The sequence below is a fragment of the Lepidochelys olivacea genome (genome assembly GCF_965140295.1).
Source record: "Lepidochelys olivacea isolate rLepOli2 genome assembly, chromosome: 12".
Taxonomy (NCBI): domain Eukaryota; kingdom Metazoa; phylum Chordata; order Testudines; family Cheloniidae; genus Lepidochelys; species Lepidochelys olivacea.
In genome coordinates this window covers 6,214,034-6,320,306 of record NC_140422.1, presented here as the reverse complement: position 1 = coordinate 6,320,306, position 106,273 = coordinate 6,214,034, and the positions used below count along the sequence as shown (strand labels likewise).

Genomic DNA, 106,273 nt, shown 5'->3' with positions numbered 1-106,273 from the left:
CCTAGTAGGGCTCATGCCTTGGCGGCAGTGTTTGCAGGGTCTCTTCATTCAGCAGTACGTGTCTGGGTCCCCCAGTTGCAACAGCTTTCTCCTTTCCCTGGATTTAGAGACACCATTCAGAGCTGAGCCAGTCTTGAAGCATTAGTTCCACAGAGTGGGAAGTGCACTCTGCAAACAGAAATAATGTCTTCACTCCTCCCTGGAAGAGATCAGGATAGTCCTCGGGAAGAACCTCTGCTCAGTAGTGAATTAACCGCCAGGAGCTGAAGATTGCCTTGTGCCAGACTTCTCAGCTAATCTGAACAAGTAATGGCTCTGATCCATCCGTGAAAAGGGGTTGACGAAGCAACCCACCGCCTCTCATCCCCATCTGTCTGTGTCTTAAGAAAATGAAAGCAGATTAAAAGTCCATCCCCATGAATGCCATTGGTGCAAGTTAAATTGCTGACCTAGTCTATTTATTAACATCTACAAACAGATTCAGCTTCCTCCCACCTTAGACAAACAAATTTATATTGGTTGGATTATTTTTATTGGAGAAGTTGCTCTTTATCTTGGTAATGACTACATGATTACTGTTATTATCTCCATTGATAATGATTATTTCAGTAATATGTTTTCTCACCAGTTCAAAGTTTAGTGCCAGGCAGTTCCTTTCCTTTGGTAATGGACACCCATACATCACATAAACAGAGTGTCACCTGGAGACAAGTTTATGTTTACACAGGTGACTGTCCTGGGAGGTGCAACTGAGTGGAAAAATACAGTAGGAAAAATTTTCAGTTCTAGTTACACCATTGTAAATCTTGAGTAACTTGATGGACTTCAAAGAACCTGACTGTTTAAGTAGCAACACAAAGCTATCCCATCTCCTTCAAGGAAGGGAAATTGTGATGCATGCTACTCTTCCCAGTATGACTGATTACCTTTCAAATTCAAGCTGAAAGACACTTCACAGAAGCCAGTCTGTAAGTATAAAGGTGCTTAGTTTTGAAAAATAAACACCGATCAAACAAAAAGAATTTTCTGCAAGTTACTTGCCAAAATACACAGATCATATAGGGTTAATTTACAAACAAACAAACAACCAACCACACCGCCCTCGCCCTCCAAAAAACCCCAGAAAACCACACAAAGATGATTAGTGTCCAGGAAAACACTTTACAAATAAGTCTATGAATGCTAAACAAAAATGACATCGTTACCATGTCAAAGTTACAACTTTAAATGCCAAAAAAATCTGGAAGTGCATAAGTTTACTAGGTGAACCTTAACACATTCCTATTACATATTAACCTATGCTTGTATCACCTAATAAGTAAAATTTCATGACTAGGTAAGGTTTTAAAATCCAGACCTTAGTATGTAGTGGTAGTGTAGTGGCAATGTGGGTGATTTAATGTTACTTGAGAACCTCTTCCCTTCTGGATTGCCTAACTTTAGTGTTTAAGGCCCTGAAACTTTAAAGACTTGTGCAAATGAATAACTTTATATGTGTGAATAGTCCTATTGGGTTTGTAGGATCAGGGCATAAATTTGAAACCTTAGTATTGCATAATGTGTATTTTTGCATTCTGTTTTCCATTTTTGTCGTTTTTTAAGGGGAGACTAACACTATGTCTGCATTACAACTTGGAATCTAGTTTGTAACCAGCTAGTGGCATGGGTAGCTCTAACCATCGTTCCATCCAATGGCACTATGCCAGCTTACACCAGCTGAGGATTTGGCTTATAGTTTGTGTCCCACACCATGTAATTAAAACTAATTTAGTAAGCATGTTAGGTAGCAGTTTTCCATGCTTGCATTATCCTGGTCTGTAACATTTGTCTTCCTGTAAACACTTGGTAGTGCAGTACAGACAGGACCCCTATCTTTGCCTGTGTAACTAGCTTAGATTGTCTTCATTCCTAGATATTTGTAAGGTAGGGCATCTCAGAGTGCATTGCCCCATAAGCTATTGAAGCTGCTCTGTGTGTACATCCTCCAGGACTTCAACTCCCCAGTAGCTGTACATATAGAAACACAGTTGGTCAATGTTGTAGATTTGGATGTGCAAACATGGTTGTGATGGTACAAATTCCATGGTGTGGAAACAAATGAACAATGTTACTTCATAAATGTGTAACCCTTCTGCCAGGCCGAGTTGATAGCAGCAAGGGCCAGGTTCAGTACCTAGGGGTTTCCTCTCAACAACGCAATGCAAAACCGGCTCGAGTCCCCACCCAGTGACCTGGAAAAATCTTACACACACCCCTGAGTGCCTCAAATTGGTAATACTTCCCCTCTCGCAAGCACAGAGTCTCGGTGTAGCAGAAAATCTTTAACAACATGAGGTAAACGACATCAGCATTAAAGTAGGAAAATACCACAGCTACGGTTCATAAACCAAACCATGAGCAAAGACCCATCCCAGCAAACTGGGCCAAGCCCTTTCCCTTTGGTTCTTGAGTCCAGCAACCCAAAATCACCCAAAAGTCCCTGTCCTTGGTCAGTGCAGCCCCAGAGTTCACAGGTTTATCTGCTGAGTCTTTCCTCCCAGCCTGGGTGAAAATGGCGGTGTTAAGGGGCACCTTATGTGGTCCAAGACCGACTGCCCCACCTCTCCTTGGAGTTCTGTTGCAGCCTTCACCACAAGCCACTCCACCAGCCGCTCCATTCCACCAGCCGTCCTGCAAACTGCTCCGCCATCCGCTCCGCCAGTCGTCCCGCAAACTGCTCTGCTCTGCCAGCTACTCAGCAATAGATCTTCAGGCCTCTGCACTACTTCACACAGCACTCCGTGATTTCAGCTCTTAGTAATTTTAGTTCTTTAGTGAGTTCAGCTTGTAGCAGGGGAACCTCAGTGCCGGTGCACCACTGGCCCCAAGTGAATTCAGCTCAGCAGCCTGTGACTAGACTCCTAATAGAACCAATATTAGCTCTGATATTCCACAGCGGAGAGAGGAGGAGATACAACTGGTGTTTCAGGCCCTCAAAAGTGACCCACACCACCAGGTACAAATTCCTGTCTCCAGCATCTTTCAATTCACTGGGCCCTGGAACCCATGTCCCCTGTCCAGCGAGTGCCACCCAGCTGATGGTGAGTCCCTCTGTCATAAAACAGTTCCACTGTCCTTGATTCATATAATCAGGGTAACAACACTTTATTCTTCCTGCCCCAATAACAGAGAAACTGGGGATCCCACAGCAGCGGGCTCATGCTAGGCGGGGTGGGTGTGCCTATGCAAACAAGATCAGCCCCTAAAGTTCTTTTCCGCAACTCGCCACAGTTCACCACCAGATGTCAGGGTAGAGCTCATCCTGACTCTGCTTACAAATGGTTAAAGTGACCATGCCACAAACCAGTTTAAAATCCTGGTTGTCATTATAGTGTGGATGGGCTGCTAAAACGAAATTCTATAATGATTTTACGGTGCACTTCTATAGTTGTACAAGGTCTCAAGTGTATGCAAGTGTTGCACTCCTCTGAGATAGCAGCACAAAACCACATATGCAACTAACAATGATGTTCTGTGTTTTTGCTACTTCAGCAGTTCACAAAACAATAACAAGTGTAATCTTAACTTATTTTTCAATTGTTTATAATTGCATATTACAAACCCACACACACCAATGTAACCAGGAAACTATTCCTCAGTGAGAACTAGCCAGATGGGAATATTCAGCTTTTAGAGTTCAGCTGTTTGAGTTTTCCACGTGCAAAGAAGTTTCTTTTTAGAGCAGAAACAAATATGTTTTTTTCCTGCTTACATAATTCAAAAAAAAGTTAATGGATTTCTCTCAAACCTTCCCAAGAAATTCACCTTTGGACACAGACGAAGCTTTGAAAGTTTCAACCCAAAATGAGAATGAGTAAATTAAGAACCTGTGAGAACAAGGGGTTATGAAGTCTTTATGCATTCTTAACTATAATGGGTGCTATTGACAAATGCTGATCTGGACACATAAACAAACACTCTTTCATAACAGACCCCAACCTGCATGGTGCTCTGGGCCGGATTCAGCCAAGCACTTAAGCATGTGCTTAAATTTAATATCAGTGAGGCTGTTCATGTACTTAAAATTAAGGCAGAGCTTAAGTACTTTGCTAGATCAGGGGCAGAGTCCAGAATCAGACCATAGAACATCATTTTTCAGGATCAAAGGTAGGCCAGGGTTGTGAAGGAGACAATTGTAATCACATTAGTCCTGCTTTCTTAAAATTACACGGCCAGATAATTGATGCTTGGCAATTGCAGATCCTAGCTAGAATCCCAGGACGCATCCCTGTTGGGCTGCATGCCCTTACAGCACAGTGTTCCTGGTCTTGCAATAATTTTTCTTACAGTCCCACTTCATGTAGTCATGTGAATATGTGAGAGTTGTAGCTTTTATTGTTAGAAAGGTAAGTTTCTAGTCCGCGTGGCTGCAGAGAACCCGGAAAGAGTGAACCACGAAGGCTCAGAAACCAGAAGAAAAATGAAAAGACTCAAAATGTATTGTTTTTAGAAAACCTTGCGATGGTTAAACCAATCTTCTGATTTTGGAGGGTCAGACCTGATTTTTGAACACTTGGAGCTGGCAATGCTGACCGCACTATTCCAATCCCCTTACGATCAGCCATAGTTCAGCTCTGCGGACGCTCAGCCCCATCATTTCATTATAAATAGATACAAAGGAGAATTCAGGGCCAATTCTTCAGTTGAGGTTAAAGGAGCACAACACCAACTGTTTGCTGCTTAATTTCTCCTTCCCTTCTACCGGCAAAGTTTCTATAACATTCTTAGACACTGGAGAGATTTATTCCGTAACAGGACAGTTTTGTCTACATCCTTACCTAGAAGCAAAATGTTTAGACCACAGGGGAATGGATAAAGAATGGTTAATATAATAGATTTCCACTTCTAGGCCACCCATTGAAATCCTAGCCAGGCTGGTGGTGATCAAAATTTACCATCTGAAAATTGTTTGCTATAGGTGGTAAAATATATATAAAAAGTAGAGATGTAGCCAAAGCTCAGATGTAGATGGAGTTCATGGAGTTCCAATATATATTTGGCTCTGAATCTAAATTTCCCCAAAGTACAGGGCTGGGGACGTTCGGATTCAGTCCCCTATTTCAGCACATCACAGGAATAAGTGTGAGCTGGCAAGTCTGTATCTAGATCCAAACTTTTTAAAGAAAGGAGGAGGCAGGGTGCAGATTCTGCATTCTGTACAAAGACATCCCCAATACAAAATATTTTTAGTTCACCTATCAGAGGATACATTTAAAGACTAACAAAAAGAACTAGCAAAAAGAAAAGGAGGACTTGTGGCACCTTAGAGACTAACAAATTTATTAGAGCATAAGCTTTCTTTTGCGTAGAGACTGTCGGGTTTGGCCACTGTACAGAGGACAAAGAAAATAAAAGAACGCCACTAGCTGTCACCTTCAGCCCCCAACTAAAATGTCTCCAGCACATCATCAAAGATCTACAACCTATCCTGAAAAATGATCCCTCACTCTCACAGATCTTGGGAGACAGACCAGTCCTCGCTTACAGACAGCCCCCCAACCTGAAGCAAATACTCTCCAGCAACCACACACCACACAACAAAAACACTAACCCAGGAACCTATCCTTGCAACAAAGCCCAATGCCAACTCTGTCCACATATTTATTCAAGTGACACCATCATAGGACCTAATCACATTAGCCACGCCATCAGGGGCTCGTTCACCTGCACATCTACCAATGTGATATATGCCATCATGTGCCAGCAGTGCCCCTCTGCCATGTACATTGGCCAAACCGGACCGTCTCTACGCAAAAGAATAAATGGACACAAATCTGACATCAGGAATCATAACATTCAAAAACCGGTAGGAGAACACTTCCACCTCTCTGGCCACTCGGTAAAAGACATAAGGGTGCCAATTTTGCAACAGAAAAGCTTCAAAAACAGACTCCAGTGAGAAACTGCTGAGCTTGAATTAATATGCAAACTAAATACCATTAACTTGGGTTTGAATAGAGACTGGGAGTGGCTGGGTCAGTACACATATTGAATCTATTTCCCCATGTTAAGTATCCTCACACCTTCTTGTCAACTGTCTAAATGGGCCATCTTATCACTAAAAAAGTTTTTTTCTCCTGCTGATAATAGCTCATCTTAATTAATTAGCCTCTTACAGTTTGTATGGCAACTTCCACCTTCTCCATATGTGTATATATATCTTCTTACTATATGTTCCATTCTATGCATCCAATGAAGTGGGCTGTAGCCCACGAAAGCTTATGCTCTAACAAATTTGTTGGTCTCTAAGGTGCCACAAGTCCTCCTGTTCTTTTTGCGGATACAGACTAACATGGCTGCTACTCTGAAACCTGAAAAAAATAACTAGATATTTAGAATATAGGAGAATTCCCTCCATTGAATTATTGTGAATTGAGAAAAAAGGAATAGTGGATTTACAATATGCTGTAATTTTCAAAACCATGAAGTTCACACTTCTTCTAAAAATTCTCAAATTAAATACACACAATACAAAGAATACATGGGGAAAGTGGTCTGTAGACTGTTCACAGAATTAGTAGCATGTCCTGAGTATTAAGAACTCCAGTCTCCAGGATTAAGGTATTTAATTTCATCCCAAGGTTTATAATTAAATGCCATTTAGGCAGGCTTTCTGCATTTCATGCACTTTCTTTCTAGACCTGAGACTCTAATCCACAAGCCTGCTATTTTGCCTTTACTTTCATTGTAGTCTTACATGCAATTAAACAGAAATAGTTTTTAAATTTCAAAAAAACTGTACTTTAAATATAAACAGCAAGACAAAACCTGCCCACTTTTCTAACCACAAGCTGCACCTTAATGTATATCTAACACATAGTTAAACTGTTCTTTTTGTAACTTGCCTTTTTTCTATCTGGGAAATGTTTTTCATCAGATTTTAAATAACAAATTAAACTAAAAACAATTTTAAATGAAAAAATGTTATTGAACAGAAAAACCTCTAACTGTTAACATTTTTAAAGACGTCGGTTAAAAACTATGGATCTCATGTTGTATGCTTGTTTGAATTTTACATTTTAAATTCTACAAGAAATAAACATGGTTATTGATATTTGTGAGAGCGTATGACTTACAAGGCTTTCATGACATTGCACTGCATATTCTGATTAAAAGGTGGCATCAACCGTTAACTTATAGAATAGTAAACGAATGAGTTATAATACGTATACTGTAATCATAGTACAGCTACACAAATCAGGTACTTCAGCTTCATACGCTCAATTACCTAAGCCTGCACTATATTATTCCTCTTATAAAATGTTTGTTTGACTTGAAAGAGGGTAAAGTGGTTAATGAAACCTGATTTGGGCATTTACATTATATTGTATTGGGGGGAGGGATAGCTCAGTGGTTTGAGCATTGGCCTGCTAAATACAGCATTGTGAGTTCAATCCTTGGGGGGCACCATTTGGGATCTGGGGTAAAAATTGGGGACTGGTCCTGCTTTGAGCAGGGGATTGGACTAGATGACCTCCTGAGGTCCTTTCCAACCCTGAGATTCTATGATTCTACATACATAGCTCAGAGCCATTGTTCTCCATTCAAAATCAGATTATCTTTTTCGCTATCCCATTTAAAAATTAAGTTTAATTCACAGTTGTTATTGTTGCTATCCTTTTTTCTTGAAAAAAGAGTAGGAGTACTTGTGGCATCTTAGAGACTAACCAATTTATTTGAGCATAAGCTTTCGTGAGCTACAGCTCACTTCATCGGATGCATAAAGTGGAAAGTACAGTGAGGAGGTTTTATATACACACAGACCATGAAAAAATATACATTGTAAGGAGAGTGACCACTTAAGATGAGCTATTACCAGCAGAAGAGAGAGGTGGGGGGAGAGAAAACCTTTTGAAGTGATAATCAAGGTGGGCCATTTCCAGCACATTTCCAGGAGTTAACAAGAACATCTGAGGAACCGGGGGCGGGGGGAGAGGAGGAATTGGAAACAAATCAGATGTCAAGAATTATAACATTCATAAACCAGTCGGAGAACACTTCAATCTCTCTGGTCACTCGATTTCTGATCTCAAAGTGACTATCCTTCAACAAAAAAACTTCAAAAACAGACTCCAACGAGAGACTGCTGAATTGGAATTAATTTGCAAATTGGATACAATTAACTTAGACTTGAATAGAGACTGGGAGTGGTTGAGTCATTATACTAAGTGAAACTATTTCCCCTTGTTTATTCCTTCCCTCCCTCCCCCTCCCACTTTTCCTCAGATGTTCTTGTTAACTCCTCGAAATGATTGAGTTTTTGTAGTGACCCATCCACTCCCGGTCTTTATTCAGGCCTAATTTGATGGTGTCCAGTTTGCAAATTAATTCCAGTTCTGCAGTTTCTCATTGGAGTCTGTTTTTGAAGTTTTTTTGTTGAAGAATGGCCACTTTTAAGTCTGTTATTGAGTGACCAGGGAGACACAAAGGCACTGGGCATCATAAACACACACAACATCAAAAACAGAGACAATCATCTTTATATATTCATTTTAACTATCAGCTTTAGCAAAAATGGAAGCAGAAACATGAAACTAGTTGCTTAGTCTCATAGAGACATTCAGACTATACACTGGAGCTCTGTCAGAAGTGGAAATACAATGGCAGGAAAGAGATGAGGGAGATTTTGGCAGCTGTCAGGCAAAATAAAAAAGTTCTCATAGCTTTTAATCTTCTTGCAATTGGTATGGCTGTCCCAAACCATTCCGCCCTGGTCATTTTTGTTTATATCCTCCTGGTATGCATTAATAATATTATTAAGCTCCTCCCCTTAATGGCAGATTGAGCACAGACTTCTTGTTCTGTATTTTCACCCTGACCCTCTGTGGCAGAGAGCTAATTTTTCTTCTCAGCTCCTGTTGGTGTGATAACATCTTTTGAAAGTTCCCGTTTAAAATGCATAGAAATCAGCTCCCATGAGCCGTGAGTCAATGGGGAGCAGCTTCTCCTCCTTTCCCTTGGAAGCTTTGGGGCTGTGAGGAAACACAGGGTCAAGCCAGGCTCAGGAAAGGGGACTGAACTGTGTCTGACAGGATTTCCCCTTTCCCCTCCTCAGCGCCTTTCCTTCTGTGGGTTGGACATCTAATAGCCTGAAGGAGGGTTGACCTAAAAACTCCCCAGAGGCTGTTAGTTCAGCTAGCCACACTCACCAGTGCCCCATGCCGGGGATTACAGAACAAAACAGGAGGGGTAGGAGAAGCCCGCTTGCCCTGTGAAGGTGGAAAGGGGTGAGGACTTTGTTTTGGTGCCTTATCGGCTGCCCACCTAATAACGGTCAAGGCGCAAGCTACTGGGGGACAAGCCTGCCAAAAACAGTCTGAGCACAAGCTCCCCTCAGCTGTGGAATACCGGATGGCTGCCCTGCCGAGCGTAGTCTAGCTTCTGTATAATGCAGAGCTGGCCAGGCTGAAGGCACTTAAAAAAAGGGAGCGACCCCACAGTTCCTAAAATGTGACATTCCCATTGAAACACGCCTTATGTATTCCATATGATTTTATTAATAAAATCAGTCCCCCCCAAGGAAGGTGCTTGTACAATATTGCCTCATATTTCATCCTCAGTTTGGCAGCAGGCGGCCCGCTAACTCCCTCCGTGTCAATGCTGGCTGTTTGACTTCTTCAAGTGATTTAGGACCCTTTCCCCCCCAGATTAGACATTTTGACACCATTCCAGATTACCTATCATGTTGATTTCCCCCACGTCCCTAAACAGCATTATGGTAGGTTAGTGACATTCTGGACTTGCACGGGTGGCTTGGCTTTGCATTCCCTGCCTTTCATCAGTTCAGCTGAGGCAATACCGCTTTCATGTCCACTTCCTTAAAGATGAAAATAATTTAGGTTTTTAAGGCATATCAGCTCCATTGGCCAATTATTGGGAGTGGACCACAGCCACCCTGGTTGAATTGGCCCTGTCACTGCTGGTTCTCCACTTGTAAGGTAACTTCCTTCTCTTCATGTGTCAGTATATTTATGCCTGTATCTGTCATCTTCACTCCATGCATCTGAAGAAGTGGGGTTTTTTTACCCACAAAAGCATATGCCCAAATAAATTCGTTAGTCTTTAAGGTGCCACCGGTCTCCTCGTTGTTTTTACTAAGAAAGCAACACATGGAAACAACCGTGCTGTGTTTTCCAGATGGAAGATTGAAAAAAAAAAAATAGGAGCCTGATTAATAGGCAAGGACAGTAAAGACAAAAGGGAGAATGAATCCATAATAACTGGCACAGGTGCTGAAATGGTAGAACGCATCTGCTGGAAACCGGAGGATCGGTTAGGGGTCCTCCCCATCCACAAATGCTAGATTTCAATGCTTTTAAAGTGACATTAAAGAATAAGGAAATATAAAAAACAAGAGTGGGGATAGAACTAAACACTGGCCTGAGCCAACACGTTTACCTTAAACTCAGTGGGACTATTGAGCATGTTGACTTTCTTTTTAAAACCTATTGTTATACAGGAAATTTGAAGCGCTAAGAGGAATAAAAGCATGCAGTTAAAAACTAGAAGCAGGGAGATGCTATGGGGAAATTGAGCCAAGATTTCACTCAGGGACTTTTTCAGGCTGTTAGCCTCTGATAACAGTGAGTTCAAACATTAACAGTGGCTGCTATTAAAAATTTGGTGACAGTTGAAAGGCACTCTGAAACTTTTACAAAAATCAACCAACAAGTAAAAATAAGAATTCTGGGTGTATTGTCTAGCTAGTTGGCTTTATGGTAAATTTTACCACTGAACTTCTTGATTTGTACAGAGAAGGTGAGTCTGTCCAGGTGCTCACATGGAATATGGCATAAAGACTCATAGTTCTATGGCAAATTTGTAACATTAGCTTGGGGTTGTTCACGTTGTATATTTAAGTCTGAGAAAGTTCTCCTAAATGCTTGCACATAAAATTTGTTTTGTTGACATATAGCAAATTAATAGACAAAGCTAAAACTAAGCAGGAATTTTTAACACATTCTCTGTTCCTGAAATGAAGCCACACATGATGAACAATAATCTAAAAGTTTAATGAAAATGCTTTGGAATATGAAAGCCACTGCAGCAGAAGGCATATTATTCATTTAAACTACCCTTACAAACCAGATCAAAATATACCCAGGAATCAAAACCACATTTTCACCTACAATATTTGCACAGATTTTTTGACTTTTTAAATGTTTATATAGTGAAAAAATACTATACACTATCCACCAAAATGTAGGAAACTAAATAATGTACAAATCTTCATGGGATAAGAAATATTCAGGGAAGTTTCAATACTCTTATCAAAACTCAAGCTTTTACCTTGCAGTGTTAAGAGCAGTGGTGACTTCAGCTTTACTTGTAACATATCTGAGTTCCTTAAACATGCTGCAGTCTGTAAGAATTCTTAAGAGAAATCAAGATGCTGCTAATCAGCATTGACATGTATTTCTGCCCCCAGAGAAGCCCACATAGCTTCTCCGACGATCATTCTTGGGAGGGAGAAAACTTGTATGCATGATAGTAAATTGTGAAGAAGGTGTAAGGTAAAGGTCAGTAATTTCATATCCAAACTTTCCCTGTAAAAGAAGATCTTACAAGTGACAAATGTACAGTGTACACATCCATGTAATTCTTACAGTGGTATCCTACTCATTTAGCAGCATGGCCTTGCCATACATAAGCTTGTGAGGTCGGCACTACTAATTAGCGCATGAGTATTTGTTGAATGAGTGAACTTACATTTTAATACATTTTGGGACTGCCCCATGTAGCAAACACCTTATTTCTTCTTTATGCAAAGAAGAAGGGAAATGTTTCATGCAACCCAAATGAAATTTCTTGGTTCAGACACTAAACCAAAAGATCAATCACAGTACTTTCTATTGGCTGAGGACTGAACCAAAGAGATGACAAGCACAGTATTACAATAACAAGCATTGTGCAAAGCAGTAGCCTGCTTCCTTAGAGGCAGAGGGTCTGAGATCCAACAAAGGAATTGCAAAGATGATGTTAAAAATGTTGATAAGCCTATGAAACCAAGCTATGTTCATATGGTGACACATACACCCCCCCCATTGAAAGAAATTAATTATACACTTGTTTGCATATCTCGGAATTTGGAACTCGGGAGAAGTCCTGTCTTTCAGTGCTGCAGTCAGTTATGCTAATTTTCTTTGCTGTTCTTTAGAACCACAGCGGTTTTTCCATCATTTCCGCGTCTTACACAGCATCGCCTATGACAACTTTGCAACAAATGGGCAGGAATCTTGGCTTTTCTTTTGTTTGTTTTTAGTAAATTATGAGTCACATTTAGGGGGGGAAAACAACTGCAACCTTCAGAAGGGGCTGCACTGATATCTGATAAAAACAGACAGTAACCCTTCAGAACTGTAAAAAGCCAGTATTCGTTACTGCAGGGCTCCCTCACTGTAAGGCTGGATTTGGAGGCAAGAGGGTTGGCCGGGTATTTAGTGGGAATGTTTATAAAGGAGTTCAATAAATGTTGGACTTCCAAAGTGCAGAAGCTTTGTACAGTTCTAGGCCCTATGGCAAAGATCCTTATCAACAGCGGTCTTGTGGTCTAAGTACCCAAGAAAGGCAGAGCATATCAAGTTGGCTTAGTGAGCGATGCTACTAGCCATTGCACAGAAATCGGTAACCAGTAAAAGCTTCTAGAGGATGCAGTTGTCTGGCTGAAACTCATGGCAGTGGCCTTCTAAGAAGGACAGGGCGTTGTTTGCTTCTCATTTCTTTTCTTCCTTTTCTGAAACCTCCACAGAAAGAATCTGTTCGTTGCTTTGTGGGGCAGGACTCAAGCGAATAAAGACTGAATTATCTGAAGATTTTGAGACGATCTCCTCCTCCTCTTCAGTGTGGTCACTTGATCTGCAGGGTGCTTTAAATGAATGATGGCGGACTGGTAATTTCAGCAGAACTGGAGTGGATTTGGGCTCCTGGAACACAAATAAATCGAAGTAAAAGTGATGAGGCCCTAGCCCATGATTGGGATCCTTAGGAACTACCACAGCATTGGTAATATGAATTAATATGTCTGGCAGAGAGAGAGAGAGAAAGGAGAATTTCAAGCCATTTTACTGAGTCCGAACTCATTATCAAGATTTTGTCTCACTATGATGTTTTCCCTTTTGGTATGGGAAGGTGAATTATATGCGCAAGAAACAGCTAGAGATCAAAGACTCACAGACTTTAAGGCCAGAAGGGACCATCGTGATCATCTAGTCTGACCTCCTGCACATTGCAAGCCACAGAACCTCACTCCTGTAATGGACCCATAACCTCTGGCTGAGTTACTGAAATCCTCAAATCAAGATTTAAAGACTTCAAGTTACAGAGAATCCACCATCTTCTCTCGTTCAGACCAGCAAGTGACCCAGGCCCCATGCTGCAGACAGAGGAAGGCGAAAAACCTCAAGGGTCTCTGTCAATCTGACCTGGGGGAAAATTCCTTCCCAACCCCAAATATGATGACCAGTTAGACTCTGACTTTGTTGGCGAGACCCACCAGTCTGACACCTAGGAAAGAATTCACTGTAGTGACTCAGAGCTCTCCCCATCTAGTGTCCTACCTCCGGCCATTGCAGATATTTGCTACCAGCAGTCACAGATGGACCACACGGTATTGTAGGCAATTGCATCCTACCATCCCCACCATAAACTTATCAAGCTCAGTCGTGAAACCATTTAGGTTTTCTGTCCCCTCTTCTCACTTTGGGGGCCTTCTTCTAGAATGTCACTCCTCAGCCGGTTGGAAACCTTTGTCTAATTTCAAGCCTAAACTCGTTGATGGCCAGTTTATATCCATTTCTTCATGTGCCAACATTGGCGCTTAATTTAAAGAACTCATCTCCCTAGCGGGTGTTTCTCTCTCTGACAGAGAGTGATCATATCTCCCCTCAGCCTTTGTTTAGTTAGGCTAAACGAGCCAAGCTCCTTAAATGTCCTCTTGTAAGGCAGCTTTTCCATTCCTCTGATCATCCTAGTAGCCCTTCTCTACACCCGTTCGTTTGAATTCATCCTTCTTAAACATGGGAGACCAGAATTGCGCACAATACTCCAGGGAGGTCTCATCTGTGCCTTGTATAATGGTAATAACACTTTCCCTATCTTCACTGGAAATGCCTTGCCTGATGCATCCTTGGATTGCATTAGCCTTTTTCATGGTCACATCACGTTGGTTGCTCCTAGTCATCCTATGATTGACCAATACACCCAGGTCTTTCTTCTCCTCTGTTGCTTACAACTGATATGTCCCCAATTTACAGAAAAAAAAAATCTTGTTGTTAATCCCTAAATGCATGACCTTGCACTTTGCACTATTAAATTTCATCCCATTTCTGTTACAAAATAATCTGGATGACCTTGAAAGTTAGAGTATGATATTCTGGTCCTCCTCCATATTGGCAATACCTCCCAACTTCGTGTTGTCTTCAAATTATGTTAGCACATTCCCACTTTTTGTACAAGGTCATAATGAAAATATGAAATAAGATTGGTCCCAAGACTGATCCCTGAGGAACTCCACTAGTAACCTCCCTCCAGCTTGACAGTTCACCTTTCAGTTTGACCCATTGTAGTTTCCCCTTTAACCAGTTCCTTACCCACCTTTCAATTCTCCTATTAACCCTCATCTTCTCCAATTTAACTAATAATTTCCCCATGTGGAACTGTATCAAATGCCTTATGGAAATCCAGATAGATGAGCTCTACTTCATTTCATTTGTCTAAAAACATCAGTTCTCAAAGAAAAAGATCAGGGTGACCTGGCACCTTATGATAACCCTTGTTGTATTTTATCCCAATTACCTGTATGTCCATAACGGCTTTTTTTTTTCTTCTTCAAAATCTGTTCCAAGACCTTGCATAGAGTTGAGGTCAAACTAACAGGCCTGTACTTTCCTGGATCACTTTTTTCCTTTCTTAACAATAAGTACTATATTAGCAATTTTCCAGCCATAGGGTATGAATTCCGAGTTTACAGATTAATTAAAAATCCTTGATATTGGGCTTGCAATTTTGTGTGCCTGTTCCTGTAATATTCTTGGATGGAGGTTATCTGGATCCCCCGATTTGGTCGTATTAAGCTGTTTGGCTTTGACCTTCACCTCAGATGTGGTCACTTCTACTTCCATATCCTTGTTCCCATGAGCCACCCTGCCACTACCCCTAAGCTCCTCATTATCCTTATTAAAAATTAAGGCAAAGTATTTGTTTAGGTGTTGGGCCATGCCTAGATTATCTTTCACCTCCACCCCGTCCTCAGTGCTTAGCTGTCCCACTTCTTTCCTTGTTTTGTTTTTATTTATATAGCTAAGAAACATTTTACTATTGGTTTTTTAAGTTCCTTTGCAAGGTCTAAATTTGCTTGGCTTTTGGCAGTTCTCACTTTTCCCTTACACTTTCTGACCTCCAAGATATAGCTTTCCTTGCTGATCCATCCCATCTTCCATTCCTTGTAGGCTTTCTACTTTCTCTTAATAACCTGTTTGAAGAGCATCTTCATCCAGTTTGGTCTGCCTTCCCTAGGAATTTTTCCCCCCTTGCTTGGGATGCAGGCTTCAGAGAGCTTCTATAACTCTGACAAAGTAATTCCAAGCTTCCACCACATTCAGATCCTTGAGTTCTTCAGTCCAGTCCACTTCCCTAACTACTCCCCTTAATTTTTTAAAGTTTAACCTTTTGAAATCGAGGACCTTAGTTGCAGATCTATTTTTGTTTATTCTTCCATTTTTAAATGGAATTAGCTCATGATCACTCAAACCAACACTGTCCTGTACAAACAGTTCTTCTGAGGTCTTCGCTACTTACCAATACTAAACCTAAAATGGCCTCACCTCTTGTTGGTTTGGTGACTATTCGGTGAAAAAATCTGTCCGCTATCACATCCAGGAATATCTGGGCCCTACTATTACTCGTAGTCCTTGTCCTCCAATCTATATCTGGAAAATTAAAGTCTCCTATAATCACTCAACTCCCAGTAGTATTTATTTCATTAGAAATATTTTAAAAGTCTATCTATATCCAAATCAGACCCTGGGAGTCTCTAGCAGACCCCAAGCACTATCTCAGTCGCATCTCCGATAGCTTTCTTCCCCAAAGTGATTTTGGCCCAAAACAGATTCCGTTTGATCTATACCATGATTTGTAATTTCTTTACATTCTGCCTTGCCATTGATACACAATGCGACTTCAAACACCTTTACTTTTATTTCTGTCCTTCCTGAACATCACACCCCCTCAATACCTGTGCTCCAGCCATGACGACTAGTCCACCAGGTTTCCATTATCCCTAGGATATCTCTCATCACTTCCTGCACCAGTAGCTCTAGTTCCTCCATTTTGTTACCCGGCTCCTTGCCTTGATCTACAGGCATCTTAATTGTTTCTGCTTGGCTTTGCCCAGATTCCTCGTCTGATTAGGTACAGTCATTCTACTGGCAGTATCGCCAACCTGACTGTTGATGCCAGAATCAATGACACTTTCTCCTACCCTGTTGTTTCTTTCTCCACTGCTGTATCCTCTCTTACTTGATTTTCCTCCTGCTCAATATTAGAATGAGGCTTGGAGATTACATGAGCATCTCTCAAACATTGCCCCCAAATTCCTACTTTAAAGCTCTTTTAATCTGTTGCCAACCTCCATCCCAGATGTCTATTTCCCTCCCTACTCAGGTGGAGTTCATCCCATGAGAACAGTCCTCTGACCACTGGGAGGCATTCATGGACAAACATCCTAAAGCCCTCCTTATTGCACCACTGCTTGACCCATCTGTTGATCATCGTCACCTTGTCTCGCCTTCGTTCTCCTCCTCTAGGGACAGGCAGAATCCCACTGAAGATAACCTGAGCCTCCATTTCTTTAAGCGTCTTCCCCAGCCTGGCATACCCTCCCCATTCATGCATTCTAATGAGACTCTAGAGGTATCATTTGTTCCCACATGAAGGACAATCAGTGGATTCTTTCCTTCTCCCATTAAGATAGTCTTCAGCTTCAGATCCACATCCTGTATCTTAGCTCCCAGCAGACAGCACACCTTCCTGTTCTCTGGATCACCTTTGATGACAGGCCTGTCTGTTCTTAGTAGGGAGTCTGCAGTCATGTAGACCTGCAACTTCCTGGTGTTGGTGCAATTCTCCAGCCTTCCTCTTTCACTTCTTTCTGGCTGCAAATCCTGTTGTCTTTTGTTCTCATTTGCGGTCTTCTATCAGACATCCTCTATTCTCTCGAGGCTTTGAACTCTGGCTATGTCCCATGGACTTTTCCCCTCTTCCTGTAGGACTAGCTGCTCTTCTCTTCTTCCTTGCCCTCCCACCAGGGTCGTCCCTAGCTATTCTGGGGCCCTACGCAGCCCCCCCCCATGGGGGGAGGCCTCTGCAGGAGGGAAGCAGGCCCCAGGCCTCCGGGGGTGGGGGGGGAAGCAGGCTTGGGGGGGCAGGGGAAAACCACCTCCCAGCACTCACCAGCAGCACGGCTGGGGCCGGGTCGCTGCACTTCCCACCGCCGGCGAGTGCAGGCCCGGCCCTGCTGCAGAGTCGGAGGTGTAGGGGTGTGGCTGGGGGCAGGGGCCCTGGGGAAGAGTCAGAGCAGGGCTGGAGCAGCACGCAGCTGTGCAGGGCACCAGGAAATTTGTGCCCCAAATTTCCTGGTGCCCTGCGCAGCTGCATACTTTGCGTATGGGTAAGGATGGCCCTGCCTCCCACCCTCTGTTATGGCCCACTGCACCCCTTTGTTGTCCAACTCAGCAAACCTGTTTCTCAGCTCTATTTCTCCTTTGCTAGCCCGTCTTTTCCTCTGCCTTGTTCTTATAGCCATATGCTTACACCAGCCACTTCCTCATCCACCATCTACCCTCCCAGTTCTCCAGTCCAGCTTGCATCTGCAAGTCTCGAGATTTCCCTTCAGCCTCCCCTCACCTTCCCCCCCCCCACCCAATCAAACCCCCTTCAAAACTCAGCCATAGTTTCCACCTGCATCTCCAAACCTTGGATCTTCTCTTTCAACAGATCTGTCCGGCAACACTTTAAACAAAACACCTGTCAGGTACCCTATCCAGGCTAATGTACATCCCGCAGGTTCCACCTCATTATAGTGCAAGTTAAGTGTGAAAGCTTTCTTTATATGGTTTAGTCATTGTACTTCAATTCTAATCTGAAATATCCCCAGGATTTATCCTAGTTTATCATAGTACTAGTTTTCCAACAATGTGTAACAGTCTACTGGGTAAGTTGCCAGCTGGATCTCTCTCTCTAAAAGCATAGGCCTCTCCAGCTTACATCAATTAGCTGGAAGCAGCAGCAGTCTCAGAAACCTCTTTACGCGGACCAGCTACTGGAGAAGGACAAAGACCTACCTGTGTTAATGTGGGTTATGAATGGAATGCCTTAATTACGGAATTCATTCTCCGTTACTATCCAGAATGTGTCGTGTATGTCAGCATCTATATTCTCTGCCACTTTTAACTATTCTTTCATTATTGTTGCAGCATTTAATTGTATGAAGCCTTCTTATTCTTTTACGAAGGACACTAGAAAGACATTGCATTGTTCTGTGTCTTTCTAGATACATATACGGCCCTCTTTACCATAGTAGCTTAAACACTACTACTAAGCAAAGACTTTCAGTTAGGATACTGTCTGTATAATATAGTGGTTATAATACACAGGTATATCTAATTAATAAAATCACAGTCCTTTAGCATAGTCATATTAAGGCTTTTACTTTCTTAAATTCAGCAAATCATATGAAGATAGAACCACTATTGAATCCTGGAGCATGACTTCTGCTACAGTTATACATCTACAAAGTTGGACCGATAAGATTTCCCTGTGGATGCTGGATATCTGGCTGTGTACTTGTCTGTCACTTTAACATAATATGGATTGGCTCTATGAATGTTACACAGTAGAGTGATTGTGTGATGTGGATATATGTCCACTGCAGACTAGAATGAGACCTAAATTTTTCACATTATTAGGATCTCCCCAAGTGAAAAGCTAATGTGTTCTCCTACTACATTAGCCCACTGGATTACAATGCCTTCCTGCAAGGGTTTCCTCAATCCATCTAGGACCACTGTTCCATTTATTCCATATTGCTCTCAAATTTAGTCTGACTTCATGTGAAATGAGTTGATTATCTCAGCTGATTTCCTGACGGACACATTTCTGTCCATGATTGCCATCAGTTGGTGCCCTTGTAGATAGTCCCAGCAGAAAAATGAAAGAAAGAATGAACGTGTAGATTGTGATTAGCCAGCGGTTCATTGTTGTTCAGCTGAAATATAGACTCTATGCTGTTTCTTGTTAAGTCTCCATCAACAGTGTTGCAAGATGATAGTTTCATTGTGAATGAAAGAACAAAAACTCCAATCCTTTGTTCTTACCTGCATAGCTTGCATTGCTTTCAGCTCTCTCAATTTCCATCTGATATGGGCAAGCTTTCCTTTGCCTCCAATCTTTCCTGCAGCTACCAGGGCAGCTTGAAAGAGTTTAGGTGTCCCAGGTCTTGGAGGAATGATAAGCGCATCTTTTGGCATGCCTTTTTCTTCTTTGGGTTTATTGTTATTTTTCAGCATTTTCCTAGAAAAAGAAAGAGACTAATTTTGTCCAGAGATATGCAATATTGGATTAATTTTCTAACACAGACAGTTCAGTTTTGCAGCAGTTAAAGGCACTCTCAAAACATTAGACTTGGTTGCAGAGTAGAGCTGGGAAAATTATGAGAAAAAAATCCCTGTGAATATGAAATTCAACAAAGACAAATGTGCAGTGCTACATTTAGGGAAGAAAAACCAAATGCACAAATACAGAATGGGGGGATAAGTGGCTTGGCAGCAGCACTGCTGAGAAGGATCTGGGAGCTGTGGTGGATCACAACCTCAACATGAGTCAGCAAGGTGATGCTGTTGCAAAAAATAATAATAATAAATTTAAAAAAATACAATTTTGGGTTGCATTAACAGAGACATAGCATGCAAGTCACAGGAGGGGATAATACTGCTCTACTCAGCGCTGGTTAGGCCTCAGCTGGAGTACTGTGTCCAATTTTGGTCACCAATGTATAGAAAGGATGTAGAGAAACTAGAAAGGATCCACAGGTGAGCAACAAAGATAATGAAAGGGATGGAATGCAAGCCATATGAGCTAAGGCGGAAGGAACTGGGTGTGTTTAGTTTGAAAAAGAGGAGATTAAGGGGGGATATGACAGCGGTCTTCAAAAACTTGAAAGGCTGCCTTAAAAAAAGATGGAAAAAATTGTTCTCTCTTGTCATAGAGGGCAGGACAAAAAACTTCAAACTGCAGCATGACAGATTTAGTTTATATCTCAGGAAAAACTTCCTAACTGTAAGAACAGTAGGACAATGGAACAAACTGCCTAGGGAAGTCCTGGAATCTCCTTCACTGGAGGCTTTCAAAAGCAGGATGGATAGCCATCTGTCTTGGATGGAAAAGGAGTACTTGTGGCACCTTAGAGACTAACCAATTTATTTGAGCATAAGCTTTCGTGAGCTACAGCTCACTTCATCGGATGCATACTGTGGAAAGTATAGAAGATCTTTTTATACACACAAAGCATGAAAAAATGGGCGTTTACCACTACAAAAGGCTTTCTCTCCCCCCACCCCACTCTCCTGCTGGTAATAGCTTATCTAAAGTGATCACTCTCCTTACAATGTGTATGATGGAAATGGCCCACCTTGATTATCATACACGTTGTAAGGAGAGTGATCACTTTAGATAAGCTATTACCAGCAGGAGAGTGGGGTGGGGGGAGAGAAAGCCTTTTGTAGTGGTAAACGCCCATTTTTTCATGCTTTGTGTGTATAAAAAGATCTTCTATACTTTCCACAGTATGCATCCGATGCAGTGAGCTGTAGCTCACGAAAGCTTATGCTCAAATAAATTGGTTAGTCTCTAAGGTGCCACAAGTCCTCCTTTTCTTTTTGCGAATACAGACTAATACGGCTGTTACTCTGAAACCTGTCTTGGATGGGTTAGACACAACAAATCCTGCATCCTGGCAGGGGGCGAGACTAGATGATCCTGGCAGTCCCTTCTAACCCTGTGGTTCTATGATTCTGCTTTGGTTGTGTTTGTTCCCATGTTGCATTCACAGTTCCTGTGTACATTCGAGTGATAAAGTTTTAGTGGTACAAATGTGTACAGAAAACAAATTTAGTCGCATGCATCATTCTCTGCAGAAGCCAATTTTAAACGTGCATACACAAATTTCAGAGCCATATTATAGCTACATTAGCATGTACATATGTCCATGTCACTTGCACTTTGCCCACCTTCCCATGTCCCTCGGTCTACTTCTAACATTCCAGCATGCCAGCTAGGCAGTAGTAGAATTCCAGACCTCTGTGCTGCTGAGTTGAATAGAATGAAAATTAATTAATGAGATTAAATTACTAGAGGGGAAAATTTAGGCTGAATATCAAGGAATAATTTTTCCTCAGGATGTGGTAGCAGCCCCATTGCTTGACACGTTTAAACTTAGACCATACAAAACACCAGTAAACAGGGAACAATTCTGCAATGTCAGAGGAATAAACTAGATGCCCTAATTAGTCTTTTCCATTCCTGAAGTGTAAATGATATCCTGACACACCTAGGATGAAAAACAGCAATAAATTAGGAAAGGAAATTAATAGCATTCTCCTCAGAGGGGATTTTTAGTAGTCAGAATGTAATTACTTAAGACTCAATTGTGACACCATCCCCAAGGAAGGATAGTTACACTGCTGCACGAGTGGAACAGGAACCAGCCTGGGATTCTGAGAGTCCCAGGCTAGCACCCTGCTCTTGCTCCAAGAGGAGGTGGGAATAATCTGCTCACCTCTATACCTAGTTCAGTGTACTGGCCTTGACACATTGGCTCAGCTGCACTGGCTGGTGCATGAGTGGGGCGAGCCAAGGCTCTGCTCACTCCCCAGTATCATAAATGTGAAACAGGAAGTAGTCACTGTTCACCCTGTGTTGCTGCTTGTGATTTGGATTTTATATGTAGGGGAGCAAAGTGATTCCTAAAGTTCCTGCCTGCAAATTCAGCCAGTGTTGCCGTTTGGCCCTTACAGTAAGTTTTCTTGTAAAAAGTGCCATGGAAGTTTTAAAATGACCCCAATTATTAGTACCTCAGTTTAACATCCCATCTGCAAAACACCGATTCCAACAGCACCGCCATTAGCTCAATGCTAACTCAAAGAGAAGAGCACCATCTGCTGAAACATCAACAATTCCCATAGCACCTACGGTTTTCATCTCTCTCCAAGTCCCGATCAGGTTCAAGTCTGCTTCGTTTATGAGAACTGAGGCCCAAAAAGAAGATGTATGTATAGTCTGGTGTGCTTAGCATTGAAAATTTTCCCTTAACATTTTGTAATTTCTCCAGTGTGCATCCCCAAAGATCACCTGTTCTTTCAGAGTTTGAAAATTGTACTATATCTGCATGTTTATGAGAAATGACATTTTAGCAACATCCTGTCACTCACCTCGCCTTCTTACGCAGCAGCTTCTGAGATTCTGGATAATGCACCAAAATTTCATTCAAGTCCTTCTTCTCCAAGATGAAAAGGTTAGTAAATCCATGAGCCACAACATTTGCTGTGCGACGATTTCCACCTCCCACTGCCAACAAGCTAATTAAAATACCAAGAGATGTTAAAACTATTGTATGTTGGGCCAATACAGTTTTTAATCATTTAAAATCTGAGCTTTCACACGGTTTGATAGCAGAGTTTGTTGCAGGAGACATGTCGCTACTGTACTTGGAGCTCAACTTTTGCCAACCGTGACATTTTACGCATCTAACATTTTAAGTGTTTTGGTGATACATTGGTATGACAGGTTTCAGAGTAGCAGCCGTGTTAGTCTGCTAGTCCGCAAAAAGAACAGGAGGACTTGTGGCACTTTAGAGACTAACAAATTTGTTGAGCATAAGCTTTCGTGGCCTACAGCCCACTTCATCGGATGCATAGAATGGAACATATAGTAAGAAGAAATATATACACGTACGGAGAAGGTGGAAGTAACTGTGAGAGGCTAATTAGTTAAGATGAGCTATTATCAGCAGGAGAAAAAAACTTTTGTAGTGATAATCAAGATGGCCCATTTAGACAGTTGACAAGAAGGTGTGAAGATACTTAACATGGGGAAATAGATTCAATATGTGTAATAACCCAGCCACTCCCAGTCTCTATTCAAACCCAAGTTAATGGGATCTAGTTTGCATATTAATTCAAGCTCAGCAGTTTCTCACTGGAGTCTGTTTCTGAAGCTTTTCCGTTGCAAAATTGCCACCCTTAAGTCTTTTACTGTGTGGCCAGAGAGGTTGAATTGTTCTCCTACCGGTTTTTGAATGTTATGATTCCTGATGTCAGATTTGTGTCCATTTATTCTTTTGCGTAGAGACTGTCCAGTTTGGCCAATGTACATGGCAGAGGGGCACTGCTGGCACATGATGGCATACCTCACATTGGTAAACGTGCAGGTGAACGAGCCCCTGATGGCGTGGCTAATGTGATTAGGTCCTATGATGGTGTCACTTGAATAAATATGTGGACAGAGTTGGCATCAGGCTTTGTTAAAAGGACAGGTTCCTGGGTTAGTGTTTTTGTTGTGTGGTTGCTGGTGAGTATTTGCTTCAGGTTGGGGGGCTGTCTGTAAGCGAGGACTGGTCTGTCTCCCAAGATCTGTGAGAATGAGGGATCATTTTTCAGGATAGGTTGTAAATCTTTGATGATGCGTTGGAGAGGTTTTAGTTGGGGGCTGAAGGTGATGGCTAGTGGTGTTCTGTTATTTTCTTTGTTGGGCCTGTCCTGTAGTAGGTAACTTCTGGGTACTCTTCCGGCTCTGTCAATCTGTTTTTTCACTTCAGCATGTGGGTAGTGTAGTTTTAAGAATGCTTGATAGAGATCTTGCAGGTGTTTGTCATTGTCTGAGGGATTGGAGCAAATGCGGTTGTATCTTGGAGCTTGGCTGTAGACAATGGATCGTGTGGTGTGTCCTGGATGGAAGTTGGAGGCATGTAGGTAAGTATAGTGGTTAGTAGGTTTCCAGTATAGGGTGCTGTTTATGTGACCACTACTTATTAGGACAGTAGTGTCCAGGAAATGGACCGCTTGTGTGGTCTAAATGGGCCATCTTGATTGTCACTACAAAAGTTTTTTTCTCCTGCAGATAATCGCTCATCTTAACTAATTAACCTTTCACAGTTTCTATGGCAACTTCCACCTTCTCTGTATGTGTATATATTTCTTCTTACTAGATGTTCCTATATGCTGTAGCCCACGAAAGCTTATGCTCTAATAAATTTGTTAGTCTCCAAGGTGCCACAAGTCCTCCTGTTCTTTTTATGGGTATGAAAATCACTACATAAAAGTGATTTTATTGTAGTTATTTTATAATATTGTTCTTTAAAAACTAGTTTTATAGACAGAAAAGTACCCACTACTAGTGTGTTACAAATCACTACGGCACTCTGGGCTGCTCTGTACAAGCGTTGGATATTAACAATAGCAGTGACTACATACTACTGTAGAAACCACCTTTATATAGGATAACCAGGTCAGCATTTTAGTTCCACCCTTCTTTATTACCACTGCAGAGTATGTAGATCATGACCACCAGGGATGTATAGATTTTTTTAAACTATAACATTGTTTTCATATTTGTATCTCAAGCTCTTGTTTCTGCTTTGGGGTCGGAGGACCCGAACAGCCAGCCTAACTCATTGTTATCAGGAAGAGAATATATTTACAACGAGCTATTTTCACCGTGCTTTGATTTCACCCATTCTCACTCACATGGATTCCCTACCTAAAGCCATATCAGCACAGGACAAATGGCCTAGAACGGGAAGCTTGCAATGATTTCTTTTCACTCTGCTGGTATTGGAAAGGGGTGATCAAAGGTGGAATAATCAGTTTTCTCCATTTATCTTCCACTTTTTTGAAAATCAACAATACAGTTTATTGAGTGATTTGTTTTTATGCAGGGAGCCCCTCAATATCCTTGTTGCAGGCTTGTGGTATCCCCATTTTTATTTATTTCCAATCATATTGTGGTCAGCCATCTTTTCAGCTGATAAGCACTGCAGAGGACTCTTGTCAATGCTGTTTAATCAGCCAGGATGGTTGTTGATGACCAATATACGAGTCTTTCCCTATTTCTCTTCCCCAAGAGAGTTGCCTTTGCAACTGTCACTAGACAACCAGGTCAGTTCATACTGTGTAGACTCACATAGAATGGAGTCAGGGAGACAATGACAGTTCAAAAGTTTAAAATTAAAAAGTGGAATTTGTGTTAACAGATCTCGGTGTTAAATTGTGACCCCTCTTAATTATAGCAGCAAATAGGTCCTAGCAATGGATCCTCCTTTCCAGATCTTATTTCCAAAATTTTATTTTTTTCCACCTCTGACTTATTTCCCCAACTTCCTTCTAATCTTAGTCTTGGTCTTTATTCTCCCAATTCCCCATCGATCCTCTCTCTGACCTTATTTCTCCAAACACAGATCCAGCTTTCAGAGTCACAAGCACAGTTTTGCCATCAGGTCCTCCAAGCACCTGCACCTGTCCAGCTTGTATAATGTACATCTCTCGGCCAATTTCCCCCTGAAACAAAGATTAGAACAACTTGTGGGGTGTGCACTGGTTATCCTGCTGGAACCCAGAAAGAGGGGAAGAAAGCATATGGAAAAATGTACAGAGACCCTGATCCAAGTTAAACTATTCAATTACTTCATGAATGTTGTTTTATTCTGTCTCAAATCTTTTCATAGCTTTCCACTTGCTGGTCATAAATGCAGGAGGTTCCAAAAGAGGAATAGGGTTTAACTCTTTTTTTTCCCCTAAATATTTCCTTTTGTTGTTTTATCCTGCTTATTCTCAATTGTTTTTGTTTAATGAGAATGCACAGCTGCTTCCCCCCCCTGTATTTTTTCCAATTAGTGTTAATGCTGTGCACCTTGAAATCAGCAGAGGTCACTCTTTGCACAATGTGATCAGTATCACCAACACTAAGTGACACAGAGCACATCTTTGCTTTGAATCTCCCTTGCACAACTTAATCAGTTCCTGGTGTGTTAGCCAAGCCTGGCTCTTCTCATTGTTTCAGGTAGCTCTCAGGAAGAGCAGTACGGCAGGTTAAACACAGGAGTGGCCAAAAGGGGCTATACTGTTCTGGGAACTGTTGTGGCTCCCGACATAACCTAAAATAGTGGTTCTCAGACTTTTGTACTGGTGACCCCTTTCATATAGCAAGCCTCTGAGTGTGACACCCCTAATAAATTAAAAACACTTTAATATATTTAACACCATTATAAATGCTGGAGGCAAAGCAGGGTTGGGGGCGGGGAAGGGGGCTGACGGCTCGCAACCCCGCATGTAATAACCTTGCAACCCCCAAGGTCCCAACCCCCAGTTTGAGAACCCCGGACCTAGAGGCTGCCTTACTTTACAGCAGCCTTGTACAACTGCCTATGGGCGGCTCTACAGCTCACAAGAGCTGGATCACTTTGTACTCTATTCGCTCTCTCTCTTGTCCACAACATAACTCTTGCTCCGATCCACATGCCCAGTATATACCCACTCAAGAGGCTGCACAGGAGGGTAGTGTGAAGCTGCATAAGCCAGCCCTATGCTACTTCTGCACCGGGGGGAATTCCCCAGGAGGCCTTTCTGATCTCTCTCCGACTCTTTGTGGCTGTAGCATCAACCACAATAGGACACCAAGCTAACCAAGAGATGGTACGTCTCCTTGCCAATGCGCTGGCCAACAAAATCCATGTCATTCCACCAACGAGCTTCCATTTCTGGCCCTGCCTCTCCCCCACCCGCATATAGCGCCACTTTATTCCGAGTCTCTAAAGAGACTTTATGTAAAGAAAATGCTTGTTACCTTCTTACACACATAATCATTAGGTAAGTAAACAACAGATCGGAGCCTCTTCAACATGTCGAAAATCATCTGCCTGTCACAGCCCTGAACCCAAAAGAGGAAGTGGAATTACTTAATTTGTAGGAGCCTCTCAGGAGTCAGGTAATGTCCAAGCGGAGAAGTAGACAGTACCTGAAAGAGCGCCACCTTGCTGACTATGTCGTAGTTGACATCAATAGCAATATCCAGCCTCATCTTGTCTGGCAGCTGCCCCATCAGCTCCGATTCGTCTGTTAAAAGGGGAAACAAAATAAAGAACTGGCTACTTACAGAAATGTTACTGAGCTCCATATTGGAAAGCTAGGTACAAGTCAGTGCAGATCGTGCTTTTCCACAACAGGATGCGTTAGCAGGAACAGCAGGTTGTTCCTACACAGGCGGTTGTGATTTGGCCAACAATCTCAATTCAGCTAACTTCATCTATAGAGGGGGGAGTTACAATCTTGGAATGCACTGTTGTGTGATCATGCTAGTTCACTAACAGGCTAGGAATTTGAATCCTGGTACTAGTGTAGTGGACTGTGTAGAAGTATGGGTAAAACAAGGAAGAAATAGAGAAATCAGTGAAATGAGAAAGAAAAAATCCCACAAAATCCTTAGGCTTAGTGCCCCAATGCTGTGCTGTCCCTGGTGTTGCAAAAGGACTGCAGTGACTTTCCAAAACTCAGCAGTGCCCCTTTGGGTTTAATTGGAAAAATCTCAGTGCAATTAACTGTGGAGGAGGGAGATTAGACAGAATGACATCTCTTGCTCTAGACCAGAGGTTCTCACAACAAATTTTTCGGTGGCCTCAGAGTGCGTCCATCAACTCTTGCTGGTGGCCGCTACAACACTTCTTTCTAAAATATTTAGCTTTAGGAAAAAAAAACAAATAAATATGCACATATACATGTCCAAAGCATAGTAATTTATTCATGTAGGGTTTTTCCAGATTCAGTAATAAACAGAATGGACAGTTGTGTCTATTCTTTATTGGACCTAAAGAGAAGAGAAACACAAATAAGGTACTTCGCATGTTCTTGTCTTTTGTTGTTGTTTCTTTTGTTTTGGGGGTGTTGTGTTTTTTTTTTTTTTAAGACTTGTTAGCAAGTAAGTCTGCTTCTGTGAAGAGTGATATTTGTATGTTTGTTAATATCACGTTTCACAGGGGCAGACTTGCTACCTAGCAGGGAGGCAGTGAAAAGTGATATTAACAAAATACAAATATCACTTTTCAAAGCAGACTTACTCAGGCCTGGCAAGCCAGGGGACCAAGCAAGCCTTGGTCGGATGGGGAGGTGGGTAGGGAGGCAGCGGGGGCCAAGGGTGATAGGGTGGATGGGTGAGGGACTGGGGGATGGAGCCTGCCAGGCTCTGTGGCTGTGGGGTCAAGCCCGTGGTTGGAACCTGCCACCACACAGCCAGAGCCCATGTCCAGAGCTTGCCACTGCATGGCCAGAGCCTGCCTCCCCAGCACTAAAGCCAGAAGTCTGAGCTCCACCACCCCCAGGAAGGTGGGGAACTCACAACAGCCGTCTGCTCCTGCAGCATTTGTGCTTCCAGAGGGGGGCATGGCCCAACCCCTCTGGGCGGCCCCAAGGGAGGAGGTGCTTAGCTCCCCTCCCAATCACTGCCCAGGAGGCAGTGGCCACAAGAGAAGCCCTTGGTGGCCACATGCATTTGAGAAATGCTGCTCTAGACCATCTGTGCAATTGACACGGATAAGCAGTTCACAAAATGTTGTAAGCTGCCAGCTTATATTGCTGTTCATAATGTTCATAGGCCAAGGTAAAAATATCAGAGAGATATGAACTTAAAGTCTTAATAAAGACACTAATCCTAAATACAGCTAATTCTTACCTAACATGCCTTGTGAATGCCAAGTGTATTCATACCAGGTTTTGACCCGATTCTGAACAGATTTGGGGATTTTGTAGAAATTCATGTATTTAATGGTACTGTCCATGCAACTCCGATAATAAGTTTGTCCTGCAGTAGCAGCACCAACTACATCTCTCATCTGAGTTGGAGGAGGGAAGAGAACAAAAATTAAAGGAAATAACTATAAGTAATGATGAACAAACAAAGTATCCAAAAGACTATTAACAACGAGCTTCTTAGACTGAAGATACACCGTGTATCACGACAGTGGATTTTTAGCTTCTGCGTCCTCAGACTTATAAAACTATGGGCATGCAGCAGGCCAGGAGCCTCTCTATAGTAGAGAAACAAACCTTAAAATAATGTAAGAATGAACACTGATGCTACTGGAATTTTTCAATGTATGAAGATGGAAAGCCCAGGGGGTGCTTTCTGGGAAACACATGATTTCAGAGCGGTGACCTTAAAAACAGCAAGCACTGTGAACCTGCATCATACCAAAGGGAAGACAGGTTGATTATTCACTTACTTGGCCGATCATGACAGAGAAAGCAAAGACCCCTGTGAAGTAGTTCAGAAGCTGGAAGAGTATCTCAAACAGAGTTTGAGGGTCAGGCAGTCCTCCAATAGTAATTAGCGTCTTGACAGCCCAGTAATAGCAGCGGATATAACTATACAGGGAAAAAAAAGGAACAACTTTTCAACCAGTTCCCGTCGCTGGAAAAGTTAGCACCTGCTTGATACCATTAGAACTTGCCCGGGCACAGTCAGCAGGAGACCTCTTGGAAACTATAGCGAGAACAATTATGTGGTGAAAAGGGGAAAACTACGGGGGTGAAAGGCTCTCCTCTCCCTCAAATGAAAACGTGCCCGGAAAACCTACAGAGACAAAGAAGTTTAGGGGACAGCTGGAAAACATGGGGGCACTAGAGCTTCTTGGAGAAAAAAAGTCTCCAGAACTTTTTTTTCCCCCAATGGCAAAATATATTTTTCCCCCCAGTCTAGTTCCTCATAATGGCTGGACCATTTTGGTGGAAACATAACATGTTAATAATCATCATCCAGACTGAGGCAGACACATGGCATGTAAAATGTCAACCTCAATGGTTAAAGTTTACCAAAGTTATAAGCAATGGAGTTATAATGGAAAGAGTCAGGCAACTTTAACAACAGGCAGCGCTACCAGCCCTGCCTATATAAATCAAACAGCGATGATATTGTACTGGAAATGTTAGGCTTTTGACGAAAAGGTGGACTCATGTGTCAATAGTGTGGTATTAATTCAGCCTTAGCTGCATCTTGACTGTCTCTCTATCGCTCCTATTCTGCTGCATTGGCCTATTCCAAAACAGAGGGCACGCATACTAAGTACCTGTTTCCCTCCCCGTTATAGACCCATATGGTAGAACCCAGTCCCTGGTACGATGATGCCCAGTAATACAGGCATGAGTTCACGTGTAAGCTGAAGAGTAAATAGGCTGTGGTCCTTATCACTCTGCAAAGAAAAGCAACAATGAAAGAGGAAAGATTACAAGGTACCCGATAATGAAAAACACCTTCAAATCCCCCAAAATACCATAGTTAAAAGTGAAAAATAATTAATAGAAACACAGGGCAACCACTGATATTTATAGTTCTATTAGAAAGAGAAAAAGGAGTGCTTCGGAACATTTGACTCTAATTATTCCAAAGGATTCCCCACCAGTCACACGGTAAAGCTCTGTACAACTCTTTAAAAATGTAGGGGAAAGTAATATTTTTACCGGCTGCTTTACACTGTTTATCCCCACTACTTCTGCTCCCAGTTGCTTTGGGAACAAAGGGATCATTTCAAATAATGTTGATAGCATTTATCACATGGAGCTGCAACTTGGAAGAGGTTAATGACTAAAGGCTATCATTAACATAGGTCATTTTTCTACAGTCATCTTTCATATTGTGGATCTGCGACATATCCTGGAAGCAGTGCCATGTGCTACCATGCGAAAGACAAGAGTTAAGAATGACTGAAAATGAGTCTCTTGCTTCTTGGCTAGGGAGAGCTGAAAAAGTAACATGCTTTGGGCTGCGGAGGCCCTAAGGTGAGGTTTGATTCCGGTGTTATCAACACTGTTAGTGTTGTCAGCCTCCCAGGAGATATTTCCAGTCTCAGGAGAAGTCACTGCGATTGTGGCAGTCAATAATGAGGAGGAAGAATTTTCTCTATATAGAATGTTCCCCATATGTGATTAAATCATAGTCAAAGAGGAACTATGTTTGGATGGAGATTGCTGCATCTCCACCAAATTGCACCTCTTCCCCCTCCAATAAAAGAAAAGTCCCAAAAAGATCTTCCTCCAAAAATAAAAATGTATCAGGGGTTTTTCCCTCACCTGTAGACATATGCCTTGCTCAGGATAGCTTCAAGCCGGTCATTAAACTCAAAGAAGGCCATGTACTGTTAAAGAGAATGATACAATGTGCATTAGCGTTCCATCAATCACAGCTGGTAACTAGTTTTCAATAGGGCTTGAATGAGAATCCTTTAATTCAGTGGCTCTCAATCTTTCCAGATTACTGTACCCCCGTCACGGTGCAGGACTCACCCCTGTGGCACCTCCTGCTGGTCTCTCAGGGAATTAGCTCTTCCAGCCTCCAGAGCGCCCTCTGCAGGCCGGTGTCCCGCTTGCCCCCGTGTCCCTCCCAGACCCCCATGCCCCTTTTACCCAGAGTGCTGCCCCCTAGCAGTACCCCCACAGTCTCTGGGTCTCCCCTCCCCAGGGAACCCCCACCCACTATCCCCACCTCACCTCAGTCTTTGGCTACTGCCAGTCACCATTGAGCCCCCACACACTGAGGCAGACTGCAGTGTATAAGCAGTGATGAGGTGCCAAAATCTTAACAACAGGTTCCCTCCTCACCCCACGAGGGGATTGTTGCCCACCCCCGCCCCCCGGGACTCCTGCCCCATCCACCCCCCTCCCCTGACTGCCCCAGAACTGGGCAAGAAGGTCTCGTGGGCCATCATAGTGGGTGCCCACCCCACCCCTAAGAGCCAGAGGCACCTGCCGGGGGGGCGAGGCGTGGAGTCCCAGAGGTGCTTACCTGGGGCAGCTCCCAGGAAGCATCCGGCAGGTCCCTCTGGCTCCTAGGGACGGGGGAGCAGCCACTCCCCCCACTGATCACATCAAAAGTGGCATCTTAGATGCTGACTCCCTAGTGCTCCGGGGCTGGGGCACCCACGGGGAAAATTTGGTGGGTGCAGAGCACCCACCGGCAGCTCCCTGCCCCGCACCTGGCCCCAGCTCACCTCTGCTCCGCCTCCTCCCCTGAACCCACCGCCTCGCTCTGCTTCTCTGCGCCCCCCTTCCGGCTTCCTGCGAATCAGCAGTTCGGCAGGAAGCCGGGGAGGACTGAGAAGCAGACGGCAGCTTCCCACTTAGGGCGAGGGTGGCAGAGAAGCTCCCTGCCCCCCCCCCAGTTACCTACTGCGGCGCGGGTGGCCCCCCTGCCCGACCTCCCCTCCGCGGGCCTGAGCGGGAAGCCACCGCTTGCTTCTCAGCCTGCCCCAGCTTCCAGCGCAAACAGCTGGTTCGTGGGAAGCCTGGGGTGGGGGGCAGAGAAGTAGAGTGGGGCGGCGTGTTCAGGGGAGGAGGCGGAGTGGAGGTGGGATGAGCTGGGGCCGGGGAGCTGCCGGTGCGTGCTCTGCACCCACCAAATTTTCCCCTTGGGTGCTCCAGGGCTGGAGCACCGGTGGAGTGGTGCTTAAGGTGCCACTTTTGGCCGGTAAAATTTAGAAGCCCTTTTAGAACCGGTTCTCCCCCGCGGAACAACCGGCTCTAAAAGGGCTTCTGAATGTAACAACCGGCTCTAAAACGGCTTCTGAATGTAACAACCGGCTCTAGCAAACTGGCTCCAGCTCACCACTGTGTATAAGCCACTCATCACAGGCAAGGGGGGTTTGGACCTGCTGCCTCCGCCTACCCAGGGGCTGCCCCCTGCAGCCTCAGTACCCTTTTTGGCCTTCCACTAGGCCTGCAGTCTGGGGCTTTTCCAATCTGGAGCCTCCCAGCTCCTCTGGTACTCACCCCAGCAGCCAGGCCCTTCTCCCTCTAAAGGCAGAGAGAGAGTCTGTGCCTAGCCCACAGGCCTCTTATATGGGCCAGCTGAGCCCTGACTGGTGCGTGGCCGCAGCTGAGCCTGCTTCCCCCAATCAGCCCGGGAACTGCTGGCTCCCAGCCACAGCCCTCTCCTGGGCTGTTTTAAGCCCTTTAAGGCCGGAGCAGGTGACCACCCCACTACAGCAGTCTGATCTGTCTTGCCTACCCCCAAGTTTCACCTCACTTAAAAACTACTTGCTTACAAAATATAATAATACAAAAGTGTCACAGCCCCACGAATACTGAAGAATTGCAAAGTTTCTTATTTTTACCATATAATTATAAAATAAATCAATTGGAATATCGCTATTGTACTTACATTTCAGTGTGTCGTATAGAGAGCAGTATAGACAATTCACTGTCTGTATGAAATTTTAGTTTGTACTGACTTCACTAGTGCTTTTATTGTAGCCTGTTGTAAAACTAGGCAAGCGTCTAGATGAGTTGATGTACCTCCTGGAAGACCTCTGTGTATCCCCAGGGGTACGCTTACCCCTAGTTGAGAACCACTTCTTTAACTGAGAAGAACTATGTTTCACCTCCAGGCACCCTCCAAAAAATCTCATTTCCCTTTCAATTGTACTCCTACAGTAGTTCTGTATCAAAAACTACAGAAGGTGGGAGATGAGAGATTCTGATGCTTCTTTTAATTATCACTGATCTTTTTAATTTTATTCAGTATTTTACAATTTTAAGTGGGTTTTAGGGCTGGGGTAAGGCGCTGGATTGACAGCCCTGGAGACTCAAATCTTCCATGAACCTTTCAAATCTTGGCCTTTCTCCTAATCCCAGTCCATTAGGGACCATCCTAAGTCCTGGTCTACACTAGGACTTTAGGTCGAATTTAGCAGCATTAAATCGATGTAAACCTGCACCCGTCCACACGATGAAGCCCTTTATTTCGACTTAAAGGGCTCTTAAAATCGATTTCCATACTCCACCCCTGACAAGTGGATTAGTGCTTAAATCGGCCTTGCTGGGTCGAATTTGGGGTACTGTGGACACAATTCGATGGTATTGGCCTCCGGGAGCTATCCCAGAGTGCTCCATTGTGACCGCTCTGGACAGCACTCTCAACTCAGATGCACTGGCCAGGTAGACAGGAAAAGAACTGCGAACTTTTGAATCTCATTTCCTGTTTGGGCAGCGTGGTAAGCTGCAGGTGACCATGCAGAACTCATCAGCAGAGATGACCATGATGGAGTCCCAGAATCGCAAAAGAGCTCCAGCAGGGACTGAACGGGAGGTACGGGATCTGATCGCTGTATGGGGAGAGGAATCCGTGCTATCAGAACTCCGTTCCAGTTTTCGAAATGCCAAAACCTTTGTCAAAATCTCCCAGGGCATGAAGGACAGAGGCCATAACAGGGATCCGAAGCAGTGCCGCGTGAAACTTAAGGAGCTGAGGCAAGCCTACCAGAAAACCAGAGGGGTGAACGGCCGCTCCGGGTCAGAGCCCCAAACATGCTGCTTCTATGATGATGCCATTTTAGGGGGTTCAGCCACCACTACCCCAGCCGTGTTGTTTGACTCCTTCAATGGAGATGGAGGCAACACGGAAGCAGGTTTTGGGGACGAAGAAGATAATGATGATGATGATGAGGTTGTAGATAGCTCACAGCAAGCAAGCTGAGAAACCGGTTTTCCCGACAGCCAGGAACTGTTTCTCACCCTGGACCTGGAGCCAGTACCCCCCGAACCCACCCAAGGCTGCCTCCTGGACCCGGCAGGTGGAGAAGGGACCTCCGGTGAGTGTACCTTTTAAAATACTATACATGGTTTAAAAGCAAGCATCTGAAAGGATTAATTTGCCCTGGCATTTGAGGCTCTCCTGGATGTACTCCCAAAGCCTTTGCAAAAGGTTTCTGGGGAGGGCAGCCTTATTGCGTCCTTCATGGTAGGACACTTTAGCACTCCAGGCCAGTAACACATACTCGGGAATCATTGTACAACAAAGCATTGCAGTGCATGTTTGCTGGCATTCAAACAACATCCGTTCTTTATCTCTCTGTGTTATCCTCAGGAGAGTGAGATATCATTCATGGTCTCCTGGTTGAAATAGGGTGCTTTTCTTCAGGGGACATTCAGAGGACCCCGTTCCGGCTGAGCTGTTTGCCTGCGGCTGAACAGAAATGTTCCCCGCTGTTAGCCACGGGGAGGGGGGAGGGTTGAGGGGGTAGCCACGCGGTGGGGGGAGGCAAAATGCGACCTTGTAACGAAAGCATATGTGCTATGTATGTAATGTTAACAGCAAGGTTTACCCTGAAAGACTGTAGCCACTGTTTTATAAAATGTGTCTTTTTAAATACCGCTGTCCCTTTTTTTTTCTCCTCCAGCTGCATGTGTTTCAATGATCACAGGATCTTCTCCTTCCCAGAGGCTAGTGAAGATTAGAAAGAAAAAAAAACGCACTCATGATGAAATGTTCTCTGAGCTCATGCAGTCCTCCCACACTGACAGAGCACAGATGAATGCGTGGAGGCAAATAATGTCAGAGTGCAGGAAAGCACAAAATGACCGGGAGGAGAGGTGGCGGGCTGAAGAGAGTAAGTGGCGGGCTGAAGAGAGTAAGTGGCGGGCTGAAGACAGGGCTGAAGCTCAAATGTGGTGGCAGCGTGATGAGAGGAGGCAGGATTCAATGCTGAGGCTGCTGGAGGACCAAACCAGTATGCTCCAGTGTATGGTTGAGCTGCAGCAAAGGCAGCTGGAGCACAGACTGCCACTGCTGCCCCTCTGTAACCAACCGCCCTCCTCCCCAAGTTCCATATCCTCCTCACTCAGACGCCCAAGAACGCGGTGGGGGGGCCACTGGCCAACCAGCCACTCCGCCACAGACGATTGCCCCCAAAAAAGAAGACTGGCATTCAATAAATTTTAAAGTTGTAAACTTTTAAAGTGCTGTGTGACATTTTCCTTCCCTCCTCCACCACCCCTCCTGGGCTACCTTGGTAGTCGTCCCCCTATTTGTGTGATGAATGAATAAAGAATGCATGAATGTGAAGCAACAATGACTTTATTGTCTCTGCAAGCAATGATTAAAGGGAGGAGGTGAGGGTGGTTAGCTTGAAGGGAAGTAGAGTGAACCAAGGGGCGGGGGGTTTCATCAAGGAGAAACAAACAGAACTTTCACACCGTAGCCTGGCCAGTCATGAAACTGGTTTTCAAAGCTTCTCTGATGTGTACCGCGCCCTCCTGTGCTCTTCTAACCACCCTGGTGTCCGGCTGCGCGTAACCAGCAGCCAGGCAATTTGCCTCAACCTCCCACCCCGCCATAAACGTCTCCCCCTTACTCTCACAGATATTGTGGAGCACACAGCAAGCAGTAATAACAGTGGGAATATTGGTTTCGCTGAGGTCTAAGCGAGTCAGTAAACTGCGCCAGCGCGCCTTTAAACGTCCAAATGCACATTCTACCACCATTCTGCACTTGCTCAGCCTGTAGTTGAACAGCTCCTGACTACTGTCCAGGCTGCCTGTGTACGGCTTCATGAGCCATGGCATTAAGGGGTAGGCTGGGTCCCCAAGAATACATATAGGCATTTCAATGTCCCCAACAGTTATTTTCTGGTCTGGGAATAAAGTCCCTTCCTGCAGCTTTTGAAACAGACCAGAGTTCCTGAAGATGCGAGCGTCATGTACCTTTCCCGGCCATCCCACATTGATGTTGGTGAAACGTCCCTTGTGATCCACCAGAGCTTGCAGCACTATCGAAAAGTACCCCTTGCGGTTTATGTACTCACCGGCTTGGTGCTCCGGTGCCAAGATAGGGATATGGGTTCCGTCTATGGCCCCACCACAGTTAGGGAATCCCATTGCAGCAAAGCCATCCACTATGACCTGCACATTTCCCAGGGTCACTACCCTTGATATCAGCAGATCTTTGATTGCGTGGGCTACTTGCATCACAGCAGCCCCAACAGTAGATTTGCCCACTCCAAATTGATTCCCAACTGACCGGTAGCTGTCTGGCGTTGCAAGCTTCCACAGGGCTATCGCCACTCGCTTCTCAACTGTGAGGGCTGCTCTCATCTTGGTATTCATGCGCCTCAGGGCAGGGGAAAGCAAGTCACAAAGTTCCATGAAAGTGCCCTTACGCATGCGAAAGTTTCGCAGCCACTGGGAATCGTCCCAGACCTGCAACACTATGCAGTCCCACCAGTCTGTGCTTGTTTCCCGAGCCCAGAATCGGCATTCCACAGCATGAACCTGCCCCATCAGCACCATGATGCATGCATTGGCAGGGCCCATGCTTTCAGAGAAATCTGTGTCCATGTCCTATCACTCACGTGACCGCGCTGACGTCGCCTCCTTGCCCGGTATTGCTCTGCCAGGTTCTGGTGCTGCATATACTGCTGGATAATGCGTGTGGTGTTTAATGTGCTCCTAATTGCCAAAGTGAGCTGAGCGGCCTCCATGCTTGCCTTGGTATGGCGTCCGCACAGAAAAAAGGCGCGGAACGATTGTCTGCCGTTGGTCTGACGGAGGGAGGGGCGACTGACGACATGGCTTACAGGGTTGGCTTCAGGGAGCTAAAATCAACAAAGGGGGTGGCTTTACATCAAGGAGTATTTCAGGCAGGACTTCACGGAGGGTTCCAATAAGAAATGGTGCACCTAAGTTATTGTTCTTATTGGAACAAGGAGGTTAGTCTGGCCTCTGATTGATACATGGCTAGATTTACCTCGGTGCACCTTCTCTGTGAGTGACTGCAGTGTGACCTAGAGGAATGAGTCCCCTGGACGGGTGGGGCGGGGAAGCAAATGAGTACAAAACAAATCTGGTCTATTTCTTGTTTTGATCCACTCCATCTATCTTTTACATCTTTGGCTGGCAGCAGACGGTGCAGAAGGACTGCATGCCATCCACATCTCATAGCTGCTCGGCAGAAGATGATGCAATAGGACCGCTAGCAATCCGTATCGCCTGCCTGCTCACCATAAGACGGTTCAATAGGACTGACGGCAGGACTAAAGAGAATGACCTGGTCAAGTCACTCCAAATTTAGTCCCTGCGCCCATGTCTGCCCAGGCGCTCCTGGCCGATGTGGCCAGGAGCACCTCGGACATGATGATGACGGCTACCAGTCCTATTGCACCGTCTGCTGCCAGAAGGCAATGGGTTGCTGCTACTGTGTAGCAATGTAGTACCGCGTCTGCCAGCACCCAGGAGACATACGGTGACGGTTACCTGAGCGGGCTCCATGCTTGCCGTGGTATGGTGTCTGCACAGGTAACTCAGGAAAAAAGGCGCGAAACGATTGTCTGCCCTTGCTTTCACAGAGGGAGGGAGGGAATGGGGGCCTGACAATATGTACCCAGAACCACCCGCGACAATGTTTTAGCCCCATCAGGCATTGGGATCTCAACCCAGAATTCCAATGGGCAGCAGAGACTGTGGGAACTGTGGGACAGCTACCCACAGTGCAACACTCCGGAAGTCGACTCTAACCTCGGTACTGTGGAAGCACTCCGCCGAGTTACTGCACTTAATGCACTTAGAGCATTTTCTGTGGGGACACACACACTGGAATATATAAAACCGATTTCTAAAAAACCGACTTCTATAAATTCGACCTAATTCCGTAGTGTAGACATACCCTGAGACTAGTGACTCATTTCACATATGCCACAAAATAGGTGGTAATGACTTTCACTTGCTACTAACGTGGCTTAGATTTGAACTAGTGACTTCATAGCCCACTGAGCTGTCTAATCTTCTAGCTGAAATTAGCTTTCATATGTCCTCAAATTTTTGAAACATTATTGTTCTTTCCTTTAAAACCTTAATTGCTTCAAAATCTCTCACAGGAGAGTTGTTCTCTGCTTACCTCAGATCCCATTACAGCAATGTGGAAAATTTATAATCATATGATATGGAACTCACTCCTCTTGTCATTGGAATCAATGGCAAAACTTCCATTATCTTCAATAGACACAGGATCAGACCCTTAGTATGTCCTCCCCCAAATAAAAGAAATTATGATGCTCCTAATGACAACTAAAATGTATGGCAACTTTTAGTAATTCCTTCAAAAGGACAAACCTCTTCCCCTCCCTGCCCCCATGCAATTATACTGTCATCTACAATTAATCTACTTCTGCAGACAGCAAGAGTGCATCAAAAACAGTACAAGATTCTGCCACATTAACTAAAAATGCAGTCCCCTCCCCCCTTGTTTTTGTAACCTCCTGACTTACCTTAAAACAGCGAGGCAACCGCAAGAGAGAATTTACGCCAACTTTGAAGTAAAAGAAATCCAGGGGAAGAAGGCAGAACACGTCCATCTAAAACTCACATGTGAGATCACAACAGAAAACACAGTGGTGAATTGAAATCATCATGGGGCTCTCTTGCTTCTATCAGTACTCAGGAAAGGGTGTTCGGGACCCAACTCTGGCGTCATTTACTAGGAAGCAACTTCCATTGAAATCAATACGGGGATCCAGGGGTGCAGCAGGGTAAGTCAATGGAAATAAAACTCATGTTCTGCACAAATTAGCCACAAACTTCCATAAATTTGTACACATAACAACCGGGGCGCTGGCAAAGCCAACATTGCAACAGGATCTCCACCACCCTTAAATGTGTGCAGCCTGCTGTCTTGCCCACCTCCAACTAGCTCTCCACTTCCTAGCCCTCTCTGAGGAGGCTACTGCTGCCTTTGGCACTGACATATCAAAGAGCGATCTCCAGTTATATATGGCTAGCCCTTGTCCAGACACACACCCAGGGTACGAGGAAAGGCTCCTAGCCTCCTTTCCATTCCTTTCATACCCAGACAGGGCCATCCTAAACCTGGCCTACATCTGTCAAGATAACTATCACACAGATTTTAAAAATTATTCTGGTCCTAATATGCAGAGGTGTGACTAATAACATGAGGATATGGATTTCAAAATATGATTGTAATGTGTCCTTTAAATAATAATAAATATGTGTAAAAATCAAACACAGTGTGTCAGACCTTGAAGCGTCGGGATTTCAGGTAGTTCTGTCGCATGGCCTTTTTATCAGTCTAGAGGAGAACAGAGGGAAACATCATCACTGGTTGGCGCTGAGGTTTACTGACCTGCACCTGACTGAAAAGGCAGAGAGGAGGCACCTACACGATATCACCAGATACTTCCTTCCTATTATATAGAAGAGGGGCGCAGAAGAGTCCTAATTATGTGGGGAAGGGATTGGGATGGGAAATGACATCATCTCCCCACCACACTATAGATATTGCCATGACCTCGCCACAGTGAACATGGTGGTTCTTCTGTATAAGGAAAACAGGGAGATGTGGCTTGATAAAAGGAGGGCGGGGTTGTTGAGGAACAGCCTCACTTAGCTGCACATTCTCCTTAGGACACTGAGTAAATTGTAGATCCCAAAGCCTCTTTCCATAGCTTCTCCTCTGCACAGTGAACATTTCATGATGTACTCTGTGAGTAAAAAAATTCACTCAGGGCCAACGAAGTAAATAAGGGAAGAGGTGGGAGAGCTGCCTTTTTGCTATATGTTCTTATCTCCCAATTTTTGCCAAAAAACCTTTCTATGGACTTCAAGAATTACAACAGGAGGTACCCAAAGCAAGCCAAAGTCCCGTTTGAAATTTTGCCTTGTGAGGGAACTGCTACTAGCTGCTACTTACGATTATGTCTCCTCCTTGGACAAACTGCAGGCGGACCTGAAAGACAGTGATGTCCAGAAAGTAGATGAGGTCGCAGAGATAGTCTACAAGTAGCCACCAATGGAGGTTTTCAGGCATCTGGTATGGAAAGGCCCAGCGTACTGGAATCAGCCAGCAGTTCCAATTCCAGGCCAGAACAACAAAGAACAGCCACAGCACATACATCAAATCTAAACAGAGGGAAGCACAGGTCAAAATTAGTGAGCAGCTGACAGGGAATAGCCACATATTGTCCACAGGGGTGACTGTAAGGTGAATGAATTAGGCACTAAAAATTAAAGGGAACAAAACGTACTAAATTCCAAGCACTTTATTTCAGGCTGCCTTTGCTCTGCTTTCAGATAATCCACTTTTTTTTTTCTTTTGCAACTACACTGAAATAGCTGCTGGCTTTTGGAGAGAGCTGACTCTTAGAAATGAGCCAGGTGGTTAAGAAGAGTGAGTAGCTGGCAGGGAAGGAACTGGGTTTTCAGGAGATTTTCAGAGCAGTCTGACAAAGTCTGTCAGACAAAGTGGCCAAAAACCACCGGTGCATTGCTGCCCTTGCCAGCTGTGGGGCAAAAACTGAGGCTAGCTATGATACCTAAAAGCATTTATCACTTCCTTCTGCTCTTCCAAATGAAAAAAATTCAATCATAGACAGGGTCTAAATCATTCCTTTCTTCCTTCCTTGGTGTCCTTACCACTCTCCCAACTCTCCCATTTCTTTCTCCACCTCTCCTCCTTTCTTTCCATTCTATCTCTACTTTCATCTTCCCTTTCTCATAAATGGAGCAGCAGCATTATCTCAACCAATCAGATTTTTCAATTACTTACTGGTGAGAGGGTCTATGCTGCTCGGGAACCGGTACTTTCTCACATGGCTCAAACAGGGGCGGCATCTGAATTTGCAGCACAGCATCTCACAGTAATGTTCCTCCACTTCAGCTTCTGCCTCTTTTCGTTCTGGTGGTGGTAGTGGTTCTGGAGAGGTTTTCCTGGAAGGGGCTATGAACATTCATAGAATTACTGAAAGCAGCCCAAACTTCTCTGACGGGCTGAAGTTCTCATGTTTGTCCCTGGTCATTAAACTTTTCTCTTATTAACATAGCCTCTTCCTGAAAGGCCAGTCTGCATTCCTAGCTAAGAGCTTTGTTAATGTTCATGACTTTTACATTCTCTTCACAGACCAGCCTCTCTCAAAGACTAAGAAGCAGCTCAGCCTTCATGCCAGCTCACTCCTGGGTCTTTCATAATTATAATATAATACTCTGCACTTATACAGCTGTACATTTCAAAGCACTGTCAAACTATTGGTATATTCATCCTCACAATACTCTGTTGCAGTATGGAAGTATTATTACTCCATTTTACAGATGAAACACCCGAGGAACAGAGATTAACCTGAATTGCTCAAGGTCACACAAGTCTGTAGCAGAGTAAGGAACAGAACCCAGCTCTCCTTAATTCCAGCCCTTTGCCTTAAACAGAAGACCATCGTCCCTCCCTTTTTGTTGGGTAATGATTGCTAATTATGCCATGTCATCTGGAGCAGTGTGTTTTGTTTGTTTGCAATGTGCATTTTTTTTGCCTATGGAACGATACTGAAGTTACCAATCATTTCACTGAGGATCTTTCAATAGACTTGAACACCGCTCTAAGAGGGCTATTCGTACTCATTGAACCATCATGTCCACACACTTCTACACAACAATTCCGTCTCCTTGTACGTACCCTTTATCTATTCTTGGAAGACAGGTAAATTATTAAATTTCCAGGCTACAAAACCAAATCATCATTTTTATTACTTGGGCTTTACCAAGCCAGTTTCTCCAGCTCAGTAACTTTTGCCTTTTGCTCAGCATTCCCTGTCTACTGAGAGGTCCCAAACCCAGCTGTAACTCACATGCCACCGGGGTCTCATCATCAGAGGTAGTATCTGGGTCAATCAGTTTCTCTTTCACTTTCTCAGTCCTGTCTTTAAAGAGCCTCACCAGCTCCTGCAGCCGGTCATTGATTGTTGAACTGTTCTGGCTTGTTGCTGAACCTACTCGCTTTGGCAAGCTGCAGAAAAACCATTAGAGAATTTACTAATGTAAAATAAAAGAAGAGTGTCAGTTCAAAGCCCTTTTCTTCACCTGTAGGATCCTTAGTTAGGATTCAACCCTGTCAGTGTTGCTATTGCATAACTGTACACGGTCACGTGTGACCACTAAAGTAAATCCAATCTCATGGATTACAGTCAGAGAATCATAGAAATGTAGAGCTGGAAGGGACCTCGAGAGGTCATTGTCTCCCCATGCTGAGGCAGGATCAAGTGTACCTTTAGACCATCTGTGACAGTTATTTGTCTAACCTCTTCTTAAAATCCTCCACTGATGGGGATTCCACAACCTAAGTAGTGGTAACCCATTCCATTACTTAACTAGAGTAACAGTTGGAAAGTTTTTCCTAAGACCTAAACTAAATCTCCCTTGCTGCAGATTAAGCTGGTTACCTCTTGTAACTACCTTCCATGGACATGGAGAACAATTGATCACCATCCTCTTTGTAACAGCCCTTAAGGTATTTGAAGACTTATCGGGTCCCCCCTCAGTCTTCTTTTCTCAAAACTAAACATGCCCACATTTTACTCTTTCCTCATAGAATACGGACCCTGGACTTCAGAAAAGCAGACTTTGACTCCCTCAGGGAACTGATGGGCAGGATCCCCGAGAGAATAACATGAGGGGGAAAGGAGTCCAGGAGAGCTGGCTGTATTTTAAAGAATCCTTATTGAAGTTACAAGGACAAACCATCCCAATGTGTTGAAAGAATAGTAAGTATGGCAGGCGACCAGCTTGGCTTCACAGTGAAATCCTAGCTGATCTTAAACACAAAAAAGAAGCTTACAAGAAGTGGAAGATTGGACAAATGACAAGGGAAGAGTATAAAAATATTGCTTGGGCATGCAGGAGTGAAATCAGGAAAGCCAAATCACACCTGGAGTTGTAGCTAGCAAGAGATATTAAGAGTAACAAGAAGGGTTTCTTCAGGTGTGTTAGCAACAAGAAGAAAGTCAAGGAAAGTGTGGGCCCCTTACTGAATGAGGGAAGCAACCTAGTGACAGAGGAAGTGGAAAAAGCTAATGTACTCAATGTTTTTTTTTTGCCTCTGTCTTCACGAACAAGGTCAGCTCCCAGACTGCTGCACTGGGCAGCACAGCATGGGGAGAAGGTGACCAGCCCTCTGTGGAGAAAGAAGTGGTTCGGGATTATTTAGAAAAGCTGGACATCCGAGAATGCTAAAGGAGTTGGCGGATGTGATTGCAGAGCCATTGGCCATTATCTTTGAAAACTCATGGCGATCGGGGGAAGTCCCGGACGACTGGAAAAAGGCTAATGTAGTGCCCATCTTTAAAAAAGGGAAGAAGGAGGATCCTGGGAACCACAGGCCAGTCAGCCTCACCTCAGTTCCTGGAAAAATCATGGGGCAGGTCCTCAAGGAATCAATTCTGAAGCACTTAGAGGAGAGGAAAGTGATCAGGAACAGTCAGCATGGATTCACCAAGAGCAAGTCATGCCTGACTAATCTAATTGCCTTCTATGATGAGATAACTGGCTCTGTGGATGAGGGGAAAGCAGTGGACGTGTTATTCCTTGACTTTAGCAAAGCTTTTGACATGGTCTCCCACAGTATTCTTGCCAGCAAGTTAAAGAAGTGTGGGCTGGATGAATGGACTATAAGGTGGACAGAAAGCTGGCTAGATTGTTGGGCTCAACGGGTAGTGATCAATGGCTCCATGTCTAGTTGGCAGCCGGTATCAAGCGGAGTGACCCAAGGGTCGGTCCTGGGGCTGGTTTTGTTCAATAACTTCATTAATGATCTGGAGGATGGCGTGGATTGCATCCTCAGCAAGTTTGCAGATGACACTAAATTGGGAGGAGAGGTAGATATGCTGGAGGGTAGGGATAGGATACAGAGGGCCCTAGAGAAATTAGAGGATTGGGCCAAAAGAAATCTGATGAGGTTCAACAAGGACAAGTGCAGAGTCCTGCACTTAGGACGGAAGAATCCCAAGCACCGCTACAGACTAGGGACCGAATGGCTACGCAGCAGTTCTGCAGAAAAGGACCTAGGGGTGACAGTGGATGAGAAGCTGGATATGAGTCAACAGTGTGCCCTTGTTGCCAAGAAGGCCAATGGCATTTTGGGCTGTATAAGGAGGGGCATTGTCAGCAGATCGTTCCCCTCTATTGGACATTGGTGAGGCCTCATCTGGAGTACTGTGTCCAGTTTTGGGCCCCACACTGCAAGAAGGATGTGGAAAAATTGGAAAGAGTCCAGCGGAGGGCAACAAAAATGATTAGGAGACTGGAACACATGACTTATGAGGAGAGGCTGAGGGAACTGGGATTGTTTAGTCTGCGGAAGAGAAGAATGAGGGGGGATTTGATAGCTGCTTTCAACTACCTGAAAGAGGGTTTCAAAGAGGATGGATCTAGACTGTTTTCAGTGGTAGCAGATGACAGAACGAGGAGTAATGGTCTCAAGTTGCAGTGGGGGAGGTTTAGGTTGGATATTAGGAAAAAAATTTTCACTAGGAGGGTGGTGAAACACTGGAATGCGTTACCTAGGGAGGTGGTGGAATCTCCTTCCTTAGAAGTTTTTAAGGTCAGGCTTGACAAAGCCCTGACTGGGATGATTTAGTTGGAGATTGGTCCTGCTTTGAGCAGGGCATGGGCTAGATGACCTCCTGAGGTCCCTTCCAACACTGATAGTCTATGATTCTATGATTCTGTGATAGATCACATTTTCTAAATCGTATAACATTTTTGTTGCTCTTCTCTGAACTCTCTCCAGTTTGTCTACATCTTTCTTAAAATGTGGCACAGGCACAAAATTGACCACGGTACTCCAGCTGAGGCCTTACCAGCGTAAAGCACAGCCGAACAATTACCTCTTGTCTCTGACATACAACATGCCCGCTGCTCACCTTTCTTGCAACTGAACCACATTGTTGGCTCATATTCAATGTGTGACCCATTATAACCCCTGGATCTTTTTTTGCAGTACCACGGCCGAGCCCATTATTCCCAAGACAGGTAAAAGTTGATGATTCTTTTTAAAAAATCTGATTTTTTAATTTAAATTAGATTTTATTTTAATAAAATAGAGGTTTTTTAAAAAAATAAACCTACTTACACTTAATTTTGAAATTATGACAACCTATGTTAGCCCTTAACTTACTCTAATCTATTGAAATCATTGAAAACATTTTTTTAATTGCGCAGTATATGTTTACTGCCAAAGTTTTAAAGAACATCAAACCACTGAACTGATGGAAGTCACTGGCTAAGCACCTCAAGCCCGGGTTTGTTGAAGTGCTAAACCATCTTTTGACAGCAGTAGCCTCTTCTGCAGGGGAGAGAGAATATTTTCTTCATTTACGTTTATTTAACTAGTCCAATTCAATGATAGTTCATTCAAAGTTAAAAACCAATAGGAAGTAGAAAAAACCAGGAAAGCTTGTTTTCCTCTTCTAATCTATGAATAAAAACTAGGTGTGAGAGGATGAGATCCACTATTTCTAAAATCTTAAAGGACACAATCAGTTCAATTCACTAACTACTGATAATACTTCCTTTGTTTACTAAATTAGTTTTAAATGCAAAACATGTTTTGATCAACTTTTTTCTTATGTATGCAGCACTGTTAAGGTAGTTTTATTTAACTAATTAAAAACACCTTTAACATGCTCGGTTTTTTGCATTTTTAATTGCATTCAAATTCCCATCCAAATAGAGCTTCACACAAATCACAAATAAAAAATTAATCATCTAGTAAATAAGAAATGCATTATTCACCATTTTCTAACATAATATAAAATGTAAAAAATCAGACCCTGAATAAATGTAAGTTCAGCTATCTCACTGCTTAAATAAATGTATATGGAAATAGTGTATTCTCCTGGTTTGCAAAAAGAAGCACCAAATTTAGTGAAAAGGCTTTATTTAGTTGCCAATCAACTTCTTTTATTGTTACCAACCAATTAGAATCCACCTTTCTTGAGGAACATAACTAAAAAGTACAAATGCAAAACATATTAAAATCTGATATTTAAATCAAGGTTTGCTGCTTGCTGATTTAAATCATGTTTAAAATTTGTCAAGAACAAATCATCCCAAAACAACCTAATTTCCTTCTTTGACAGGGTTATTTATTATTTATCACTGTATTATCCTGCCTGCTATATTTTCCACTCCATGCATCTGATGAAGTGGGTTTTAGCCCACAAAATCTTGTGCCCCAATAAATTTGTTTGTCTCTAAGGTCCCACTAGGACTCCTCATTGTTTTTGCTGATACAGACTAACATGGCTACCACTCAAACCCAGGTGCTTACAGTGTCACAAGCCCATATAGTATGTTTGCTTGAAAGGGAAGACAGTGCTAGAAAAGACTAGGTAATTACTAAGAACACATGCTACTTTCTGCCATCACTCGCCATGCTCTGTCATATCAGGAGAGGGCTTTGGTTGAGAACCACTGGATGGAGCTGTAGGGGAAGCCTGTGGACATGTAGGGGGAAGCCTGTGGACATGTAGGCTGTGAATTCCCCTTTCAGTCTCTCACAGCTTGTCTTGACTAAAAAATTAGGTCAGGTTAAAGTTAGGTTGTGTTAACTAATATGATTGCAAAGTCATGTTTAACTTCAGTGTAGACAGAGACAAGTCATGTTTAGCTGCATGTCAACTGGGTGTTGTTAAAGCTAGGGTTCTAATAGGGTTTATTCATGATCAGCTGACACAACAATTTCTGGTTTCAGAGTAGCAGCCGTGTTAGTCTCTATTCGCAAAAAGAAAAGGAGGACTTGTGGCACCTTAGAGACTAACAAATGTGTTTGAGCATAAGCTCACTTCATCGGATGCATGAATTTCTGTCTACATGGATTGCTAAATCATGGTTAACATTGTGTTAGTTCAAGCGACTCCTCAAGGCCATGGTCTCACATGATCCAATTTTTTTAATAAAGACAAGCACTCAATGGGTGAGGTTCCTCTCAAGACTGTTGCATTAGTGGAATAGTGTTAAGAAGTCCAAGACTGAGTACACATGATGTAAAATGCCCTCTCATTCCAGAAAGGAGAAAGAGGATGTTTCTGAACAACTAATACAAGTCGGCAGCACTGCATTTCTATAACACTGTTCACATTAAAAAAGCAGCTATCTTCTCTGCAAGCTAAGCCAAATCTTTCAGTGATGTCTACAGATCTGGCAGCACTTGGCAATGGTATATTTTTTTAAAAAAATCTTCCTTAAATATGAACCTGTATTATAAAATAGAATAGATATTAAATGCAGCTTTTAAATGAGTTCTCAACTCTGTGATTCAAAATTAGATTATCCTTTCACTACTTATACAGTCTATGGTTTTTGATGCAAAAGTTCTAGGCCAGCAAAATCATGGAGAACATTTTTCATCGCGGTGCATGAAGAATAACAGGAACAGTTTCAACTTTGGTAACAGCATATTTCCTAACCCACTGTGCTGAAACATCTTACATCAGTGCTAGATATCCATCCATTTATCCACCTATCCATTTCTCTGTTGTATCTTAGGTATTTCTAAGGTGCCAGTCACCTTTGTATCTATGCACCAAAGGTGCCACAAGTCCTCCTTTTCTTTTTGCGAATACAGACTAACACAGCTGCTACTCTGGCACCAAAATATGAAATCCTAATAACTACACTGATTCATGAATCTGGGCCTCTCATTCTAGAATTATACCCAACTCACTCTTTTCTCTGTAGGTTGGACTGGCCAGGTGAGGCTCTGACTAGAGACGTAGCTGGGGATGGCACAATTAAATCCTCTATACTGTCCTCCTGGGAGCGTAGCTTCCTCCTAAAGAAAAATGAGTAAATGGCATCATGAACAAAAACAATCAGAAAGAAAATGTTCTTTGCCCCTCCTCCTCTTTCTCTCTTTCTGTCTCTCACACACACAAAACACACACACACTCACAAGCCTCCACGAGAGGCTTAAAAAAAGTTAACTGAATCAGAGTAATTTACAACGGAAAATAACAGAACTGCAGAGAGAGCTTTAGTATTGTTGGCTGTAACTCGGCAACTCGTGGTATAGGACGCCATCAGGTGGTCAAGGGACATCTATTTAGAACACATCACCGAACATCGGCAACACCAGGAGGGGTGAGCTGGAGTGCCATTGAGAAGCAAAGTCGGGAAAGTAACTGAAATACTTCTCTGGGGGATTGTATTTACTGAGGGACAACCAATCCTAAATTCTCAATTACTGAGGGACAATCTACACTTATTGCTATATTTGCTTTCCACAAGCTACTCTTAGTATATCCTTTTATGAGTGCTGTATCTGAATATTTGGATGCTAATATCTAAACTGTATCATTACATTTATTAACCTAAATTGGGGATATTGCAGATTCTGTACTATATTTATTGTATGACTTTTACAACAAACTTTGTACTTTTGGATAATTTAAGTATTATACCTAGATGTATAGACACTCTTTCCTTAACCTGTGTATTAGATCATTTTAACGTTAGCTTCCATAATAATTTTTAAATCTGTTCTTGTCTCTTGTATCTCAGTGACAGAATGCTCTGAGCACTTTGGGGCCCAGATTGCTAATGGGGCACTATTTAATATAAATAATAAATAATGAAGGACCAAATGCTGCCCTCAGCTGATTTCAACAGACTTAGAGGTGAAACAAACAATACTCTGTGTTTTGCATGGGTTTTATGCAGCTGATGGTTCTTAACAAAGCTAATTCACCGAATAGAGATCTGAAACCTCACTGCACTGTACTGGACTTAAATTTTAGATACAAGACATTCCAGTGACTTGGTACCAAAACAACTCATGTGAGTCATCGCTGGCCTCCTCATTGTATAAGGATGCCTTGCAGTCAAAAAATGAATTAACATGGGGCTTAGCAAAAGACAAATTTGCACCCATAGAAACTCCAACATATTTTCACTAATTGCGTATGTCCTTTATTATTCAAGCCCACATGTTTACAAGAATGCAAATATTATAAAACAGTACACTGGTCTGCAGAGTTGGTCAAATGTCTTTTTGAAAGTAACAGTCATTCTTTAAGGAAAAGCAAGCATCCTGCTTTGTTGAAAAAGTACAACCCCCTCTTTTCATTTCCTTAAAGACTCTTACCTGACACACTTTAAAATCAACCTTCACATCCACCAGAATATGCAATCTGTCTTTTTGTGTCACGTGAAGTTTGGGGAGAATGCCTCTAAATTTATTTTCAAATTAACACAAATGCCCTTGCGGAGATAAGAAAGAGATATCTGTCCTCTAGAAATGCTGAATGTCTGGGGACTCAGAGAAAAGGCTTTGATAGTCTGCTGTGGCTGCAACTCACCTACTTTCCTGGCAGATGTTACAACCTACCAATGTCAAGTCAAGGAGAGAGCTGGAACATTAACTGTTAAGTAAGCTAGCAGGTTATGCACAAACTGGTAGTTACTGTTTGTTTTAAACTTTGAAACACTTGTTTTAACGTCTAAAAGCTGCATGAAAACGCCGACTGAATGTAACTAACTTATACAGGGGACACTCAAAATATATAATTCCCTTATTTTAAAATAAAATACTTAACACTAAAAAAAAAAAAAGAAAGAAAGGAGTTTAAAGTTTAGCTGATTTTAAACACTGGTGGGGGAGGGGTTCTGTGGGAACCTGGGGTATCACGACTAAATACCTTGAAGATATGCATGTGTGTGTAAGTGGGTTGAGGAAGTTAATATTTTTAACTGGCCTCAGTTTCTTAATTGCCTGAGAAAGTACTGAATCTCTGTGTGATACTCCCATTAGAATATACAAATGGCATACTGGGTCAGACTACCAATGGTCCACCTAGCCCACTTTCCTGTCTCTGGCAGTGGCCAGTGCCAGATGCTTCAGAGAGAATGAACAGAACAGAGCAATTTCAAGTGATCCATTCTGTGTCATCCAGTCCCAGCGTCTGGCAGTTGCAGGTTTAAGGAGACCCGGAGCATGGAGTTCCATCCTGGCTAATAGCCATCGATGGACCTATCCTCCATGAACTTATCTAATTCTTTTTTGAACCCAGTTATACTTTTGGCCTTCACAACATAGAATCATAGGACTGGAAGGGACCTCGAGAATCCTCTAGTCCAGTCCCCTGCACTCATGGCAGGACTAAGTATTATCTAAACCATCCCTGACCGGTGTTTGTCTAACCTGCTCTTAAAAATCTCCAATGATGGCGATTCCACAACCTCTCTAGGCAATTTATTCCAGTGCTTAACCATAGTATCCCATAGCAAAGAGTCCCATATGTTGGCTGTGCACTGTGTAAAGAAGTTCTTCCTTTTGTTTGTTTTAAATCTGCTGCCTGTTAATTTCATAAGGTGACCCCTAGTTCTTGTGTTACGTGAAAGGGTAAATAACACTTCCTTATTCGCTACCTCCACACTATTCATGATTTTATAGACCGCTTCATACCCCCTCTTCCCCTGCCCCCCCCCCCCCGCAGCTGCAGTGGTCCATATCACTAATCATTTTTGTTGCCCTTCTCTGCAAGACTCTGTGAGCTGATTTTGCCCTTAAATACACGATGGCTGCACCTTCAATCGAAGTCAATATGCATTATGGCTCTATAGCGAAGGTCAAACCTGGGCTAGAAAGACTAGATTCAAAGCCCATTAAAATCCACTGATTTAAATGGGCCTTGGAACAGGTCCTCTGTGGCTAAGATGGCATAGCTATTTAATAGGAGTGTGTTTCCATGAAGTAAAAGTTAAGCACGAAAGAGATTAAATAAATAATCAACAATGCAACCTCAGGCACAAATTCCAAAGTCTGTTCCATATATACAAAATTCTGCACACTTTTCCACTAAATATACTTATTAGTACCTATTTGAGCAATCTAAATAAATGTAGAATATTGTTACTGATTGACTTATAAAGTAGCTTTCACAGTGCTGTTGAACTCAAACCCAGCAGAGCTTTGCAGCCATGAATCTTAAAATAACTAAAGGAAAAGAAGCTTTTAAAACACAGAGTGTGATGCACAGGCAAGAAGATACGCACAGACCACAAGGCACAAATTTGAAGGAACTGAAGTATGAAGGATTTTGAATACAAGCAATAAAAATTTAAATTGCATCTTCAAGTTCACAGATAGCAAAAGGAATTGCCTAAATAAAGACAGGTTTCAGAGTAGCAGCCGTGTTAGTCTGTATTCGCTACAGCTCACTTCAGCTTATGCTCAAATAAATTGGTTAGTCTCTAAGGTGCCACAAGTACTCCTTTTCTTTTTGCCTAAATAAAGACACCACATGCGAAATGTGAAGTCTTGGGCAGGGGAAAGGGAGGAGTCATGCATTTTGCAGCGTTCTGAAAAGACTGTCTTGGAAAACCTGACCAGCCAGGGAAACCAATAAAGAAATCAATGCAATGCTTCAGTGGCAATAGAGCAAAAGCATGAACCAGAATGTCAGCAGGGTCAGAGATAATTCTCTGAATTTTGAAAAGACAAAATAATTAGCAGAACATGATCTAGTGCAAGTGTCAGGGTGAGTGGCCAAAGATCGCCTAGTTCTAGTCTGGTATGCCTAAAAGCTATCAAGTTTGTCCTTGTGGCAGATCCTTTGGCTCATATTGACTGTATACTGGAAAATGATTTTTTTTTTAAGGTTAGCTTCCCTATTGTGTGTTTTATTGCACTATGCTTGGATGCTTATGATCGGTACCTTACAAATATATCATTTATATTACTGTAGCAACGAAAGCTCTAACCAAGATCATACTGCTCTGTTGTACTAGGCACCGAATGCTATAAATGGAATGGGGGAGAGTCCCTGCCCTAAACAGCTTACAAGCGAAATAGACAAGAAAGACAAAGGAAGTACTATTTCATGGATGGGAAACTGAGGCACGGAATGATTTAATGATTTGCTTATATCTATGGCAGCTGGAAACTGAACCCACTTCTACTGAGTCCCTATCCAGTGCCTTAACCACGAGACCATCTTCCTCTATTAAGTATAAAAATTAGGGCTGTCAATTAATCGCAGTTAACTCACGCGATTAACTCAAAAAAATTAATCGCAATTTAAAAAATTAATTGCAATTAATCACACTCATAACAATAGAATGCCAATTGAAATTTATTAAATATTTTGGATGTTTTTCTATATTGATTTCAATTACAACACAGAATACAAAGTGCACAGTACTCACTTTATATTATTATTTTTTATTACAAATATTTGCACTGTAAAAATGATAAACAAAAGAAACACTATTTTTCAATTCACCTCATACAAGTACTGTCGTGCAATCTCTTAATCGTGAAAGTGTAACTTACAAATGCAGATTTTTTTTTGGTTACATAACTGCATTCAAAAACAAAACTGTAAAATTTAGAGTCTACAAGTCCACTCAATCCTATTTCTTATTCTGCCAATCACTAAAACAAACAAGGTTGTTTACACTGACAGGAGACTACTTCTTATTTTCAATGTTACCTAAAAGTGAGAGCAGGCATTCGCATGGCACTTTTGTAGCTGGCGTTGCAAGGTATTTACATGCCAGATATGCTAAACATTTGCATGCCCCTTCATGCTTTGGCCACCATTCCAGAGGACATGCTTCCATGCTGATGATGCTCATTAAAAAAATAATGCTTCAATTAAATTTGTGACTGTACTCCTTGGAGGGAGAATTGTACGTCTCATGCTCTGTTTTACCCGCATTCTGCTACGTATTTTGTGTCCTAGCAGTCTGGGATGATGACCCAGCACATGTTGTTTGTTTTAAGAACACTTTCACAGCAGATTTGACAAAACACAAAGAAGGCACCAATGTGAGATTTCTAAAAATAGCTACAGCACTCGACTCAAGGTTTAAGAATCTGAAGTGCCTTCCAAAATCTGAGAGGGATGAGGTGTGGAGCGTGCTTTTAGAAATCTTAAAAGAGCAACACTCAGATGCGGAAACTATAGAACCCGAACCACCAAAAAAGAAAATTGACCTTCTGCTGGTGGCATCTAACTCAGATGATGAAAATGAAACATGTGTCAGTCCGCTCTGCTTTGGATTGTTATCAAGCAGAACCCGTCATCGGCATGGACGCATGTCCTCTGGAATGGTGGTTGAAGCCTGAAGGGACATATGCATTTTTACTGCTTCTAGCATATAAATATCTTGTGATGCCCACTACCAAGAGTGCCATGCAAACGTCTTTTCTCACTATCAGGTGACATTGTAAACAGAAGCAGGCAGCATTAACTCCTGCAAATTGTAACCAACCTGGTTTGTCTGAGTGATTGGCTGACCAAGACATAGGACTGAGTGGACTTGTAGGCTCTAAAGTTTTACATTGTTTTATTTTTGAATGCAGTTATTTTTTGTACATAATTCTACATTTGTAAGTTCAATGTTCATGATCAAGAAATTGCACTACAGTACTTGAATGAGGTGAATTGAAAAATAATTTTTTTGTTTTTTACAGTGCAAATATTTGTAATCACAAATAAATATAAAGTGAGCACGGTCCACTCTGTATTCTGTGTTGTAACTGAAATCAATATATTTGAAAATGTAGTAAACATCTAACAATATTTAAAATAAATGGTATTCTATTGTTGTTTAACAGCGTGATTAATCGCGATTGATTTTTTTAATCGCTTGACAGCCCTAACATAAATAAATATAAAACCTGCCACTGGGACTTATGCAGGATTCTGTGACAGAGAAAGAATGAATACAGCTTTATCTATGTGCTATTTTACAGCTTCATGAGAAGCATTTTGGGTTTTTAGAGAGAGTTAGAAGATTGTTCACACTTCACCTCAAAAGTATTTTTATTAAACTGTGCCAAAGATCAGTGAGATGATTGCCTTTAAGAAGCTGCGTGAGCTGGTTATGAGACAGGCTCAAGCAGAGAGAGGGAGCATCAAAGAATAAGGCTTATGATTACTCAAACAGCTCAAATACTCCATGAAGGACAAATTTCACTGATTTTTTTTAATCACTCTCAGACAAAATAAAATTTGCATTGTGCTTGCTCAGTGCATTAATGGACTGTGTTTTAGTGCATCAGCCAATTGGGAACATTGACAATGGCAAGGAAGCAAGGAAAAGAAAAATGTATCAAGATCAGACCCCGGGTCTAGGTTCTGCCTATCTATCTGTACATCTAGATATTTACACTGGTCTCTTCACCAAAGTATAGGAACTCTTTAGAATCCAATTCTGTTCCCAGTTATGCCACATCCTTTCTTTGGGACCTTGAACAAGTCATTTAACTTTGACGTGCCTCAGTTTCCCCTCACATGTAATACGGAGAACAATATTACCATATCTCATAGGGTTGTTATGGAGTTTGATTCATTAATATCTGCAAAGTGCTTTGAAATCCTCTTTTGGAAGGTACTAAACACTTGAAGGATCTGTTGGTGAAAACGAGTGGGGAGATTTGGGAACATTTTCATGATTGTTTGTTTGTTTTTCAACCAGTTCTACTTTTATAGCCCATTAGCCACTGGCCAGGATGCATTCATCTTCATCAAAAAATGATCAATATGCAACGGATATGAATGTTTAATAGCAGCAGCAGTCAACTGCAGGGTCTATGCTAGAAAAGTATTTGTGAACTTTGACATTCATGACAAAATCACACCAAACAACTGACACTCGTTTCAAGTTCAAAACTTCCACTGGTTTACAGAGAATTTTAGTTTTCTATGACAGTACACAACTCATTGTGGTCACAAATAAAAGGAATGGTGTGACTCATGGAAAATCTGTATCTGAGACACTTATTTAACAAATTGTGAATCATTCAGCATGATATTATAGATCTAAACCATGTATGACAAGTGTCACTGTATCAAAATGATGTCCCTCTTAGTCATCAGATGACAAAGAAATGAGACAAATGGACGAAGTTCATGGAAAAACAGGCCATTGATCAGTGTGGAAGTTACACCACTTGATTTAAAGGAAAGCCATCAAATAGTTATAAAGTAGCCAGGGACTAGTAACCAATCTATACGGTTTGATCCAAGACCACTTATCAAGAAGAAAGACATTCTTGTCACTTCCATAAATAATTATGATGAAAAGGACAGTTACCTGTTCCGTAACTGGCATTCTTCGAGATGTGTTGCTCCGGTGTATTCCACAGTAGGTGACTCCAAGCTATATCTGTTGGAGGTGGGTAGGAGTTTATGAGTTCCCAGGACTCAGCACCACCTTGCCCAACCCAGCGTCATCTCTAGTTTGGGAGACGATCGCATAACGCGACGTAAACATGTGGACTGAGGACCAACTGGCAGCACTACATGTGTCTTGGATAGGGACATGGGCTACATAGGCCATCGACGAGGCCTGAGCCCTCGTAGAGTCTCCCTGACGATTGGTGGCGGGGAAACCCCTGCCAGATCGTAGCATGTGCGTATGCACAAGGTGATCCACCGAGAAAGGCACTGGGTGGAAATGGGTTGCCCCTTCATATGCTCGGTGGAGGCAACGAACAGTTGTGAGGATTTCCGGAAGGGCTTAGTCCGATCTAGATAAAAGGCCAGCACCCTACGCACATCGAGCACATGAAGGCGGCGTTCCTCATTGGAGGAATGGGGCTTAGGACAGAGCACTGGAAGAAAAATGTCCTGCTCCATATGGAAGGCAGAGACCACCTTCGGGAGGAATGCGAGATGTGGGCGAAGCTGGACTATATCCCTGTGGAAGACCGTATATGGGAGTTCCGAGGTCAAGGCTGATGTGATTGCTACAAGGAATGCTACTTTCCATGAGAGGTAAAACCAGGAATACATGGCCAGGGCTTCAAAGGGGGGCCCTGTGAAACGGGACAACACCAGGTTTAGGTCCCATTGCCGTTCGGGGGATCTAGCATATGGGAATGAACAGTCTAGGCCTCTCAGAAAGCGAGAGGTCATAGAGTGGGAAAAGACCAAGTGGCCTTGCACCGATGGGAAGAGCAGGTGAGCAACCTCCGAGTGCAGCGACCACTCGTACTGGGGGGAGAAAATCCTGCTGAGGCAATTGGCTCTCACATTGCGGACACCGGGCAGGTGAAAAGCTCACAGGGAGATATCGTGGGCTATACAGAACTCCCATAAGCACAGGGCTTCCAGACAGAGGGCCGAGGAATGAGTCCTGCCTTGTCTGTTGTTGTAGTACATTGCCACGGTGTTGTCCATAAGAACCCTGACCACCTTGCTGCGAAGGTGCATGCTGAAAGCTACGCATGCCAAACGAATCGCTCTGAGTTCCTTGACATTTATGTGGAGGGACAATTCCAAGGCTGACCGCCTCCCTTCAGTTTGCATGCTCCCTGTGTGAGCTCCCCAGCCCAAGACTGATGCATCAAACACCAGGTCTAATGACAGGATCACCTCCTGAAAGTGAACCCCTTGCAGCATATTGTTCGGGTAAGACCACCATTGCAGGGAGGTAAGTATTGGGGACGGGACCGTGAGAACCTTGTCTAGCCCGTCCCGGGCCTGATAGAACTGGGAGGCTAACCAGAGCTGGAGGGGCCTCATACGTAGCCTGGCATGGCGGACTACATACGTGCATGCCGCCATGTGTCCCAGGATCCAAAGGCACACTCTCGCCCTTGTCACCGGGAACCCCGTGACCGAGGCAATGAGGTCTCGTAGGGCCTCAAACCCACCCAGCGGGAGAGATGCTGAGGCCCTGGAGGAGTCCAGCAGCGCCCCGATGAACTCTATGCACTGTACCGGAACTAACGTTGATTTGGTCTCGTTTACCACTAGGCTGAGAGCCGTGCATGTGGACCTGAGCAGCTCCACATGGGCCCTTACCTGGGCCCGAGAGTTGCCCTTGAGAAGCCAATCGTCCAGGTATGGGAAGATTTGTACCCTTTGCTGTCTGAGGTAGGCCACAACCACCGCCATGCACTTTGTGAAAACCTTGGGCACTGTGGAGAGGCCAAAAGGAAGGACTGTAAACTGGTAGTGGTCTAACCCCACTAGGAAGCGGAGGAAGCGCTTGTGCCCCTCGAAAATGTGAATGTGAAAGTACGTGTCCTGAAGGTCCAGGGCCGCGTACCAGTCTCCCGGGTCCTGGGAGGGGATAACAGAGGCCAGGGACACCATGAGGAACTTGGAACGGACCAGGAAGCGGTTGAGACCCCGTAGGGCCAGGATGGGCCTGAGACCCCCTTTTGCCTTGGGGATCAGGAAATACCTGGAGTAAAAACCCTTTCCCTGGAATTCTACCGGTACTCTTTCCACCGCACCAAGGTGCATTAGCCGTTCCACCTCCCGCCCTATGAGGTGGGCATGTTCCGGGTCCCCCGAGCCCATCGGCAAGGTGGGGTGGTTGGGCGGGGGCTGAGGCGAACTGCAACGTGTAGCCCCTGGAGATGGTGTTGAGGACACATTGGTCCGATGTTATATGGGGCCACGTCATGCGGAAAGCAGAACACCAGCTTTATTAATGTGGGGGGGTCCCCCCGGCAACCGCCCTGGTACCCCCCGGCGTAGTCAAAACAGCCTCTTTCCCTGCTTCTCGCCCTTGAAGGGCCCGGGCTGTGGGGCAGAGCAGGACTGACGCTGAGACCAACGCTGCTGGTCTCTCGGCCTCTTATACGGCGGCTCGTATCTGCTCCGCGCAGGTTGGGCCGATGTTTGCAGCTTGGCCTTGTCCTTAGCCGGAGGCATGTAGAGTCCCAAGGTTTGCAGGGTGGTACGGGAATCCTTCATCCCGTGCAGGCGGACATCTGGTGAATCGCGAGGAGAGTCCCATGTGCGACGTCTGGCAGATCAGGAACTCGAACGGGACCATCAACGTCGATGGTGTCAGGACCGGCTGCGGTAGCTGCGATGCGAGGAGAAAAGTCTACGGCCACCTCTCAAGGTGCCTGCGTCTGCTGCTACACGGCATGGAGATTCCCTTGAGACTCCCTCCTGGGCGGCGAACTGGTTGGCCTGACTGGCGTCGAGAGCAGGTGCGCGCTGTGAGGTGACCGACCACTACGCGTCGAACGAGGCAAGGAGTGGTCCTCGGAGTGGGAGCTGCGCCGCGCTGGGGAGGTCTGGTGAGCACCCAGCGGCGGCTGGCCACGGGACCGAGGTCCCGTCATCGGCGGCGCCCCGGGGACCGGCAAACTCAAAATGTCTCACGTGGCCTGGAGAGCCTCTGGCGTCGATGGCATCCTGACTGCCAGAGACGCACGCGCAGACAGTGCCGGGCTGCTCCGCTCATCACGAGTCGGAGGCTTCGGGCCCGGGGGGGATCAAGGGCTGCCCAACGCGGGACCAGCCTCTCCCCTTCCCTTCCCTCGGCGCCGCTGCGAGGCACAGCTCTTCCCCTGCTTCTTGGAGGGGGAGCGGTGCCGGCTGGAGGAGGGGACTTCACTGCACACGGAAGACGCCGTGCCAGGTGCCGAATCCATTCGGCGTGCCGGAGTTGGGGCCAGCGCCGATTCCATAAGGAGAGAGTGAAGCCTGATGTCCCTCTCCTTCTTAGTCCGCGGCTTGAATGACCTGCAGATCTTGCAGCGCTCACTCACGTGAGTTTCACCCAAGCCGCGAAGACACTCAGCATGCAGCTCACTCCTTGGCATGGAATGGAGACAGGAGCCGCATGACTTGAAGCCAGGGGCACGGGGCATACCCCAAGCCCACTCTAACACTAACGAGAGGTACTACTAAGAACACTGGGAAAGGCTGCAGCGGAGCTGGAGCAGAAGTTCTGACTACCTTCACTGGCGGCAAGAAAGAACTGAGGGTGGGGGAGTGCGCAGCTCCCCTCATCGCGCGATATAGAGGTGCCGCTCCAGGGGTCGCAGCGGTGCTCCCCCCGTACGGGTACTGCTAAGGGAAAAAACTTCCGGCACCGGTGCACGTGGCGATCGTGCCCACCTACTGTGGAATACACCTGAGCAATCACTCGAAGATGAACACATAATTCTCCAAGAGACAGCAAGCAACCCAGGGCTAAGATAAACTTCCTCAGGCCTGTAGGCAAATAACTGTTGACACACACAAGACTCCTTCCAATAGAACATCTATTACCTGGCTGAGAAACCAGCTCAGGACTCCTAGGAGACTAAATAAAGAGGCCTGGGAATCTTGAATGAGGACTCAAAAATGTTGTAGCACAACTGAAATACGGTTTTCATCTTTTATGATGCTTTCTTCCCAGTGCATGACCTGCAAATTGTTGAATGCAAAACACTTCTAATAGATTTTTCCCGCTATTAAAATGAATTAGATGTATATTTTCCCCTCCAAAAATGGGTGATGTTGTCCCTATGAAAGGTTCGAGAGAAGATAATTGACTGTGTCTTAGAATCCTAGTATAGGCACAGGACCTCTAGTGGTCATCTTAAGAAAGTTGAACTAAAAAATCACACAAACAAGATATATCACACCCTGCGAGTATACTGTCTGCTCCTTTAATAAATACTCAAATAGCAGGCAGCTTGAAATGCTCCAAACTGTATGCACACTGTGGATTTAAAAGTTATTTTTCTCACATCACTGACAAGGAATGCTCATTAGCTAGGCAGTATTTATATGGGATCCACCAATCCAGGACAGTGATCTGTACTGTCTGTTCCTCCTCTGTCTACTAGGTGTCAGCATCACAATGAGGTATCTTGCTATAGATGAAGGGGCTATACAGAGAAAATTTAAATGAAGGTTCTAGTGTGCACATGCTAAACAAGACTACTCCAGGACACACAAATATCTAATCTAAATACCTAAAAGCCACCTCTATAAGAATAGATGGGTCTGAGCCAAACCCCAGGATCTGATTATGCCTGAACTTTGTGGAGGTTTAGAATCTGAATGCAATTCTGAAATTTCTGCCAGGTTCCTATCTCTACAATAGTCCAAAACTAAACCACAGATCCTAAAGCCTCTGATTTGGGGGTGATTGAACACTGGGTCAAAATATTGCATCTCGGTCCACTTTTAATAACAAGATGCCATATTAAGCCAGCTCAAGAATTCTTAGGAGGAAGGTTCCTTGAATCTGAAATATAAGCACCAGGAATACAGTCCAGGTTTTGCAACAGATTTAAATATATGGAAGTAGCTGGACCTCTCACCTGCAGCATAAGGCCTTGTTTATACTAGTCCCTGTTGCTGACAACAAATGTTAGCAAGGAATATTAATATTCCATGCTGACAATGGATATCAGCAACAGGTGCAGCTAAAAGGGATCTGAATTTGGTTTAAACTGCAATTGTAGCCAACTACAAACCAGGTTCAGCATTGTTTTAGAAACTGATGGCTTCTGAAATGGTATGGGAAGTGCTTTGTCTGTGGCTACACTTGCAGTCAAATCATTTTCAGCATTAGTTCAACACCACTCATTGCTGATGTCCTTGCAACAGGTCGTTTCCCTAGCTTAGACAAGAGTTCAGAAACTTTTGAATTGCGTGTCTGCCTCTGTGGTTAATCTCAGTGTTTCCTCTGCTGCGGCACTGCAGCAAGAGGAAAAAGGAAGGAGAACGGTCTGTGTTACTGACGGGGGTGGAAGAGCCTTCTCTACAGGGTTTTGTTAATGACATAAGAGCTGCACACAGAGAGCCAAAACAGACGTACTGCACAAGACAGTGAGCAACTAAGCAAACCAAAGGCTGACATACTCGCCAGTGGGGCTGTAAAACACATGGCTTTTCTGTCTCAAAAACTTACCCCTCATTTTCATTTTTCCAAAGGTGAAACACTCATCTGGGCCAGTGCATTTAACTTGCCACTGACTGCCGCTAAACTACCTTTAAAGTCCTTTTTATTAGAGCTCCCTGGAATTAAGACCAAAGGTAGAAACGATTGTCTGCCAACTCTAGAAGCAGCACTGCATAATTTTGACGCCTGTAAAGATGAAATCCTTTCACTCACCAGTCACTCACTCAGCACAGGGCGTTCTATTAATCTGTTTTAGTGGGTTTTTTAACCACATGCTGAGCTTAAGGCTGTTCAGTGTCAGATTAATGTCACCGGCTCTCCAGCTGTGATCACATTGTTACCGGAAAACCTTTAAATAAAATCCCCCTGTGGTGAAATCCAGTGACTTTTTAACAATAGATCTTCTTAATGCTGTCAGTTATTTGCAGTTTGGCATTTCACTTGATACTTCTCAATCTATTTTATTTCCAATTCTGATAAACCTATTCCGTAAACTCAACTACCGTGATTTTTGTTCTTTCGTTGTGGGTGGTCTTAGGGGCCTGGAAAACAAAAGATCCATTAAGATAGGACAAGAATATGTTTAAAAGTGATCTGCAAAGGGAAAACGTGCTTTGTTTTTGGTTTATATTGGTCCTATATGATGCAGAAAGACAAGGAATTTCACCTCTTTAAAGAAAAAAGAAGTTTTTTTCTGCTGCTTTTTAGGTTAGAAATAGGAGGGTTGGTTTTGGTGGAGCATCCTTTGGGAGACTGGAAATCTGGGGTTGGGGTAGTTACCTTCCAGCAGACTGAAATCTGGGCTGCAGTTCTCCCAGCCGTCAGGAAAGGAGGCAGGGGGTGCTGAGTCATAGACTGTCTCAGCGAAGGGCTGAGAAAGTTGCATCTTAACTCTCAGCCTCTTGTGATGTTCTGTCCCATTCCGATCCTCCAGCAAACAAGGAAGTGAAGACTGCTGCAACAATCCATTTGTTTCCCAATGCGCAGGCAAATATCCCTATTTGTAGGCCCCAGTGGAGCTACGCCAGTTTTCACCTACTGAGGATCTGGCCCTGATGTATCTGGAGCCCTCGGAGCTATTCATTGTGAACAATTTATTAGGGCTTGTCTTCACGTACAGTGCTCCAGCGGGGCGGCTAAGCCTCTGTAGTGCTTTAGTGAAGACACTGCTCCACCGATGGGAGAGCTTCTCCCGCTGGTGTAGTTACTCCACCTCCCTGAGAGGTGGCAGCTCTGTCGAAGGGGAGATGCTCTCCTGTTGACATAGTGCTGTCTGCATGGCGGGTAGGTCAGTATAACTACACCGCTCAGGGGTGTAGATCTTTCACACCCCGAGTGACGTAGTTATACTGAAATGGGTCTGAAGTGTAGACCTGGACTCAGATTTCATACTTCTTTTTGTCCACGGATCATCCAACAACAGATCTGGCATTTTATAAATGCAAGCATCATTAGTAATTTTGGAACAAATAGTCTTTACGGACATCTGGGGTTCAAGCTGTGTGACTGGTCAACTCAATTTCTGTTCCTTGATGAGAGGCCAGCAAGCAATAGCATCCTAGTTCTTCCTGACAGTGGTGGTGAGGCTCACAACCCCACTCCCTGCCGGCAATCTTCTGACATCATGCCAGCAGGAGCCTTCATGACCATACACATGCCCCTGTGTCATGTGTAGAGAAGGTTCCACAAGGGAGTTGCACCTGGTGCTATTCCACCCTCCTCAAGATCTGTCCATGGCATCAGCATGTTGCTGTAGGTCCTGAGGCTGGAACATGTTCAAAAGAAGTCCAGGCAAAGGATTTCTCTCTGTTCTGCTTCTCGCTATTACTCATGTTGATGTTGTAGTTATTTAGGGCTTGTCTACAAGGGGAACTTTTACTGGCATAGCTATACTGGTACCATTATACTGGTATAACTCCGCAGGTGGACACACTTCCTCTGGAATGAGAGTGCCTTTTTCTGGTTTGGCCTAAACCACTTCCAAAGTGACATAAATTTCCCCATGTAGACAAGCCCTTAGTTAGTTTCAGTGATTCTAAAACACACCCGTTGTCTCTCCCTACCTCTGAACACTCTCATTTCAAACACATGGATCCAGGGAGAGGCTGAGTGAGTCCTCGCCGTCCAAACATGCTCAAACACTCAACAATGCATTTGTTTCCCAGTGTGCAGGCAAATATCCCTATTTGTATGCCCCACGCGCATTTGTGCAGAGGGAACCCAGACACGATGTTCATAGAAAAGCAGACAAAAAGATTTGAAATGGGTCAGACTGAATCACGTCAGACACTGACAAGTTCGCAAATCATTTTTTCCACTCTTTGCCCAGCTCCAGTCTCAAATACAAAAAACAAGCTTACGCAGGGGCTTGAAGAGCAGTCAGGAGAACAGGGAAGGGTTCCTCATGCCCCAGGACCACCGGCAGTACTGCTGACCTCGAATCCTTCTTCCATCCACATTCCCCCCCTTCCCTGTGGCCCTTTGGAGGACAGCCCCAGTCCTTCCCACACTAGCAAGTTGACAGGAGGGACCCCCTCCTGCACATCTCCTCGTCACTACAGGAGGCCCTGATCCTGAGGACCGACAGAGATTCTCAGGACTGGAGCTCCCATTTTGCAGACCATATGAGACCAGAAGCATCAGGACACAAGATGGTGCGTGATGACAGTGGTTAGCAGAAGGCTCGGTGACCAGCAGACTAAGGGGGCATTTCCCCCAGACCTCCTAAGGTCTACTGGTTTGGTTGTCCCAACTTGTGGACCTGCTACAGTTTGCAGGAACAGAAAACATTGCAACCATTTTTTAAAAAAAAATCTAAGGAAATTAATTTCCAAAAATCCTTGTTCTGGTGAAGTTAAAGCTTCAGGCACACAGCACAGATTTGAGTACTCAAAATGCAGAATTAAGTTTGCACTTTTCAAACTAGGCACCAAAACTACCTTAACTTTTCCAGTCGCCCATCATCTCTTTTTTGGCACATAGTTTCACAGTGGTGCACCACTGAACATTGGTTTTCTAATCTGTTTCCTACCACCTTCCTCTCTGATGCTAAGTGACCTACTTTGTCACTGACTGACCTCTGCTCTCCTCAGGGAAGCGCTCTAATTTCACAGTTTAGATCATATGGCGTTTGTATATGGAGACCCCCCTCCAGCTCTGTGTCAAACGGTAGCTGGAAAATAGACCGCTACACTGAAACCTCCTTAACAAAGATTTTTGTCTTGGTATCTGTAGCCACCTGCAATCTCCCAAGCATGGAACAACAGGTGCCACATTTGTGGGCAGACTTGAAGAGAATGGCTTCAAGACAACCCTAGGTAACTGTTAAAGGTCTGCTTGTCAGGATATGATGTTCCCTAGAGCTAAAGCCGGGCAGAACCCAAAGCATTTAAGGCATTTTCCAGAACCATACCTCTTCGGAGCCACAGGCATGCCTGGTACCGTGAGAGTGTGGGAATTATTCCGGGAGGGCGGGGGCAGATGGAGGTCGTGTTTTTGCACCCCTGCAGAGCTGCTTTTGGCGTCGACATCCTTGATGTTTACAGTGGGATATCTACTGGATGATGGCTCTTGGAGAGAAAAAACACAAAAGAAATCAGAAAAGGAAAAGGGCTACATTAAGGGGCAAAAATCTCTCTGGAATCACTTAGGACCAGTGTTTTTGCTCAAAGTCAAAATTAGTCAACCTGTTGCCACTGACGTCAATCTAAGCTGTCTCCAGGCCTTATATATTTCTGTATATCGAAAGCACATGTCGTACCATTCACCTTGGAAAGAAACTGACAAAATCACAAAATTCAAAGTTAAAGTCCATCCGGAAAGGGGGGAAACCAGGCCAGATGCTCAGTTGGTATAAATCAGCATATCTTAATTGACTTCAGTCACCTACATCAGCTGAAGATCTGGCTCATTAAGCACCACAACATGAGTTGATCGAGATGCTTCTCTTGTGCTCTCATAGCTTGAGACTGCTGTTGTCTTTTAAATATCCTGAACAGATTGCAGTTGTATGGGGGAAAATATGGTGAAGTGACTCAGATTATCAACATCAAAAGCTGCCAGCTAGCTATCCCTAAGTAAAATCCCTCAACTCCTACATACACACATCCATAAAGTTTCCTAAGGGGTATTACATCAGAATTACGTTTTTAGAGTTCCGATCCATACTGTTGATTTCAAATTGCGTGACTGCTTGCTTTTACACAAAATAAGAAGTTATTTAAATAATAACTTGAAGGTTCTCGCATCAATCCAGCAGGAATCTCAAAACAACCAGCCACACATGTTACAGTTAGGAGCACATCCAGCACCCGGTCCCACTCTGCATGCCAGGCCTTCACCTGCCGAAACCACAGTGGCTCTTCTCAGCACCTGGGACTCAGAAGCAGGATGGGACCTGAGTCTCATCAGCAGGATGGGGGACCTAGCGGCTCCCTCGAGAGCTCCTGGAAGTGAGACAGACCCAAGGCTCATCAGTCATGCTAAGACACTTTTTCTTGTTCGGGGAGTGGCCAGTGGCCATTTGTATGTGTCTCAGCGGGGGAAACCCTCTCCTCATCCGGATATCTAAAATCACAGCCAGCAAGTCCTTGCCAATTTTATTTACAAAAGGTGAAAATTCAGCCTCGTGTGTAGAGGGCCATGCACCACTTATGCTCAGTGCGTGGCTTTCTGCCCAAGGATGATTGTCACCCAAAAAGCACTGGAGAGAGAGTCATATACACAAACAAACCCACTCAAACCTTTACATTGTTTACCAGAGAAGATATTCAGCTAGAAGTGACAAGGCAAGCAAAACACAAGAAATGTCACACAACACACACTACTGAGCCTTAAAGGGCCATTAAGAGGCAGGTTCTGCCACCCGTACTCATGCAGAGAGGTGAATGTCCATGTCGTTCTATCACATCTGCCAAAAGTAGTTCCATTCGTTTCTGTGGGGCTATTTGTGAAGGATGCTAATGTTTGACATAAGAATGGCAGAACCTGGCGCTTTCGTTGTGAAACAGACCCACAAAAGCAAGGTTAACGCTTATGGACTAAACTGCTTATAGCAAGACTTCCCCTTCCCATTCCTTTGTTCTCACTGAGCCTGTATGTGGGTGTGTTAGCAACAGAAAGTGTATGCGTATTGGAGATTTAATCCTTTAACTGTGGATTTGCTTTTGAGGAGCGAGAAGGGGAGTGGTGGGTTTTTTGTTGTGTGGGGTTTTTGTTGTTGTTGTTTTGGTGGGGGTTTTTTTGCAACCCAAACATTTTTTAACGTTCCTTGTTGGGCGAACTTGACAATACAGTAATTATAATTCAGTGATATTAACACAAAATTATTCCATTATAAAAATAACATGTGTCACTATGTTGCAATATGGAACATGGGTTTTTTAAAAACAAGAGCACCCGAAAGGACACACACAGATAAAAGCCCATGCCCAAAGCCGTGCAAGCACATCAAAAAAGCCATCCTCTATACTACCTAAAGGATGAGAAGGGGACCATTCCTCATTCAAAAAACTGGGGTTCACCACACCAGACTTTTGCTTTTTAGAGATGAGGACTGGGATGTGGGAGGCGGTGGAGAATCGGTAGCTGGGAACATTGGGTAGCTGCTCTACTGTGCCTTGGAAGGAAGGGGAGGAGCTCCTGCGGTCAAGCGGCTGGTCATGCACCAGGTGATCTAACTCAACGTCTCTGGTTTGCTTGGACATGATGCTAGGAGCCTAGGCGCTTCAAGCAAAGGACAGGGCATCTGAAGCTGCAACAAGAAACACAGAATCAGGTGAGACAGTGTTGTGTTATTTCCAGATGAGCGGTTTCTTTACAAGAGAAATACAGCGTTGGTGATGATTTTTGTTTTAGTGCTCACAAGGGCGAAAACTAACAGCACTGGTTAGAGTCAGGAACAGAGCTGGCAAGTGCCATACAGGCTTCCCTTATACATGTAACACCGGCGGGCGGGGTCGAACCTGGGACCTCTGGAGCTAAATGCATGAGCCTCTACTGCATGAGCTACAAGCCATTTGCCTCTTAGCTAAGGCTATACAGCAGACTCACTCATCTCTCTCTCTCTAAGTGGTCTCAACGCTGCTAGAGGTGACAGAACACCACACCCAGGAGGTGTGTGGGTTACACACAACTTTACTAACGGGCCTCCGTCCTGATTTTCAGCACCCGGTGTTATTTCGCTACTGAGTCTCATCTAAACAGAGACTGACAGTCATGACAAAATTGCAAAGGCAAATGTCCGCTGAGGAACTAGACTGTCACCATCAAATACATCTCCTGTCTGAGCCAAGCAATGGTCTCGAGACGGGAAAGGGCAATTAACCCTTTCCACTGCTTCACCTCCTCTCCCTGCTCAAAGCCCACTGTTTTCACTTTAAGGCCTTTCCAGATCTAATGTCTCTCATTCATCAATTGCCCAGATTACAAAACAAGCAGTCTCCAAAGCACAAGTCCTAGTGGAATATGAATTGGGTCAGTCTGAAGGGCAGACATTCATGATCCCTATTCCCATGCAGCTGAAATGAATCTGTATTACAGATAAGTAGGGACCCAAAGATTAAAAGAAGCATTAAAGGTCAAATGTTCCAAAATGTCTATACATTCTAAGTGTCTCTATTTTTGGAAGCTCACCTCAAGACTCCCAGGGGCCTGCTGCTACCATTGGCTACAGCAGCAGAAGGGAGTACTCAGCACCTTGAAAATCATGCCCTAGGTGCTTCAAAGCGGACACCCAAAAACTGAGGCACCTGGAATTAACGGACACTTTTGAAAACTTTGTTTAGAACATACACTCTTTTCTCTCTCCGTGCTCTTGTTGCGCTGGCAGTAAAATGCTGGAGAGAGAGGGCTCCAACCCTGGTCTTGGACACAGAGCGTTTGCTGTGAGGTTGGGCTGTGACTCGCATCATTCTGTTTGTCTTCTGCTGGAATCCAGTGTTGTGAACCGGAGTACCATCACAGCCCAGACCAGAATGCTGATCTCACTTTTCTGTTCTGTGGTCTTTTCATACAATGTGCAGTGGCCATCTACAATCATCTGCCAACACAATGCTCTTCTGCTCTCCCACCAGGCAAAAGAGTGTCGGGGAATATTGGGCAATGATGAAACCAGGCACCAGGCTCTAAGAATTATCCACATGGTATTTCATTTTTAAAAGGAACTGTAAATCACTACAAATATAGAGCCATATTCTCCACTGCACTGAGTTTCCACAGGACTGGAGGCATCACAGAACTGGTTACAGATCACTGATTCCCTGACCAGCCTCAGGGCAGGATAGAGTAGCGTGGGGGCTGCTCTAATCTGCATCCTCCGGCAACAGTGCTCCAAGGACTGTCTGCCAGGAGCGTAAGAGCACAGTACACGTTAGTCATGCCTGTTTCCTGTCTCAGCCTGTCCCTGATACAACCCCTGTGCCAGGTCTCTTCAGGCGCTATTTCAGCTCCGCGCCCAGTGGAGATGCCCCCGTGCTGTTGGAATCCCAAGCAGGGGAGACAAGGCCAAATTCCCTCCCATATGCGCTGCCTGAGCAATGCAAAGGGGACTAAGTGGAGCAGAGAATCTAGCCCATAATTCATGTCCCGGCTAATTGCTACCGGTTTGAATTCAGATTGCTGTTGCTTTTGTGCTGAAGGAGGGTTTAGGAGAATTATTTTGAGACTATCCTTGGGGGAAATTGCACTTAAATGCAGATGCCTATGAAGCTCTTAATGCAAGGCTTCTGTGAACTTACGCAGTACATCGGGGCTTATGAACTTCAGTCAGCGAAAAGACACGCCCCTGCTGAACGGCAGTGTTGCTGCTGAATTGTAATGTTCTATCCAATGCAGTTGCAAGAACACACACTCGGCAGTTTAAAAAAAAAACTCTCAAAAAAGTAATAGGGCAATGGATCAAATCCTCCCTCAGGTAACGCCACTGAACTCAGCAGGATGATGCCAGGAATTACCTTGGCCCACTGAGTCTTACAAAACCAAGTCCCACTCTCATTTTTGTTACCAAAACATTACCTCCTAAGACTTTAAATTAAAATGCATTTTATGTAGCCAGTTATTTTCCAGATAAAAAACAAGGTAGCTGAGAAAAAGCCTTTTTACTTCTCCGCGTCTCCTTCAGCTGAAGGAGAAATTCTTATTTCACAGCAAGGCTTACTTAATCAGCAAGATTAAGTGCTGTGTAACTACCGGCCTCTCATATCTGGGCATAACTGACAACAACATCGCTGCGGTATTGCTCTTATAGGATACTTTCAGCTAGTAAAAGACCGCAGAAAGCAGGCCTCTCGCACAGAAGAATCACTTGTTTGTTTCTATCGAATAAGAATTCAAAAGGGTGAGTATATATGTGGGGTTTTTTCTCATCAGACATTTCATTGCCACTTTCTGGTTATAATAATTCCATGCCATTCTGCATTATACACTGTACCTTCAGCCTCCGTTCTGGCAGCTCCAGCTTTCTCCTCTTCCACCTTCACAAAACAAACAGACAGCGCTAAAGGCAAACATCCCATTCCATTACAAAAAGCGAAACAGAAAAACAATCCTTTCTACGCCAGGGTTGGATTTCAATGCAGTTTTAGTAGCAAACTGAAAGTTCATATTTCTAGACTATGTTAACAAGTTCCTCTGTATCTGGGGGGGGAAGACAGAGGTGGTCTGTAGATCAACATATCAGCTGTAAGCTCCTTTTATCCGGTTCACTCATTTTAGAGCAAAGACTCTTCTTGGAGGTTGTGGCTATTATATTTTCCTTTTCAATTTTTTTTTAAAATACTGTATGCTATACTATAGACTATTGTATACTATAAATACTGTAGGGAAAGACTAATACAATATGATGAGCATAAAGTATACACTGGCAGTTCTACAGCACCCAGAACACAGCACTGTGCATAAAACGCTATCCTTTAATGATGCTACAGGGGCTGGACCTAGAGGTGCTTGGGGTGTGGCCGCACCCCTGGCTTGAAGTAGTTTCAATCGCATGCAGGGTTTAGAGTTTAGGTCAGTGGCTCTCAGCACCCCCACTATACAAATTATTCCAGCACCCCTGAATGATGAACTTTTTTTTTGAGTGGGGCAAGGTGGAGAGCCTCCAGTGTTTCATAAGGAGAAACATTCTGATTATTTATCTGATTTCAGCACCCAGACAGTGTCTCTCTCCCAGATCTGTAGTTTTCAAACTTTTTATTTTCACTGTGTCTAGCTGCCATACTGTTAGCATCTATTAATAAAGTAACTAAATATGTCACAATCCTGAATCCCCAGCTTTACGTTGGTATTTCGTGTACTCACTGTCCTCTGGGTCTTCTGCATCCAACTTTCTAACTTTACTGCGGAGCTGCTCTATCTAAAGCAACTGAAACTCACTCAACTTCTAGGGCTTTCTAGATTTTCTTTCCCAAAGCAAGTTCAAGACTGCAGGGGAGTGGGTCAGCGCTATTACGGTTCCTTGCTCTGTGAACGTGTATTTATATTTCTTCCATCGTTCCAAAAGCAAACCCGAAATATGTACCCAGAGGCAAATCCTGCCGACGAAGGTCCTGAAAACAGTGGAATTGGTATGGGCTCCGCTCCACAGAAAAGGGGCAGGAAGACCTTGCAAGAGCTTTACACCCTTTGCGCATCTCAGGGCACAACTACATAGGGAAAGCTACCTTTCCCTGGACAAAGAGGGAGTGGTTGTGGCAGGGATTGGAGCAAGGATGGAGGAGGAGCAGAGCCAGTGGCTCTAAGAGACAATTTCGGCAATAGTGGCTCAACTGCTTCAGCTACTTATCCTGCAGCCTGCAGAAAAGAACTGCCAGAGTCTGCCCCTGAGCAGAAACCAAAGCATTATGTCTCCACAGGCATCATCCTTAAACCTGCAAGCATTTGCCGTGTTTCTGGAGAGGGTGGTTCGCAACCTGAACACCTGAACTGCAAGCATTAGAAGCATTCTTGTACCTGTAGCAAAGGGCCTTTGGGAGCAGCCCCCTGGTCTTCTTCTAGCTGCTCAAAACCCGGGCCAGCGGCTGCCAAGGCACACTCATCCAGCTCACCACTGTAAGCAACACAAGGAGAGTGAGGCAGGGGTCTACAGAATGCAGATGAAAAGCAGCGAAATCAGAACAGGATTTCTTCCAGCCATTTCCGAGCCTGGGCACATGACGGACAAGAGACATCAGGGGAGTGGAAATGTCTCCAATGAAAAGGTCTCTTGAGTGTCAGGTTGCAAGACCATTGCTTCATAGGCTATCTACTAAAGCCCATTTGCAGATTAATGAGAACACACAACTATACCAGAGACGTAGGCAGGGGGCTGAAGGGAGAGAGTCTTAATAACTGTTGTTACTAGAAGAGACCATGGTCCATTTAGCCATTTGCAAAGCCTGTTCTACAGAAAATAGATATTGATTACTCCAAATTTTTGACAAAAGCACCTTTTTCATGGCACTAACTAGAAACAGACAAATATCAACGAAATGTGATGTAGGTGATAAAAGTTTTAACGAGTGTGTGAGAAGAGACTTTCTTATAATGTTGGAAACAATATTAAGTGGGAGACCAAGTGAAAATAACATAAAACATACAACTCATTTGTAGGAAAATAAACTCATCTCGCTGTGCTCAATACATTTCTAATTTAAATGAGAGCCATCAAAAAACAGCAGAGAGCCTGACTTTCCAACAGGAGCCCCTGTATACTCCATCGAAACCCCCCATTTCCACACCTACATTATCAATGTAACACATAATGCTCATTTACAGCTCCCAGATTGCCAACTTTAGTGTCCAAATACTGATTCTGTCCATCCTACTCCGCCACCCGTATTTAACAAATGGGGCCCACGAGATCAGTGCTTTCAGTTTAATGTGACTAATTAAGTTTAATTGAAAAAAAATCATCAGCTTGGTGATCAACTTCTCTTAATGCTCTAATCAAAAATCACCCCCAGGTCAATGTGTTGGTTGCGGTGGTCGTGGCTTTTTGTTTCGTTTGTTTGCTTTTTGTTTTGGGGGGGGGTTCGTGATGGAAAATGTGGATAATTAAGAAATTAAATAGGAAAATAGCTACCTACGTGACAATTGCAATGCCCACGTTATCCCATATTAGGTAGGCCCTTCACTATGAGGCTGTATAATAAAAAGAGTGACTCTTTCATCTGCATCCAGTTGTTGCTTCACAGAATTTTTGGGTTCATTTTAATTTAATAAAAACTGTTCAAAACCCCATCTCAAATCTTTGGATCTTATCCCAGCAGCACCCTCAGCCTTTCTCTTTTCCAGTAAAAACCCAAATACACTGAAAGTAGAACAATTGCAATCAAAACTGAAATATACATTTTACTAATAGCCAGTAATAAAGGATTTCACCTGTCTCAAAGCTCTGGTCAATACATTACAGAGCAGCCGTTTCTGAAAACCAGGTTTTGATAAAATAATAAGCAAACATTGTAACGTTTAAACGTTGAACACTGGTGCATTTTCAGTTTCCAGGTGAAAATGGAGGCCTTCCAGTTTTTAACTAAGAGGCAGAGTATAGTATCGCAGGAGTAGTAGTATTCTAGATAATAAAACTCCAAATGTTTGCACCATGTGAAACCAGAACAAACCACTCAGCTAAGCAAAGAAGCTTTCTAATGGATCCTTAGCCCAATGTAACCATCTATAAAGGTTGCGGACACGTCAACCATTTCCTACAACAGAAAAATGATTTAAAAATTCACCTACTTGTATTAAATTGCATTTGTGGATCTAACACATAATCCCATCTTTAAATCCAGCTCCATAATATTCATAATAATCCTGAATGCATTTTATTAACATATATGTTTTTAAATTATCTGGAACGACTTCGAGACCAAGATTTTTGATCCTGTCTCTCGCTTTTGATGTCTGCAGATTAGCGGCAAATCCTATTTCCTGTAAATCAGCTCGAGTTGCTGTGCAGAGAGTGCTGCAGAACCCCTGTGGGAGGGGGCAACAGTTTAGGGACCAAAGGGCTGCAATTGCTAGGAGAAGCTGAGCAGTTGCTAAGGAGGAGAACATGTCGCTAGGAGACACTTGCTGGTTACTAGGTACCACACGTCATCAGCAAGCCCTTGAATAAGCCAAGTTAGCTAAAGCATCCTTTCCAGGCTGCACTTTAGCAATGATCTCTGAAAACAGTTCTGTCTCCTACACAGAGACATAGAAATATAAGACCGGAAGAGACCTCGAGAGGTCAGCCAGTCCAGTCCCCGGCACTCATCGCAGGACTAAGCATTATCTAGTCCATCCCTGACAGGTGTTTGTCCAGGAAGGCTGTGGAATCTCCATCACTGTAGGTTTTTAAGAACAGGTTAGACAATTTGTTCCAGTGCTTAACCACCCTGACAGTTGGGAAGATATGTGCATATCTTGCAAACAGCATATCAATTGCCATCAGAAAGGGCACTAGAAGATGTGGAACATTTGACCAGAACTCCCATCACATTCAAATTCAGCCTAAGGTGTGATCTGCTTTTGCAAACCTGCAGTGGTTCGTGTGAATTCTGTTTGTGGCTCTAAACTTTGTGACACATCCAGATATACAAAATGTTTCTCTCTCTCTGCAAATATTTGTAGGCAGCTGCTTGTTGGTGCTTTTCAAGTTCAAAGTGGGCTCCACAGGAGAAGTCACCTGCAGCACATCATGTCGATATTTTCCTACATGGCCTCTCGCCTCCTCTGGCTCTAGCAAACCAGTTAACCCATGCAAAGAGCATGAACCCCCCCAAACTGAATCTTGCCTGTGGGTTTGCAGTGAGATTCATCTTAGGACAAAACCAAGTTTGAACCCAAACCTTTTAAACTCCATGGCCTGCAAAGGCACACGAATGGATTCTGATATAAAATCATAAATCCATGTTGAGCCAAACTGGAAAGAATTCACAAACTCTGAATAGGACTTACCCTGCAATCTTTGTTTCTTCCTCCTCATTACCTTTCTGGGAACATGATAAGTGCAACCTTGGAAAAGGAAAGGGTTCTTGTATTAAATATTCATTGTCTTGCACATATTTTGAGCCTTAGGTGGGAATTTGAAATCTTTAGACTATAAATATATAGCCACTTCTACCTACAAAACTCTTCAATAATCTTCAGGTCCCCTTGGGGCAGGGGCAAGGGAATGTACCTGCTCAATACCACAAAAGAAATATCTGGAGGAGAGGGATTTGGGGAGATTGGCCATGCCTTGTTTCACAGGCCTTCATCATTTGAGGGTTTTTAGTGGGGTGGGGGAGTGAATACAGAATATCTACAGAGTAATGGAGTAAAAATGTTATAAAACAGAGAAATTCAGTCTTGGACACTAAAAATTCTACTTGCTCTGCAGGAAGAGTGTCTTTTTCATAGAATCATAGAATATCAGGGTTGGAAGGGACCCCAGAAGGTCATCTAGTCCAACCCCCTGCTCAAAGCAGGACCAATTCCCAGTTAAATCATCCCAGCCAGGGCTTTTTTATAAGACAGGTTTCAAGTACTCCTTTTCTTTTTATAAGACCCCATTGTTAGTAGAATTCACCCTCCAGGGCAGGAAATCCGCTGCTGGCCATGTGGAATGTTAGGTTTCCAGGACTGTACATTAGAAAAAACCGTGTAACATATTTTCATAACAAATCCATAAATACATTTTCAGCCTGGTGGAAGGACACATCACTAAGCAGCAAAAAGTGAATGAATGGAACTCTGGGGCTCACTTTACGTTAGCACCGTCATTTATTGCAAGGCAAGCTAATCAGTGAGAAGCAATGGGATCCCCAGCTCCAGAACTGCAGAGCAGCAAAATCGATCAAGGACTGTGCCCAGCCGGTTAAATTCACACATAGAATTCAGGGTCTCATCTCTGAGCTAGCAGTAAAGACAATGTTTAAACATGGTTCTAGGACCATAGGAATTGTTATACCAGATCAGTTTCTCCACCACTGTCTCTCTCCCCTCTATGGTCTTATTTACACTACAGTGCAGACTGTGTTAACCAGGACTCATTATGGGGGTTTTACACCTTCCTCTCAAGCACCTGTTACTGGCTACTGTCAGCAAGACAGTGGACTCGGTGGCTCATCGGTCAGAGTTCGTTCAGGGCGGGGATGCATTCAGCGCACTGTTAAAGGGGATCCCAGCTTCCATTCTGGCATGCACTCTCCCAGAGGAGTGCGGACTGAGTTAGCCAGCAGGCCTCTGAAGAGATACAGAGACTCCCATCCCCCAAAAAGCAAGCTGCTGAACCACCTCGCTGAATCATGTTTTAGCCACTTGTTTGAAGGCAATGTAGAAAAGTTAACCCCTCTTCTGTATGTGTGTGTGGCTATGCTGACATCTGTTGGCCAGCCAGGCTCATAGCTCAGTGCTTTGAGCATTGGCCTGCTAAGCCCAGGGTTGTGAGTTCAATCCTTGAGGGGGCCATTTAGGGTTCTGGGCCAAAATTGGGGATTGGTCCTGCTTTGAACAGGGGGTTGGACTAGATGACCTCCTTAGGTCCCTTCCAGCTCTGATATTCTATAAATCCCAACTTCTCTTCCCTGTGGATAGCCTAGTGTAGTACTTGTTGATATCCCAAGAAATATATTCCAGGCCCAGTTTCTTATTCAAAGTGACCAATTTTCTATGGCTATGCAGGGCCATGTATCACATGTGCTGCTCCTTCTTTTCCTAGCTTGATCCAGATTTCCTTCTCCAGGCCCCCGACATTACTATGTTAGCTTGATGTACAGAATGAGATTAAACCAGCAGGATTCCACCAACAGCCTCTGATTTTGCTTTTCCTTCGTGAAACTTCCCTTGCCCCATAGGATAAGAAAAAAACTACCCTTTCTCCCTCTTCCTCCATTAGAGGATGCAGAGCCTGCCTGATTCCATGAAGCTGCAGCATTAAATCACACTACGTACAAGGATGGATTTCCTTTGATTCTTGTGCAATACGGGCTATAATTTGAAATAATTACAAATGTATTTATTCTTGGAAATTCCTTTTCCATGTACTGAATCTCTAGCCACATGGGGCTACTTCCCACTGGGATTTTCTACTCTTGCAATGATGTTTTCCTGAAAACCTGAAATTCAGCACTTGCAAATACTTACAATTTTCTCACCACCTGCAAATGCTGTTATTGAACTCAGAGATGCTTTCACAGTGCACTGCAGCCTCTATGGAAGCGTTTTAGGCTGGCCTATACTATTGATTATCTTTCAGATGCCCACCACACTGAAGACGATTGAATTCTAACAATCCAGGTGATTGTTAGGTAGGTGATTGAATTCTAACAATCCAGTCTTTCCAGCAGAGGTTTCAAATCTGTAAGCTGGCGTCTCCCACAAGACTCAGGAAAAGATCAGGTACATAAATCTTTAGTTACACTATAGCATAAGGGTCTGATGCTGCTCCCACTGAAATCAATGACAAAACTGCCAATGACTTCAATGATACAAGATCAGACCCCACACAACAGGTTTTTTTGGAAGAGATTAGATGAATTATATGGAGAAGGGGCCAAGAATTCCCAGTTTTAACAGTAATTATTGTTTTAAACAAGCCTTTTGGAAGGGATCTAAACCCTCAAGCTTCAGGGCATAAGCCAACCTCTAACTATTAGAGGTTAGGAAGAAACTTTCCCCGGGGTAGGTTATCTCATAACTGCCTACTACAGGGTTTGTTGCACCTTCTTCTGAAGCAGTTACTATTGGACCCTGTCAGAGGCAGGATGCCAGACTAGCTGAACAACTGGTCTGATCCCATCTGGCATTTCCTATGATACAAATCCCAGTGAAATCCAAAGGAAAGTCAATTGCTTGTTTTAGTAACTTTTGGAGGTTTGCAGTGCTTATCACTTCTGTAGTCTTGTGTAAATTACCATCTGCCAACGAACTCACCCAACATATTGTATGGCTACAATGAAAGAACAGACACATATGGATGATATTCAACCTTCATAACACTCAACAGTGGAGTACTTCGTTCTTTATGATACAACAGCCCCTTCCAATATCAACCTTCTCTTCCTACCTCTTTTCTTCTTCCTGAATTTCCTCTCTCCGGGAGTGGCTGGGAGGAGCATACACTGTAAATTCAGCCTCGTTGTCCCAGTGCATCACTTCTTCTCTGGCTTCGTTATCCCAGTTAGTATCTACCTCTTCCATCACAAGATCCACCTGCCCCTCGGGGAGGATACAGACTGAAATGGGAATGGTGGAGGAAGTGGTGAAGTGAAGGTAGCCTGTTTTATAAGCATCTATCCACACCATATTTTTACATGTGGAATGTAGAACTGTATAAATATCAGTAAACAGAGAAGTATTCAAATATGCCAGAACTCCGGAAATGTAGCTCAGGATTTGAATCATTTTCAGTCCTACTGGAGCTGTGATAGACATTACTTTTGTGGAGTTTTCCCTAAGGAAGAAGTTCAGGGGTTCCGTAATGGGTGTGGATAGGCCAAAATAAGAATCAGTCCTGCCTATAAAAAATGGCTTTCTCTGTACTCATATGCCAGCTATTGGGTCAGGTCTTCAACGGGTGTAAATTGGTACAGATCTGTTGACTTTGTTGGAGCGAGACTGATTTGCACCAGTTGAGGATCTGGCCCATCTATCTCTGGGCCATGATCTGATCATTCTTGCAAAAATATGCAATGGTGGGGAAAGACCCATAGATTCGTAGATATTTAGGTCAGAAGGGACCATTATGATCATCTAGTCTGACCTCCTGCACAACGCAGGCCACAGAATCTCACCCACCCACTCCTGCGAAAAACCCAGAGAGCTCTTGGTCACTTGCACTCTACTACAAACAGCAGCCAGAATCCCCTCCTTATACATGCTGGGTGAAATTCACCCCAGTGGGGGGACATGGCCCCCTTCCCTTCCACTCTGGTTTACAGGCTGGGGCTGGGGCTTGTGGGATCACACCCTGCGCTCCTAGAACACCCGCCTGGTTCAAGTCCTAGTCCAGTACCTCCAGACTCCTTCTGCCTGCCTGTGTTCTCAGCAAGCAGAATGCCTCCAGGAAGTGTTTCTGGGCCAGTGCATCTCCACATGTAACCCTTCTGCTGCAGTGCCTGTTGAAGTCAGAGTTATAGATACGCTGGAGGGCAGGGATAGGATACAGAGGGACCTAGACAAATTGGAGGATTGGGCCAAAAGAAATCTGATGAGGTTCAATAAGGATAAGTGCAGGGTCCTGCGCTTAGGACGGAAGAACCCAATGCACAGCTACAGACTAGGGACCGAATGGCTAGGCAGCAGTTCTGCGGAAAAGGACCTAGGGGTGACAGTGGACGAGAAGCTGGATATGAGTCAGCAGTGTGCCCTTGTTGCCAAGAAGGCCAATGGCATTTTGGGATGTATAAGTAGGGGCATAGCAAGCAGATCGAGGGACGTGATTGTTCCCCTCTATTCGACATTGGTGAGGCCTCATCTGGAGTACTGTGTCCAGTTTTGGGCCCCACACTACAAGAAGGATGTGGATAAATTGGAGAGAGTCCAGCGAAGGGCAACAAAAATGATTAGGGGACTGGAACACATGAGTTATGAGGAAAGGCTGAGGGAACTGGGATTGTTTAGCCTGCAGAAGAGAAGAATGAGGGGGGATTTGATAGCTGCTTTCAACTACCTGAAAGGGGGTTCCAAAGAGGATGGCTCTAGACTGTTCTCAATGGTAGCAGATGACAGAACGAGGAGTAATGGTCTCAAGTTGCAGTGGGGGAGGTTTAGATTGGATATTAGGAAAAACTTTTTCACTAAGAGGGCGGTGAAACACTGGAATGCGTTACCTAGGGAGGTGGTAGAATCTCCTTCCTTAGAGGTTTTTAAGGTCAGGCTTGACAAAGCCCTGGCTGGGATGATTTAACTGGGAATTGGTCCTGCTTCGAGCAGGGGGTTGGACTAGATGACCTTCTGGGGTCCCTTCCAACCCTGATATTCTATGATTCTATGATCCCCAAGTTTGAATTAACCATGCCCTATGGCATTATACACTGCACACAGGAACTACCCTCCACATCCTAGTCATTTGCCAACACTGCAGGGAAATAATACTAGACAATCTAATGGTCCCTTCTGGCCATACGTTCTATCAATCTATATGTCATGTCATGCCATGCATCCAGAAAGGCCAGCAGGCCAACTTCCTGAGAAAAGCTCAGAGTACAGATCTGATCCAAAGCCCAGTGCAGTCAATGAGATTCTTTCCATTATCTTCAGCAAGCATTGGGTCAGGCCCCGCTGTCCATTCATATCTTAGATGCATGCGAGAAAATGAAGAAGAGGAGATAACGCTACCCAGACCATTTAGTACACAGGCAGGTAATTATGGGGTCTCACTAACAACTCGATTCAACAACTCTTGGCCACAAAACACATGGAGCCTATGATGAGTTTAATAAGAAAGTATGCATCAAATTAAAAAATACAGAAAGATAGAAAAAGGACAGTTATGATCCATTTTTATTTCATCACATGTGCACTCAGTAATACACTACAGGACATCATGCTAACACCACACATTTCACTTTCTCTTTATCTAATTTTTTTACAGAAATACAATTACAAAAACACAAAGAAGAAGAAAGACACTTTTCTACTAATCTCGGCTCTTGTTTTTAGAGTATATGAAAATAGGGCAACACAGAGCACTCAGCTACCAGATGGGCACATTATAAAAACACAGCTAGGATATGTTATTTTGGTTGTGTGGACAGTAACTCCTTGTTAAGGCTGCCTATCTTGTAAAGGAAACTAGTGGGGAACAACAGGTTGGCATGAAAAGGAGGCATCCGATGGTTTTTGACAGGCCAGCCCAGAATGCGTTGTGGGGGCATACTGGAGATTTTCATACAATGGCCCCTCTTGGAATAATTTCATTGCTAGGGAGTCACCCTGACATTTTTCAACACACTAGATCTGAAAAGTGACATTGTCTAGGGAAAAGTCAGCAAATACTCAGGCTGAATTAAGTTCACCCTTGTGAAGAGGGCCAGCACCAGGCCTAAGACAAAAGAATCCCATGCACGGCTACAGGCTGGGGACCAACTGGCTAAGCAGCAGTTCTCTAGAAAAGGACCTGGGGATTACAGTTGATGAGAAGCTGGATATGAGTCAGCAGTGTGCCCTCGTTGCCAAGAAGGCTAACGGCATATTGGGCTGCATTAGTAGGAGCGTTGCCAGTAGATCGAGGGAAGTGATTATTCCCCTCTATTCAGCACTGGGGAGGCCACATCTGGAGTATTGCATCTAGTTTTGGGCCCCCCACTACAGAAAGGATGTGGACAAATTGGAGAGAGACCCGCGGAGGGCAACAAAAATTATTAGGGGGTGGGGCACATGACTTACGAGGAGAGGCTGAGGGAACTGGGCTTGTTTAGTCTGCAGAAGAGAAGAGTGAGGGCGGATTTGATAGCAGCCTTCAACCACCTGAAGGGGACTCCAAAGAGGATGGAGCTCGGCTGTTCTCAGTGGTGGCAAATGACAGAACAAGGAGCAAGGGTCTCCAGTTAAAGTGGGGGAGGTCTAGGTTGGATATTAGGAAACACTATTTCACTAAGAGGGTGGTGAAGCCCTGGAATGCGTTACCTAGGGAGGTGGTGGAATCTCCATCCTTCGAGGTTTTTAAGGCCTGGCTTGACAAAGCCCTGGCAGGGATGATTTAGTCGGGGTTGGTCCTGCTTTGAACAGGGGGTTGGACTAGATGACCTCCTGAGGTTTCTTCCAACCCCAATCTTCTATGATTCTATGTGCCATGAATTTCACCTGACAACATTTGCTATTCTGGGTCAGACCCCACCACCCCCACATGCTAAAAGCAGAACAGCCCTGTAGTGGAAGAGAGAGAATACAAGTCTCCAGTGAGAAGTTAAAAGCAATTATTGAATCAAGCTAAGTCTTTGTAAAAGAGAACTCAATTCAAAGAAGTGAGCAGGTTGCAGCTGGTGTTCTCAGGGTGAAATATTTGGTATGTCGTGGCTTTTAAAAACATTTTGTGGTTTCAGAAGTGACGGGAAGAGGGAAAAATAAGAAGCTCTCTTTTTGGAAGGGTGCATGAGGGATATATTTCAATGCTCACATGCAGTATTTGTACAGCCTCTCGGCTATTACTCCCAGCCACGTTCTGAAGCGCCCACAGCTCCACCTCTGAGTTTCACAGATACCAAGTGAAAGCAGTAAAAGAATGAGTATTGGAGGTGATCAGAGTCAGATTGTCTCTAGGAGCAGAAAAGGAAAGGAAGAACCTCCTCTCCCCTTCATCAAAGAGGCAGTCAGTCACATGTCTAAGTCCTGTGATGGGGGCGGTTCTCCAAGGTCTTCATTTTCCATTTGTTTCAGAGGCCCTAAGCCCCTTCCCCCCCTGAAACAAAAGGAGAAGAAGGATTACATTAATAAAGGTGCTGGCTGTTTGGATTGGGAGCAGATCAGTCATTCTATCCAGTCACTGCCTGCATTTGTCGCATAAAACGATTTAAAATGCCACAACACACCAAATCAGAGATTTCACTTAAACCAGTTGTAGTAAGAAGAGGGCCTGAAACATAAGGCCTTATATTAGATGCCTGGTATGAGGCCTGAGGCCTGGTATTTAAAACCTTGCTGATATGAAGCAAAGTTAAGTTGTGAGCAAGAGGCAGGCCCTGCTCACAGCATTCGGCAAGCATAGGGTTGATATTGCAAAAACATATGTTCCTAAGAGGTGCTAGGCACAAAACACTCATGCAAGCACATTCCAGAAAGGTGGTACCAGAACACCCCGATAAACACATTCCCCAAAGATAACAGGAACATGCTGACCCATCTTAAGGATAAGGTCAGGATGACAGCATCATGAATAGAGGTGTTTTGATTGCACCTACAGGTACAAGGCAATGGGTGGCGCCCTAATACGTTAGAGGTTGGCACCCTAGTATGTCAAGGATGATACGTAACTTTTGTATTGCTGTAAAAAGATGTACCTCAGAGGAAGTGTCTTTGTCTGGCCTAGGGGATAGTGGAAAGTCCCGCCACTAACTGACCCAGTCCATTGTCACGGGCATACATGTGTTAGTGTACCTGTAACCACTGAGCCAGGGCATTAGCACCATGCTTCATCAGCAATGAACCTGACCAAGTGTCTTCGCTACGAACCAAGTCTGTGAATGTATTGGGTGGTTCCCTTAAGGTCTGCTTTGGCAGCTGTCTGCGCAGAGCTGGGACAGCACACAGGAGAACACCCAGGAGAACACGCACGCAGCCAAACATCTGACAACACCAGTCATGCATGGAGGGTGAAATTCTACCCTATGCACACAGCTAGCACAGGGCTGCTACTCCACTTAAATCCCACTTAAAATAGGGCTTCAGAGGGACTTAAGTGGAGTATCAGCCTTGTGAAATTCGCCCTGAAAGTAAGTGTGACAGGTTCGGTCACAGAGACCCCCTTGGGACTGTCACCTGATGTGCTGAGATTACCTCTGAGCCTGTTTTCTCTGCCAGTTTGGGACTTCAGATCCCTGTCTTGTTGAGCCTGACATGCTAGCCAGCTGCAACACAGACCCAGGGTCTGAACCAAGCCCCCAAAGCTGCAGACTTAATTGAAAACAGCTCAGCAAGTACTCCTGTCTCCAGCATCCAGACACCCAGCTCCCAATGGGATCCAAACCCCAAACAAATCTATTTTACTCTGTATAAAGCTTATACAGGGTAAACTCATAAATTGTCTGCCCTCTATAACACTGCTAGAGAGATATGCACAGCTGTTTGCTCCCCCAAGTATTAATCACTTACTCTGGGTCAAATAATAAACAAAAGTGATTTTATTAAGTATAAAAAGTAGGATTTAAGTGGTTCCAAGTAATAACAGATAGAACAAAGTAAGTTACCAAGCAAAATAAAACAAAACACGCAAGTCTAAGCCTAATACATTAAGAAACTGAATACAGGTAAATCTCACCCTTAGAGATGTTCCAATAAGCTTCTTTCACAGACTAGACTCCTTCCTAGTCTGGGCCCAATCCTTTCCCCTGGTACAATCCTTGTTAGTTCCCAGATCAGGTGGTAACTAGGGGATTTCTCATGACTGGCAGCCCCCTTTGTTCTGTTCCACCCCCTTTTATAGCTTTGGCACAAGGCGGGAATCCTTTGTCTCTCTCTGGGTTCCCTTCTAAATGGAAAAGCACCAGGTTTAAGATGGATTCCAGTATCATGTGACATGTTCACATGTCCTGTGAGACTTCATTACCCACTCGCTGACACACATGTATACCGAAAGGCTTACAAGTAAACAGAGCCATCTACAGTCAATTGTTCGAGTCAATGGGATACAAAATACTAAACCACCATTACTGGCCCACACTTTGCATAATTACAATAGGACCTCAGAGTTATGCTTCATATTCCTAGTTTCAGATACAAGAATGATACATTCATACAAATAGGATGAACACACTCAGTAGATTATAAGCTTTGTGATTGTCAAGGCTGAATCCCCACTCTGGCACCTCAAGTGCAGGAAGTGGGGGCCTGCAAGGATTTTAAAAATTAATACTGGCCACTCTAGGCTTGTATTAAACTCCCAACGTTACAGCTTCTTTCTGACCTTGGCTTGGTAAACACTGCCACCACCCAAATGCAAAAAAACCCCTTGGAACCCAAGAAGGAACACTTGGCTATTCCTCCCTGTGGGGTATCCTCAAGCCCTTTCATCTCCTGGTCAGTTGTGCAGTGCATCTTTGAAACCTGCCCATCCAACTCCCCAAAGAGCCGGAGAAGAATTCTCAAGTAATACAAGCAGATGACATCATTCAACCTTGAATGCTTTTATTTTAATGATTTTATGTCCTGTTTCAGGAAAGCCTAGAATAGAGATTTCTATAAAAGCCCACAAAGAAAAACACTCTCAGGAGTCCCGCAAAATCCTCTGACGTTTAAGTGAAGTCGAGATAATGATAGCTATATATTCCACCTAACAAATACATCCTGCTACTACTTGCATACCCTGTTTCACTTGCTGAATATAAGAGCCACAAAAGTCATACATTCCAACACTAAATTGGGCAAAAAAATCCAGATTTCGTGGAGGGGAGGGGACCCAACTCCTGCCTTATTACTCCAAATTCCCAGTTTGGGGAAACATCCTAACACATTGCATGGAAGCGAGTTTAAAAAAAAAACCAACAACCAAACTGTCAATGATGACAACTAATCAACTATGACAACAGTGTCGCATTTTCCTGTATGCCGGCCTTCAGTTTTGCCATGTAACATATAGCTGACATTATCACACAACATCATAGCACGGTTTCATAATGCAGGATGAGCTGTACTTAGCCAAGGTAAATATCATCTCATTTTTTAACTACAAAGTTGTGCTGTGCTATTCAATGGTGGGAGAGAGTAGTAGCTGGGGCAAAGTGCCTTGCCTGTTTGTCTCACCAGGGGCCCAAAGGTGTCACCTGTTGCAAGAGTTACTTACGCCATACCCATGCAGAGGGATTTTCCTTCTAGACCCCTCAAGCCCCAAGGACATGCCGTAGAGCATCAGGTCTAGGCTCACGTGTTAACGTAAAGAGGAAGCTTTGGAGGGGTTTAGAATGTATATTTGTTCCAAATTCCAACCACCTCCAAAGGTCGGCAAAATGTCCTCTGGCATTGCCCAAGGGTGCACCTCAAAGTGTCTCATATAAATTCTGTTTAAAGATCATCTGACAGTGACAGACTCACTCCCCAGTTTGGGATGTTCTTCATATTTGGAGAATTTACCCCCAGAATAGGACTGTTTTTCACACCGAGATCCAGACCAAAGAAAAGGCTCTGAGAATCAAACAAGCATCCCAAATCTACTCTGCACAGATTGAAATTTACCACGAATGTACTGCAGCTCAAAACCATCTCAAAAATGCAACATTGACATTTTAACAATATTGTTCCCACAGCTTCTCTAAATACTTTCAGAACCTCTGCAGCGTGGAACCCACCCCAGACCTACCCGGGGATGTCTCTATACCGAAGCTGCAGCCCTTCTTTCTGAATCAGGTTTTATCAATAAAGGCCAATAATACTTGTCAACTGAAACTGTGTAACGAGAGGAATTGGTTACTTACTCTCTTCCACTGGGCACAAGGTTCCAACTTCTGCAGCCTACAAAGAAAAAAGGAAACAGTAAAATATTAATTATTGTTAACTATTTTTGACTATAGCCTCTCTCTTGCTTTCTCTCTCGGTGTTAACACTCTTCCTCTCTGGCAATTCAGTAGATGGCACCCTTCTCTTTTGCGTCAAACCCGAACCAGTACCCCAGCAAGTGATGCTGTGCTGTTAAAAGTCTTTTGCATGAAATATAAAACCAAGGTCCTATCTGTGGCTGTTAAAAATACCATTGCACTTTTTGTAAGACTGTCAGGGTCAACCCCAGCATCCTGGCCAAATGTGTCCATTCTACCTATCTAAATTCCCCAGGCAATTTCCATTAGATACAGTATTTTTCTCTCTCCTCGTTAAACTTCTCTATATTACAGCTGTGTGCTGTTAAACAGCTGTCGTCTCACCCCAAAGGTGACTGCATTTCAATGTTGGGCAAAGTGAGTTATTCCGATACTTGACAAGAGAGGGCCAAATTCTTCTCTCGGTGAGGTTGCTGTGGAGCAACTGAAAGTCCTCGGCCCACAATTTGTACATTTTGTTATTACGGCTTGCTCGCTGCTTGGTCTGGGCAAGATTGCTAAGTATTGGCACAGATAGCTTAACCACGCAGGTTTTGCTGCAGTCTCCAGGGCTAGTCCCTTAACAGGTCTTCCTCCTCTAAGGCAGAGGACAGCCAGCATTGCCAGATTTAGATCAACGACTACAGCACCGTTCTTAAAAATCAGCCCAATTTATCAAGGCAAACAATGCTGCATGGGGATCTCTTTTAAGGCACTAAGGGCTAAGCAAAAAACGTGGGATGGCTCTTCCCCGGCTGACTGAGAGGTCTGGCTGGGGAGGGTAAGGGGGTCAGAGCAATGACAGAAGCATGAAATCTTTCGTCCGCTCTGCTCAGATCCAGGCACAGAACATCAGGTGGCAGCCTCTAGCTTTCTTGGACCAAAATGGAAAACAAATATTAGGCCAAATGCTGCTCACGGTTACACCAGCGTGTACTATGGTTCCACGTGCCCTCTGCACTGGCTTCAGAGCTGCTGGGATCTCCAGGAGAGTACAGGCTGAACCAGCAGGAGCTGTGTTCCCTGGAGCTCTGGGAGATATTGTCCCTCTAAACTCACACAATGGTGAGCATAACGCAGCTCGACGGGTATCCTGGAGGATTTGGGTTTTGTGCAACTTTGTTGTACAATGTATTTAAATATTAACAAAAATAGCATGAAGCCCTGCAAGGCACATCTGAGCTGGAGAGCAGGGGGTGCTACAGGAAACCTGGGAAATACCTGTGGGGAACCTCCCAGAACAGACTGAACATGTGGCCCTTTCACAGCAAGTCAGTAGAATAGAGGAGAGCCCTGCTGAAGATGTCAGAGCTTGGAAAGAGGACGTGGGGTGGGGATTACTAGATGTCGCAAAGTACGGATGAACGTTGCTGTGCTGACCAGCCCATGGCTTATATCTAACGGAATCCAATCAATCGGAGTAGTAAAAATGGGTTGGATTTGTTTTTTTTAACCCAGTCACTGCCACTGGAACATCCACGGGCTACTTGGCTTGCTTGGAGGAAGAACTTCCAGGGCTGGCCTGGTTGGTTCTTTGGATCTGAAGCAATGAAAGGAGGAACTTCATTTTCAGTCCCTGTAAGTTCTTTCTTACTTTATATTTGAGCTTCATTGATTTCAGTGGGAGCAAGATCAGACCTTTCAAGTGCTGGTGATATGGGAACATGAGAGGAGCTGTCAGACCAGCTCAGAGCATCGGTCTAGCTAGTTCAGCAACTTTCCTTCCGCAGAGACCAACACCTGAGGTTCTAGAGAAAGGAAGGGAAAACCGAGCTATCATACACAGTTTGGAAACACTGCGCATGGGGGTGTGGGAATATTTCCTCCTGATCCTTGCAGGTGACCATGGTGTGAAATGTCACACTGCACATCAGAATGTTGCTAGTGGTGATAGAATTAGCCTAACTTCTACGACATCCTACCACAGTATTTTACCTTCATGGGTATTGATGCGACTTTGTGCAGAAGAGACTCCACCTGGCCAGCCCAATGTTAACGCATCATCATGGGAGAGCCCCACTGACCCCCTATCATTAGTTTAGTCTCTTTATCATCCCCACCACGTACCTGAGCATACCATTAACCACGTACCTGAGCATCTTGCTTCACTCTGGCGAGAGGCTGTGGAATCACCTTCTCCATTCCCTGAACAAACCACTTGAACACCCTGCCAGTCAGAAACTCCTGTTAAACTCCTGTTACAGCCCTTTCTTTCTTCATCGGGGGGGTTTACATGCAGCTTGAGCCAGGACAGACTTAGCACCACAAAGGGCCCACAATGCAAGAAGCGAATTTACCCTATATCTGTGTCCACCCTCTGCGTATTGCTCTGCACCAATTAATTCAATCAATCAACCAGTGACAAGGTGCCAGAGGTGGCTAGACGCACTCGGCATGTTCTTGGGTTCCCGCCATTAGAATGAAAGTTCCACCAGGCAAACACGGGGGGATGCACACGGGGCAGCAATGGAAAGGGCCAGCGGATCAAAGTGTTCGGGAACCCAAATACGTAAGACACCAAGGACCATCCCAAGGCGACAGAGGAACATTTCAGAAGGATTCACGCTGCACTACCTGCCACCGTCGCCCCCCAGCGTCTGAGGAAAGAGAGATGTCCCGAGTCCCACCAGGCTGTCTGTAGATGCCCGCTGTGAGGTTCCCGATACGCTGTGACTTGCTTGAGAGCTTCCCTTTAGTGCTGTCCTGGTCTTACTTACTTTCCTTTCTGCTTGGGATTGTTCACAGCGAGAGAGAAGCGACATCGTGAGTTTCATTGTAAACAGTGAAGGCCTTTGAGGCTTAAGCCATGTAGGTGAAATCCACCCTTGTGCAGAAGGCCAGAACCAATGAACATCACTGGAGCCACATCCGTCTACCGCAGCTCAGCACCCAGCCCAAGGTCAGAACGAGGTCCATTTTGAGGGCACAAGTGGGATTTAGATATTGCACCCACAGCGTGTGCCAGCCCACTGCACAGGGGAGAGCTTCATGCTGTAGGACTTGTCAGAGCTGCCACCTGCTCGTTGATTTGTATTGTAGTGGCACCTGAGGCCCAAATCACGGATTAGGGCCCTGCTGTGCTAGCCACTGGACAAACCCAGGACTTTAAGGCAGTCGCTGTGCTGAGGCGCTTACAATCTGACAACCAAAACATCAGTATCAGCACCGCTCTCCATCACGTAGCTGCCTCATCCCAAATGATCACCAGCATTTTGAACTCTAAACCCTGTTAAAGCCATCAGCAGCAGGAGAAGAACGGACGGAGGGGAAGCTTCATTCTGTATTTTCAGTCATTGGTCTCTGAAACTAACCAGCACCACATGGTGTGGTTTGTGCTCAAAAATGAATACAGCTCAGAGTCTAAATGGCATCAACATTTTAAAGCGCACAAGGGGATGTTTCAGAAGGTGAAATGAAAACTGAGGTGCTGTGGGGCACTAAGGGATAAGACTCGGCCCTTTAATCTAGTTTTATAAACATTTATAGCAAAGAATGCCCCAGATGCCTTCGCTCTGCTGCCAACGTATCAGTACAGGATTTCTTCGAGAACTAGGAAGATTACTAACTCAGTGTGTCAGTACAAATTTCCCATGAGTTCTCGGATGTGTACTGCCCTAGGATTGCCATATGCACCCGGTTTTGACAGCACTAGTCCCTAGACAGCACAAGTACAAGTAATCTACTTCCTTTCACTGCCTGCAACTCCAAGGCTATGAAAGCAGGATACCGAGGGAAACCAGTGCAGTAAGATCTTGGAAAGAGACTTGGCTATAGCAGACTATGAAGTTTCCATTCCTGAAACTTCTACAGTCGGGCACCCCATTCACCCCAGCAAAAATCACTCACCTTCTTTTACAGCTGCCTCTTCAGATTTCCTCTCCTTTACATCCTGTCATACAAACATATATGGAATACACTGACATGCCGACGTCTGAATTAAAGTGACAATGCAGCTAATCGCAACACCTCTGCCTCCCATCTGCGTTCGTTTTCGCATGCCTTGGCCTGACAGCAGAGATGCCCGGCAGAAAAACAGTAACCAGCATTTATAAAATGAACAGAAATGAAGGAGTGATTTCCTTGGCTCCTGCTGCTTCCCAGGCAAATGTACAACTCTGGCTTATCTGACAGCTCAGTTCTACTTTGCCATGTTACCCCTCCCAGTATCAATACCCCTCTGGGGGAAATAAATGTTGGCAAAACGTATCTCCACTATCTTTTTTTGTTAATTGATTTTAAATTTTAAAAAGCAGCCCCTGAAGACTGTAACACCCTGCAGATCCCAAGGAGCAATCAAAACGAAACTTTGTGCGTACTTGAGAACTAAGCTTAGACTTCATGGTCCTGTCTACACTAGGGGAATTGGTGGTGGCACCAGTAGGAATATTTCAGTCAAGATTCACAGGGCCGATTCTGATCTCACACAGGGTTTATACCCATGTAATTCATTTCATGTAATGATTTCAGTGGAGCGATTCAGGTTTTACACCCAGGTAATGATTTCAGGGGAGTGATTCCTACATACACTCATGTAACTGAAAGCAGAATCAGGCTGTCACCTACTGGGGTATAAAATAAAACGTTGTTTGTTTTCTTTTCTAGATGCTCTCAATAGAAGATCATCAGGTTTCCCTCCCGAGGGGTTTGTGTCTAGATAGAGTGAGCACAGGGAAATCAGGAGCACGCTTTTCCCTTTGATCTTTCACTGACCTGACCTAAAGGGCAGTGCTTCTTGCTCACTCTTAAGTGAGCTTGGGCTAAAGATGCTTCCGCAAGAGAATCCTGCCTGTCAATAGAAATCTGTTTATTTTTGATCCTCAAGCTTTGGTGTATGCTGAAAATAATTTTTCTCCTCTCCTGTCAGGTCAATGTTTGGTCCTGGATCGGCTGGACAGGCATAAAAACAAGCAGGAAAATACCCCCAGGTGGATCAGATAAAGTATCAAAGAAAAATGGGTTCGTTTTCTTCGCAAGAGATCTCTTCTTGAGGTACAGCTCCATTCAGAATTAGCCCAGATGATTTCCACTGCTTGGGTATTTAAGAATATCATTACAGGCATTATTACTGGAAAGTCAGAACCACAACAGTCACTGACCTTAACTGACCGCACATTACCCAAGAACAAAGTGGTTTGCAGGACAGTGTGTCCCTGTACAAACCACACTGTATCACCACACTTACGTCTTCTGCTGCCTTTAGCTTGCTGGGGATTGTTTAACTCCGAATGTCCCAGCCTTCATCAGTATGGGTCAGATGCTAGGTGCTCTTTTAATGCAGAGTTTTACTGTTTAATTTGTAAAACTGGAAAACAAGTAGGTTGTGGAGGAAAATTTCCATATGGAATGGTCTTCACTAGAAAATTAAGTCATGTCAAACCATGCCCTTGAGGAGTTGTGCTAACAAACAGAATGTTAAACACCGTTAAGTAGTCCAGGTTACAGGAATCACGATACTTAACATTGTGAGTAACACCTGCTAGAACCGAGGGCTAACCACAACTAGCTGACACAATGTTAAACACAACTTGTCTCTGTCTGCATGGACTGAAAATTGTTTTACTATTGTGTTAGTTAACATGCTTCCTCAAGCTCATGTTCTTATATGACCTAATTTTCTAGTGAGGACCAGCCCATAAACAGCCGTAACAACTTTTACAGTGTCTGAGCCGTTAAAAAGTCAAAGTATGTGTATTAAGCCCCATAGATTCCTCATGGAAACCAGTACGTATGAGACAATCCTGCTGTTGCGTCTTGTGTTTACTATATTTACCTTCTCATTTTTCATTTCTAGAGATGGGTGGAATGGAATCTTTATTTTAAGAGCTCATCCTTCACCCGACTTATAGGGCACTCCAGGCAAGGAGAATAATATGCTTGCTCCAGCAATTCTGAAAATTAGCAAAATGGAGGCTGGAGTGACACGGGGAGTTGCTAATGGAGATTTTCACCCCTAGTTCACAAGTTCACATATGGACCAAATCAATAGGAACTGGAAGCCAGGATCACCTGACAGCTGTCTGGAGGCTAATACGAAATGGGCTGGGGGACTCCGTCTAGTGCTAGGGGAAAAGCGTCCATATCACAGGTGGTACTAACTGGCCCCTTTCTTGTCCGCAGCATTGTTATAGCCTTGATGGTGACTATGACTGGAGGGGTGTTAATGGGCCACTTCACTGTGAGTGGTCCCTTGAAATGTATTCATAGAATCAAAGAATCTCAGGGTTGGAAGGGACCTCAGGAGGTCATCTAGTCCAACCCCCTGCTCAAAGCAGGACCAATCCCAACTAAATCATCCCAGCCAGGGCTTTGTCAAACCTGATCTTAAAAACCTCAAAGGAAGGAGATTCCACCACCTCCCTAGGTAACGCATTCCAGTGTTTCACCACCCTCCTAGTGAAAAAGTTTTTCCTAATATCCAACCTAAATCTCCCCCACTGCAACTTGAGACCATTACTCCTTGTTCTGTCATCTGCTACCACTGAGAACAGTCTAGATCCATCCTCTTTGGAACCCCCTTTCAGGTAGTTGAAAGCAGCTATCAAATCCACCCTCATTCTTCTCTTCTGCAGACTAAACAATCCCAGTTCCCTCAGCCTCTCCTCATAAGTCATGTGCTCCAGCCCCCTAATCATTTTTGTTGCCCTCCTCTGGACTCTTTCCAATTTTTCCACATCCTTCTTGTAGTGTTAACTCCTTGTGCTAAACAATCTGTTCCACCTTGTATTTAGCTGTGAAGCTCTGAGTACATTTCCCAGATCTGAAGAAGAGCTCTGTGTAAGCTTGAAAGCAGAAGTTGGTCCAATAAAAGATATTCCCTCACCCACCTTGTCTCTCCAATGCCCCCTTTCTTGACAGTTTCAACAGAAAGATCACAGACTGAATGAGCTCCAAAGACTGAATTGCCCTCTCTCCCCTAGAAGCAGTCCCTTGGCTTCAGGATTGGAGACATGCATATCTGCTACTCATGTTGCACTGTTCTGGAGACAAGCAGAGGACTCCAGTCTCCAGTGCTGTTAAATGGAGATTTTGCACAGAAGGCCAGAAGGGGCCACTAAGATCCTCTTGTCTGAGTTCCTGCAGAATACAGACCAGAAAATTCCATCCAGCCATTCCGGCAGTACAGGGAATTGCACTGCCCTATTGCTAAGTGAACACTGTTGAGCCCAATAACTTGTAGCCAAGCTGCAGCATCTTTCAGAATAAGATCCAGTCTGGATTTAAGGGCTCCAAGCAATGGTGCATTGTGACACATACCACGTCTAGCAGTCCCAATGGTTAATTACCCCCTCTGTTAAAAAGTTGTATCACTCATAGAATCATAGAATAATAGATAGATTACCAAAACTTTTGACATGGTCTCCCACGGTATTCTTGCCAGCAAGTTAAAGAAGTGTGGGCTGGATGAATGGACTATAAGGTGGAAAGAAAGCTGGCTAGATTGTCAGACTCAACGGGTAGCGATCAATGGCTCCATGTCTCGTTGGCAGCCAGTATCTAGCGGAGTGCCCCAAGGGTCAGTCCTGGAGCCGGTTTTCTTCAATATCTTCATAAATGATCTGGAGGATGGTGTGGATTGCACCCTCAGCAAGTTTGCAGATGACACTAAACTGGGAGGAGAGGTAGATACGCTGGAGGGTAGGGATAGAATACCAAGGGCCCTAGACAAATTAGAGGATTGGGCCAAAAGAAATCTGATGAGGTTCAACAAGGACAAGTGCAGAGTCCTGCATTTAGGACGGAAGAATCCCATGTACCGCTACAGACTAGGGACCAAATGGCTAGGCAGCAGTTCTGCAGAAAAGGACCTAGGGGTTACAGTGGACGAGAAGCTGGATATGAGTCAACAGTGTGCCCTTGTTGCCAAGAAGGCCAAAGGCATTTTGGGATGTATAAGGAGGTGCATTGCCAGCAGATTGAGGGACGCGATCGTTCCCCTCTATTCGACATTGGTGAGGCCTCATCTGGAGTACTGTGTCCAGTTTTGGGCCCCACACAACAAGAAGGATGTGAAAAAATTGGAAAGCATCCAGCAGAGGGCAACAAAAATGATTAGGGGATTGGAACACATGAGTTATGAGGAGAACTGGGATTGTTTAGTCTGCAGAAGAGAAGAATGAGGGGGGATTTGATAGCTGCTTTCAGCTACCTGAAGGGGGGTTCCAAAGAGGATGGATCTAGACTGTTCTCAGTGGTAGCAGATGACAGAACGAAGAGTAATGGTCTCAAGTTGCAGTGGGGGAGGTTTAGGTTGGATATTAGGAAACACCATTTCACTAGGAGGGTGGTGAAGCACTGGAATGGGTCACCTATGGAGGTGGTGGAATCTCCTTCCTTTGAGGTTTTTAAGATCAGGCTTGACAAAGCCCTGCCTGGGATGATTTAGTTGGGATTGGTCCTGCTTTGAGCAGGGGGTTGGACTAGATGACCTTCTGAGCTCCCTTCCAACCCTGAGAGTCTATGATTCTATGATGCTATGATTTCCAGTTTGAATTTTTCTAACTTCATTTCCAGCCAGTGGATCTGGCTATTCTTTTGCCTACTAATTCAAAGGTCCCCCTAATATCAGATGCCTTTTCCCCATGTACAGACTGAAATCGAGACGCTTCTTAACCTTCTCTTTGAAAACTAACTAGCTTGAACTCCATAAGTGTCCGCTTGCAAGGCATGTTTCCCAGACCTCACTTTTCAGTAGCAGAAAATTAAGGTAACGATTTAGAAAAAGATGGGTCAATCAGTAACAACCCCTCTAGAAAGCCGCTTTCCCCAAATTGCAAAATCATGGTATTAAGAAAGAGTTGCCGTGGGAAAGCTGAGGGTGGAGTGTGCTTGAGGTCGAGAGGATACCATCACTCCTGAGGGTCAGAGGACTTGTGTACGTGTCTGTGTGTGCACGGGCTACTACGCACGGAATACATCATCTCTTGATGACACAGTGGTCTGGCAGAGCGATACAGGGAGCTGTCCCATGCTACAAGTTGAGCAGTTCCTGTTAGCCCAATGTCTTAAAACAACAAAGAAGGGGTGGGGGTCTCAAGAAAATTATTTGAAGTAACTTTACAAATTCTGGAGACCATACAAAGAAGTCACTAAACTGATCAAAATATCATCATTAATGGCCTAGCAGATAGAGCACAAGACTGGGAAGCAGGAGCCTGCATGCTATTTCTGGCTCTGCCACTGGCCTGCTGGGTGACCTTGGTCTATTCACGTCATCTATTGGTGCCTCAGTTTCCCCATATGCAAAACAGGGTAATGATGCTGCCCTTCTTTGTAAAGTGCTTTGAGATCTTCTGATGTGACGTGCTAGGTATTATTGTCATCATTATCAGGGGTCTTTCTGTCACAACATAGGCTGATGCTTGAGCCTATACAGCAGAGGACCCCAAACTGTGGGGAATGTTCCCCTACACAAGCCGCAGCCCTGCTCCTGGCCCAGCTCCGAGGGAGGCAGGGGGGCATGAACAGGGGTAAGGGGGGGGGCGCAACCCTCAAAAGTTTGGGGACCAATGCTATACGGTCTGTAGAACAGGAGGCTATACAGATCATATTGTCTTATTATAGTGCATAAGTACCCAAAAAGGATCACACAGGCTGGAATAAAGATCTATTTGAACTAAGTAGTTACAGGAGAAATCGACAATGCTGGCATTCTTTTCTTCCGAGGTTGATCAGTGTTTGGAATTCTGCATAGGTGCTGGTAGATTCCACCTTGTGGGGATTCCAGAAAAAATAACAACAGCCGCCAGATGAGTGCATGGAGCAGATGCTTAACACGGATTTCTGCTCCCCTGGGGAGTTTTGCCTGCATCAAATCTGGCACTGGGAAGCAATTTTCCCCACGGCCATATGGCCAGGGCCTTCCTTGCTTGTCACTGAGCATAGAATGTTCATTAAGATCAGGTGGGCAAACTCCTGTAATTACAAGGAGCCTCAGACAATGGTAGTCCCTAGTCCTTCCATCTTCCTCCTCTGTGTTTCAGTAATCTCAGACAAGGAGGGGGCTATTGACCATCCTGCAGGGACCTGTGGGGAAGAAGGGGTGAGGGGAGCCATTGCGTCTGTGTATGTGTGTGTGTACACCTGTAAGCCTATGGAAAAGTAGGGCTCGTCATTACACATTGGGATGTGTGAGCTCATGACATGTACTGGTGTTTCTCTTGTGCTGCCATGACGATGTCTCTTCTTTGTCTTTGCTGCACTCACCTCAAGCTTGTTCATGTTTTCCGGCTGCGGGATCATCTTCCCAAATCCCTGCACCAGCCAGCTAATCACCCTGCTGCCAGTCCTGCAGAAAGAGATCACCCACCGTTAGGAGAGTTCTCCTTCTACCCTCACTAGAGCTGGAGCAGATCCATTCCCCTCTCCTCTCCTGCTCTCTCCTCCGGGCCCTAGAAGATTGCTCTCGACCGCGAAGGGCCAAGCAGCCTCGGCTGCTGTGGAAAGCCTAAACAATCAGGTTTTTTGCAGAGGCTGGGGAAAGGACAGAATCTTTCCCCCCTCCCCTCTCAAATCCAGAGTTGGGGCACAGAAGAGAGACCCAAAGCATCTCCACAAGGCACTCTCCTCCCGGTGGTACTGCCATCTGCCAACCTCTATATCCCTTCTCTGTGGGTGTTTTGGCCAGCAGATCTCCATAGTTCACAGGACCAATGGTCATACCAATGGTCAGCCATGGTTCACCCCCAAATCACCCCTTTTCCTGCACGGCTACATGGATTCATAGAGTTTAAGGCGAGAAGGGGCCATTAGATCATTCTGCACATCAGAGGCGAGAGAATTTCACCCCATTAACAGAGGCAGTCACAGTGCAGCAATTCTTTGCAGCAGGCAGAGAGAACCCCAGAGCCACCCTTGGCAAGATTAGATCATCTGGTCAGACCTCCCCACACCAGAACTCAGCTGTTCCATTGCTTTCCAGGCCACGTATCCCCAAGCAAGGGGCCCTAAATCCCTATCAGTGTTATACACGTATAGAGACTAGCTGGGGATCAATATAACAACAGAGCCTTAAGTGCAGGTTTATACACAGAGTAAGAGTGAAATTGGCATGACAGACAGAAGGGTGAATGAGGCTCAGATGAATTACCTGAGACAGGGTAGAGCTCAGAGGGGGAAGAAAGCAGAATTCTCACACTAGTCTACCAATAAATCCCAACCAGAGCCATCAGAAATACTAGTGACAGGCAAGCCGACTTTGTAAAATAAGCCCCATCAAAAGACCTCATGCAAAATCAAAATGTCCAAGCCTGTCCCTGCAATTCGCACACATGCACTCAGCGTCTGCATCTCTGTGCTTCCCAAATTTGAGTTAGACTAGAAGGGGAAGTACCAAAACACTATGCAAAAACCTGTTCTCATAAAATTTCCAATCCAGTTCTGCAGAGCCAAGTGTGCGGGAGTTTGGTTGCAATTTAGAAAAGCATCTTTAAGCTTGGAGAGAGTGTTGTCCAGTGTAGCCTGACTGATTATTGCAATTATAAAATTGCTTATTGGGGTGCAACATGCACTTGTCACAAACAGCAGGTTCTTTATTCAGGTGGCTACTTAGCGTTAATTAAAAAGATGAAACTGGGGAAGCACCCAGCAACGCGATGAGATTTAGCTAATATAGACAATTATTGAAATCACAGAAAAATTTATATACATAAGTATATGAATCAGATAACTACAGTGAAGTGTTTCCTACATTGTTCATACATACAGGCTTGCATTGTGCATACTTACAACCTTTGGAGACATTAGAAACAAAGCTAGGAGGACCAGTCAGTGGAGCACATCAGAGCGTTGGTACTGATTTAGTTTACACCATCTCGAGAATCCAGTGCACCCAGAATTTAGGGAACTAAGTCACGTCTTTTATACCCATTCTTTATGTAACCATTGAGAAACAGAACCCTTTTCAATGCTCTTCTGTGACTATAATAAAGTTAACACCTGCCTATTATCCATATGTGATAATCTGGGTGTCCATAATTATACTTCCAATCCCTGACCTAAGCAATATGAGTCAATCCATTTCTTAATAGACCATCTGTATCACTGTGGTTTAACTGCCTAGTTACTATGGTACAAGACATTGCAGAAAATCCCCCAAACTTCCTCTTACTTGGGCAACTTGCGGTGTACCTGTGCTTCTGTGGTCACTTGTTTGCTACATCTAATAAGAAGGTATCATTCATGACCTAGGGTTCAGTCCTCAGACCTGCATTAACTTCACTTAAAATTCAGCCTGTGGTTGACTAAAATCAAGCTTTTTACACCGGGCCTTTTTATTCTAACAAAGCCTAGGAACCCAGTTACGTGTGCTCTCCTGCTTGCAGTTACCACTTCAATACTGCTTCCATTATTATTTCTATGAGCAGACATAGTAGACAGATTATATTTTACCCAACCTTATAAACCCTCCAAAATTAGATCAAGGGTCCACACCAGGGAATCAGACAGTTCTACCCCAGCCCTGCTACTGACAGATCTTGAACAAAGGTTGTGTGATCTTGAGCAAATCACTAAACTTCTCTGCACTGCCAAATTAAACTCACCGGGAGATGGAAGGATCAGAAGTGCGATGGGCTGCCATCTGCTAAGTAGCCTGAGAGACTTGGGTGCCCTCCTGTTGAATGGGGCTTAAGTGCCTCGCTGCCTTAGGTGTCTCTGGGGACATCTGAGCCATACTTTTTAATGAAAATATATGGGCCGTGTAGGGCACCCGTCTCTCCCTCTCTGCTAATCAAACTAAAGAGAAATACTGGGCATTGCTTTTGCCTCCTCCAGGATGAGGCTGTTATTGGTTCTCCAATGGCACCCTGCCTGTCCCAGGGATCTGTACTTTACTTGTACCTCATTGCATTCACCGAGCAAAATGCAGAGCTACATCGATCCTGCAGCCCAGGACCAGCAGTGTAAGAAAAGAATTACACTGTCCACGATGAAGTATATCAGACCAGAAGGCCACGGCGAGTCACAGGTGCCAGAGGCAAGACACCACGACAAGATTTTAAGGACAAATGGATTTTTAAACAAATCTGCATCACTACTCTGGAGACAGACTCCCTGTGGCAACCGTGATCCCAGCATTGCCCTACAGAGATTCCCCTGTTATGGAATGTGAAGAGAAATCCAGTCTCCGCATTCGTTCAATCCTGGGCACTCAAGCCAATATGGAAGGCCCACCTTCCCTTAGAGCAAGAGGTAAAGACACAGGCAGTTTTCAGTTCAATGAATAAAAAGGGTAGATTTTTTTCCACACACCATCTCCATTAACCTTCAGAGCAACGCACTATCCCAATCTCCCCAGCAGCATGGCAGTCATGAGCATTTTAAACCCAATCTGGCTGCGAGTCAAGAGGGAAGGTGGCAAACCCGCTTGGGGTGGCTATCAGATTAGAGTTCCAATGGATAACCTCGTGTGCTTGAAATAAAAGAGGAAAGTGACTAAATGGACAGGTGCTACCATGCTACACAGCTTTCGGGAGGCTTAAGGGAACTTACCCTTTTTCTGAGGCATTATTATCTGAGCTGGAATGCAACTCGCTATGATCCTGAAGCTCATCCTCATCTGGAGCGAGGGTTGTTATCTCTTGAGGGGGAAAGTAATAAAAAGACAGCATCAGGACAGTTAACCAGCTCTGCTGAAACAAACAATGCGGACGATGCAAAAGACAAGATTGCAAAGGACCCTGGTAGGTTTTAGTCACAGCTGATTAACCCACAACCACCCCATCAGTCATTGGGTTTTCTCTGCAGGTGGTGTTGGGGACCTGTGATGTACAAGAGATCAGACCCTTCTGACTCAAAACTCTGCAGAAAAGGACCTAGGGGTTACAGTTGATGAGAAGCTGGATATGAGTCAACAGTGTGCCCTTGTTGCCAAGAAGGCCAAAGGCATTTTGGGATGTATAAGGAGGGGCACTGCCAGCAGATCGAGGGACGTGATCGTTCCCCTCTATTCGACACTGGTGAGGCCTCATCTGGAGTACTGTGTCCAGTTTTGGGCCCCACACTACAAGAAGGATGTGGAAAAATTGGAAAGAGTCCAGCGGAGGGCAAACAAAAATGATTAGGGGACTGGAACACATGGCTTATGAGGAGAGGCTGAGGGAACTGGGGATGTTTAGTCTACGGAAGAGAAGAATGAGGGGGGATTTGATAGCTGCTTTCAACTACCTGAAAGGGGGTTCCAAAGAGGATGGATCTAGACTGTTCTCAGTGGTAGCAGATGACAGAACAAGGAGTAATGGTCTCAAGTTGCAGTGGGGGAGATTTAGGTTGGATATTAGGAAAAACTTTTTCACTAGGAGGGTGGTGAAACACTGGAATGCGTTACCTAGGGAGGTGGTGGAATCTCCTTCCTTAGAGGTTTTTAAGGTCAGGCTTGACAAAGCCCTGGCTGGGATGATTTAATTGGGGATCGGTCCTGCTTTGAGCAGGGGATTGGACTAGATGACCTCCTGAGGTCCCTTCCAACCCTGAGATTCTATGATTCTATGAACCCAGCATTGCTCAGAGCTCAGACCTGGCATCACTCCCAATGGGCTGGTTTAATGAACAATACAAGCTGACTGGGAAGAATGGAGACTTTAAAGGACTGTACAGCCTGAATCTTCCCAGCGGCTAGTATTTATTATTTGTATTACTGTAGCATCTTTCTTGTCAGAGAGCAGGACCGCATGGTGCGAGGCACTGTACAAACAGAACAGAAAGACAGTCCCTGCCCCCAAATTGTCACTTCAGGTCTGCTCCCAGTTGCCGCAAGACTGGTTTTACAATCTGTGTGAACAGGAACCAAGACGGGGCATCAAGCACCGAGAGGCCTCCCAGAAGAATGGGGAATCCTCTCCCAGTCCCATAGCTTATCGGGAGAGACTGGGCAGCGGTTTTACTTTCCCAGCCAGGCTTGCTGCTGAAGGAGATCAGGCTGTGAGTTACTGGTGCTTATGACCATTCCTGCAGCTCTCATTACTGTAGAGCTCAGGATCAGGCATATTTCCAGGGAGCTGAGCACTGTCCGTTACAGTCTCTCTCTCTCACACACACAGGCACCCTGACAGCTTGGGATCATCTCTCGGTGCTGCTTGGAGTTCCCAGTTCCAGAGGAGTCACACATGGGGTGGGCAAGACAATGATCATAGATATACTGGAGCACGCTGAGGATACAGTATAATCCATCCAAACCCCTAAAGAGCAGCAGGTGACATGCTCCCTCCTGAGCATGGCCAACCTGCAGGATGGGTGAGTTGCTGCAGTTCATTGTGAGCCTATGATGACAGAAGAGGATATTTCACTGGTTTTGCAGCTGCATCCACCTTTAAACAGAGTGGCCAAGTGTATAAAGCAGTGGACTAAGACTCAGGAGACGTTAGTTCTACCCTGGATCTGCCACTAGCTCAAAGGGTGACCTTGGGCCAGTCACCTCCCCGCTCTGTGACTCAGTTTCCCCATCTATAAAACACGGATAATGCTCTTGAACTCCTTTGTACAGTTCTTTGGGCTCTACTGATGAAAAGTGCTATATAAAAGCTAAGATATTATATCATTATTAAAAATTTTACCTAGTAGGTCGTCATCTTCCTTTATGCTCTGGACTTCAGTCTGAAGGGAACACAAAAAAACATGATTAAAGCCGCTGGCTAACACACTGCTCACAATAGGGGAACTATGGCATGAAACTCAAATGCCCTTACTCAGTGTTCCCATTGATCTGGTTCTGGTACGTACCTGATCAGGGTAGTCCAAACTGTTCTCGAAGCTCTTTCCAACGGTCTGCAGCATCCCTGGATTGTGGGCTGGCTGAGGGACTACCTTTCCCAGCTCCTGAGACAGCCATGAAAGTACACCCCTTCCAGCACTGCAAGAGAATGGACAGGCTAGGGTCTGCCAAGCTAATCAAACCGCAGGAGACAGTTTATGTCATACGCTTTCCCTTGTGGAGATTCCCCCACAGTGACCCAACAAAGAAGTCACTCCCTCCTCCATGGAGCAGATCACAGGATCCTCTAGAAACCTTGTGGACCCTGTGGAAGCTGTAGGCGATCAGGGCCAGTCACTGAGAGTTCTCCTCTTGCAATGTGTCCCCATCGGTCCCTCTCCAACTCCCAGCCAGCCCAAAGGAGCCATGCCACCAGAGACTCCCCCAAGACCCAGAGACCCTAGCCTTAAAAGAGAGGTCCCCAGTGCAGAGGGGACTCTGGGCAAAAGATAATGCCACCTCAGGCTGTGTCACCTTTCCTTAGTAAGTTCCACAGAGCTGGACAGATAATAATACTCCATTGGCCCTCCCCCTGGCCTGCCCATTCCTCCTGAGCATGCCCTTTCTCCACTCCTTGCCCACAAGAGGACCTCCGTGGAGGGGATTGTGTGAGACCAGGGAGATGCCATGGAGGCAACCAATCTCCTTTTGGTATGTAATTGGGGAGATCAGGGTGCAGAGGGTTCCTTCTCCACACAGATCCCCGCCCCCCAGAGCCAGATGTCTAGCAGCTATCTAAAGCCCTGCCTCTTATCTGAAGTCAGAATTCATATTTGTTAAAAGTCCTCTCTCAGCTGGTATTTCCAACCCTAACTCCTCACTGCCACGAGTATGAGAGAGAAAGAGAAAGTGAGAGAAAAAGAGGAAGACACCTTTCAGCTGAAGACACTGATGATGGGCCTGGCTCCTGGGCTGTGATGAATGTCACTTTCTTCCCTGCCCCTAAATGAAAGCAAAAAATAAATAAATAAAAAAACACTTGGTAGAAGGACCACTGGTGGCCTAAACAGCTATATCTTGTCAGCACAAGCCAGACTGTTTGCTTTCAAGAAATGCATTTTTAAATACCCTTTCAAATCACCATCTCTTTGGGTTTTCGCGGTGTGCGGAGATGCCAGATTCTGTCAGGTAACATCAGTGGCGACGTGCAGCCCGGTCTCATGCACCCCGGCAAAGCTCTGCGCATGCAGATCTGTGATGACGTCGGCCCAGGCTCCCACAGGACCAGGCCCCTGCCTGGAGATGTTGCGACAGCACTGTGAGTGCTTTGGGGGAGTGAGCACGCTGTCGTACACCTCTGCACCTGAGGCACCCTGGGCCAGGAGAATCCCTTCAACCTTTACGGAATTCATATACGTGAGTGAAAGTTGCGGGTCAAGGCGGTGACCAGAGACACCCCCGGAGGGTGTGGTGTGGACTAGAGGCGTGGGCTGAAAGGCTGAGTGTATCTGGGCAGTGGTGAACAATGTACGTGTAAGAGTGACTTCTGGCTGAGAAATCCTAGCAGAGCTATAGTGGCATGACATGGAGGAAGCTCTGTTTTAGAGCTGATGCCTCCCGGGCAAGTCTCAGGTAAGCTGCCGTAAAGGGAGCAAACACTGAGTCTTGCCGTGGGACCATGATGGCTGCTTAGTAGACTCTGCTAAGTGGTAAAACCCTCTCTGAATGTCTGGCTTCCAGCAGGGGAGAAAGATGAGTAGCCAGTAGCTGACCCCGGAGCCCTTCCCAAGCTGGCTGAGTGGCCATGCTCTGGATACCTACCATAAGCTCTTGCTATTTTCATTTATGAAGTTTAGATTTTGCAGGAACGTTGTTTTCAGGAACTCACCCTCTATCTGACCGCAGTTGGAAGATTTTCCTGGACATGTGGAGTTTCCTTTTGGCAGCTTTTAGGGATTAAAACATGAAAGGAAAGATTTCAGGTGAAAAGTTACGTCACAACATCCATCCCTGTACTCCTAAATCGACCTGAGCTTATCAAACCTCAATTAACATCTAAACGACTTCATCCTCTATGCTCCTTTTCTACAGTTCCCACAGTCTGGACAATGAATATAGACTGGCCCCATTTCACCTTTGTTTACAGATGGATCCATATTCTGTATTTGGAACCACTTCGGCATGTAAGTTAGTGGGCGCGAGCGTCTGCCCATGCCGTTCCAGCTGGAGAATCGGGACCTTTGTTTCTAGTCAGTTTCACTGCCTGGTTCTCATGAACTAACACAAAGGTGCAGCAGTTTCAAACAGTGCCTGGGAACCTGCTCATGAAGACAAGACAATGAAAGCTCTAGCTAGACCTGTGTATTGTGCAGCCGGCATGCGCTGTGCAAGCCTCACTCACCCTGTTGGCCAAGAGACTTCTTTTCTCACCCGCATTCCCCTGCCTCGGCCAGTCTCCAGGAAGAGTCTCATCGGCAGCGTCAGTTTGGTTGCGGATTGGGATTGTTGGAGTTTGACAAGTAACCCGCCCTCTGTCTAACAAGTGAGCGGATGTGTAGCGGGATGCGCGCGCATCGCACTCTTCGTGCCCCTTGTACTCCCAGCCTAGCAGTGGCCAGCCCCTGAGCTCCCCCATCTCCCCTGGCTGCTCCCTGCTCACCTGCTCTGCCCCTCCAGGCCTGGGTGCGACAGTTACCACCCTGGGTTCTGCATTTTTGTCTCCGTTCTCCACTAGGGGTGGCTGGTGAGGGGCCCCAGGAGGGCGAGGCACCACTCTCTCGATCCAGCCAAGCATCCTGTCGCCTGCAGAGAAGAGATTTGTATCTTTACTTCTTTCTAGAAAGGCCCATTGGTGAAGACATGAAACTGCCAGGAGAGCTAGTGGGAGACACAGCACAGGTTGAAATGTCAGCAGGAGGCAGATAACAGCCAGCTCTGCATCTCCTTAATGTCAGCTCCATCCCCAAGCTGCCTGACTGCCTCTCTCAAACCTGCACCTGGAGAAGAGCAGCTGGATGAAGCTAAAGACTGAAGCGATGCTAGTGGGAAGGGAGAAGTGACTTGATGAGCTCTCGTCCTCCATAATAATCCCTTCCAAAAAAGGCATTTGCCCTCCGATTGTGAAATCAGCTCACAGCCTTGGGGTCCCACTAGGCCCTGCACTGTCCTTGGACACGCAAGTAGCTACAGCAGCAAGAAATGCTCACTACCAGCTGTGGTGTCCAAATGAATGCACCTCATCCTATCAAATGCAGCCCCGGCCTCATCTAAGCTAGTCTATTGCAATTCCTTCTATCCAGGAAGGAAGCCCATGCCCCGAGGAAGCCCCAGCTTGGTTCAGAACACAGCAACCCACCCACGTAGCAACACAGGTCACTGGAAATACAACACCCTCTTATGCCACCCTCTGTACCGGCTCCCCATTGAACACAGAAACCAATTCAAGGCAGCTGTCCTGATTTCCAGAGCCCTGCATGGTATTGGTCCTGGTCACCTGTGAGATCCACAATCCTTCTGCAACTGTGACCTCCCCTGATAGCTGCATTTCACTGGAACAATGAAACTGTCTAGCAAGGGGTGTAATCTCATGAACAAAGGAGACAGAACCTTCCCAGGAACTAGAGCAAGAATGGGGCGTATGCTGCCGGAGGATATAAGACAAGAATTATCCTCACCACATTCAGAGCTAAATGCAAAAACTTCATCCAGGCTTTCCCACAGTAATACCCTCAGTCTCACAGATTCGTTAATAAAAAACACCCAACCCCTCTAAGCCTGCTTCTGGCTGGCAGGGAAGGAAGATAAAGAGCAGGTCATCTTTTAATTTAAAAGAGGTGTTTGAGTGCTCTGGTATGAACGTAATATAAATGACCATGTCCAATGCTTCCCTTTAGCTACTCCCTTTAGCACTCTACAGCTGCGTCCTGCTTATCTGAAAACAGTCCAGTGATGATTAACCAGTTCTCGTCCCAGATCCGGCCTTGTCTTACTTCCACATTAACTATTACACCAAATACCTGGTTACTATTCACTTTTTTTTTTTTATGGACTGAAGCCCAATAGCTATTAAGCATGTTTTCCCACAATTCTTGCCTTGTTCTAAGACCCTCGCCCACCTTCTCTTCAGGATTTGGGGGTCTATATGGCTGCGCAGAGTCCCCATGAATCGTTGTCTGTACTTTGCTTCCTTTATCTTAAGCAGAAGACTTTCAAGATTTGTATCTCCTAGCGCCATATGTGTCCAAACTGCACAATATAAACATGTCCTCTAGGCATCATCCCCTCCCCATCCGGATCTGATAAGGAAAAAAGGGCCATTTTTATACAGCCAGTCTTCTGACCACAGCCTCCTCTGTAACTCTGCCCCCCTTACCTATTGTGTTTGTCAAACCATTCCTGTGACTTTCAGGCATTTTAACATAGATGAAGCTCATAGATACTAAGGTCAGAAGGGACCATTATGATCATCTAGTCTGACCTCCTGCACAACGCAGGCCACAGAATCTCACCCACCCACTCCTGCGAAAAACCTCTCACCTATGTCTGAGCTATTGAAGTCCTCAAATCGTGGTTTAAAGACTTCAAGGAGCAGAGAATCCTCCAGCAAATGACCCATGCCCCATGCTGCAGAGGAAGGGGAAAAATCCCCAGGGCCTCTTCCAATCTGCCCTGGAGAAAAATTCCTTCCCAACCCCAAATATGGCGATCAGCTAAACCCTGAGTATGTGGGCAAGATTCACGAGCCAGACACCCAGGAAAGAATTCTCTGTAGTAACTCTGATCCCACCCCATCTAACATCCCAACACAGGCCATTGGGCCTATTTACCCTTAAAAATAGTTAAAGATCAATTAATTGCCAAAATCATGTTATCCCATTATACCATCTCCTCCATAAACTTATCGAGCTTAATCTTGAAGCCAGATAGGTCTTTTGCCCCCACTGCTTCCCTTGGAAGGCTGTTTCAGAACTTCACTCCTCTGATGGTTAGAAACCTTCGTCTAATTTCAAGTCTAAACTTCCTGATGGCCAGTTTATATCCATTTGTTCTTGTGTCAACACTGGTACTGAGCATAACCACACGCC

The 106,273-nt window shown here is 44.7% G+C and overlaps 2 protein-coding genes across 2 annotated transcripts; both read right to left on the bottom strand.

Annotated features, from left to right (window-relative positions):
* Window positions 1-11,067: 11,067 nt before the first annotated feature.
* CNGB1 (cyclic nucleotide gated channel subunit beta 1) lies at window positions 11,068-73,183 on the bottom strand. Its single transcript, XM_084644474.1, has 20 exons — window positions 73,053-73,183; window positions 71,286-71,382; window positions 69,766-69,808; window positions 64,750-64,906; window positions 48,400-48,507; window positions 42,527-42,684; window positions 41,458-41,628; window positions 40,603-40,811; window positions 39,931-39,981; window positions 39,164-39,250; window positions 31,200-31,264; window positions 30,200-30,322; window positions 29,357-29,498; window positions 28,807-28,966; window positions 27,100-27,197; window positions 26,929-27,012; window positions 25,525-25,643; window positions 22,521-22,667; window positions 19,410-19,605; window positions 11,068-12,962 (listed from the first exon to the last, which is right to left on the bottom strand). Exons 4-20 carry the CDS (start codon window positions 64,767-64,769, stop codon window positions 12,753-12,755), a joined length of 2,148 nt encoding a protein of 715 aa, XP_084500600.1. The 5' UTR covers window positions 64,770-64,906; window positions 69,766-69,808; window positions 71,286-71,382; window positions 73,053-73,183; the 3' UTR covers window positions 11,068-12,752.
* Window positions 73,184-81,525: 8,342 nt separating this feature from the next.
* On the bottom strand, window positions 81,526-103,962 carry LOC311528943 (uncharacterized protein). Its single transcript, XM_084644475.1, has 12 exons — window positions 103,849-103,962; window positions 103,078-103,135; window positions 102,122-102,191; window positions 101,219-101,348; window positions 101,053-101,092; window positions 98,993-99,080; window positions 95,708-95,789; window positions 89,351-89,393; window positions 88,079-88,232; window positions 87,596-87,671; window positions 85,406-85,442; window positions 81,526-81,681 (listed from the first exon to the last, which is right to left on the bottom strand). Exons 4-12 carry the CDS (start codon window positions 101,270-101,272, stop codon window positions 81,665-81,667), a joined length of 591 nt encoding a protein of 196 aa, XP_084500601.1. The 5' UTR covers window positions 101,273-101,348; window positions 102,122-102,191; window positions 103,078-103,135; window positions 103,849-103,962; the 3' UTR covers window positions 81,526-81,664.
* Window positions 103,963-106,273: the final 2,311 nt, after the last annotated feature.

Bases quoted from the DNA above. Each gene is read 5' to 3' on its own strand.
- CNGB1 (XM_084644474.1), bottom strand. From the start codon at position 64,769: ATGCCTGTGGCTCCGAAGAG. The intron at 41,629-42,526 runs GTGAGTTACAGC...GAATGTTCATAG, and splicing joins TGATGAGACCCCGGTGGCAT to CCCCTTCCAGGAAAACCTCT. The intron at 40,812-41,457 runs GTAAGTAATTGA...CCCTCTGTTTAG, and splicing joins CAGCATAGACCCTCTCACCA to ATTTGATGTATGTGCTGTGG.
- LOC311528943 (XM_084644475.1), bottom strand. From the start codon at position 101,272: ATGCTGCAGACCGTTGGAAAGAGCTTCGAGAACAGTTTGGACTACCCT. The intron at 101,093-101,218 runs GTACGTACCAGA...TGTTCCCTTCAG, and splicing joins GTTTGGACTACCCTGATCAG to ACTGAAGTCCAGAGCATAAA. The intron at 95,790-98,992 runs GTAAGTTCCCTT...CTCTTTCTGCAG, and splicing joins AATAATGCCTCAGAAAAAGG to GACTGGCAGCAGGGTGATTA.